At 42.1% G+C, this 134,402-nt stretch overlaps 1 protein-coding gene across 1 annotated transcript; it reads right to left on the reverse strand.

Annotated features, from left to right (window-relative positions):
* Positions 1-6,413: 6,413 nt before the first annotated feature.
* Positions 6,414-109,446, reverse strand: MAP1B (microtubule associated protein 1B). The gene is made up of 7 exons (XM_090038133.1): positions 109,123-109,446; positions 101,807-101,908; positions 32,144-32,226; positions 29,754-29,894; positions 17,511-24,120; positions 12,270-12,508; positions 6,414-10,767 (listed from the first exon to the last, which is right to left on the reverse strand). Exons 1-7 carry the CDS (start codon positions 109,301-109,303, stop codon positions 10,612-10,614), a joined length of 7,512 nt encoding a protein of 2,503 aa, XP_089894259.1. The 5' UTR covers positions 109,304-109,446; the 3' UTR covers positions 6,414-10,611.
* Positions 109,447-134,402: the final 24,956 nt, after the last annotated feature.

The raw sequence follows: 134,402 nt of genomic DNA on the forward strand, positions 1-134,402 counted from the left end.
CCCCACTTTCCCACCCACCGCTGCCGCCACTTCTCCTCACCCCCCTGCCTGCCTGCTGGTCACTCCAGCACCACATGGTCCCCAGCTGTATTGCTAGGACCCCAGGATGCAGTAGGAGCTGGCCCAGCCCTGAGGACTGGGGCAATCACTGGTGGTCCTCCCCTTCTCTCCCCACCCTTCTAGAGGGAAGAAGGCAGGGAACAGCCCTAGGTTCTCAGGCAGAGGCTTCCAGTTTGGGGGTGGGGGCAGGACCTTGCTGCTGCAACTGCTGGGTCCTGCCTCCCTTAGGTTCTGTTCCCACCTCCCCCTGGGTCCTGCTGCTGCTGGCACCTTGTCATCTTTGACAGGCAGTCAAGGACAGATAATAATTAATTTTCTGAATTTTTTAGGGGCCCCACAAGCCAGATAGAATGGCCGGGTGGGCCAAACTGCCCCTGCTTTAAGGGCACTGGGTGTCTTTTCTTTCTGAAGAGAGATACTCACAATTAGCTCAAATAATTGCTAGCATGCCTTCACTGGTATTCACCAGGCAGGATAGGCAGGCTATAACTCACCCATGCACATATAAACAGCACTACATCTAACAGCCCTGGCCAAGCTGCAGAGAAGATTTTCTACCTGGTCTCACCAAGTGCAGTTTGGCTAATCCAGATGCTCAGTCCATATTCCAAAATAAATTGTTCCAGTGAGAAACATTCAATTAATTCTGTAACCAGTTGTGAACTTGGATATTGGTGACTGTCTGGGAACTAACTAGGCTTAGCTATAGTGGGTGGTGAAAAAATGCTAGGTTATACATCAGCCTTCCAAAAGAAATAGTGGCATGGAAACCCCATTACTTGGGTGATTTAAAATATCACATTAGAACACATTGGAGAGAATAATGCCATGTAGGAGGAGATTATAGATGATTTAACAGAGAGTCTTTTCCATATCACAGATCCACCTCTATATTTTATTCTACGTCTCTAGAACTTTAACTTTGTCAAAATTACTATTTAAGCAAGCAGTATGTAAACATGCTGGATAGGCCTCTCCCAGTGTAGAGGCAAAGACCTAGTGCTGCTCAGCTACCTGTCACACAGGCTGTGTACATGCTCTGTGGGGTCCCAGGGAACTCTCTCTTTTTAGCAAGTCAGTCTGAGAAGTAATTTTATGCAGGCTGGGGAAAAAATTAAAAGGGACCACAACCTGGTGCATCTCTGAATGGGAGCTCTCTGCTTTGTAAAGGTATGAAAAAGTCGCTCTCTACATTAGTTATGTCTAGACCACATTCACAGTATGTCTCAGATGGGCGGCCCCTAAATATACCCTGCCCAATAGTGTAGCTAAAAGGTGCCAGTCCTAGTAACTGAGGTTGAGGCAGGGACTCCAATAATATCAGTTGCTACATTGTTGGCTTGCCAGCAGTGCAGCTACCACCCAGCATGCAGAAGTGCCCAGGTCCGCCTCTGGCCTTACTTACCCACTCCCTGGAAACCTGGAAGTGTAGCAGTGAAGACACTCCAGGGGCATCCCCATCAGCTGCTTCAAAAAAAACAACCTCCCTCCCCAAAATCTGACTTTTAACAAAGGGGATTGTATTTTGAAGATCACTAGAGCTAAATATTTCAGTGACATTTTTACATGTAAAGTACCCATTGGAGATGGACAAATCAAATGTCCATTTCCATCTGTATTAGTCTGAATACTTTCAGGAATTTGTTTTGTCAGTGTTTTCTTTACTTGTATGGGAATATTTTAATAAAGACATATTCATAAGAATGGGACATATCAAGGGCCAGATTCTGATATCTATAGAAAAGTAGGGCTGGAAGGGGCCTCCAGGGGTCATCTAGTGCTCAAGTCCCCTGCTCAAGACAGGATCATCCCTACCCAAACCTTCCCATCCAAGTGCTTGGCTAACCTATTCCTAAAACTACACAAAACTCTATGGCACAACTACAAGGTTCATTTCCCAAATAAGCACTAAGAGCTCCCATACCTGCCACAAGAAAGAAGGGGAAGGAAGAGGTTATTGTCAGTGTCACTGCTGCAAGTGTTGTTAAAATACACTTGTGAAATTCAAGGAAGAGGACTATGCTCAAACATGTACACCCAAATACAAAGGAAGATAAAAATCCCCACAATCCATGCTGACCCTGACCAACAGGTAAACTAGCTCTGATCCTGCCTTGGTGAAATCAAAGGTAGTTGGTCCATTGACTTCAGCAGGTGCCAGATCAAGCCCATATACTGCCTTATGCTTTAAGTTATCACATTCATTTCAGTGGGACCATTTGAGTAGGAAAATCCTATTGACCATGATAAGGCAGGCAAAATTTGGTTGGAAGGGAATATGCAAATACATTTTTGGACAGTGAATTTTAAATGTTTTTGCCATGAGAATTAACACATGAAATTTTATTTAATTGAGAAAAAGCATCTGCCATAGACTTAGTTGATCCATACCTTGAATAGGGAAGAGTGAGCACTTGAACTAACCTACTTGTAAATTAACTGTAAACCAAGAATTAATTACAGACCATCATCCAAGAGTAATGTCAAAACAATGTTTTAAAAAATCACGTAATCTACTCATGGGCAGTGCACGCACAGAAAGACATACTCCATTCAAGTAATTACTAATTAGTCACCACCTGGACTACACATATTTATAAAATGAATGGGTTTGAATTGCCTTTAAACTCTCGTTAGAAACACTACTCCATCCAGTCCGTTTAAAATTACAGGTGCATCCCTGCAAAAAATAAAATAAAATCACACCATAGACTTGCAGAAGTACATTTTCAAAAACAAGTACATTATGTGCCAAAAACAAATGATAATTTTCAGACTGTTTTCTTTATTGAGGTTCTTGGAAGTATCTGCCACATGTGCATTTAGATTGGAAGCCCCAAGATCTGTTGCTTTCCAGAACAAGTAGTAGCTGTTAGTATAATCATGTCTTTGAAAACTAGAGTCTTGTTGGATATCCTGAGTGGTAGCATCATGAAGTTAGTGTTAAGTAGTTAGAGTGGTTTCTTCAACTGTTGATGTTACCGAAGTAGCACAGCTGAGTTTCAACACCATCAAAACCTGTATTGTGAGCATTATATGAACCTAAGCTAGTATAAGACACAAATGCAGGGTACATACACATTGCTGTTTATATTAGGGTTATTTATAGAGAGCAATTCAGATTATTTGTCCCATCTGTTACATATATCCTCTGCATAATTTATGACTGCAGGTGATGGATTGGGCATTCTAATAGTATAATCAGATACTGCTCCTGAGTTACAGCCATGTGTTAATCATATTTATGCAACTCTCATGCTAGTAAAGCTCCCAGCAGATATGCAGTCACATTCTGACCCCTTGCATGACATTTGTTGCAAAGTCTCTGCTTTTGTCATTCTTAAGGCTTCAGAGAAACAGCTGCACAGCATTGCATTAACTCATGAAAACCATTAGTGAACCAATAAGCCACAGTTCTGGATTGTTACTTTAGTTCTTTGTTATTTAACAGCAAAGGAGCAGCAGTCTTCAATTTAAAAAAAAAACAAACAAAAACCCAACATCAATTCATGGTTTATAAACAGTTAAAATGCAGTTGCAGTTTCTGATGGAAAGAAACACTTGCCTACCTTTAATTCCCACATAAATCAAAAGTCTCCAGTAAAGCCATTGTGAGTTGAGGACATTCACCTTTTCTGAGCAGCCACTCAGCACCTTGTGGTGTTGGGATAGGCTTAAGACCTGTACACTAAACTGAGGGAGGTGTTTACGTGAGCTACTTGAACCTGCTTCCCTCTAGAGATTGTATATTGTCTTTGGAGTTGGGGTTAGAGACTGAAGGTATAAAACAACCAGAGAGAGTCATCATGAAGGAAGCCTATGAATGACAGCAGATAGTTAGGAATATCCTGTGTACCTGTTCACTATAGCTACTGAGAAGCACAGTAGGTTTACTGTGATGCATTAGAAAGGTTCTCACCAATAACTCAAATATCTCCATCCTTGAGGCAGTATTTATTAAATGGTGACACTGATGCCACTGACAGGAGGGTTCAGTGCCTTTTAAGGTGCAGCTCTGTGAAAAGGTACAAAGAACAGTTTCTCAGGGCTAGAAAATACTAGAATTCGGTATTAAATATTCACTAACCTTTAACTACTAACAGATATTCACTGATTTAAAGCAGAAAGAAAAACAAATGACTGGGCTTTCATCTGAATCTTTAAAAATGTCTGTCCCAAAAGCATCAACCAAAAAAAAAAAAGAAAGAAATCCTTTAAGAAGGATTCTTTAATAAGGAATCTTTTAATAAGGATTCTTTTAGCAGCCCTTATCTACACCCATTTTAATAATCTTTTGTCTTAAGGAGGTCTAAGCCTTTTTATACGGTTTAAGGGGAGGGCTGGTATGTCACAATTTGGCAAGCCTTGCTGTTTGGCTTTGCCTTTTTTCTTTCTATGTTTGTGCACCAGCAGCAATGCTGTTATCAGGACACTTTTCCTGGAAACAATACTTGTTATTTAACTGTCATTGCTGGATGAGTAGTGGGTTGGAGTGGATTGGATTTAAATAAAAGTCTCCTTATTCTTGTAACTACTCTACTGAAAGAAAGTTAATCATTTAAAGACTCAAGATACCTCTGGCTTGGCCAATTGCAACATGCCCAGGTCTCATAATCCTCCAGACAGGGATATGCTGGTGTGCTTTTTGGGAGATAACATATAGTAACTGTCTTACAATCTCCAAATGGCTCCTTAATGGCGTAGACAACCAGGCATAATTTAATAGCCCCAAGCTGGCTCTAGGATTGGGAAGCTTATGTAGCTCTCCCATCCGAGTTGCAGATCCTGGGGATTAATATCACATTCTAAATTATTTTGCAACCAAGTTAAATTTGTTAGCAACAACAGTAAAGATGTGATAGCCACACTATCAACTGTAAAACCCAGGGTGAGGTCTGCAATGGTATGGAAAAAATGTTAGTTTGCAGACTGAGATTTCTTTTATCATTCTTCTATCTTAACCTATAATATCATACTATAGCAGTGGTTCCAACCTCATTCAGATTCAGGACTCAAGACACCTCATGGAAAATGCCAACTCTAAGTTTTCATTTGTTTTTTGACTACAGAACCTGGAAAGACCGCAACAGGTTAAGAATGCTTATTTGAGATCTCTGGTTTTATCTTTTGAATCTTGTTTGCATACCTAACAGTGCTAACATTGTGTGGCCCCCTCAGCACTCATGAAAGGGTCTCAAGGCATCCCAGGGTGTCACAGCCCCCTGCTTGAGAATCACTGTACACATTCAAATTCAAGATAATATTTGGCATTTTTTTGTAGTCTTCACATTCTACCTGCTAAGCCCAGCTCATAGCTCACATCCTGTATTTGTATATTTTATTAATGTATTAGGAGTTTACTGACGAAATCAAAGACAAGAGACTGAAATGATCTATTACAGCACCCAGTGCTTCCCTGTGATGTGCAAGTTTGTTCTGCATGGTGTATTTTTGTGGCTATTTAAATGTCTCAAACACCAAGTTTCCATAACTCCCAGTACTTATAGGAGACTATGCCACAATCAGATAGCTCTCTCCATCAGGAAAGGTCTCATGGTTACCTAAGTTTTCATGCATTTCGTCCCATTGCTACGTTCATCTTCATGAACCCTTCCAACTGTGAGAAAAGAACTTTTCCTTTACTTACAGAGAGTTAACACGCCTTACTTGCTAGCTATTATTCATAAAAGTGAAAAACACAAGTGTTCACTGTTGCTCTTCACAAGAGCAAGAATCACAAAGGAAGGCAAAAATATTATATAGGCTGCAGGTATGATCCCACAAGGTGCTCAAATTTACAAAACCGAGCCCCAAAAAACGAAAACCAAAGGGGATACTTTTAAATCCTCTCATATTAACTTCTAGTTTCTCCCAAGTATGTCATTTTAACTGACCTGATTCCTTCTTACTGGGCTATATGAACAATCAGTCTAGAGGTTTTTTTGAAACGATCATTTCTTTTCAAACCAGCAAGAAATATATTTAATGTAGTTTCTTTTGTTACCCTCCTCTACAACAACCGCAACATGTATTTTTCAAATGTATTCTGTTTTCTGATATGCTACACTAAATAATAGAAAATTCTCAGACAGAAATGGAAGATGAAAGGTTACATTATAGTTCAGTATGATATTGTTTTATAGTACAATATAAAAATAATTTCTTCCATTTATTTCTCTTTTTCTCTCTAAATGGAGACAGATTTCCTCACTTCTAATTTGCTTTTATTTCCAATTTAAACTTTGTCACCCACATATAGAGAACAAACCCACGTACTGGATAACTGATTAAAAAAAAAAAGGAAACTTATAAATACATACACATAGACACAAAAAAATGACAACACTACTTAACCACTTTTATCTTTTATTGTGGAACTGAATTTGTTTCCTTTACATCAAATATCCTGAATGGAAGAGGGGATATTGCACACAAATATCATAAAAGCACTACATATTACTTTCACTGGAAACTAATTTTCTACATTAGATATGACTGGATAGAATAGAAGTGATGCAGGAGTATAAGACATAATACCATACACAGCTGCAGACTGACACAAACACCATTCAGAACAAGAGAGAGGAGTGTGTGAGGTGCTTCTCAGCCAGCAACAAGACTGTTAACTTTCCAGAGTTTGGAAGATATATGGCTGCATGCAAATGTGTAAAAGCGTACTGTACTTCATAATTGTTTTTTCCCTGTTGCAATTACAGCCCAGTCTTGAATGGCTAGCTCCGGTCAGCAGGAGCTCCTAGCTAGTTTAGTGCAGAGAAGCATTTTTTTTTTCTTTTAAATATTTTTATGCTGCCTTTTTATTTTGTTATTTAATTTTTTGTAAAGTCACAAGAAACAGATTTCTTTTTAAAATAGCAAACATTTTTAACCAGGTGACTAATATAATTGCATCCATCCAAAGAAATGCTTATCCCTAGATTGCTTTTAGTGTTTTGTTCAATTATTAAGTGAAAAGATGAAAGCTTACAGTTTCTTTCAAGTGTAAACATTGTATTTCTCCTTTTCTAATAAATCCAGACCAAAAAAAATTACCATTTCTCTCAAAATGTCATCACTGAGCAAGACCCTCTGGTGACAGATGTATTAGAGAGGCATATGACAGAAAGGCCAAAAATGTACAGTAGTAGCTTTTTGCGACTGAATTTCTTGTGGTGGGAAGGGTTGAAAATTCCATTAACAAACTGATTTGCTCTTAGCAAATGAGTATTGGATGGTTCCTGATATATGTTATTTTAGATAGTTAAAAAAAACATTCATATACACAGCCTGCTCCATTCAACACAGTAGGTAAAGTAGAAAAAAAATTAGGAGTGGAAGATGGAGTGAAAAGTAGGAATCAATACAGTCAGTCCCACCACAAGACTTTATTTAAGAAAGCATGCAAGAGAGGATCGATCTGCTTGAGTCTGGGAATGGGATGTGATCTCAAAATGTCAATTCTTTGTTGAATTTCTTCAGCAGTATAGTACTACTGTAAAGATCATGATTCGGGGATGCTATCATGGTTAATACCATCATTAAGCAGAGTGTTCTTTACACTCAAATATTGAATCTTTATCATTAGAATAACCAATATCAAACCATGCTCCTAGAAATCTGTGCTGATCAACAGCACTCACCATTAATGTACATGGTACATTTTGATGACTGTTACTAAACTAATTGTGTACAACTATGACTAGCACAATTAGATTAGTTTCACAGGCAGAAAAGGCATTAAGGGCAAGAGGAGCTAATTGAGAAGTTAATATTTGTGTGACACCCAAGCTTGGTAGCCTGGAAGAGTGGATGAAGTAACTATTACCATGGCTCCTAGGAAATAATGTCTGCCAATACACAACAACTGGACTGGGTTTCTTAATATTCCTGTAGCAACAAAAAACCACATACAGTTTAAGACTGACTGTAATCTGGTGGGTTTTGTTGTTGTTTTTATTTAATAAAACCAGTATTTGAGCCATCATGAACTTGCTTGGGGAGTTGGAGATTTAAGGCTTGCTTCTGATTTCATTTGCACTACAGTTATAGTCCTGTAACTCCCTTGATTTCAGTGAAGTTATTCTAATGCATACTGGTGTTAGTTTTAGGAGTATTGCTCATTGTTAAATAGATTTCCTACCAAAGGGGAGGCACAAACCATTCACAATCTTGACAGGAAGTCTGGGGGAAATTACTCCCACCCACCCAACAATTTTGAAATCTTACCCTACATAAGAGAGTAGACAAAGCAGAAAGAATTGCTGTAGAGACAATACAACTAATTCTGCCAAATATTTTGCCTTGAGACTACATATTACAAAATAAATGTTTAGTAAATGAGTATGAGCTCAGCAAACACCACGTGTTTTCACAATCCATTTCCCTCTGTCTTTTGTACCACAATCAGTTATTTTTTAGGATTTAAAAGGTAGAACAATAAATAAAATAGCATTGCTAGAGACATCTAACAAAAATAAAATATTAAAACAAAAAGCCTCAACATTTGACAAACAATAATTCACAGTTTTAAAAGGGCTCCAGGGGCCCAAATTTAAAGGGCTCTGAAGTAGTAATGAAAACATCATAAAATTAGCAGTGCAAACATACACCTAATGAAACAAAAATAAACTAACCATGTTAACTTTTAAAATAAATTATAAGTAAAGAAAGTAAAGTGAGGTCACAGTTCACTACTTAGTGGAACTCAAAGCCTGCTCTAAAGGTGAGTTGTACAGACCAGTACAAATCTCCATTTATGAGGCCTTTATCTTATTGAAATTCTGATTCCCAAACCTGTTAAAATGTAACAATAATTTCTTTAGGGGTAAAGCTTCTGAGACAGAATAATTCAAACATTCCTAAATAGTGGACTGATATGTATGGTGTTCCTTTGGAAGTGATCTGCAGATACTGGGAACATTAAAAAAATGCTTGACTTGTTTCAGCCTATCATTGCTTATTCCATCTTTTTTACTTGTCTTGAAATTGAAAATCTAGGCTTCTAAAGAATAGTCAATTAGCATTTCAAATCCCGTTTTTGTGATCACTGAAAGATTAATTTTATGGATTCCCCCCAAAAAAATTCTTGGCAGTTAAGTATTTTCAATAAATGTTACTACAATATCATACTTCATTCTCACCAGAACCTTAAACAACATTATGCATTTATCTTACAAAACTACTAAAAAAAATTCCCATCAGCTGAAATTTTTTTCTTCGCATTTTCCTGTAAATGAACACTTTTTGTTAAAAAGGCATCTATTAAAAGTTCACGCAGAGTTAAAAAAAATTCTTCTGTACATTTGTTCCCATACGCACTCTTAAATTAACAAATAAAATCATATCAGACAAAGGAAGGTAAAATACTGTACAGACTTGCAGAGAACCTTTTTCAACATCCTGTGTGTTTCACTAAGTTTTGCATTTCTGATACTGGACACCACTTCAATCTTGCTTCTACAGTACAAAAGAAGCTTTCAAAAAATGTCTGTCTCGTTTTGTTGAGCTGTCCAGGTGCACCAATGAAGTGTTCAGCTAACATACGTAATTCATAGCACCAAGCCATTTGACCAATCAGATAGGCTCCTAGTACCACACAAGCACACTCACACTTCTTTACTGGTGTAACTATAATCCTACACAGATGTTTTATAAACTTGCTGTCTCACATTAAAAAATAAGTGCATTGAGTTTCTTTGTACATTCAAGTCACTTTCTAAGGCAAATTGTCTACCATGTATATGTACTCCCAACTGCTTTGGTATTTTGCATCAGTTAATTAACTGTTGATGTGGGTGTTTATTCATGCAGATTTGTCAATTCTGAGTGGACTAAGTGGAATTTCACTGGGAGCATGCCTTAGACCAGTATGTTTGCATGTTAAAAGAAAAGTTTTAGAGTTCTGAATGGGGTTCAAGCTACTTGCATATTTATTGTGAGAAATATGTCAGTATGCAGAGTTCAAATTAACCTAGGTAACAGCTTAATGAGTGCTTAGGTCTTATATCCCTCCAAAGCCACATTCCATTTCTTTTTTCTTCCTACTAACTTAATTTTGTAAATCACACCCCCTTTGCGATAGCTCAGACTGATACAAATGTAAAACTTTCCTTTCACGTGAGAGCATAAGCAGACTGCAGTAAGCGATACATCTATTGCCATAAGACTAATGCAGACCTAATTATTTATTACCTTCTCCTCCTACCCCTCTCTCTCTTTCTCTCTTTCTCTCTGTGTTGCTATTGAGGGCAAATGCCTCTACCTGGCAGAAGTCAGTTGGGTTTGCTAGTGCATGGTTTCCAAACGTTCAGCGGAGATGAAGCTGGATCTGTAACTGCAGTAATTTGAACCTTATTGTGGGAATAGTGTTATTTCCCTTAGCAATCAGCAAAGACTGAAAAATGTTAGTGACTTGCATCACCATGACACAGTATAGCATTTGGCAGGTATATAGTTCAGCAGTTGAATTAGATGGGTTGAATTTTTAGAAAAGGCATTTTCAAATTGAAGAATTTCTGGATACAAAGTTTAATATTGTGATGCATGGCCTTGTTTTTACAGTTCAATCTTGCATGCGGGGAAAGATTCATCTTGCATAACAACAGTGCTGCTGCTTGCCAAAACCATGATGTTAAGATCCTGCTGTTTTTCATGGGTCTCTTGATACCATTCCCGCATCACTTCTGAATCATGGGTTGGGATTAAAGTCACCTAAGATACAGAACAGGAAAACAGTTAGCTGTCTTAGTCTGAAGTCAGGCAAAAGGTAGGGCGGGGTGGCATCCCAGGGGACCTGCAGCGAACCGAGGGGACTGGAGCATGCTACTTAGCACACTCCAGCCAGCCTTCACATCTCCTGTTTCAGCATCCCCACACTCCAAAACGGCTGTGGGTGTGGGTGTTCAATGAGCTTCAGTTAAAGCACCCCCGTCAACATTTTGAAGTGTGGGGACTTTGATATATGAGATACTGTAGATGCTTTAATTAGAGCAGCTCTTGGAGCCACTTTAATTGAAGTGCCACTCCCCTCACACTTCCAGAGCATGTGTAAAAAAGCCCTCAGAGACTAAGTAACTCAAAAAGGCATAAGATTTTGTAAGCAATAGCCTACTTCATCAGATGCTTTGACAAGTTATGACGATGCTAAAATGAGCATCTGACCAAACAGGTTACCTACAAAAGCTTATGCCTCTGTAAACCAGTTAGTCCACCCTGCCCTACCTTCTACAATACAAAATAGGGATTGAATGTTTATTATATGAACCATTAAGGCAAATTTGAAAAAAGGACAACTTTCTTGGTTGTTAGCCTAGGAAATCTTGCAGCACTGAAGTGATAGTAGCTCCTCAAATACACCTTTTATATGCACGTAACACCAGAAATTGTTCCTAATAAATGAAAAATATCAAGCGTTAAGATGAACAAATTATATTTTGAGCAAGAGATATGACAACCCACAGAGTATAGCATAATACTAGACAGCAAATAGATTTTAATTAACTCAGTTTTCACATTGTCTGTTTCATGATTCACCTGCTAATACAAACTCCAGATAATTATGTATCTCCTGTGTTTGTGCATCAGATTTCTGAATGGATAAAATATTAGTGGTAGTGTTGGAGTGATTCTATAGCCACAATGGTCCAGGAATTATGAAAAAAGCAAAGATTGTTGTGAGTGATATCTTTTATTAGACCAACTGCAGATTTAGAAAATTATTTGAATGCAAAATGTTGCATTGAATCCTCTTCTAGTTAAAAGTATTATGAATGTAGTGCATTTGAAAGCTTGTCTAAGTCTATCCAAATAAGGGAGTTGGGCCAATAGAAAATATTATTGTGATCTTAATCTTTAAACCTAGTTGTTTATGTACTTGGTTCTTTTTTAGTCACTCAGATTAGCTAAACTGGCCAGGACTCCTTTTGTATCATAAATATTCAAGCCTCAGACAACTACCATTGCTTGAATGACTTGGCAAACCATCTAAGCAAGTACTTCCTATCTGGCCTACAGGTTGTGAAGTTTCCAAAAGCTAAGCCTGTATGTCACTCTCCTTAAAAGTTTTATGAGACAGTGTTCAAATATCATTACAAGAAGAGACACCCTAAACAGCACTCTTCACAAATTTTCAGGTAAGTGGCTTCTCGTGGTCCCTATGGCTGCTTTTCAAAAGGTTTTGAATTTGCAAGGAGAAATACTATAAAACAGCTTACCTGCATGTTACCTTCCCACTGAGCCTTGCCCTCCAGCAGGGAGTCCAGAACTGCCCTGCTGGGTTCTTCAGCAGTAGGATCATTCCCACTCACCACGTAGTAGGATGACCTCACCCTCTTGAAAAACTCGACATCAACATTCTTGCTATTGCTGTGGTTGGGGATATACACCAGGTCCAAATACACTGGAGGTCCCGGAGGCACGGCTATAGATTTTGCTGGTTTAGTATTGCCAGGGCCTTTAAAAAATAAGCATAAAAGCTTTTTGTCACTTCTTAGTGAAACCACACTTATTAGCTACCATTATAATTGTAGAGGTGACATTTCTCTTTGCGATGCATTGATAACCATCATATAGCTGCTGCTGTCTTTCAATGACTCTGAAGCACTCATACCATTATCCTATTTCAGCTAACATCATGGTCCAGCATGTTTATATCCCAAATATATGTTTAGGGGAAGAAAAAGAAGAGAATAAGCTTAACTGGTTGCATAGTACAATAGGAATTCACTAGTAAGTCTAGTCAGTAATTTGCCAAATTTAAGCAAAATATGAATGTCCATGTAAGGATCTGATTATTGCATTACCATTCAATGAAGATGGATAATTTTCCCTAGTCCAAGGTACTGTATTTCCTGTGGGCATGACAATAACACAAATTTGCCTATTAAAAGTATTTTAAAATATTTAAAATTAGTGCGGTAATTCAAATCCAGCTCCATGCAAGCTGTCACAGTTACTACAATGTAACCATATGCATGGGCAATTTCAGTGGCATTTGTCTCTCTCTCATAATAATATACAGGAAGCCATGGAGGTCTGGAAACAGCATTAGAACTCTTAAGGGCATTAGGGGTAAAAAGCATCATTCTAGTAAGGATAGCTAGTAAGGCCTAAATAGCTGAGGATATGCTGGGTGTATTTCAGGGTTGCTGCAGGAGCTATATCAGTGGATCTATGAAGACCAAAGGCAGAGAGGACCTGGGAGCACAGTGAAACCTTGTACAGTGTCACCCAAGGGAATCAGCAAAATTGACTGCAAAGTAGAGGTAGCTTTTAAAAACAGCTACGCTAAATTGCAGTAGTAAACTCATTGGGTTATTTTCAAGGAATGACTTAAGAATAGGGACTGATTTTTAGTGTAGATGATCAAAAAGATTACAGTATTTCAGTGGCAGTTTAGCTTTTTGGAAAGTGTTCCACAGATTAGCCCCACATACTCCCCATGTAAAGCTCCCATCCCCTTCCACTACCCAATTGGTTGCTCTGCTTTCTGTTCCCTGCCCTACCCAATCTGTTTTCTCCTCCCTTCCCATTACTCCCTGCCTGATTTGCTGCTCTGTATTCTGCTGCTGTGCTGCCTGGCCCCTCCCTGGTCTGCCATGGGCCACACATAAAGGCTACCCATGCCACTTGTGGCACACGTGCTGCAGGCTGGCCACCCCTGCTGAACGTGGAGAATGGAGGGATGATACCATAAAGAATGAAAACATGAAAACTAAAGGAAATTTTAATCAGGCCCAACTTTATATCTCTCTGAACTGTAAAAGAAAGAGGGCTAAACTGACATGTACACTTGCGATTCTGCCTTGGCATACAACATAAAAGTATAGTATCCTACTTCAAAGTTCACATGCACAAATGTGCTGAAACAACTAAGCATCTAATTACTTGTATGCACAAAGTCTTGAAATTAGAAATCAGCTGCGGTATACAAGAGACCCTTTACGCACCTGTCTAAACAAAGGCATATGCAAACATCCAGTCTGTGGTTCACCAAACACAGCTGCATATGGATTAAGCACAGGTAGTTAAAGCCATATATTGAGAGAAACTCCTTTTTGCTATTGAATTTTAATGTGTTGTTCACCTTAAAAAAAGGCTTAACCTCTTGATATTCAGATACAAATACTATAAAAAGAAACTGCATTTGCTGTGCATTAGCTCATGGCATGAACAAACAATCAGAATTTTATCAGTGACTGAATTCAGATGTTCATCAAATGCATGCTCTCCTCAGCAAGATACAAAGAAGATAGTTAATATTTGGTAAAATGGTCTGGGCACAACATTCTCAGAGAGAGATGCACTGAAGTTTAAGGTCAGAACGACCTCTGCATTAATTCAGGAGACTGGATGGGCACCTTGCTGGGGTCACCTGACCCCAGTTGTCATCCCTGCTTGGTGCAGGGGGATGGACCCAATGATCTTCAGAGGTCCCTTCCAGCCTTACAATCTATGAATCTATTCTGAATAATGCAAGGTACAGAACTTCATTGAATAGTTCCTGCTTCAGGTCCAATACCTGTGGTTGAAATAAGGCATGTATTTTAGAAAAACTTCCAGTCTTGATTTAGTGATGGAAAATCTACCACAGCCTTTGTTAAAATTATTCCAATGGTTAATTAACTTCATTGTTAAAAATGTGTGGCTTTTTCCTAATCTGAATTTGTCTAGCTTCAACTTCCAGCCATTCAGTCTTATACTTTTGCTGCCAGACCAGTGGCTGATAACCCTGTCAAGCTATGGGCTGTAACAACCCAGCTCTGGGTCAATACGGGCTGAGGGGCTTTGGCAGTACCATAGCAGGGAGGGAGAATCTGGCCCAGGCCTGTGCCAAGGCTGGGCAGTAGGGAGCTGTGTTGGGGCCAGGTGGCTAGAACGTGAGCCTCTGCCACAGCCAGGGTGGGGAGAAGTGGAAGCTGCGTGAGTGTAGCTCTCAGCAATCTGGCCCTGGTGAAGCTACTCAGGACTTGGCCTCAGTGCAGCGTCTTTGTGCTTCCCCCGCTGTGGGCAAAGCTGCCTATCGCCAGAACGCTGCCAAACCCTCCAGCTCTGCAGGTCAAGTCCAGTGGTTCCATTTGCTGGAACCAGCCCACAGGCTGTATGTTGCTGACCCCTGCACTTATACCCTTATCTTTGTTAAACTGTTTCAAATTTCAGCTCCCTATGCTAGTACTTTGATTGAGTCACTCATTAACCTTCCCTTTGATAAGAGTCCTCAAGTATCTCATTGTAAGGCACGTTACAATTTTTTAATTTGTATGGTTCTTATTTGAACTCTCTCAAAGTTAACAGCATCTTCTTGAAGTGTGGACACTAGAACTGTACCAAATATTACAGTGATGGCTGTTCATTTCATCCTCTTGTGTCAAAATCAAGTACAGCTTCAGTGCTACTGCAGTCATGGCAGAAAGTTTTGTCCCTAAATATATTGAACACAAGGCAAAAGAATTGGGGAAATTAAATATACCATGGACTACATCTTACAACTGGATGTGTAAACAAGAACATGAGTACTAGGAGGCAAGGGGCAGCAGACAGCATACATAGGAGGAAGCTATAGATAGAAGAGAGTTGGCTTGCTAGGAATATAACCTAGCCATGCTGCTTCTAGATAGTTAGAGCAAGAATGATGAAAGGGCTCTACAGCCTATTTCTCCTGGCTTCCATGATCAGGAGGCAGCAGGGCAGACCCTACGAGGAGAGGCTACGGGACCTGAACCTGTTCAGCTTCCACAAGAGAAGGCTGACGGGGGATCTAGTGGCCTGTAACAAACTAGTCAGAGGGGACCAGCAGGCACTGGGGAAATCCCTGTTCCCCCGTGCATTGCCAGGAGTGACCAGGAATAATGGTCACAAGCTGGCAGAGGGTAGATTTAGGCTAGATATCAGGAGGCGCTACTTCATGGTCAGGGCAGCTAGGGTCTGGAACCAACTTCCAAGAGAAGTGGTGCTGGCTCCTACCCTGGGGGTCTTTAAGAGGAGGCTAGATGAACACCTTGCTGGAGTTGTTTGACCCCAGTACTCTTTCCTGCCATGGCAGGGGGTCGGACTGGATGATCTGCTCAGGTCTCTTCCGACCCTAGAAACTATGAACTATGACACAGGGCAGTATTAGCCTAAAAAAGCAGAATCTCCTTATTTAGGGTGGGGGAGAAGAAGAATAGTATTTTTATTAGAAATAAACCCAGTCTTACTGCCACTTCTCTTTTGCTGCCAAATTTTCAGACCTATGGGGAGCCCAGGGGCTGGATAACATGGCCCCTGATGGTAGGTCACCTACAGGGTCAGGTTGGTGTGCAGTGTTAATCCAGCATGCAGAATCACACCTGCAGTTGACCAACCCTACTTATCAATCCCATGCTGGATATGGCCTGCGGACAAACCTCTGGCCACTCATGTGGGCCAAAGGATTGGGTGCCTGCCACTGTGATAAACCATTTGAAATTTATTTTGTAATTTAAACAAGCAATAACAAATAGAGGTTTATTGTGTTTGCCTACCCGGCCAGAGTAAATTATTTACTCCTTGAAACAAAACTAATGAAATGCAACATATAATAGGTTGATTGATATCTGAATTAAGAAAATAATAATGTGTCTATATAAAGCTATTCACATTTTAAACTGCAATATTTTTTTTGTATTGACAACTGAAAACCACAGTATTTTATTTCAGTATCTGCAGGAAATAGTGCATTACAGAGATCCTTGATTCTACCAGACCCTCCCTGTAAGCCCTGCAGGCAACTGTGACTTTTCAGACATTTACCCTGTACATATATTTTAGTATTTCTTTAAATACACAGGAACTTATCAAATGATTTTATCTTTCTACATACTGAGACAATCACTGACCTATGATTGCAGCCATATCACACAGGAGTTTCCTTAGATAATTACCAGTACTCTGAATACCATTTTGATTTAGCAATTTTGATTTGTATAGATCTAAATCCATAAGACAGTAAAAAAAGCTAAGAAACATCTTATTTCCTACTGTACTCGTATAGCTCAAACCAATTAAGAGCACTTTTTGGTCACTGTTTAGAGTAGATTACCATGTTTAGCTTTTATTTATAATGAATAAAATAATTAATCTTATTGCAAAAAATGTAATTGTTCATGAGGTAATATTTATAACTGGGCAGTCAACTAACAAATTGGATGATTAATTATTGTACTCTTTTTATTTAATATATTTCTTCTAATTATTTGATTTCTGAGCAATTAACACCCCTAAATTATTATTATTATTTTCCCAAATATTAAAAGAGTCAATTCAGATAATGTTATTAACTTATATGTGGTTTTTCTACTAACGGCATTTATTGAAGATACTGATTTGTCCCAAGCACGTCATGAGCCAGACTGTCTGCTGAATGATGCCAAGTCAAATTTGACTCTGTTGCACCCGCTGAGAATCTGGCTCCACTCCTTCTGATTCACATAGCTTACCTGCAGTTACAGACTTTGCTGACTTGGATGTTGTAGAATTTGTTGCATTCTTGGCCTCCTTATCTTTCTCCTCAACACGAGATTTCACTTCTGGAGTAGAGACATTTTTTGCTGATTTCTCCACAGATTCCTTCTTTTTTGGAGAAGCTGTTTTGGAAACTTTGTCCAAAGACTCCTTTATGGCTGGCTTTGGTGAAGCCACCTGCTTCGATTTGCCATCACTTTTTTTGGAAGGAGAGGAAGACTTGGTCTTAGTACCCTGCTTTTTAGTTTTTGTTTTTTCTTTCATATCCTTCTTCAAAGGTTTGCCCAAGTTTTGATCAACAGGCAAAGCTTCTGGGTCTACCATTGAGACATCTGGGTGTCTGGGGGAGGGACTACGGTCTTGCATTGGGACTGGCAGAGGGTCAATATGTTTGTATGTAATGGTTTTATCCGTTGGAATAGTTTCTGATTCATCTTCTGAGTCAATGTTAGCATCTGCAGTGATGGAAGGGCATTCTTCAGTCTCTGGGGGAACATCTGAATCGGTCTGAGATGGAGCAGACTCACTTACAGAGGTGGGAGGTGTTTCATCACACTGGCGTGCTTGCTGCTTTCCTCCTGAAGGTGGCTGGGCTCCCCCTGACTGAGTTAATGGCTTTTCTTGTTCTTGAGACTGCTCTTCACTTGCAAACCACTCCAAGGGATTTGGGTTGATAAATGAGGGTGAAAGTTCAGTTTTAGGATGCTTGTATTCGCAGGAGGACACTAGGCATAAATCAACATCTTGACGGATTTCTGCAACAGATGACTTCTCTACAGCAAAGTGTGGGTCTGTCTCATAGGAATAAGTAGTAGCTTCAGGTGACCTGGTTGTTTTCCCACTTGTCTCATAAGTGTAGCTAATGACCTCAGGTGACCTAGGAGCTTTCCCACTTGTCTCATATGAGTAATCCATGACTTCAGGTGATCTAGTGGTTTGCCCAGTTATTTCATAGGAATAATCTGTGGCTTCTGGTGACCTGGTAGTTTTCCCCGTTGACATATAGGAGTAGCTAACAGCCTCAGGGGACCTAGTAGTTTCCCCAGTGGTCTTGTAGGAATAACTCATTTCCTCTGATGATCTAGTAGCTTTCTCCGTTGTTCCATAAGAATAACCCAGGTCTTCAGGTGACTTGGTGATTTGCTCAGTTATCTCAAAGGAGTAATCCATAGCTTTAGGTGACTTGGGTTTCCCAGCTGTCTCATAGGAGTAATCCTTGGCTTCAGGTGACCTGGTGTCTCTCTCTGTTGTCTCATAGGAGTAATCTACAGTTTCAGGTGACCTGCTGGTTTTCCCTGTTGTCTCATAAGAGTAGCCAATAGCCTCAGGTGACCTGGTGGTTTCCCTACTAATCTCATAAGATGAATAACTAACATCTTCTGGTGATCTACTAATTTTCTCTGTTGTCTCATAAGAATAACTAAGAGATTCAGGTGACCTGGTGGTTTTCTCAGTTGTCCCATAGGAGTAACTAATAACCTCAGGTGACCTGGTGATTTTCTCTGTATCTTCTTTTTCTGGGGTGGCTAAAGGCTCTGGACTATGCGTTGCTAGAGAGTCTTGTATTGTGTCATCCTGGTAGCCAAACACTTTATCTGCAGACACATGCAGTGAAAGGGATGGTGAGTGGCTAGCAGCAGCTGTTTCTTTGATTGCAGGAGGTGAATCTGAAAAACTGGGAGAGTATAAAGGAGAAGATTCTCTTGGAGTCAATGGAGATATGTCAGACTTTGGTGACAGCTTTTCTCCAAGGCTCTGCATTTTTTCTGAGGTAAATGAATGCAGTGGCATATCTTTAGGTAGCATGACACCAGACAGAGAGTCCTCTTGCAGTGGAGAAGTTACTTGTGAAGGGGTATGTGCTGATGAAGTTGAGGGTGAAGCCTCTATTTGAGAAACTGAAATAATCTCTGAAAGATCCTTTTCTTGAGAATATGATGTTTGCTCCACAGGTGATATCTTGTGTCCAAAAGCAGGCTCCTGTATATCTGAAGGGCTATAATCTACTTCAGTGGGTCCATTTTCAGATATGTGGTGTATACTAGTACCTACTGTGGGATAGTCAGGAGACTGTCTGCTAAAGTCCATTGCTAGTGACTGCTCTGGAGACTCCTGACCATATTCTACAGACATGGTAGACTGTTCAGGAGATCTGTGTTCTTGCACTGGTGTTCTGGATTTTGCCGTTTTAGGTGAAAAATCTGGTGGAGAAATGGACATAGGTCTTGGACACTCTTCCTTAGATGGAGACATTTCTGTTTCCTGAAAAGTTGTTGGTGTTTGCACAACTGATACAGAAAGAGAGTCATCAACTTCAGTAGAATGTGGTGATCCAACCTCTGCATGTAAAGAAGGAGACACATCATCAGTAGTTGGTTCTGGGAATGAACTAGTAGCAACAGATGCCGTGGAAACTGAAGCAACACCCTCCATGTGAGAATATGTATCTTCTGCTACAACTTCATCAACAGGAGTTGCAGATTTGTCAGAGACTGTACCTTCAGAAATTGACATTTTGGTGTCTTCTTTTAAAGATCCAAACTGACTAATATCTATTTGTGTAGGAGACACATCTCCTGTTAACTTCTTTTCATCCAAAACCAGTGAAGACTGAGAACTGGTAACTTCAATGTCCTCTGTTTTTGTTTCTAAACCAGCTTCCTCAGTTGGCATGAACTCCATACTTTTTTCATCTTGTTTTTGTTGGAAAAGCTCCAGAGAGGTTTCTTCAGAAACTGGGCTTATCTGAGCAGAAGATGATTCTTTTTCACTTTTCTCCTCAGAAGGACTCTCAAGCTCTCTGGCACCAGACTTCACATCAGCACTCAAAAATGTATCGTATGAGGACTCTGAACCTATCAATGGTGGACTTCTTAGAGGAGAGAGAACTTTTTCAATAGGCGATTCTGAGTCAGGCACAGGCTCATCCATAGGACTTATTCTGGGTTTTGAGGACTCATCTTTGGCTTCACTAAACTCAAATCTAACTGGAGCTTCTGCTGCCTTTTCAAGAAGGTCAGAAGGAAGCTGGCTGGTTTTTTCATCAGTGGGAGATTGATAATAAGGCGTGTGGCCAGCACTACCAGCAGCAGACTGTGAAGGAGACACTACTTCCAGTGTTTTATCCTCAGGGCTTGCACAATGCTCTTCCATGATTTCTTGAGGTTTGTCAGGCAATGCAGTGAGAGTAGCAGGTTCAGTTGATGCTTTAATCTCATTGGGAGTTAGAGAAAAATTCACGCTCCGTTCACTTAGTGGTGTTTTAGCAACTGGTGATGGAGGGGACAGGCTCTCAACTGGACTCTTAGCTGGGGTATGCTTTTCATCATGATCTTCTGGAAAGGTATCTCTGACTTCTAATTTAGCAGTGCTTTGGATTTCACTTTCCCTTTGACGGTAAATTTCTTGGAAGGAAGATTTGCAGAATCTATCTTCCTCTAAGGAAGAAGGTGGTGAGATGGTAGAAGCTGAAGCATTATAATCTTTACCGTCTGTGGCTTCTGTTTTTGATCCTTCAGACAATCCATTGAAAGCATCAGGAAGTGGAGAGAGTTTAGGTCTGGAATATTCTTGAGAGTAGAGCGTTGTCTCATACTTAGTTATGTTTACATATTCTTGAGAAGGCGATTCACTTTCCTCATTGTTTGTTTCATCACTCATGACATCCCTAGGTGTTGACATTTCATCCATTGGAGTTGGCTCACTAGATATTTCAATGGTAGACTGAGTATAACCTGAAGTAGCAGTGAATTCCTCAGGCTGGTCTTCTCTATTTTCTTCATCAGAAACAGTTGTTTCACTTTCTGAACCACCAGGTAAAGTCTCATCATGGATAGAAGTTGCCGGTTCAACAGCTGGTGACTGAGGCTCAGAGCGTTTAGTTGGTGTTATTATGAGTAGGCCATATTTATCTTCTACTTCACCAGCCTCTGCAGCTTTGTCTACTACAGCCATAACATAATCTTCTTCAGCTTCTATCTTTTCAGTTTCCTCTTCATCTCTAATATTTTTAATTTTTATTTCCCCTTCAACTTCCTCTTCAGTTTCTTCAGTTTCTGCCTTTTCAATGGCTGTTTTTTCACGTTGCTCCTCCCCTGCCTCATATCCAATCTTTTCTACAAGCTTCTCTTCTTTAGCATGGTCATCTGCTTTAGTCATTATTTCTTCTTCAGCCTCTCCTATTTCTCGTGCTTCCTCTATATCCTTTTTTGTGATGCCCAGGGGTGCTTTTTCTTCCTCTTGTTCCTCAGCCTCCTCAGTTTCTGCCTTTTCTTCAAAGTCACCTGCTTCAGACGATTCTTCAAAACCTGTTCCTTCATCTTCAAACTTTTCATTGTCCTCAACCCTGTGCTTTTCTGTGGCATCCAGCTCTTCCGGTGTCTGTTCGCATTCACCCTCAGCTTCAGTGGTGGTTATGCCTTCATCAGGAGATTCAACAGGTCCTTCAATATCTATTTTTTCTTTCTGGACTTCATATGCCTCCTTCTGTTCTGTTTCAGCTAGTTTTTCTTTATCATCTATTAGTTCTACTTGAGGCTTTGCTTCTTTTACTGTTCCTATCTCTTCAGCCTTCAATTCTTCAAAATCCTTTGTTAAATCCTCTGGTGAAGACATAAGGGATCTTTCTGCTTCAAGTTCTTTCCCACTAACTGCTATTCCAGCAGCTGTTACTGCTGCTACTGTTGTGGCAGCTGCTCCCACTGCAGCTATGGCAGCTGAAGCTTCACTGACTTTGATCTCTTTCTTTGTCGTCTTAACTTTTCCTTTTTCCTTTGGTTTTCCAGCAGGTAAAGATTCTTTTTTAGCAGGCTCCTCCTTCTTTTGTGGTTTAGGTTTTGCTGCTGGCTTTTTGGCTTCAGTTGAAGGAGCAGGTGTTTTCTTCATTTCTTTTGGAACCTTTTTGGTGTCTTTTTTGGTTTCTTTTTCTTCTTTCTTAATTTCCTTCTTATCCTCTTTTTTAACCTCTTTCTTAGCTTCTTTTGCAGGAGTTTCTTTCTTTAATTCTTTCTTAGCCTCTTTTTTCTCTTCCTTTTTCACTTCTTTTTTAACTTCTTTCTTGATTTCTTCTTTTTTAGGCTTTTCCTCTTTTATTGGAAGTGTTTTTTCCTCTTTTTTAGAAACTTCTTTCTTTGGTTTTTCTTTTTCCTCCTTCTTTTCTTCAGCTTTTGCTTTCACTTCCTTTTTCACTGGCTTCTCCTTTGCAACTTTTGGTTTAACATCTGCTGCTTGCTTTTCAGCAACTTCAGATTTCACTAACTGCTCCTCCTTATTTGCCAGCTCTTTGTCTGTCACTGCAGGTTTCGTCTCTGCTTTTACTGGTTTCTCTTTTTTCACTATGGCCTTTTCTTTGCTTTCAACTTTCTGAGGCTTTTCTGCAGGAGTAGGCTTTGTTGGTTCAGGAGATTCTTCTTTAGACTCTTTTCTGATAGCCTTGGCTGGTGGTGTCTTTGTGGCGGGTTTGAGACTTTCCTTGCTGTCTGTTCGCTGTTTCAACTTGGCTTGTTTCACTGCTGGACTAGCTATGTTACCAGCTAGGTCTTTTTGGGTGACCATCGGTTGTTTAAGGAAATCTAAATGTTTAAGTTTTTCTAGTCCTTCTAAAATGTTGTATTGGCTGCTGTTTCCTGGAAACAGAACTCTGATAATTTTTTCTGCAGGATTTGCTGGATGCCATACAATCAATGATGAGACAGAAGTCAAATAGGAGACTGGAATGTCTAGCTCCTGACCAGTTGGAAGCACTAATTCGGCTTTGTCTTTGCTTGTACCAGTCCACTGCTGCATAAAATACTGCATCTCTTTGCTGTTTTTGACTGGATTGAGTACATACATCTCAAGTTTGCCTACTCCCATTTTCTGAAATAAAATAATAGGGTCAATTGCATTTCCTACATTTCTAAAGAGAGGTTCTGGTTTCATGGACAATTTATTTAAATACTGGAGAGTGAAACAAGCTTCTTCTACACTTCTTTTTACCCTAAAATTTGGATCAAGGTTTTTCAAATTTTCAGGTACATTGAGGAATACAACTCCTAAATCGGGTGAGATCAGATTTTTCATCCAGTCACTGTTGGTGGTAGAACCTTGAGACTGTTCCTCTTCTAACTCCGCTATTTTTCGTTGCAGCATGCTATTGATTCCTGGCAGGTTATCGTCTCCAATGTGTGTGAGCAGAATTGAATCGACTCTGTCCAAATGTCGGATAAGTTTCCAGAAGCAGGATTTTCTTTCAGATCCTCCATTAATAAGCATATTGAATCCATTCACTGCAAACAATGCAGAGTCTCCTCTTCCACCTGGGAAAATATAGCAACAGGGTTTTGACAGCTTCAGGAAACCTCCTGAGGTTGGCGGCTCCAGAATGTCAAAGGGTGATGGCACTTCTACTGATTCTGACAGATACTCTGTGAATTCAGAAAGTCCTTCCATTTCAGGCAATATGGAGGCAGAATTGAGTTTAATATTGATGAAGTCTTGAAGGTTGTGTCTGTCAAGGTTTGAATTTTTCCAATCCCCTTCCTCAGGACAAAACAGAGTTAAGCTGGCTTTGTTGGCAGGGTGGGTAGTGCTCAATAATTCACCAATCTAGCATTATAAAACAAGAAGAAACAAAAGCAAGTGTAAATTTATATTTAATAATATAAATGTCAAAGAGCAAGGCTGTCTTCAGCAAAGTACTAGCTATAAGCTTGAAACTAAAAACAAAGTATTCCCTTATGTTCTCTTTTGCACTTGACTGTAGCCCATTCTAGGAGCCAAAGAAATCTGTCACTAACATTCCTGTACTTTTTTAAACTGAAAGGGCCAGATTGTGCCTGGACCCTTCTGAGTGCTTTAAAGAAGAGAAGGGCACTAAGAGATCTGTCCCCTTCTTTCTGCAGAGGGACTGGATGCCACAGGAATCTTTACATTCAGGGACTATAAGGATTGTCTGGGCCTAGTGCTGCCAGAAGTATTCTTTTTTGCAAATGGGCTGTGATGTGCTCCTCTTCTCCTAACTGGTCAACAAAGCTTCTCACCTAGGGAGCACACACTGTGCCCTTTTTACAAGGCACTAAGAATCTGACCCCACAGAAGCTCCAAGCGGCACCTAACGCAGCTTGTCTTCTAAACCCGAGTTCTAGCAGCATCTTGCTCCACCACGCCCATGCAGAACTCATTCTGCAATTTAATATTTATTATAATGCGTTTTGAATGGTCTGGTTCCAGAACAGCTGGCAGCATCCCACAATTAGCCTAGTTGCTGGCTAGCTCTTGACAGCACTATGAGCCGATTTACAGCTTCAAAATTTTGAATCAAAATTGAATCAAAATTCGAAATTTTGTCCTCAACTATTTTTAATATTGCTCAGTTTTTGAAATATGGGACATAGGGGCAGCTTTTCATAGTCTTAGTGAAATAAGAATAATTTTTTCAAATAAACTCTCTTTGAAGGAAAGAGTTGGTATCAAAATATTTCCATACGTAAATAATGCAACAGCTACTAATTTACAGCCTTTGTATACTAATATTAATGTTATCAATTAATCTTTGTGTAACAAAACAGATATCAACTAATACATATGTAAATTCATAGCTACAGAAAGAACTAAAACTGAGTGTTCGTGGTTAAAAATACTTTAGGCAATATTTTTATTAAAAAATTATGGACCTTGTTTCAAGCTCTTTTACATGAAGGATAAATCTAGAATAACTCCATTGATTAAACCAGTATTTAACAGCATTCAGCAAGCTGATGCTGAAATAAAGGCTTGCTTGAATAAGAAGCCTTGTGGTCTAGTACAAAAAACCATTGTTATGTTCCAGTTTGAATTACAGACATATATTTGATGATTCCAGATTAGTAAATAGAAAATAAAAGCACATAATATTTCAACCCTTCTCTGACAAATTTCATGTTTACTTTGCCCTCAGACTTAAGAAAACAGTGCAGCTATGAAATAGCTCAAGCATCTCGGGTATGGCATGCATGAGCCCACGGTGGCCTCCCACTGAAGCCAATGGTAGTTCTATGCGTGCATCCACAGACAAAATTTGGCACTAGCACTTACTTGGCTTTTAAATTCTCATATCCCATAAAGCCAGAAATCTTATTTCTGGACCTGATAGCAACCAGTCACTTATTAGAAGACATCCCAAGATACATGATTTGTGAGTGAAAACATGTGTCTGGACAGAATAACTAGATGATGAAGTGGTTCTGGGGACCACAGTACTGCTACCTTTTGGTGTCTGATATGAGAACTGAAATAAATGGCACTAAAACCAGTACCAAACAAGGAAGGGGATCCTGAGTCCCTGAGAGTATCCAGCAGTTCTGATTGTTGTATTTATGTACATTGTCTATATTGGTAGGTCACAAAATCCTGCATACTAGAAACAGTTATGTGGGCCTCACTGAAATTCATCAGCTTCCTATCATTAAAAAGAAGTATCAACACCCAATAATTGCATCCAGATTTAGTCTCTAATCATTTACAACTCAATCATAGCTAATAATCATCCCATTTCACATGCTTTTTTCACGTTACTGTAAATTAGACGTATGCAGTGGAATTCAGTTTACTCTGGACAAGCATAGCTGGCATTCAAAATTATTCCGATTGTTCAAAAATATTAAACATATTTTTTTACACTAATTCAATCAAATACTGAATATGGAGACCAAATGTCAATGCAGTGTAGATACACAACATCTTGCAAAGTATTGCAAAGCTCTTTGCAGAGAGTCAATGATCATTTGCATCCAGAAAACAAGTTTTTTCTAAAAATGATTTAGATTAGGCTATACTTGAATAAGCTGAAAATCCTGGTACAAACTGATTTACCAAGAGGGAGGGGGAAGCTTATACAAAATTAATGTTAAGGGCCTAGATGTTTAATTACAGTGGAGCTCTATAGACTTGGTGTGTTTCTTGGTCTCCTTTTGGTTGTGCCATATAGTTTTCAGCACTTAGGGAAGCTAAAATTCAACAAAGACTTTGTGTAACGTGCATTAAATTTAGCGCCTCCAATTTGAGGTACTAAATAAATGTGCATTAGGCTTCCCTAATGCACAGTAGCGAAAGCACATGCTTTTTAAGCCTATTTTTACTGTGCATTAGTGTATTAGCACTTTTTTTACACAACCTTTCAATGAGCAGTAAAATAGGCTACTGCGTATTAAAGTGCATGTGTTGATATGCCCACTAAGTATGCAAAACATCGTTCAGGAGAATAAATAATCTTAACTAAACATCAGGACACAGCATTTCTTGGAATAGATCAGAGACAAGGCCAAAAAATGAGGGGAATGAAGACAAAAAAGGATAAAAGAAAACATGAGAACTATTTTAATGATTTAATAGAAAAAAGGAAGGAAAAAGGAAGGCTAAAGGCAGCCAACACAGGACAGACCTCTCTTGGTTAAGCTAAATACATGCATAGTAGTTTTGGTACTGGCTGCTTGCATATTTGAACCCCACAATTATTTTTGTTTGTTCCTGGGTGTTGGAAGAATAAATATATGAGATAGCATTATGCTACTAGTGGTACAGATTTTTTAAAAGTTGGTGACAGTTTTAGAGACAAGTCTCTTCAATGGGGAGGGACAACATCAAGAATTCTTGAAAACCATCTTTGATGTAAGAGTTGGTTTTAAAGCAAGATTGACAAATTGCATCTAGAAGGCTGTATCTGAGTTTGGAATGGTATAATGGAGCTGTTCGTGGGAAGAGATTCAGGAATAGTCTAATAATTTTTGCTCCCAAAATTTGTTTATGTAATTTCTTTTTCTATTAATCAAATTGAGGTTGCTTCAAAGCAAAAAGCCAGGTGAAGCTAATACGCCATTAAACTTTTAAGATCAGTCCACAATGACTCACAATAGGGTTCCTTTTGGGAAGGACTGGTGAGTTTGAAATAAGAAAAGTTTGGATATAATAGAAAAGCAAAGCAGGATGGATACTCCTATTTGAGAGTACTAACAGATTGTACCAGTCTGTGCTTTACATTTTGTGAATCCACCAGACTACAGTCTCTCAAAATGTAGGCTCCATGGTAAAACTTAAGATTAGATAGACTCTGTCTGCCAACTTAGTTCTTGAGTTCTGAACTAAGCAAGCTGTAAAAAGAGGAGCGAGAATCTTGAAGAGAGCATTTTTAGGTAGTCAAGAGTCTGGAGGCTATACTCACATCAGATTTTCAGTTTTGCCAGTAAAGAACATCACAGTGGTTCCCAGTCTTTAAATTCCTTGACAATATTTTTGGAGGCCTCCTTTCAATTACATTGGTGAGACTGTATCAGCCTCAGAGGTGAAAGGGAAAGAACTCGATCCATCACCTCTGTTTAGAGATGTTGGACCAGACCCTGTTCTCAGCTACTCCTATGCAACTCCGACTATCAAAAATGAGGTTGCAGAGATATAACTGCCATTCCTCTTCAGATCTGAGGCAAAAGTAATGCCAAAGACAGGTATCTGTGAACTCTGCCAATCTTTTCAAGCTTTCAGATTCCTTACAGTTTAGGGTGTCATTGATGGGGAAGCAAACCAGTGACTGCAGCTAAAAGGCACAATGGAATAGTTTCAGACATAGGGCAATCTCAACAAAAAATAATTTCCTATCATGAGGAGCTGTGACACTGGATATCTACTGTGATCTGAGGAGAGAGAAGGTAAAAGTGACATGACAGGCATTCTCTGTGGAGAGTCCTGAGACCAAAGTGGAATTCTAAACAGGACAGAAGAAAGCGTTTTCCCAGCTGAAAGGAAATGTTTACTTATCCAATGGGAAGAAGATTACATGACTTTTCATCAGATTTAGGCCAAATAACAGAAGCAAAAATGTTTAACTTGCCATCAAGCCTTATCCTGTGCTGTGTTAATAGGGCAAAGAGATACAGAGATCCTCTTTTCTTCCTCTATATCAAATATGCTAGCAGCTACATCACAACACCTGAAAGGAGCCATTTGCCACTTAAGGAGCACGACCTGGCTCCTCTCAGATAGCAGACATGGGGCTATGAGCAGAATCTAGCCAAGAGCCCTTTTCAAAGGGCAGCAGAGCATATCCCTCTAGCTAGTTTGGCTGCCACCCTAACCATTCTTACAACCTCTGCCATAACCAGGCAATTGGCACCCCTCCACTCCTTAGCCCACAGCTGGGTTTTTTACCAGTAAAGGTAAGCTTTGGCTTTAGCTTTCCATACAATTTTAAAATGACAATGTTTTATTAATCAGCTGAAAAAGCTTTGCAGCTTACAATGGTTTCTTCACTTTTATGTGATGCCAGTTCTTTAACCCAATGGCCACTTCTAGCTCTCAAATTGGTCTAAGATATTCTGAGCCCAGCTTTCTCTCCACTTAAGTCAATGGGAGTTGAACGCAGGAAACTAAGAGCCAAACTAGACTGAGCAAACTCTGACCACAAGATCCATATGCATTGCTCATTTTGAGGGCTGGACTTTCAAATCACACTTTACTGAAAAGATACTATTTAACTTTGGAAAATACATTTCCAGTGATGAAATCTTATCATTTATTTAAATATATGTTTTTATGCAACAGCCAAATTAAGTTTGACAGCTTGTTTACCATGGGTTCCTGCCCTATGGGAGCTTCCAGACACAGTACATTAAGAAAGACAACAGAACAATGAGTTCAGAAACAAAGAGAATTAAATCTCACAATACCTTTTCTTTACTGCTTATAATTTTTGGCCAATATTTATAAGCTTTCTAGGATTTACCTGTCAAATATTAAATGTGGCACACCAAAACAACAGATGGATAATAAGCATACTAATAGCTAACCCAACAGACTGCTGTCGGTCTTCTGTAATGTCACATATCAGTTATATACCATCAGGCATGATATTAATATAAACAAAGCTTCAAAATTCATTGAACTGCTTTGTAAAATTGTGTTAAATAGGTAAGCAAGGAAATTTAGACATTGCAGTTTCCTCATGTATTTGTTAAGAGGCTTCCCATTTTTTATGTTTTAAAGTTAAATGCAGTATGCTAAATTAAAATTTAATTGTGTTATTAATCAACTTACATCAGAACCAAAGTTTGATTAATTATTTAAATAGCTTGATGGAAACTGTCTGAAAAGAACTAATGAGCATCCATGTTAAGTTACAAATGCTAGTTTCAAGATAAGGTGGCCATTTTAATGATCCTAAAAATAAATGTCCTTATGTGGAAATGTAGTGAAATATACTTCTCAATACCCACCTCTTGATCAGTGAAGATCTCAATAAAGTTTTGGAAAGAGAAAGATCCTGACTGGAGGATAAGTTCTCCTGTGTTTTCAAAGCACTGTCCTGTTAGTACTAGAAGCTTGTGTCTTGCAGCATCTGTGATCATTAAGCGAACCTAAGGTAAAGACCAAAGAAAGGCAAAACAATGGATATAATTGCTGTGTTTCCAACATTGCTTTAAGGAGAGGAGCTCCTCTTCATTTAATTTCAGACTTATTTCAACTTCTAAGGTGAAATCAACGTTTACCAGGTTACCATTCTACTTCCAAAAGACAGTGAAAAAAGGAGCAGAGAGCAAAACACTAATGAAAGCAAAACCAACCCTGCCTCACTCAGGGTTGAAATTATAGCAATTTAGCTGACTTGTATCTCTACAGGAGCATAAAGATGCAACAGTTACATCATAAAGCTGATGCCCACTCCCCAGGGGCAGTTCCTTCTCCCCTTTTAAAGCAGTTAAAAGGTATGTTTGTCTATTGCCTAAAAATGAGAGTGTACATATAGATTTCAGGCAAATCATTTTGTCTACCCTATCAAAACTGCCAAAATATGTGGCATTTTCTTTTCTGGAAGGTCTCGCAAGTTTACTGAATGTGGTAGGAGTTTTAGGAAGCATTTTACTCAGTCTACCACCAATATGCTCATCATCAGCCCGTGACAGGATTCAGGGACTCATAATCACGCTAAGGGTCTTCTGATTTTCTCCTGATTCTGACCTGGTTATGTCAGGAGATGGAACTGGAAGACCTCACCTTGCTCAGAGTAACTTTAGGATGCAAACCTAAGGTTGCTGATTGCTATACTGAGAGGGAGTGTGCAGAATGGCTAGACCTATCCCTGCCTTAATCCTCCTCTCTCTTATCATTCTTTCTGTCTTTTGTCTAATGACAGTCTGGTTTAGCCAGCCAAGACAAATCTAAACATAAAACTTTTGGCAGTGATTAGCTTGGGGAACCTAATGCAACAAGGAGTAGCCCAATCGTTGGAGTGGAGGAAGGGAACTTTTGTCTCCTACAAACCAGTCAGAGAAAATTAAGAACAACCTGGCCAAACATTTTCCAGAGCTTAAAGGAATAAAGCCAGAGTTCAGAAGTCATTAGTCAGCTTGCTTGCCAGCTGCTCCCTCTGTAATCATCCATCAGTTGAACTAAAACCATCAGGGACCATATTTTCCTACCTTTTTCTTCTTTCCCCCTCTGTACTAGTTCGACTTGCTTTGTTATATGGAGCTAGAACTCTAATAGCAGAATCTAAGTACCACCACATAAACTGATACTCTCTTTTCCCTTCAAGTTCATTTGATGCAGTTTAAGACATTTTCAATTAGACTCCATATACACAATGAAAGGGAAAATAAGGGACCTTGTATCAAAGATTTCCTGGGTTTTACAGGTTTAAAGATTTTGTTTGTTTTATTCTACTTCTTGGATGCATGTACATGTGCATTAATGCACCTTTTCTAATGCATATTAAGTTTAGCACCTCCAATGTACCTCCATTTGCACACTTTTTAAGGATGCTTAATGCCCCAGTAGATTAATTCACTGTGCATTCGCGTAATGACATGGTTTTTTACACGATGCTTTAATGTGCAGTAAAATAGTTTACTGTGTATTAAAGTGCATGTGTTGATGTGCCCCTTGTTATTTAACATTGCTTAACATGGGTAAAAAAATCAAGTTTGGCATTCTATGGCAATCAAAATCACATCCCTGGCAACAACAGGATATATCTGTGGATTTTACCTTTTTTAACCATTCATTCACTGCATACATTTCCTTTTTATTATGTTCAGTCAAAGACTGGTTTGATCCCACAAAGTGTTAAATTGCCCTGCAATCTCTAATTGCATGGCCAGTTTTTTGTCTCTCTTATAATTGGTATATGGGAGTTTTATATCTCTTGTTCTGTGACAGCTTCCAGATTCTGTTACCTGTAGCATGAGATTTTCTAAGGGAAAGATTATATATAGATGACAATCATTCTCAGAAGCCTAAAACAGTCTCAGATGACCTGGTTTCTTTTCACTCATTCTTTAAAGTTTAAAACAGACATATGAAAGCAGCTGAGGAAGGATACTAAGAAACAGAAAAGTGCTCATTCCAGCTGTCTCCCCTTGATCTAAAAGGAGTTTAGCAGGTTACTGGAAATTTAGCATTGAGAACTGGAGTCTTGAATATTTCTGTTCTATGTCCTTTAAATTACCATTATGAGAAAGGGAGACAAGAGGGAGAGAGAAGCAAAGACTGCTGTGTTTCACTGATAAAAAAAAAATGTTCATTTATCTACGATCAGGAAACTCTCATCTAATCCACTTACAGTGCTTTTAGGAAAGATCCAATAATACATTTCCAAATGACTTACCTCAGTGCTAACTGCTTCATCTGAAGGGTTGATCAGGACTACAGTTTCTAAGACATCACTTCTGTGATGAAGGATTTTCTGACCTGTAAGGAATTAGAGAGCAGAAAAATTAATATTCCATTTTACCTTACCAAGTTAAAGCCAACATCTTCTCTAACCTAAGCACTGATTGATCTGTGGGCTAGTTCTAAGGGCACCCAGAATAATGTGCAGTGGCAGTGACACTTGCTGCCTGCCTATGTGTTCATAGATACTGACAATGGTCTTGATCAGTCAGGCCCACCTCTCTACCTCTTCAAAGCAATGGATGCAAATAGCCAATAGCACCGAGATGCATTCCTTCCAACTCTCCTTTGTCTTCGAATAATTCCATGTTGTAAATATAGGTCTGTCTGCTTTAAATTATAAGTGTTGTCTGGGTGGGAGTCATGGGCTCGATTTGATACTAGTGTCTTAGGAACTGGCCCAGAGTTTTTAAAGTCACTTCACATCTAGCACTCTGTAAATATTGTCAGTATTCTAAAAAACTCTTTGTTGGACTTGTAAGACTGTTTTACTTGGTAATTCTGTTATATGAAGAAACAGGCAATGTTATTAAACAAGAATAAACAGACATACAATATATTGGTTCCTAAACAAATAAAGTTAGTGTGGTGTGGGTGCTGTGTCGTAGCTCATTGGCTTTCATACTTAATAGTTAGTCTGTCTCTGTATTTAATAGTGATATTCATCTGATTGAGAGGATGCCAGAAAAACACAACAGGGCTCTCAACATTTTCTTTCTTATGGTAATTGGCATGGTTTTTTCAGTATTACTTTCTGTGAGAACTGCAGCAAGATTAATTAGCAGCTGTATTGTCTTTTAGAACTCGCGGCCAGCAATTAGTCCAACAACCAGAATAACTGTCTCCTGCAAGCAGCAGCATTAATTAATTTATTAATTGCACTTAAAAGTAAGTGCAAGGAGCCCATATTTAAACACCCATTGACCAAGTTAGAAAAATTCCTACTTTAAAAACCTTAAAAAGAAAAAATACTGAATATCTGGAATCACTTCCCAGCGTTCATTAAGCATGGGCTGCAGGTAGCAATAGCTTCCTATACCTCCTCTCTCTTCTCTCTCACTACAAAATTTCACCCACAACAGGTTCTCTGCAATATTACTGCTGCATGTAGCATTTCCCCAGAGCTCTTCTTTCAGCCATAGCAGAGGAATTTCATATTTATGGTCTCCTTCATATCCTTCTTATGCCTAGGACCCAGCAGGAAGGGAAGAGCTAAACTAACTAAGCTAAAGTCAGTTTAAACATACTGCTCGTCTTGCGGGTGCCTCTAGGGAGCTCTTGTTGGCAAGAAAACAACCTAGAGGGACCATACAAGAAATGAGGAAGGGGTGGAAAGAAGTGGAAAAAATTATGGCTTGTGCACAAAAGGGAATGAAATGAGGAAAAGTGAGAGAGAAATGCAAACAGCTGTTGGGATTGTGATGAAATGTACAGAGAAAGGGCAGCCACACTCTAGCAGCAGCCAAGTGGCAGAACAGCAAAATCAGGGACTTAACCTGGTTTTGCTTTGTCTGAGCCAGCAGAGCCTGAGAGTACTGCTGAGGCAACACATCTGACCCAGAAATGTTCTTCTCAAGGACCCTCTTTTTAAGTTGATCATCGAGTAGCATCAACGATCTTTGGAGAAAGCCACACACATCTTTCTCTGCCAAAGGGAAACAGACTAGAAATCTGATATTTACAGCATGGGTAGTAACATCAGAAATCCAGACAACTCTTAAAACTGGAAGATTATAGCAATGAGCAGAACAGAAAAAAGCCAAAAACTAAAAAGAGATAAAAGAAAGCCCCTATGTCAGAAAAAAATGGTAAAGGGAAGAAATAAAATACAAGGAGAGATTATGCAAAGAACAGAGAGAGGACAGACATGATAAAAAGTGAAAAAAGACAAGAATGAAATATTTTAAAATAAAAGGAATGCTTGTATGAAAAGTTGGCTAACAATTCAGCATGTGTAAAGCAATCCAGATTTCCCTACCAACTATTTTTTCTATTGATCTATTTTAAAAAGAGCATGCGTATGTGTGCATGTGCAAGCAAAAAAGAAAGAAAAGCCTCTCTTCCCGACATCAAGGACCAGCGGGGCCCAGAGTGGGGCAGCAGAAGTACGGGGCCTGGGCCAGCAGGAGCTCTGGAGTTGATCCAGCTCCCCTTCTCTCTGCTGGCGCAGCCCAGTCCAGCTCCACAGAGCCCCTGCCAGCCGCCACCCCACGCTCCTGCCGCCCAACTCCAGACAGTGCTGGCTACAGGACACTGGTGCAGCCCCATGCTCCTGCCCAGCTGTTGCTGCTCTCTGAGCACATGCTCATTCCCTCTCACCCTCATCTGCCTCAGCAATTTGCCCACCACTGCCACTGCTCCTCTCCACCCCACACTGGTTGCTCCGGCAACACATGGTTCCCAGCTGTAGCACTGGGCTGCAGGATGCAGCAAGAGCCGGCCTGACCCCTGCAATTCTCGGCTGGCTCTGTGCAGTGCCAGCCAGGCTGGTCCAGCTCCTGCTGTCCTGCAGTCTCACCAGAGTGGCAAGCTAGAGGGAGGGCAGGAAAGCAGCAGAAGGTCAGCGGTGGCAGATGGAGGGGGAAGTGGCTGCGAGCAGGAACATGGGGCTGCGCTGGTGGCCCGGGGCAGCAGCAGAGCCCAGGCTTGGAGGAGTGCTGGCAGGGGCTCTTCCTATCACGGGGGGATATAAGCAAACCCTCCCCCTCCACACATACCACAACCCTCCCCAACCACCTTCCCCCCACACACTCACAGCCCCCCATGTACCCCATACCTAACCACACCTCACACATATCCACATGCTCCCCCACCCCACATACACCCCCACGCCTATCCACCCTCTCCCCACAACCCCCCCATACATCCACACCCAACATACCCCCCCCACACAATTTACAAAAGTAAGATTTCATTTTAAACTATTGTGCAATCACCTCTATGTATACTACACAAACACACGTTAATCAGGACAAAAATATTTTTTGAAATCAAATTAATGAATGTTGTAGTAAATGTTCTATTTTTAGGGTATAATTTGGTATTTTTCTGGTTCGGAGATGGCAAACCCTTGCTTAAAGGAGTACTTCTGGAGAGGGGGGCAAGGGTGAGGGACTTCTGGTGACAAAGGTCTGGGGCTAGGGGGTGGGAATTCTGGTCCCAAGATGGTGACCAGGGGATGGGGCACCTATCAAAGAGCAGGGATACCCTTGCAGCCCTTGACAGCTTGCCAAAATTCGTTAAGTGGCCCTCCACCTGAAATAATTGCCCGCCCCTGATTTACAGCTACATTCAGTAAAACTTTCACCTGGCTCCTTCACTACAGAAACTCATAGAAGGTCTTCTACAATCTTATGTGTCAGTGATTTTGCTGGCTTCCTCAGTGAAGAGATGAAGCAGAGTTGACTGAATTGCCTTTAGTCTTGGGAGAACAAAACAAATTGCTGTCCTCCATTTCTCCTATGATAATTTGAGACACAACAACTAACTCTAATAGTCACAAAGTAAACTGCACTGATTATGATTAGATGTTAACATATATAATTAAGGTTCAAAAGATATACAGTTATCCACACCATAAATTATTCATAAGCAAATATAAGGATAACCAACTTCTCATTTTATTACAGTTCCTGCAATTCACACTGGTGATCTGGTTTGGCCTTAGAGAAAATTAACTGAATGCTGATCATCATTGATAATGATTTTTAACAAACCACAAATGCTAAATGTCTGGGCTATAAAACACACTGTGAGTTATACAATGCTCATTTCCCATTAGCTAAATTTAATAAACAACTCTGAACATTTAGGGGCAAGGGCACAGGTATACCTAAAATGTATGCGTTTTGGGTATAAAGTACAGAAAATTTGTGACCAAGTGCCTTCATGCCTCCAATCAAACAAGATCCGTGCATATCAGCTACTCTCTTTGACACTACTGTTTTCAGAAGAAATGTGTTAACAAATCATGTTGAGTCCCAAACTATCTGGCTGTATTACGTTCCATTACAACCAGAAACCATCAGCTTTCTCCTATCATAATTCCCTCACAAGCTGATATAAAACAGCAGGGATAACTACCCAGCAGCTAAAGCTATGAGCAAAAAAAAAATTCCAAGTAAAAATGCTCAAGATTTCATAATCATGGAAGCATTCTTGAAAAGTCTTTCGATTTTCAGTCAGTTAACTTAAAACTCCAAAAAGGTCTCTTCACACTGTTGTTACTCCTTTCAGTGAAATTAATACTGTCACACGTGTAACTGTGGAGATGCTCATGAACTAACTCATAAAAATCTTTTTTCCCTTAATTGAAAAAGTCAAAATTTTTGTTACAGAGGATTGCTACAGTTAAAACAAGAATTTTCAGGATGTTTGGTTGGGATGAGAATCAGGAAAAACAAATATTAAGATCTTATACAAGCAACCCAATCTAACAGAATAAAATTATCCCAGCAGAGGAACTGAGGTTGTTATTAGCTGAAAACAGACTGGGTGGCCTGAGGTATATGCCATTAAGTTAACAAGAATATGTAAAGACCCTCTCTGAAAAGTTTAGTTTTTAAAAAATTAGCTCTCCTACATTTTGACAGCAACTGCAACCATTCATTTGATAAAGCAGCCATCCCATTTTTGTAAAGTTTCTGGAAAAGAAAGGGAGAACCTTCAAGTCTAATTGTTAAACAAACAAAAAAGCAACTGGCTGAAGAAACAGATCAGTTTAGAAAGCAGTTAAATTGCACTCGGTTGTATATAGATTCCAAAGAAAAAAATTGAGATAGTCCATTTAGCAATTGGGATGAAGGATCTGATTTGCAGACTTTTTAAAAAAGTTCTGTATAATAATTAGCCAGTTCATAATGATAGCAAGACTATTTCCATTTGTTACAGAATGCTCCTACAAAGCAGTCAGCAAGTACTTCTTCCAACAATGCTAGCATTTTATTTTTGGAAAATAAAAATCTGGGAAGTAGTCTTCACAAATTCCAGGAGACAGGAGACAGAATTACAGAGACTAAAATAGAATATGCCATATTCAGCTCTAATGTTACTATGCTTATCTCTGTTTCAGTCGATCAAGAATTATCTGGTACCTCCAGGACTGAATTTGACCCTATGATTTCCCCAAATCTTAGGCAAATGGTACAAAGATGAAGAAATCCTTTTCTCCATTGAGAACTCCCACATAAAGTGGAATGTGAGAGTGACAGTACTTTACACAGTTTTGCATGAAAACAAGATCTATATTTACTAGGATGCTGAGCTGGCAGGACAGCTCTGAACAGTCAGCTCTGCAATCATTCCAGAGCATTCCAACAGTGACAAAGATTTGAAAGATTGAAATTGACTGCAAGGTGTTATTATTTTCTTTCCCATTGTTTAAACCATTTTGATATGTACACAGTTGACACTTCAGATTTATGTCTAACATAACTCTTAAGAGAATTCTGTGTCTGATCTTTTTTTTTAATCTCTTGGGCTATTCTCCATGCAGTTTAATGGGTTTCTCTGTATGGAACACTGGACTGTATTGCTACTAGGAGTAGTAGTTTGTCTGATGGGCTTATGTTCTTCTAATGCCCCCCAGAAGAACCCCACAAAATAGTCCCACCACTAGGGGTGCACCAATAGAGATTTTTGGGGCATATCGACCGATACCGATCTGATTTCCGATACAGTATGGACGACTGCATGCAGCTGGTCAGTCTGTTGCAGTGGAAGGGGAGCAAGGAGGGAAGGGATGTGGCCCCAGCAGATCAAGGGCCCTGTAGTGAGGGAAGGAGTGGGGCTTGGGCAAGGGCTGGGGGAGGCACTGCTCAGCTGGGGCAGGGCGGGCATGGGACAGAGCCACAGCACGTCTGGAGGGTGCGGGGAGGGTGGGGTGGTTCCCGCCGCTGTGCACAACCTGGAAGCCATGGGGGGATGTATGCCCCCGAGATCTGCACAAGGTAGGGCAGATGCTGCAGCAGGCTGGGGCCAGGGTTGCACTGGGGTCTTTCTGGTGGGGACTAGGTTGGGCTGTGCTTGGGGCAGGCAGTGACAGTGCTGGGAGTGGGGCTACGGCAGGGGGCCCCAAAATTTATCGTAGCCCCCCCAACCCTCCCTTCCAGCACCTCTGAGCACAGCCCAGCCTAGCCCCTCACCCCAACCAGGAAGAGCCTGGTGCAGCCCCGGGCCTGGCCGCAGCCCACCCCACCACACCCCGCGCAGATGGGGCCCCAGCCCACCCCACCATCTCAGGGTGCACACAGAGGCTGGAGCCACCCACCGCCGCAGGCCCTGGATGAGCTGTGGCTCTGTCCCATGCCCCGCCCCACCCCAGCTGGGCAGAACCTGCCCCAGCTCCACTCCTGCCTCACCATGGGGACCTCAATCTGCACCCCCATGCCCCTTCCCTCCCCATGCACCACAACAGACTTTCACAGTTGTAGCTTTCGGTTTGAAACAATACACCACTTGCTGCCTTACAGAATGGGCTGTGCAGGGAAAGCTATAATAGCCACTTCACTACCTGAATACTTTTGGGGGTCTTTACAGCAGTTTGACAAATTCCCAGCGAAATCTTTTGAAGTAAACTAAACACAGTAAATCAAATTAATTTTATGTACACTGTTGATTAGCAGATTGATTGTATCAAGTTTTCTCACTAAATATTGATTTGCTGCACCATTTGCCAACTTTGTGACAGCTAATTTGCTGTCAGACAACTGTCATTTGTCTAGTAGAAGCAAACTGTTGACCTTTCACCCCCATTAGTTACTGTCTTGGAGCAAATTATCACCCATAATAATCATTTCTCATCTTCAAGAACAGCTTTCTCTTGCTCATAGTTCTTCAGAAATTTCAGTTCTAAGACGTTCTACCGTAATCTGGCTCACCTCACTGAAACCTTCCTGTGTCTAAATAGTTAAAATATTCAAAGGAATTTTTTTATATTTATTTCTGTTTTATTGTAATTTCTACAATATAAAATGAAAATTGACATGTAAAATGTAAAACAAGCCTGACAAACAAACCCAGAACCCTAGGACCAGAACAACAATCCACAAATCCACACCAAGACAATGATCCCTGCACAGTGTTTTGCTATCACTCTTTATTGCATTACCTAATAATTCTGGTAAAGAATAGTAAAGAGTTGTAAAAAAAATAATTCCAAGACAAAGGTGGACCCAATACTGGCTATGTTTAGTTTCAGATCCTAGTGCGAGTAGGGGAATCAAAAATTCATGCTAGTCCACGCTATGGTAACCAGCTGCCTCTGTTCACTAAGATTTTCCCAATTATGAGGCACAATCCCAGTAACCCAGCTGATGCAGTGAAATAAGGAGGTTGCTAGCCATCTGGCAACCTTGCCTCCCTCCTCTGTTATACCTAGTCCCTGCTCATTCCCTGTTTTTGTCAGGCACAACTGTCTTTCTGCTGCCACCTCTTCTGCCAGCTGTTGCTTTCCTGAACTGGGCTATTCCTAGTCCATGCAGTGCCACGGGCCCCATAATTTATTGCCTGTAAAAAATACAATTGTAAGATGATGAACAAAAGGAGAACCAGCAGTGGTGCATTAGGCCCATTAGCTGCAAAGTTGCAACAGGGGCAAGGTAGAAGGGCACTATGACTGCTTTCAAATAAGCAGCTGGATCTTGAGATCCTGTAATATTAGGGGATATGCAGGCGATTGGGGGAGCAGCAGACTGGCTGGGGAAAAGATAGGGAAGCTTGCATAACAAGACCCTTATATGGAAGAGTGAGCAATAAGAATGCGCATGCCTATGGAGGGAGTACAGAAGTATTGTGGGAAGAAGGCTAAAAAGCTGTGTGGAGAAAAGAAGTAGACACCTTCCCAGGCACTGCTCAGACTCAGCTGTCAGTCTCCCTGTCCCCCACCTTGTGTCCTCACTGTGACAGATATCCCAGCACTGCCTTTTGGACAAATTCAGTCACTATGGTCACCAGTGAAGAGAACAGAGATGTTTCTCCATGGTTCGATAGCACTGGTCACTGTGTGGGTTATTTTAAAAACAGCAAACATTTTATCCTAATGCTACTCGTTATCTGACATGACTGTTCACTAGCACACATTTACCTCCAAAAGGAACATACAGAACAATGTCACTGTTTTAATCAGAACAATCTTAAAATGGCAGGTTTTAGAGTGAAAAAGACTCTAGTTTCCATAGCCAATATGACAGTCTCCTACTCTCTTAAAGTCTAATCTTCCCCACCCTCGAAAAAAAATCAGTTTAAACGTTGACTTGCTCTCTCTGTATATTGGAAGGTCTTTTTTCTCAGGTTCATGGTAACAAGTAACATATTTAAACCCCACATAAAAGTATCCATCTAGATCTTCCTTTCGTAATGTGGTTCACAACTTTTGAAATCAATATTTTAATCATGTTTAGGGTACTCTAAATATCCTGTTATTGTGAATGGTATTTTTCTGGAACTTGTTGTAATTTTTTAGTAACTCACTATACGGTGCATTTATCTTTAGAATACCCCTGTAAGGTATGGTAGTATTATAAACCCCACAGTAAAGATGGGGAATTGAGGCACAGAGACAGGAAATTACTTGTGCAAGATCACAGAGGACATGCAAGGCAGAGACCCAAGTTTCCTGTGTGCCAATGCAGTGCCTTAGCCACACGGTGTGGACTTAGGATGGAAGCATCACAATGCAGTATACCAGAACATGTTTAATATTTTAAAAATCTATTAATAATGGATGACTCATTTTTTAGATGTACTTACTACATCACATTATTCGCTTACTGTCAGCATGGAGTCAGGGGCAAGATAGTATAGAATAACCAATTTTTCCATAAATCAACCGCTTTTCTACAAACACATGTATATCACTTTAAAATAATATCTTTACCATTCAAGCTATTTTATCTCTAAAAAATATGACAATGTAAAATAGGAACTGAAGCCCTAGCCCTGCTCTCACGTTTTAAAGGAAAATTCCTCAAGGAGAAACAACAAATCTAATTCATCCCATCCTCTTACTCTAATGTTCATTAAATGTCATAAAATAAATATAGGCAGAGAAACAGGTGGTTTTAACTAGTTAAGATTCAAATCAATAATTTTATAAACATATGAGGTTACTGCAGTATATGATCAATCTTTCATTATTAGGAATAATCCCTCTTCCAGGGTGACAGTCCCCCCACCATCAAACTTAAATATCTAGAAAATGACAATGGCAGGGAAACTCTTTCAGCATTTCCACTTAATACTGCAGCTCTAACATTCCAGTCCTCAGACTTTCTGTGACTTTGGAGTGTTGTCTTTCAGTCAGGCAGCATATTGCCCTAGTAACTGAGAGTAAATTGGAAGCTATCATGTGGGCTGACAGAAGACTGCAGTGATGCAGAGCCGACTCATCAGTTCTGAAGTCCTAGGCCCCGATCTGCATCAGGAACAATACCAACCAGAGAAAGGAAAGGTAACAAGGCAATGTCAGGTATGCTCTAGAAATTATCTTCCCCACCTAGAATATATACATAAATTCCTTCCTCACTTGAACTCATCTATGGCCCCAAAAAACTAAAAGTCATAGGAACTGCAGTTCAATGCCCTGTGAAATTTCCTCTATAATAGTTTAAATAATCTGATATTTTAACCTTATCCATTATTCAAGAATTGCAAGATCTCTTTCACAGTTCAGTTTGGTGCAATTATCAAAAAATACAAACAAGATTTTATTCTACAGAAAAGATAACACTCAGTATTCCTACAGGCCACATTTTAGGGTCATTACTTAAAAATGCAATATATGAGGTTCAGCAGTTGTCAGACAGAATATATCATAGCTTGCAGGAGTGGTTTGTATCTTACGCATTTTTCATTATATTAGTTAACAAACACATGATCAATGATAAAAGGAAAACTATGAATGGGTCATACTAAGATGCTAAGCAATTCCAATCCTTAGAGAAAAGAGTCTGGCATATTTTCTAGGAGCTGTTTTACATGGACAAAAAACCTTGAGGTTCTCTCTTTATCACACTGTGAGGTATCTGGAATCATAATTAAATAATTCTGGGCCTAATCTAAAATCAACTGAAGTACACAGAAATATATCCACTGATTTATCAGTTGGATTGGGATCAGGCCCTCTGACTATAAAATGTCTTAATTTTTTTTAAATGAGAGCTAAATGAAATGTGATACTGACATGTTCCTGCTCAATGGAACACAAACTACATTTTAAGATCCTTCATTCACTTATAAACATCTCAGCTAATTGTTCTTTCCCCCCTTTCTTTAACACTTTTCTCATATGTTTCAGTGATGGTTATGCGCTCCAAATGCACAGATTGATGCACAGTTTCCATTAACGTATGTTCTAGGGTCTTCTAATGCTTGAGGTCTGCTCAGGGCACATCAGTTTTGGAGGTTTTGATCTCTTGGGATGCTTTGCTTTCCAATTTACTTTCTTGGATTGTTCTCCCCACCTGCGCCACTCTGCTCTCACTGTGTGGGCTACCACTGAAGTGACATTCAGTATATCTGCAGCTCAGAGTGCCAATACTTCCAAATGGGGCTTGACTGAACCTCTCTGTAACTGCCAGCACATCAGAGTGCAGCAATACCTGGGGAAAACAAGCAGCACAAGAATGCCCATTTCACAAGTACTTCAGTCTACTGTTTGAAAATATGGGCTCTCATCACGATGGAAACTGGAGCCAAACCCAGAGTGTCAATTAGAAACCACTGGGGGCATTTTTACCCTCCCAGAGAATGCTTGCAAATGGAACTACAGTTTTGAGATCATCTGCCACCTTCATAGAAAACCTGACACGGCACATGTGTATAATTTGCCATGGCTTCATATAGTTACAGTCTGGTGTAAAGAAAAGTCCTTTTATGTTGATTCCACTATCAGAATCCCTCAGTTTATATGTACTTTCTCTCTTGCGTCTTATTTACTAGATAAAACATTCTGGGCCTGACAATTGATGAATAACGAATGACAACAGATTTGTGAGCATGCCCCGCAAGTTATTAGAGCTGCACTTGGGTTCTACCTTAAATGTTAACTTTATAGCATGCAAAGCCATTTATAGGCAAGTCTTTCCTTAAATTGCCAATCCATGAAGCTGTTAGGAAAGAACCTCTGAACTTAACTACTTAACCTCTACGGAAAATTTCATTATGAGCAATTTTTCAAAAATTCTTTAAAATCACATTCCAATTATTTGTTTGCCATAATGTCATTTTTAAACTCACTGCAGAGAGGTCCTCCTTAGCAAAATTTTCTTTAATTGCCTTGCTTTGTAAGTACCGTCAGTTTTTTGCTGTGTTTTTGAACCATGTATAGTGATATTATTTGCATGATAAATGAAAGAATACAATTTTGAACAGATCTTTGTATGTGTTTTAGAAACTCCTCAATTTGTCAACTGTGCATGATCGCTACGTACGAATTTACCCATTGTGGAATTCCCTTGGGCTTTCACAACCACTGCAAAAACCTAACAAGATGCTCTATTTGTAAGCCTTTAATGAGAACTGGGCCTAAGCTTCTTCCCTGGCAACCATCCAGTTTCCCAGTTCTACAGGAAGTATTGCCCAAGGCCCACATTTTGCTTTATATGTATTCAGTGCAAACCATGAAGATAAACAGCATTACTAATCAATTTCTTAACTCGTAGAATTCACAAGTTGTACCCTAGTAGGAAAAGCTTTGCTGCCTGCAACAGTAAGTGACCGTTGTACACAAAAGCAGAGATCTTGCTATAAAAGGCAAAAAACCCAGCTGAAAGCCCAGAAGCTTCTGCATCCTATAATTGCTTACTGGATATGCACAGTATTCTATTGAGATGTTTTACACAAATGGCAAATGTAATGTGAAATAACCTGCTTCTGCCCACACTAATGGCAGATACTTATACATTAGCTCCCAAGGGCACCGCACATATTTTAAATGACAGATTTGTACATCAAGTAACTGTCATTTACAGTACAATGTCTCCAAGAGATATTCTGTATGATACCATTCACAAATTCCAGTCACATTTTTTATATAGCTTTATGCAAAGTAACGTCACTAGAAAATGGAATTGTGCACTGCAGTGAGACCACTGGGTTAAAGACAATCATCAAGTTTCAGTACACTGATGATGTTCAGTACACTGATGATGAAGTCTCACTTGGAAGCCGACCTTTAGGCAATTGTCAACATCTTCACTGAGTCATACAAGAAAATGGGACTAAAGCTTAACATTCAGAAGACTAAGGTCCTTCATCAACAAGCACTTAATGAGCAGTCCCCATCTCCGATAATTCAGATTCATGGTGAGACTCTGGAGAACACTGAATATTTCCTGTACCTCAGAAGCTATTTCTCACAGAAAGCTGACATCAGTGAAGAAATCCAACATTACCTCAAATATGCAAGTCCAGTCTTCAGACAACTGAGGGAACAGGTGTTCAAAGATCATAGCATCAGATCTGAGACCAAGCTCATGGTTTAATAAGCAGTCATGATCTCCACCTTACTGTACAGAGCCAAGACATGGACAACATACAGAAAACAGCTAAAGTTGCTGGAGAAGTACCATCAATGTTACCTGCAGTAGATCTGCGAATCCAGTGGAAAGACAAGCACACCAACATTAGTGTCCTCTCACAAGCAAATACAATGAGCACTGAGGTGATGATCCTCTGAAATCAACTTCACTGGGCTGGCCACATTATCTGAATGTCTGACTCTAGACTCCCAAAGCATTTTATAGACTCCCAGCTCGTTCAAGGCACACACTCAAGAGGAGGGCAGAGAAAGTGCTTCAAGGACGTCCTCAAGGCCAACTTGAAAAAATGCAACACTGACACCAACATGTGGGAGACTATCACCCAAGACTGCCCCAAATGGAGGAAGGGTCTGCTGCAAGGACCTCAGTACTTTGAAACCTTACAATGACAACAGGAGATGGAAAAGTGGCAGAAAAACCTTGTTCCGGACTGAATCAAGACTCCAGAGCCACCCACCCCACATGGAAACATGTGCCCAAGTTGCAACAAAGTCTGTCAGCCCCAGATTTGCCTCGTCAGCCACCTTTGGACCAACGGATATGACATTCATGGAAGACAATCATCCTCGACTATGAGGAATTGCCAAAGATGACAGACAATTCTGGAAATTATGCTACCATGCACAGACTTTCACCAAATTCTCCGACCCAGGTTGTGATGTCAGAAAGTAAATGCAGCATTTTAGCTTTGAAGACACTGGGGTTTAGCAGTACTAAGCCTATGGGGCAGGAAGTTAGGAGCAGAAACAACACTAGTCAGACTTGAGCATAGATTATATTTTCCCCTATATATAAAAAAAGTGAGGATAGGTTGTAACTCCCAAATACCTGCTTTAATGTTTACATGCTTTGGAAATCATTATCTAATTTCTAATATCAGAAAAGACAGCTAAGAATTTCAGGCTATTACAGAAAAGTGCATGTAATAACAGCAAACTATCAGCTAAGGTGAAGATATAAATCTACAAGATTTGTGTGCTGCCTTTATGGTTCAGAAAGGTAGACTATATATGCTAGGCATATCAAGAGACTGAACAGTTTCCACATGAGATGTCTGAGTAAGATTCTGAAAATAAAGTGGGAAGACAGAATACCAAACACAAAGGTACTGGAGCACACAGGACTGACACACTTAGAAACCACTATCAGGAAAAAAAGGTTGTAATGGATGTGCTGTGACAGGAGAATGGGAGAAGACCATATCTCCAAGAAGTCACTCACTGTCAACATAGAAAGCTGGGAGGAGTACTCAGAATCCCATCCAGTCTGGAGGGAACATCTAGCACTGGATGCAGCTCAACATGAAGTGGCTTTGATTCACAGGATGGAAGCAAGGCAAGAAAGAAGAAAGCAGTATGCTGTAAATTTGGACTCTAACTCAGACAACATATGGATCTGTAAAACTTGTAGTAAGCTGTGTCACACTCAAACTGGGCTGGTCAGCCATGAACAGATTCATCAGGCATCTGACTAGACCTCTTACCAGTGGCGGTGCATAGGGAGTGCATGTGGGTGCATGTGCATCCCCTGAGATTGGCGGTGCACCCCCTGAGAAAAAGCGGGAGATCGCCACTTACCACCCCCCACCACTCCTGATACCACCATGACAGCCTGCAGGAGCTCCCCACTCAGTCCGCCACCACCACTGCTGCAGCTGCCTACAGGAGCTCTCCGCATGCCCCCGCTGCTGCCACCTGCAGGCAGTCGCCCTGCCGCCCCATTCTCCAGGAACACACATGGTTTATGCCTCTTACGTATATACCATGACCCAGAGGATTGACAGTTGCCCACTATTATAATTTCTGGTTTTATTCACCCTGTGCCCTATCCTGATAGCACTTTAGCAACCTCAGTTGTGGAAAGAAAGAATCAAGAGGCACTAGTAGCTGCACCCAAAACTTGAGGCTACTGCTGCTATTACTCTCCAGTTAATTGCTTTTACATTCAGCATGATAGGCTACCCTATATATAAATAAAATCTAAAAAGAACCACCACTGTAGAGAGTTGCTGAATCTTTAAATGGATGAATCTCATAGGGAGTTAAAAGTGAACTGAAATATTGAATACTTATTAAACTAATACTCAAAAAATGCTAACGTCTATCCTAATAGCTTATCATAAGGAGACACAGTCACATTGGTAAGTATGAACTCTATTTTCAGTTCTGTCTGTGGCACTCAATAGTCTGGTTACCTTTTCCTAAACCTTAAATGTAACATATAATCTACTAAACGATCTTTAGGACTCAAAAATACACTTACTGTTACCCAAGGGGGCAGTAATACAATTCTGGACTAGTTCTTTGTGAATCTGTTTGAAAATCTTTAATAGACCATGATTACTTAAACTTGAGTGTATTATTCTCTTTACATGCATGCCTAACTCCCATTAATACCTATGCCAATTCTGTGCATACAACAATGAAAGATTAGACTCTTATTATTTAAGATGGGATCATCAGCCTTGTGCTACTTTTGGAAAAAGCTCAAGGATATTTTAAGAACTATAGGGAGTTAATCTCATTACACACAATTAATATAATGTGGCAGCTGAAATACTATTTTTTCCCTTAAATCAATAACAGGTCACCACCTGATTCCCTATAACCGGAAATATACACACTCCTGACTTTTCCCCACTAAACAATATGCTTTTCTATTTTTCTGAATACTAATAATTCAATGATGCGTTATATTTGAAAGCATTTAACCATTCAAATCCTTTAACAAGTTAAAATGGTGGACTTGGAAATGGACACATTTAGAAAATGTTACAATACTGGTCAGTGGACCCATCATGCAAAACTGACTTTTTTATGTGCTTATATCACCAGTGCCTATATGCCCCATTATAAATCCTCCAAACATAGATTCGTTACCAGAGCTCATTTTAAAGATGTTATTGTCATTATAGTCATTTCAAAAAATGCAGAATCTTGGAAAGGATAGGATATACTATTAAACTAGCTAAAAAAAAACCACTGTTATTTATCACCCTTGTTTTCAGAGGCTGCCAAATGGCAGCGCTGCAGAGACAATAAGCAGAAATAGGGTTTCTTTCAAAAAGTGGGAGTCAAATCCTAATGAGGAAAATAAAAAAGAGCATAAAATCTGGCCAATCAAATGTAAAACTGTAATAAGACAAGCTAAGAAAGAATTTGAGGAGAAACTTGCCAATGACATGACAGGTAACAATAAAAATTTATGTAGGTATATTAGAAGCCAAAGATGTGCTAGGGAGTCAGTTGGGCCTCTGGATGATCAGCATGTAAATGGGGTGCTAAAGGATGACAGGGCCATTGCTTGAAAACTAAATACATTTTTTGTATCTGTCTTCACTGTGGAAGATGTTAGAGAAATTCAATCACCAGATCCATTCCTCCCTAGGGACAAATCAGTAAAGATGACCCAAAACAAGGTTTCAATAGGTGAGGTTGCAGAGGAAATTGATAAACTAAACAGTAGCAAGCTACCAGGACCTGATGGAATTCACACTAGGATCCTGAAAGAGTTCAGATTGGAAACTGCCAAGCTGCAGTATACAACCTATCACTAAAAACAGCCTCAGTATTAGAGGACTCGAGGGTTGCCAATGTGACTCTTATATTTAAAAAAGGCTCTAGATGGGATGTGGGGAACTACAGGCCAGTAAGCCTAACTTCTATTCCTGGAAAACTGGTAGAGACAATAAGAAAGAAAGAAAGAAAGATCTGGTCAGCACATGGATGAACATGGGTTTCTGGGGAGGAATCAACATGGTGTCATCAAAGGGAAATCCAACATATTAGATTTCTTTGAGGGTGTCATTAAGCAGGTGGATCAGGTGACCCAATTGACATAATATATTTGGACTTCCAAAAAGCCTTTGACAAGATCCCTCGTCAGAGGCTCTTAAATAAATTAGCTAGTCATGGGATTACAGGGAATCCATTCATGAATTAGCTCAAAGATAGAAAGCAAAAAGTACAAATGGTCAGTTTTCTAGATGGAAAGAAGCAAATAGCAGGGTCCCCCAGGGATCTGTGTTGGGACCAGTGCTGTTTAACACAGTTATAAAGGGGGTGAGTAGGAAGGTGACCAAATTTGCACATGACAAAATTACTGAAAGTGGTAAGGACCAAGGCAGACTGTGAGGAACTACAGAAGGGCAAATGGGCAACTAAATGGCAGATGAAATTCCAGGGTTGTTGGTTGTAGCCATGCTGTTCTAAAGACATAAGCAGACAAGGTTCTTTAGGCAAATGTGATACATTTTATTAGACCAACTAAATAGTCGGAAAAATTTTCTTTGCAAGCTTTCAGGCACAAACACCTTTCTTCAGGCATAGGGAGAGTCTGCTGGTGTTGTGTGTGCTCTCCTGGTGGAATGGAAGCCAATATGCCAAATGCAGGTCTGTGAAAATGCAAATGTGTGGCAGGGAGGATCAGAAGGAATGGGAGACAATAGGTGTGAGACAGGTAAGTGGGGGTGGGGAGAAAGGGAATCTTGAGCTGGTGTTACAATGTAGCTGGTAAAGTACAGACAGGTAACTGGGGGTTACCAGATGTTAGGCAGGTTATACTGTACCATAAATCCAATGTGTATATTTAGTCCATGATTTTTTTAATCTAGTAGACTTATGAAGTAAAGTTCGTAGGCTCGTCTATGAAAGGTGTTTTGTAAATTCTCTTTCAGAATTAGAACCAAGAGATTGGAGAGAATGGTTGTCTTGTGAGAAGTGTGCATTCACACGTAATTGGGTGTTTTTGTCTTTGATAGATTTTCAGTGTGCATTCATTCTGGTACGTAGTTGTTTTGTTTCTCCTACATGTTTTCCATTGGGGCATGTACTGCACTGGATGAGATATATTGCATTTATGGAGGTGCAGGTATAAGATCGCGACCATTCCTGAATGGTGACAGTTCTGTTGGGGAGTGAAGTTATTGTGGGAATGGTGGAGATACATTGGTAGCTTTTACATAAGTGCAAAGTGATGCACATGGGCAAAAATAACCCAAACTATACCTATGCTATGATGGGCTCTACATTAGCTGTTACCACACAGGAAAGTTATCTGCAAGTCATTGTGGACAGTTCACTGGAAACATCCGCTCAGTGCTCAGCAACTGTCAAAAAGGCAAACAAAATGTTAGGGATTATTAAGAATGGAACTGTAACCAAAACGGAAAGTATCATTATGCCCCTTTGTAAATCTGTGGTGCATCCAGACCTTGAATACTGTGCCCAGTTCTGGTCCGCACACCTCAAACAGGATATAGAAGAAGGTCCAGAGAAGGGCAACATGGATGTTTAGCTGTATGGAGGGGCTTCTAGATGAGGAGACTAAAGAGGCTACCTGTTTAGTTTAGAAAAGAGAAGCTTGAGGGGAACCATAATAAGCGTTTACAAAATACTAAATGGAAAAGAAGGAAAGTAAAGAGGGAAAAGAGGGATTTATTATTTACTCTTTCACACAATACAAGAACTAGGGATCATAAAATGAAATTGGCTGGTAGTAAGTTTAAAACTAGAACATAAGGAAGTTCTTTTTCACCCAAGGTGTAATTAAAGTGTAGAACTCATTGCTACCAGATGTTTTGGAAACTGACAGTTTAGCTAGATTCAAAAACTGATCAGACAAATTCTTAGAGAAAAGGGGCAACAATACCTATTGAGCTTGAGAGTTAAGGATACAACCTCTGAATGAGACAATGGAAACAAACCAAAAAACCCCAAACCAAACCCTGGTCATACCTAGTTCACTTTCCCTTTCAGCATCCACTCAGCCACTGTGTGACAAAGGATACTAGGCAAGATGGACCTATGGTCTGACCCAGCAAATAGTCATTCTTATGGTCACAGAGTATTCTCACGTATACAGGGAGAGATACTCAGCTAGAAATGAGCTCCACTGACAGACCAGGTTACTAAGCCAATTGAGTGCCTTCTTACAGCAGCCTGGCCTCAGTCTGGATGTGAAGACGGGCAGGTGTCTGCGACAGTGGTAGCTGGAAGGAGCCACCACCACTGCCTGGGCTGCTTAGGCACAGGATGAGCCAGGTGAGCTTTCATTAACCCCTAGTGCCAAATTTTCCAACCCATGGGGATTCCTGTGGGCCAGATGCCATGGCTCTGAGGGCTGGATTTGGCCCATGGGCCAGATGTTGAACAATCCCACTCTAAATTATTTTTATCTCTATCCTAAACCAAGAAATGTATGGGTTTCTCATTCTAGATATCATGATTCACATAGCCCTGTTCTACCCTTTTTATACAAGTGTAAACCCAGAGTAATCAGTGAGTTACTATGGATTTAAATTAATATAACTGAACAGATTTTGGCCAATATGACATGGCTACATGTCTAATAATGTTAGTACAGATGTTTCCACTAACATATTAAGTAAATAACATGTAGAAAATCATAGAAATGGGGATTCTGGTATTTATGTGCAAACTCTAAGGCTAAAGAATATACTTCATCTTCTGTATTGCTGCAGCTGGGATATTAGCAGAATCATGGGAAAGTACAGCTAGAAGGTACCTCATGAGGTCATCTAATTCAGCACCCTGATCAAAGTAGGATCATACCTGACTACACTCTTGAAAACTTCCAAGGATTGATGAGGAAAAGTACTGAAGTGCAAAAAATAAAGTCAGGCCATAATAAGGAGCATAAGTAAAGGCCAAAAAACAAAGAGATCTTGAGATAAACTTATTAGGAGACAGCTGGAGAAAACAGAGAAAACACGTTTAGTCTAGTAAGACTTCAGGGTGATTTATAGTCAGACTGCCAAGAATGTATTCAGAGGGAGGCTTCTGTGTGTCTTTTTCTCACAAGTATAGAACAGAGTCTGTACCTGCAGCTGCAGAGAATTAGCCGCCCTTGCTTCTTCACCCGTGGCCATGAAAAATAAAGTGCTCTGCTAGCCAAGCAGTGATCCTGTCGTGATTTCCACATCATGGTGGAAATTCCACAAGCGTGCTAAGTAACCTGTTCACATTCTTAACCACCCTTGTAGTCAACAAGTTCCTCCTAATCTCCAACCTAAATTTTACCAGGTGCAGCCTGAAGCCATTGCTCCCAGTCCTGTCCCCTATAGCCACAGGTAAAAAGACCATATCCATCCCCTCTGTAATTGCTCTTCAGGTATTTGAAGACTGTTATCAAATGCCCCCTCAGTCTTGACAACCCTAATTCTTTCAGCTTTTCCTCATACATCTTGCCTCCCAGGTCCCTAATCATTTTTGTTGCTCTGGACTGGACTCTTTCCAATCTGCCCACACCCTTCTTGAAGTGTGGGGCCCAAAACTGAACACAGTACTCCAGGTGAGGCTTCACCAATGCTGAATAGAGTGGAAGAACCACTTCACTTGATTTGCAAGCGATACTCCTGTTAATACAACCCAGGATGCTCTTGGCCATTATTGCAAAAGAGCTGTAACCTCAGGTCCTCCTCTGCAATACTGAAGCTTAGCCACACATCCCCCCCATCTGTATTTGTGCCTGCAATTATTCCATCACAATTGCAGGACTTTAGAGTTTGTCCATACTGAATTTTATCTGTTTATCCATCCACTTTACAGTACCTTCATCCTGTCTGTATTTCCTTAGCTTGCTAATGAGAATGTGGTGGGAGATTGTATCAAGAGCCTTGCTAAGGTCAAGGTGCATCACATCCGCTGCTGTCCCCCATCTATATAGCGTGTCACATTATCGAAGGAAATCAGGTTGATCAGTCATGACTTGCTCTTGGTGAATCCATGATGGCTGCCCTGATCACTCTGTTCTCCTCTAGGTGCTTCACAATAGATTCCTGGAGGTACTGCTTCATGACCTTTGCAGGTACTGAGGTCAGGCTGACATGTCTGTAATTCCCTGGATCCTCCTTCTTCCCTTTCTTAAAGATGGGCACTATATTTGCCCTTTCCAGTCATCTGGGACCTCACCTGACTTCCATGAATTCTCAAAGAAGATAGCTAATACCTCTGAAATTCCTCAGCCAATTCCTTCAGTACCCTAGGGTGCATCCCATCCAGCCCTGCTGACTTGAAAGCATCTGGCTTCTTTAAGTAATCCCTAATCTCATTGCCTGCCCTTATTTGTGAATGTAAACTACAGGGTACATAATATAAGTATACAACCAGAGATTTTTTCCATTTTTAAAATGTATTATGTTATGGATTTTTTCCAGTTTATTTAGTGATGAAGAAAGAAAGAACAAGAGAACAGACTCATTATGTATTTTAGCTTTCCCAAATATATATCCAGCTTGTAGTCTGGAGCTATGGGTTAGAAACACAAGATTGTGGAGCATTATTGGAAAAAATTAACTTGTTAATGTGCTAAACTTTAGATGCCATGTTGTGTTGGCAAAATATTCTTAAACTAGCTAACATGTTGAGACTTACATAATGAAATGTGGATATTGTGCCAAACTAGAATGCAATTAGAGCAAAAAGGAATATAAAATATTGTTATACCGTCTGTTTAAAAGGACATTCTATATATTACTTCTAGCTGTAGATGTTCTGATTAATTAAATTGATAAATTTCTCTAAGCTGATTTCTGAGCTACTATTATAGATGAGTGACTCTCAAGAGACAAAGACATTTAATTGAAATCAGATGATTTTGGACCATTTGGATTTTAAAAAACAAAACCTCTTTGCATGTATTTACTGACTATTGAAACCTACCTTTCATGTCTCTAACTTTTCCCCAGACTACATGATGCCCCCTTTACCTCTGTGTACTATCTCTCATGATAAATCTTGTCATGGACCCTTCAGCTCTGGAAAGCTCTTGGCTGGGGCCTAAGGGATCACTCCATTGAAATTATCTACAGACAAAAAACAGTGAAAGATTAGGAAGTAGAAGATGTAGGAGGATTTTAGTGTCTCTGGAGTAAGGGTGGTAGGAAGATCTAAAGGCAAAATATAATGGAAAAACATCTCCAGAGAGGTACACTCCAAATAAATGACAATAATGAAAGAGAGATAGAGTAAAGCTACTTGGTAAAGATATAAATAATGTACTCAAGAATTCTCCAGTGCTTGCTTTGAGCAAACTTGCTTAAAAAAATTCTGTAGTTTTTCCCCAAAGAATTTGGAGCAACAGGATGGGAATTCTGCAGCATTTGGCAAAATTACCTCCAGATTCTAGAAACCCCACTCTTGTCTTCTTTCTCCTTCTCAAAATTCTGAGCTTAGCTTGCTCTCAGGTTTTATATGTGCCCTGATATGAAGTAAAAGGGCCATCTTTTTAAAGTCAAGAATGAAGGCAGGGAATGATTCTGAAAGGGATGTTTGCCACAGGTTTGAACAGCACAGCACACTACAAACAAATGAAGTGTGATTAACACACCAAACAATCTCAGAATGTGAAAATGCAAGCAAATGAAACAACCAAGAGGGCCATTCTGCAGCAATACAGAAGACGTTAAAAAAAGAGAGCTTGGAAGGGTAAATAAAGTAATAAATACAGGACAGAGTCATCAATGCAAAAACCTCAGGGGAAAAACCTTCAGGGGTTGGATGGCACAGGGTAATGGACAAAATGAGACAGATTTAAAGCTGTTGCAAGGTCTAGATAGCTCTCCAAGGCAAAGCATCTTTCTGCTTTAGATACAATGGTAGGATGGCAACATAGCAAATATTGTTAAAGCAGATGCCCATAAAAACAAGAAATAGGAGAAGACCTGAAAATGGTATCAAGGTCAAGTCAGTCAAAGGCTTTAAAAACCAGTAGTAGCAATTTCAATTACTGTCCTTTTTTAGGCATCCAATGTAAGGATGGGCATGAACTAAAATTAGAGAATTAACATACCACTCGCAGCATTCTGAACAGGCTACAAGCAATAAAGCCAGCACTACTGCAGCATAAATAGGAAGATTCCATTCTCCTAAAGACAGGGATATTCCTTGATAAATAATAACGCTTTTTCCTTTTAAGATAATTCCTAAAAATGTCTTCATGGTATCAGGAGCATTGCTAATTTTCTATTTTCAGCCAACATTTAAAATAACCATTTTCTTCAATTTATAGCCCACACAGTGACGCAGAATCCTTCTCATTCCCAAACTTCTCATTACCACACAAAATTCGATTTAGAGTGATTTCAATTCTTTTTATGAATACATAAAAAGAAATGTATTCAATCCCGAGAGATGCTTTTCTCTTCCATCTGAAACACAGCTATCAGGTCTGCCACAGAAATAGCCTTTTGGACTGCTTTATGAGCATTGGTAAAACACAGATATCAAGCTATTGCACAGATTTTGTTAGTTATCACCAGGGACCGTTTTCCCCAGTATAAAATTGCATATTCTCTAATAAAGCCCCCAAAATCCATGACTAAAATTAAAGGCTCCCCACAGCCCCCTGTCTCACCACCCAGTCCTGCTCCCTCCCAGCTCTCTGCAAGCTGAAACTCTGCGAGTCTGCAGGGAGCTCACTGTAAAACCGCAAAATCCATGGGTTTGTGGGTTTGCCTCCAGCAAAAAGTAAAATCTGCTATTTCCTCCATTTTTCCATGGGAAACAAAATCAGGATCCTGGTTATCATGTGCATCCTAATTTTGAGGCAAATCCTAAGGAACTTACTCAATTTTAATTGGCTCTTACTCAGCCAAATTTCCCTCTTTTTTAGCAGGGTAAGTAAAAAATGAATAATTGCCCAAATATCTAGACCCACGTTGGTACTATTGCTTGCTGATATAAGATAAATTATAATGAAATCTGTGAATAAGCAGGTATTTTGCTCTCTATGTATAGCTCAAAGAACAAAAATCTTTTAAAATATTTATTTTCCTGGGACTGCACCTTTATGTGGTAGAAAATGTTTGTTCTAATGGCTCCAAGACCTATGCCAACAGGAGTTTTAACTCCTCCTATGGCCATCCAAGCTGAATGAATCGGGGCAGGGAGCAGATGAAAAGCAGTTCACTGGTCCTTCAGGTCTGGGCTTCAGCAACAGACCTAAGACCTATCCTTGTAAAAGTGTTAGGCTTTAGAAACATTGGACAGCCACTCCAGAAAAGAATACAATCAACAGGGGTATTAGAACCTTGTTCATGCCCTAAATGATTTTTGAAAGTGTGAGAACAATTCAGATTTTAAAATTACATGGTCTCAGTTCCTTCTTTCCATAATTTCCTGCATCCTAAATGGAGGTGCCTTAACACCTTCAATGAGTCTTCTATGCCACGCCCCCCCCCAATGTCCTGGCCCTCAAACCCTTATATAGTTTGGCAGAAAGACTACAATCTTCAAACAGCCAAACAACTCACTATAAAACCTAAATACAGGTTCTTTGTCCTGTTTCTAACAACATGTAACATTTCATTCTCATCTGGTCTGCTTTTAGTCGATAATTTATTTCAGGATACAACTGCATACAACTCCTTGCTAATCCCTCATGTAAATCCCGCATTTACTTTTACACTGTATAAACAAAATACTATGAAACCCCAGTGTGCTTGCTGTCACTTTAATATATTTATAAAACATCCCCCTACTAGTCTTCTTTGAATACTATAAATTGCTTCTGTGAGCTGCTTGGGGACACTAAGAATTATTAATGCACTGTTTGCAATGCTCTGTATCATTCCATTGGTCCAGAGGAACATTTTACAATACTCAACAAAGAGAGGCAAGGGAGTCCTAGCAAATATTAAGGGCTCAATCATACTCTCACTTATAAAAGGAGACACACAACTCCAATTCAAGTCCATGTGCATAGTGCATGCAGCTTATGTTTGAGTCACAAATGCATTTTAGGCTAGAAAATCAGTTATCAATTCTTCATTTTGTTTTAATTACATTAATACAGTTCTGTACAAACTTTTGGAAGTTTTTTCTCTGCATTAATGAGCATATCTGAGAGGCGGTTGTTTATTCTCCGTTCTCTTGCATTTGTTTTCATTATATTAACTTCATTCAGTCAGCATCTACCTTCCAGCTCTCAGGTATCTAAGCACTGCTAACCCCACTGTCGTCAGACACATTCATGTACATAACCAAGGTCCAAATAATGCTCTCCTGTCTGCCACTTTCATTGTTCAGAAAAATATTTTTTGTCTGTCTTACTGTCAAATAATATACAAAATCCAATGCATCTTTCAGTTACATACACCTAATTAATTACAGTCCATTTTCAGAGCTTTATTGTTTTTGGTACAATATATTCTGTATAAAAAGTTCTAATTCTGGCACGCTGCAGATACAGATTGTTTGCTGCTTCTGTTCTTTCCTGTTCATGTTCCTTGCTGTACCTATGACTGTAATCAGAGTGCTAAATCAGAAGCATATTAGTCATGCTGGCAGGCTAGGTCCAACATTATCTAAAATATAATCTTGTCAATGACTGCATTTATGAAGTTAATTCAGGAGGCTGCTGGCTCCTGGAACTCCACTGATTTATACAGAAGCTGAACGCTTACAGGAAGCCAAGTCTCCTAAGGCTCAGCATTACTCTAGGCCACAGTGAATCCCTGTTGCTTCGTTCCAGTGATTCTACAAAACATGTACGATTCGTGCCCCCAGCGGCTGGGGAGGCATGGCAACAGCGGGATCACAGCGGTGGCGGGAGTGTGGTGGCAGTAAGCAGGGAGCTCCTACAGACGCTGTAGGTGGCAGGGGGTTGGTGAGCGACGACCAAGGGTTGGCAACCACCCGCTGCCACCACTAGCAGTGTTGGCAGTGGCCGCTGGGGACTGCAGACCACCTGCAGACACCACCGGCAGTAGACCCACTTTTTTGTAGAAGGTGCACCGCCACACTCAGGGAGTGCACGTGCACCTACATGCACCCCCTATGTGCTGCCCCTGCTATAAAACATTATCGAAGGAAGTGGAAGCTACCAGGCTGACGGAGCTTGCGTCCTTCCACAACTCAAAACTTATTTATATTTTATCTGTCTAATTCTGTTGTAATTTCCTTGGGGCAGGGTCTTCTCAGATGGCTGTAAACCAATGCACACGTCAACAGCACTATATAAGCAAGGAATTGAGAAGACTTGCAGGGATATGCTGTACCTCTCCACAGAGATAGAGTTTGTTATTAGCAGACTCTTGAGAGACAGGGGAGGTCTGAGCACTCAGTGACAGATGTTCCCAAATCCCACGTGGGGTTACATGCATATTAGCCACAGCTGATACTACTACTTATACACACCAGTGGCCATGGCTCAGCCATACAGGTCCAGGCACCTTTCATCTGAGATTGGGGGAGGGGAGGATCTTGTCCCTCTTGGACAATGCATTTTAGTCAGGATTTGTGCAGGTCAAATCATTTTATACTAGGGTGGGAAATTATTTTGACTGGAGGGCTGCTTAATGAGTTTTGGGGAGCTGTCAAGGGCCATAAGTGTAGCCCTGCCCCTTAGCAAATGCCCTGCCACCTGGTCATCCTGGGACCAGAAGTCCCGCCCCAACCCCTGACCTTGCCACCAGAAGTCCCTCCCGCTGCCCCCAGAAGTACTCCTTTTGGGACCTCTTGGAACCAAAAAATAACCAAATCATATACTAGAAGTCAAACACCTATTATAACATATTCTAATTTTATTTCAAAATATATTTTTGTCATGATTTGTTTGTAGTTTACAGTTTGTGTTTGCAGTTTATATAGAGATGACTGCATAATGGCTCAAAAATAAAGTCTTACTCTTGTATATTTTGTGCAGGGGAGTGTGTGGGGTGTGCCTGTGGGTTTGTGAGGGGATGTACGGTACATTGCAGGGTGCGCATATCTGTGGGGGTATTGTGGGGGCAGGACATGGGTGTGTGGGGGGACCCCCCCCACAAACACTATCCCCCTCATGGCACAGTCCCTGCTCTTGTGGTGCTCATGGCCCGTGCAGGCGCTGCTGCCTGGTGGTGCATAGCTGCAGGCCGGCCCACATCTATTGCACACAGATCCTCACAGTACACGTGCAGCTCCTGGCACTTGCATGCCACTGGGGGAAGCCCTGCTCACTGGAGCTGGCTGCCTTCCCTACTCCCTGCTGCCACGTGCAGCTGCCAGGACTCTGCCAGGAAGCAGGGGGTGGGGCCCTCTCCATTTCTGTCAGAGTCAAAAAGAGTCACATGAGTTGCACGTGGCAGCAGGGAGCAGGGCCAAGCCACCGGCTCCACTGCATGGGGCTCCACGCTCCCAGCAGCCCCAGCCCCGTACCCACACCCAGCTGCAGCTTCTTTCTATCCCCTGCCACGGCCACTTCCCTAACCACCAGCCAGAGCAAGTGCTACAGCAAGGATAAGAGGAGCCGCCGCTGGAGAACATGGAAGCCAAGCAGGTCCCCCAGCAGCTGCAGCAGTGGCAGCAGAAGCCCCACTGAAGCTGTGCATGATGGCTGGGCCATGCTCTTCCACACATAAGGGTGGGAGCAAGGTGCACAGGCTGGGTGGGGCACAATTAGTTGGTGCACATCCGTGGGCCAAATGAAGTTGCCTGGTGGGCCAAATCCAGCCCATGAGCTGTATTTTTCCTGCCCCGTTTTTTTTTTATATGATACCTCTCTTACCCTCTGTTGAAATGTTTAGGGTGTTCAATAATTTTTAAATCACTTGAGAACCATAACTGTGGTACTTCTCAGAATCTACCACATCACTCTTGTCCCTAGGTAATCTCTTCAGTAATTTACACAGAATTTCTGTCAATTAGGACATTTATATTGGAGCACTGTAAAATATATTTCTAGAATGCTCCAATAAAAAGTATTATGGGATCACTACCTCCTAACGTTATCAATCATCACTTCATCTTGACAGCACAATTTGTATACGTTAGAGGTGTGCTTCAAAGTCACTCAGTAGCAGTTCTTTTTTGTGCTTAGCAAGATTGAAAAGCCCTATACTATTCCTACTATGACCAGCTACTCATGTCAAACCTGCAGGAAAAGGAGTATTTGGTCATGCAGCTTACGAAAGCCTCTTCGGTGCAACTTAATCCCATTTGTTCTAGTACGCTGCCCAATGACACTGTCCTCCATGACTCACTGGACCTCCCAGGGATTATATGTTACTGTCTTTGAATACCAAAGGAATATAAAAATATAAATTCCAATAAGTTCTGTGGCAGAAATCTATTAATTCAATAATTACAGGATTTGAATGGCCTTATTAAACCTCTAGCCATAATCATGTCAGACCTCATAAGCTAAGAAGAGATAGACCAGCAATAGCAACCTTTTCCATTTATATGGAACTTTATGTTCTTAATTACTACTTTCTTATTTCACTCCTTTAATATGAGCCTCTAAGTATTTTCATTTTTGAATTTCTTTCCTCCCCTTAAGTTACTTTTTACAGATAGTAAAACTGACTTAGGGATGCATAAACACAGAAACAGGAATGTGATAGAAATGCTATAATAAACCCCATAGTCTATGCAAAGTGCATTCATGTTGTCATAAAGCTGTATGCCTCAGGTCATCCATAAATAGTTTGGCTGGGACAGGCTGTCCTGGCCAGTTGATAAAAATTGAAACAAAAGTCCTAGAACCAGCCACCCAACATGGTCCCTTCTTTCTCTACTGACTCTACTGCGCATGAGTGTGTGGCAGCAGAGCCAGCCTTTGGGAAAATGGTGCTCTGAGCAAACTTGTATTTTGGCACCCCTCCCTCCCCATAGACAATAGTGCTGCTGCAGGCAGAGGCAGGTGGGCAGGGGTGCAGAGTGCAGTCTGGCGGGGAGGTGGCATGGTACAGGGCACCAGGCCGGTGAGAGGGCAGGCCCTGCTGCTGCTGTGCAAGTTCACCTAACTTGCTCCCACACAGTAGCAGCAGTGCCTGCCTGCCCACTTGCCCAGTGCACCATGCTGCTCCCACTTTCACTTGAAACGCAGTGTACCAGATTCCCTTAAAAATGACATGGTCCCCACTCTCATAGTTGCGCGTGGTCCCAGAAACCCCCAGGACTGCATGTGGCCCAGCCACTGGCTCCATCGCACAGGGCTCACACACCCAAGCCCCACACTGCTGGAGGCAGTCCCGCATTACAGAGCAGATCATGGGGCTTAGCCAAGGTGGCAGGAAGAGGGGCAGAGCTGGCCTGGCTCTATAGTGTGGAGTTCCTTACTATTCCACATGACCTGCATGTAGCAGCGAGTGGGGCTGGGCCACCTGCTCCATAGCATCGGGCTACACCCAGAGGCTTGCGGTTCAGACGGAGAACCTAGGAACTGCACGCAAGCCCTGTGCAATGGAGACAGGTGGACCCCACAACTCTGCCAGCCTCGACGCCACACCCCTGCCACTCCAGTCTGCACCCCTGTTGGCCCTGGCCCTGGGACACCAGCATGGGCCCAGCTGTCACTTCATTACTGCCCACCACCACCACAACCACTTTCCACTCCCCTGCCCACAGCCATCATTCCCTGGCTACTTGCCTACCTTCCCACCTACCCACCACCAACACTACCACTTCCCCTGCCCACCACCACTGCCCCTCCCCCACCTGCAGCCACTTCCCTACCTGCAAGGGCAGGGCCATCCTGCAGGTGAGGGTAGAAGTGCAGTATATGCTGCCCCCCCACAGGAGTGAGCAGGGCTAGGTCCCATGCGAGTGGGGCTCAACCCCATGAGAGTACTGAGGCAGCCTGGACTCAGGCCAGATGCAGTGAATTGGTAGACATCTGCCTGCAGGCCAGATGAAAATAGTCTCGGAGGCCATATCCAGCCCACAGGCCGTATTTTGCCTGTCCCTGCTGTAAGTGGATCACTTACCCACCTTCTTTGTATAGGCCAGTTTGATCTGCATTCAGGGTTTAACACAACTTCCCCTTGCTGCAGTGGGTAAGAGATGAGGCAATGGATTTAAATTATGTCAAGCAAAATTTAAAATCAAACCTTAGGGAAAGAAATATTCTTATTAAGAGAATGGAGCAGGTTTCCCAAATAACTCCTTTACCAAGCTTTTCAAAAAGAGGCTGAATTGGCCTCTGGCTGGGATGGTTTAGGAATTATAAATCCTGTACCTGCACAGGGAGCAGAACTGGATGACTATGTACCCCACCATCTCTGACAGAAAACACAGCAACTGAGCAGCAGAAGCTAAATTTAAAAAGTAGATCCTCCAGCAACCAGTGGTGGGCTCACTTTTATGGACAAAACTGCCCCCAAACTGCTCAAGGAAGTGTATCAAGTAAGACTTCCCTCCCTTGTGAGGTATTAGATATCAAAAAGAGATACACTTTTCACAGACACAAAACCAAAGCGCTCTAATGATCAGAGTTTTTCATAAGAGCTGGGTTGTTAACTTCTATGGTGTAAACTATATTCCAACCTGCCTACACACATTTTCCTTGTAGTTTCAGTTAGATAAAATATTCTCCACTTGCACACTCTGAGTTTGTTGTGCACTGTTAATAAAGATACCACATTCACTCCAACACTGCACTGCAAGTCTTAACCTCTTTCTACTTCAGTTTATAAGACTCTATGGAGCACATAAACTGAAAGAGCTTTTGGACATTTTGGCTCAGTACAGACATTCCAAAAGCACCTAGTGGAAGTGCTCCAACTATCTCATTTTACTTAAAGTCTGAGTGGAAATGAACCAAGCAGACATTCGCTGTTTGGGTTGGGGGGGGGGCTGGGAAATCAGTACCTGCTTGCACTGGCCAAAACCAACAGACAGGGGGTGCTCCCACATGCCTCCCAGGAGGCTGTTGGAGCAGCCTCTTTCTAGCCCTGTCCACCCCAGCAGTTGGCAACTTTCAGCAGTGGCTGGTGGAGGTGGGAAGAGAGAGGGAGAACAGAGCCCCACCACCACAAGGCCTCCCCCACAGTTTGCTAGAAGGGGAGTGGGGGGGGCAGAGAAGCCCATGTTTGTGCAACAGGGGGGCTCACCTCTCCCCAGACTCCAGCATTTTGACATCTGCAGCCAGGAGCAGCAGTGCAGGGTGGCCTGGACCAGCTTTTTGCCACACCAGGAACTGGGGCCAGAGAAGCGGAAGGGAGCATTCCTGCCATGCAAATCTGTTGCCTCCCCCCACCCACCCCAGACCCCAACCAGCAAGCTGTGTGGGGCCCCGTGCAGTAGAGGGGGCTCCTACCCCCCTGGCTCCAGTGCCCAGCATGGGTGAAAAACTGGATGGGGAGCTCTGTCCTGCAGCTTCTGGCTGCTGTTGTCAATAGGCCTGGGTGCAGGGGTGGGGGAAGGGAGCCCCCCTCCACAGCTTGCAGGCTGGGTCTGCATGGCAGGGGTGCTCCCTTCCCCCTGCCCCTACCCCAGTCTCTTGACATGCGCAGCCAGGAACTACAGCACAGGACTATGCAGTCTGGCTTTTCACCGCACTGGGAAGTGGGGCTGGAGGAAGGGAGCCAGCCAGGACTTCCCCCCCCCCAGCCAGCAAACTGTGGGAATGGCCCCTTACAGCAGGAGGGGCTCACTTCCTGGCATGGTGTAAAGCTGGGCTAGGCAGCCCTGCATTGCAGCTTCTGGCTATAGCTGTCAAGAGGTGGGGGGGGGGGAAGGAGCCCCCCTGATGCACAGACCCAGTCTACTCCCAGCCAGCAAGCTGTGGGGGGCCCTTTGGGCAGGAGGGTCTCCCTTTCCCTATCCCAGCACCCAAGCCTACTAACAACAGCAGCTAGAAGTTGGAACGCGAGGCACTCGGCCTGGTGAAACTGGCATTGGGGGGGAAAACAGAGCCTCTCTGCCATAAGGGCCCAGCCCAGCCCCCACCAAGATGTAAGCCCATAGCAGACAAGCACCAGCCAAGGCTAGCAAGCCACCCAGCAAGGGACCCCAGGGACAGCAGCAGAATACGACCTAAATTGAAGTGTGATGGATGTGGTACAAAACTTTAGAAAAGTACTCTAAAGTGCTTCAGTCTAATACCACATCCATCGAGGGTTAACTTAGAGCAGGATCCACCATTTTTAAAGTGTTTTAAAGTGCCGTGAATGTGTGTTCTGTTACAGCTTTAAAGTGCTTTCTGCATGCTTAACGTGGATGTCTGTACCTAGCCTTTACATGACTGTATCCAGTGGAGTAGATTCTTCACTCTGATTAGAGCAGCTGGAAATTACTGTAATATTCCTACAGTAATAGCTGTATTAACCGGCATTTTACTAACTGGAATACTCGATTAACTGGAATTTCCAATATCCCCCAGTACAAATCCTCACTTTAGCAACTGGAATCTTTGCTGAGTATATCTGGCATGCACATCAGGTATTTCTGTTGTTTACATTAGTTAGTGATGCTGCTGATAGAGGAGCTGCTGGGAGTCTGCGGGGGGAAGGGATCTATGTGGGACAGGACAGGCTGCCACTGCAGGCTGGGGCCGGTACAACTCTTAGATAATTGGAATTTTTAGATAACCAGTACCCCCTTACCCCACCCATGCCAGATAACAAAGCTTTTACTGTGCTAACAAAAATATATGCACCATGAAGTACAGGATACTATTATTATATGTACAGAGGACCACAATGCTGCCTATTTCTCATGCATCATTTATCATCAGTGCTGGAGATAGAAAAAAAAATTAAGCTATGCAGACAAAGGGTCTGCTCCAACTCCCTTTTTAGACAAAGACATTTTTTCCCACTGACTTCAATACAGAGGTTGGATTGGATCCCTGAAAGGAGCAGCTATTAAGCATAGTATGCTAGAAAATAGGGGTTTTAGAAAAATAAAGTCAAAGTATTTTCATACTTCTAATATATTTTGAATTGCTCTTTAATGAACTCCTTTAAAACACTTACCACGAGCATTTTTTCAATACGTAAGTTGTACAGTAAGCAATCCAGCCTGACTTCCTTCAGGCTGTTCAGGAATGAACTAAAACTAGAATTTTTTTTTTCCTGTTTTTCATCAAATTTCATAACATTAGAACATTTGTCTCACTTGTGTAGCTTCAGTTGCAAGTTACATGGAAAGAAAGTATCATCTGGTCCAGGTTTTCAACTGTTTTAAACTGGCATGGTTAGAGTGAATTCACTTTGTAGGCCCTCTGCCTTTAACATGCATATCACTAACAGGCCTACAAAGTTATAATGGAACCTTTCTTTAACAACTCTCATCAATGGATCTGGATGGAGTCTACATCAGCAATGCTGCTATTAACTATCTTGCTCATCTACTGAAATGAGGGCTACAGCCAAGTGTTGTAAAAGAAAAATCAATATTGTAGTGGGGTGGTCAAAGCTAAACTTGCTAAGTCTAATCATTTTTTTATGTTTGGATCACATTTAGTTTTACAAACTTAGGCCCTCATGTTGATATCTTATTTCAGTGAGACTACTTATAACGTAAGTCTACACATGCCACAGGACCAGTGGGAGTGGTATTTTAGAGAGGTTCTCTTTTCTTTAAATCTCCTTTTCAAAGTGTTTACCATAATCTCTACAAGACTAATAATCTTAGACTAATAATGTGCAGAACTGGGACCAGAGAGTCAAATCCAAGAGTCCATTGCTTTCAATAAAATTTTACACTACATGTACACACAGAACCAAAAGTTCAATCCAGTATATAGCTTTGTAAGTTTACCAGAATATTTCCATTACATAGTTATTATATGGCAAATACCATTTTAACAGACTTCAGAAAAGGATAATTTCTTGCTTTCTTATTTCTTCAATGGACATGCTAGCTTCAGCATTGCAGAGTAATTTATTACTTTTGAAGAGAGAATCTAGAAAACTATTTACCATGTCACCTCCTAGTTCTCTCATGTGTTTGGTTCTTTGGTCATACGCATGCTCAAGTCTTCCCTCAAGCCACTTTATACCCAAGAACTTCCTAGGAACCCAAACTCCAGTTCACCTCCTCAGCTGCTCCAGCAGTCTCATTTCTTTGTTAGGCCTATAAACACTGACTCCCATCAGTTACATGCTTCCTTCAAATAATCATCATTTAGGAAAGTGTGAAAGAGAAAAATAAATGACCCCCCCACCACACTCCCTCAAGTCTGGTTTCACCTGTGTATACAAAGGAAATTTACAAAGGAACTGTTTTTATTTGTTCTGAGAAGGTACATGGCTAGGGGGACCAGCTCCAGGCATGGGAAGAGAGGAAGAAGCACCCCCTTTTCCCTGTAGAGGGGACACCCTGGCTGGGGGTCTGGTGCAAGCTAGTTTGGACTGAGTTGGTGGCATAGCTAGTGGAGCCAGTTCGGGGCACAGGGGGAGAGGGAGAAACACCCCCAGTGGGGGCATCCCTCCTCCCTGCCTTCCCCATCAATGGGGAGGCCCCAGCTGGGGCTCCAGTGGGGTGCAGCAGTTCCCCCATGACCTCAGAGGGGGCATGGCTGGGGAAGTCACCCATCTCCCAGCTCTCTGTATTGGCTGCTAGGCATGTTCTAGTGCCCCCTGGTGCCTGGTATGGGCTACTGCAGGGGTCTGCCTGCCTTTCACTTCTGAAAAGCAAACATGAGTTTACTTTTCTTATTGGTTCAATCTAAGCAGTTTACAAAAAAACATGCAAAGATTGAATCAATTCAGCCTCCAGCTTTTTTACTTTCTGTACTTAGCCAAGAAGTGAGAGCAGCATAGAGGATGACGTTCTTGGTTGTCCTGAAGATAGTGCTCCAAAGAAAGAAGCAAACATATTGCTTGGAATAGCTATTCTTGTCTCCTCGTATTATTATTATTAAATAAAAGACTACCGAATGCTATGCTAGAATTCCAGATCCATAGTTTCATAGTTTCTAGGGTCAGAAGGGACCTGAACAGATCATCAAGTCCAACCTCCTGCCCTGGGCAGGAATGAGTGCTGGATAAGTAAATCCAATACTTCAGTGAGTCATCCTTCCTCTGACAACCCAGCAAGTGTACTTGTACTGATGTTTGGGTTCTTAAGTGAAAACCTTAATTGAAAATTTTCATGTACAAAGATCCAGATCAAATTTCCATTTGCTTCTTAATTTCCTGGTGTTTTCACTATTTCGCTTCTCTAATTTTCTTTAAAAGGGCATCTTTTATCTAGTTGATGGTAATCATTTAAATCTTTTAGGTAAATGCACTCACTTTCCAAAATTAACTTTCCAATACTGGGGAAGAAGGGAAAAAAAAAATAGATCTAGTTCCACATTCAGTTCTCTGTCTTTTGGTTTTTATGTATGGAGACTTGTAATGGAGCACAAGTTGAACCAATTTCAGTAAGTAAAATATATTAGTATTTTAATAAGTTAACAAGTTTATTGTAACATAACTGTTTCAGCTTTGCTGTAATGTTGCAACATTTTCCCTGTACTTCTTTGTTACTGCTTATGGAAAAAAAGTAACTTGTGCTGTTGGTACTTTTATTTGATGATTAATTTTAAAAACAATGTACCTAGGAAAGTACTTCCTTACTTTGGTTACTAATACAATGTTTGACTATTAAGGTTGATTTCAAAATTTGGAAGTCTACTTTCTATCATCCATATATATGTAGATACTGTATTGTACCAGACTAGCTTTGTACTTAAAAGTCTAAGTACAATCCCTGCAAAGGAATGCAGAACTAAAAATGAACCATTTTAGCTGAAGTTTGAATAAAACATCATGTGTAAAAAAAATACATTTATTTAAAAAAAAACAACCCTTGGTCTGATTGTCCCTCCCTCCCCGAAGAACACTGAGGAGACCTCCTTCATACATTAATTCCCCCCCGCTTCAGCCCCTCCCTGAAAGTCGTGGAAAAGGAGGTTAGCAATCTCCTTAGTACCATCTGCCCAACCCTGTAGAGAGCCAAATGGATTCAGAAATCTGAGAGAGTATATATTGTTCCCCTCCCCATGCAGACCCCACAGGGAATCCATAAAGGAGTCAAAGCAGCCTGCAGGCTGCATTTAATTTTCCACACTCTATCATGCCTTGTTCAGCCAGCTGTCAGCTGGAGACACCCTAGTAACACAATTCTGCTGCAACCACTGCTGCTTAGAAGACAAAATAGGTCACTGGTTCTCTATCTTTTTAGACTCTAGGTACCCCTCCATAACTTTTCTAAATTTAGAGGCACCATAGTTGAGAACCACTGCTTTAGGCATTAGCAAAATTCAGAGAAGACTGAAAGGGGATTTAATAGCAGCCTTCATCTACCTGATGGGTGGTTCCAAAGAGGATGGAGCTAGACTGATCTCAGCGGTGGCAAGTGACAGAACAAGGAGCAATAGTCTCAAGTTGCAGCAAGTGAAGTTTAGGTTAGCTATTAGGAAAAGCTCTCACAAGGAGGGTAGAAAAAGCATTGGAACGGGTTACCCAGAGAGGCTGTGGAATCTCCATCCTTGCAGGTTTAAGACCAAGGTAGACAAAGCCTTTGCTGGGATGATCTAGTTGGGGATGGTCCTGCTTTGAGCGGGGCATTGGACTAGATGATCTCCTGAGGTCCCTTCCAACCCTATTTTTTTTAGGATTTTAATTCTACTAAGGAAAGCTCACCAACAGCAGGCAGCATTTTAAGTGCCACATCAATTCGATCTCCTTAAAGGAAGTTTTAATCCAGATTACTAAAATTGTTCTAAACATAGTTTGTCATAGCCTAAACTAATGCTCAGCCATACCCATCTGACAATGATGGTCTGAAATGAGGGTCCTCTACCAGGAACTAGAATTCAAAACATAGCTTCTGCAGAACCCTGCTGAGTCACATGTCTTATCTCATAAACCACTGGGAACAATTTTTACAACAAGGATTTCCAAAGGCAGTTTTATTACTAGAGAAGCATACCTTAAGTGAGAATGACAATAAAAAAAGTAGCTCTCAACTGTTTTAGCCTCACAGCACGCCTTTGGAAAGTGCTGGCTCTTAGTCTTCCCTCATTTTTTGACTTCAGAAAAATAATATAGCATTATTCTGTTGCAAAGAACTCAATGATCACAAGTCAGAATATTTTAACAAGATAAACTCCTATTTGAAATCTCTCAGTTTCTTTTGCAAGTTATGTTTGTGTACCTAATTGTTAACATCGCGGTTGTTAACATCCTGGTCACAACACCCTGGTTGAGACTCATGGCCATATCAACACATGCCCCTTTCTCCATAGAGTGTTTAGAATAACTCAGAGGTGACCACAGACTTAGGCTTCACATGAGACCTAAATGGCTCCTGGCTATTTCATTTGCTCCCAACCATCTGTCTCACTGAGCCGTTTGTCACTGCCACCACTACCATGTGGAACAGTCTTGCACACCTTTGTTTCCAGGAAACAGAGGCATTTGGAGCGTTTTCACCTGGCCTCAGCAGTAGCCCAGCACCCTTGAATGGGCCCCCTAGCACCCAAAGTGTCATAACACCCAGCTGGAGAAGCACTAGAATAGGTGAAAAAGGGTCCTTAAAGTTAGTGACACTGTTCAGAGCCCCAAGCTCCTGTTCTCATTATCTGTGCAGCTCTTGAAGGATCTGTAGGTTACCAGGGATGAACGGCCTGGTCATTCTAAGATGATATGGGGCAAATCTGAAACAGGATTATTGTACACAGTGTATTTTCTGCTCAGTGCTACCAGTGATTTATGTTCACTCTACAGTACTTTTCGTTCCTATTATTTCATGCTTCATAATGAAGTGAGGTCTCTAGACAAAGAAAAAGCCAATCTCAGTCTTGTTTGAAGGTATGTAAAAACAAAACAAAAACAAAAACCACAGAATGGGTACAGGACAAACGTGCTGACTTCGAAGCTTTCGAGTTCAATAGATTCAAAACATTCTCTCCGTAATCATATGCAACACACTTGTTAGGTTAGTTAAAACTGCTGAACTGTTCAATTCAGATGGTTTCTTATGGATTGTCAGCTTGTGCCCTTGGTTTTTTGAAAATCAGATGTGCATTGATTTCTTCAGATGAAGATAAATGAGCCCACAGTAATGCGTGCCAGGTGGCCATTTTCAACAGCTCAGGACACCACAAATGCCCAGTATCAAAGTAATGTGGCACTTTACTACAGTTCTACTATTTAGACCCTCACTTCAATTCTACCCTCAATGAGTCCTCCTATTGTTATGAGCCAGCATGTCTACATGTGCAATAAGGATATAGCCATCTCTCAATTCCATATTAAATAGCCCATACTAGATAGCTTGGCATCTAAAAATCTATCACTTCTGTTTATATGCTGCAGGCACAAAAACTAGACACTAAACTATGAGTCCATTCTATAAAACCTTTGGACCCGATTCAGAAAAACTGGAGTTAGCTATCAAGGGACATTTATACATGTGCTCTGGGGTGGGGTGGGGGGTGGATGGAATACTTTAAGTAGAGCAGTTCTGAGAGCCGCTCTACTTGAAGTGTCTGGAGCGTCTCATGTATCCGCATCTCCGTGCTGAAAAAAGTGGCAGCAAGGGCACTTTAGTTAGCGTTCCCCAACTGCCATTTTTCAGAACGGGGATGTGGATACACAAGACACTGGAGTGTGATAATTACATGCTTCAGCAGACAATTAATAGAGTCTGCTCTGAAACACTGTAATTACAACGTATCAGAGCAGCCTCGCTGCCCGTGAATAGGTGCCCTAAGTGTCTGTGGATCTGAGTCTCAAGAGGTTTAAAAACTTAAGATCAAGGTGTATGCTGAAGTATTTAAACTGCTCTTTAATTAAGGCCTTAATTTCTTGTACTATTAACATGCGTTTATCACACTAGCTGTTATATAAAAGAAGTATATCAAATGGTTTTTGTTTTTTTAAATCCTGGTAATCTTTAATATTAAACTAATAACTGTACTTTAAAAAATTCCATACAAGTCTACTACAAAGACCAGTTCAGGCTTTCAATTTTAGAACAGAGAATGAACCTGAGAAGGTAGCTGGGCTTTTTACTACAGTATCTATTTTTCTCAATAGAATAAGCTTTATGCCTAGCTCAGCAAAAACTTATCAAGTCTCGCCAAAATTCACAGTACGAGGCTTAACCATTGTGCAGTTTCCTCACAAGATTTTTTTCATTTCCCTTTGGAATTGTGGAGTTAACTTCTATGTACATGACTTCAGACAGCATCAATTTCTTTGTAGTACCTCTGCCAAAATTACTTACAACCTCTGCATAGCTTCCCTTCCTCAAGCAGTGTCTACTACCATAGCTACAATTAGTGAAGTCAGCACTTTCAATACAAAACAATGTTTTCAGTGATTTATACCCAAGCTAAAATAAAATTTCCCCAACCTGAAAATATACAAAGCTGTGAAATCGTCTTTTTGATCTAATATTTCATACACATCTTATACAGGCAGTGAACATACACAATGTATACATTATTTGTGTTAAATATTAAATGTATGTGTCAAAACTATGTTGTTGTGGGGTGTATGGGGGATTGTTTTGGTTTGGTTTTTTGTTTCATCTTTTACACAATCAAGGAAACAAGGTCTGGTTTAAAATAGGAAAGCTTCAATGGCTACTTTGCTGGGTTTTCCCAAATCTTGTTTTGAAACAACCATGGCCAACTCAGAGAGAGGACACCAGATAAGATGCACTGAGTCTGGTCTAGTATAGCAATTCCGTATCACCTGCACTGATGAACAAAGGCAACAGAACAAAGCTGCCCACTAAACATCTTACCTTATTCAATGTTTCATTTATTTTTATTTCACTTACATATTTTGTGGGGGAAGAGATTAATAGGGGTTAATAGGTCCTTGCTTGGAGGCTTTTTAAACTTCTCCAGTGATAAGACAATGGTGGGGGGGAGGAAAAAAAAAACAAAACTTCATGCAGATTTCATTCCTCTCTGTGAAGTGGGTCAGCCCACTCCAATAGCATAGACACACACAATGCAAGCTGAATACAAGTAAAGACCACATGTATCCATCAACCATACTGCAAAGAGTATTTCAGGTGAAAAATGCTGCTAGCGCCAGACCAATGAACATTCAGGAAGTGTTCTACCATAAGGAGTCATGGGGCAGCTGCCAGCTGAGCCATTCTTGGGAACTGAGCTAGCCTGGAGGCCTGGAAGCTGTGTGGACCTGTACTAGTTTTATTTGGAAGGCCACATGCCTCCAGCAGATCCTCAGTAGTCTGCAGAGATTTCAGGGATCCTAAAACCCTGGGTGCCCATAAAGGGCAAACCTAGAACCTCTGGGAAGATGACTTCTGAATGGCCCCATAACTGTTTCAGTTACATCATCATAGTACTGAGCTGCGTCCTCCATTCCAGCATGACTACCGTAGTATCAGTACAGATTAAACAGGAAGCCTTAGGGCCCAGGACATCAACAATATTCAGTTTAAGTGACATATCCTTAACTATATATGAACTAAAAACTGATCACTGTGAAATTAATACCTTTGCTAGCTTTTCTTCTTCTGAAGTTTACAATTAAAAGACAATACTGTTGATGATAAATATTTTTGTTTGAGTGGTAAACAGCAGGAAAGGTACCAAGAGACCAAGATAATTTATGAAAGCCAATTTAAATTATGCACGCTGGGAGATAAAAATCTTGCTCTGTTAGGTTTCTATTAAAGGATGCAATTAATAAACATATTTGCAAAACACTAATTGAGAAAATTTGGTTCAAGGTGCATATGAAAAATATGCATGTATATGCAAACAGGTAATTGTGCAAATAAGATGGCCAACCATACTCACAGTTGATAAATGCAACTCGATCTTCCTATTTTGGTGTGTTCACTTTCAATTTAGAGAGTTTAATTTTATTTTGTTGTTGTTAACAAATCCAGATCTCTATTATAAAGCCAGCTATTAAGAGTCTGAAAGTATCTGGGGCTGTTGGGTGTAGCCATGATGTTCTAAAGATATAGGCAGACAAGGTTCTTTGGGTACATGGGATATCTTATTAGATCAACTAAATAGTTGGGAAAATTGGTCTTTGCAAGCTTTTGCGTACCAACACCCTTCTTCAGGCATAAGGAGAATCTGTATCTGAGCATTTCAAGATTTGTCCAATTTGTTCCCTTGTTAGTGGTTTCGACACTACAACAATGTAACAAAAATCACTAAGAAAGGAAGTAAAGAATTAAAAAAAACCCAATGTTACATACAACTGATCTTGGATCTGGCATATTACTAAACTTGGAACAGCTCTAATCAAGGCATCTGCCTACTGAAGAGCAATTTTACCAATAACCTTTTAAAGAAATGCTGCTCTAACAGAATTCTCCTTGAAATACTATGTCAATCTGTGAAGATGTGTCAGAATAGCAACTGCAAAATGCAGCTAATTATTTCATGAAAATTTAGGAAGCAATTTTCAGGGCTGGGTCTTAACATAGGATATTAATAACTATTGCCTCCAGGGAGGGAAGAAATGCATACATTACACTGGAAGTGTCAGGTTTCCCTGGGATTGGCAGAAAGACTATTATGACCTTATTTCTCCCACAAGGTCCAGATCCAGGAAACTACCTATCACTTTCCCAGCAAGCGTAAATGTACAGCTACAGGTTATATGGCAGCTTGGTATAGCCAACAAATCATTGCCCCACAGTGGAAGGGGGAAAAAAGAAAAGCTTCATAATGAGATATTGGAGAGATGGATAGAAATGGAGATCTGGCTTCAAAGCTGTATTTCCTTCTTCTTTCACCCAGGAATGGCCTGGTTCTTCTCTACAGCTGCCTCAGGATGGAGGAACATCTCCAGCCTAGTTATATGGAATGAGTTATTTTTTTAAATAATTTCAAAGTAGAGCTGGGATCAGTAAGCAGTTCCTGATTTTCTGTAACAGATAAGGCTTCAAGGACCTCCGTTCCCCCAGTCAAAACATTCAGAAAAAGGAAAAAAGAGAAGCTGATTGTGACCTTTGCTTCTCTATGAGTAAGATAGGAAAACAGACCTGTGAAAATTCAGGCATCTGTGGGAACGTCTACATGTCACCACACTTTAGTACTGCTCCGTGTGCACGGCACACCAGTAGATTTTGCCGCTACATCGACATCACCCCTATGAGCTCAATTACCAGATACTTCAAGTAAATCTGAGTGGTATCACAAGCTCTGCATACAAATAAGTGGAGGGAGTCTAGGCATTCAACTAGGGGGAAGACAATAAATACTAGGGCTGTGCGAAGCTTTGATCCCTGATTTGATTTGATTCAGCAGAGATTCAGCCCAATTTGGTGGCCGAATCTCTGAATCCAAATTGAACCAGGAGGCCTCTAATCTCTCTGAACTGAACTGGAATCCTCTGAATTGATTAAGAGAGATTCAGAGATAGATGGAGCTTTAAATGTTTTTACTATACACCTCAAGGTACCAGGCAGCTCATCAATGCTGTAATGCTAATGCTGTAATGCTGGGGCAGATGGACTCCCCCGTACTGCTGAGGCATGCTCCCAGTGCACTCGCCAGTAGACCCGAAAGTGGACCAGAAGCGCTTCCGGTCCACTTCTGGGTCCGCCTGGGAGCATGCAGGTCCTCCCACCCCTCCAGCTTGGTGACTGGTACCTCCTGGGTCTGGGTCTGGGGAGGGCACCCGGGGTCCCCCTGCAGCTGATTGGCAAGCCGGGGGGGGGGGGACAGCACACTCCCCAGTGGACCCCAAAGTGGATCAGAAGTAGTTCCGGTCCACTTCTGGGCTCATCGCCAAGCACTGCCCCCCCCCAGCTCCTGTGGGATGCTCCGTCCATCCCAGCATTACAGTGCTCATGAGCCACGCTGGTATCTTGGGATATGTAGAAAAAAACATTTAAAGCAGTATTTATGGCTGAATCGAATCACTGTCCCCAGTTTTGGGCCGAATCTGAATCAAATATAGCCCACTTTGCACATGCCTAATAAATACCAGAAAGTGAAACAGCCTCTGTGGCTTTGAACATCTGTGAGCCAGCAACCACATAAAATAATATTTCCCTGTTCAAACATTATGAAGCTTGTAAAAACGGACATGGAAAATCTAGGCAAACTAGACAAATCTAGGTAGAAGAAAACACTGTTCCTGAAATACTTTTTAAATGAACGCTAATGCATGGTTTTATTTCATTCAGGTAAGAGCATGTTCTTCCAGATTGAGGACTGGTAAATGACACACAGCCATTCTGTTCTATTAGTGTCATCAGGAACACAGAGATTTCACAGTGTGATCAAAATCCATCCAACCTATTCACCACCTTGATATATCCTCATTTTTCCTCATTCCCTGAGAAAGCGGCTGTCACTGACATCACTCCTCCTCTGCCTTACAGAATTGAATTTGCAGCCTTTAAGGGGACCGCATTAACACTGGTCTATTAATCTTCCAGCCAGAATGCTCACACAAGCAGTTCCATCTGAACTCTCCCTCTCAAAGACAAAGCAAGTCTCTTATGAGCCAGGTTACTAGCTGCATGAGGGTGGCGGGGAGAAAAGAGAGGCCCAGCACAGTATTTCACCAACATATATACAACCAATCCTGTTATTGAAAAGAAAATAGGTAAATACATTTACACACACCCCCACCTATTTTCTTTTCAGTAACAGGATTGGTAAAGGATTTGCTTAAAAGTGACCTTGGCTTTTCTGGCAAAAACTGTCGGGCATTTTTATACACGTAAGCACTGCAGCACCAGGCGCTTTGAAAAGTGTCTGGCGCTGCAATGACGGCAGTTGTATAAGTGGTGAAATGCACATCAGTGTTGAGAAAATGATGGCAGTGCATTTTTTAACTAAAACACCTCAGGAGGTGCTTCAGTTCAAAAGCACACCATTTTATGTGCTTACAACTGCACATGGTGTAGCGCAGCGCACATCAGCTCACATGCAGAACAGACTCGATTAATTGAGTCTGCTCCGAAGTGGTGGATTTCCAGCGTGCTGCCAAATGAAAACGTGTGTATAAATGCCTGTTATTTCTGTTAACTGGCAGAAACTGAAATGAGCAACTGTTTCATTTAATAGAAAGGCACTTTTAAAGTAGTGCGTGTAACATTTGATGTTAAAATCTGAAACCATGTAAAGACAGACAATAGTCCTTCAGCAGTAGGTTCAGAAATTGTGTACAGAGTACATATGCTCTTTTGGGAGCATTTGATGTGGTACCTTGTATAGTACTGGAGTTGTATGCAAAACGTTACTTCATTAAAATAATGTGATCTAGTAAAAAATTAAATGAGTAGCATTACTGAATTTCAGCCCTTGGGCATTATTAAGATTCATAGTGCTAGGTGACATGCTGGCTTATAAAGAAATTGATTTAAGTGATTTAGTGAAAGTTTGCAACCTTTATAATGGAAAAATATTGTGTTACTTCTAAAACAGGTTGGCTGAATTAATTTTTCTCCATGATACTCAGCCACAAGTTTAATGCTCTGCTACTTCCCATTGGTTGGTTGCCTCCATGTCCTAGTAGCAAGGAGCAGAGCATTGTATAATTTCAAAGCAGCATCTTCAACTCTCACATGTATTCACTGTCCTCCCTCTAACACTGTGTTCTAACAACTTATCCCTACATTAAGTGTAATAAACTGTAGCCCTTGCTTCATTACCAGAAACATCTATAAATGAGGTATTAAAAAGTAATTTTCCATGCGTAACAACTACAGCAGATTACTACAATAATACAAAAAAAAAAAAAGAGAGTATCTAAGATCTACAGAAGGTTGATGCACGTGACGAAATATTTCATTAGCGTAATTAGAAGCAGTTTTATAACAACTCAATTTTCTACCATCTCTTTTGCCTAAGGGAAGCCAACAAAACTCAGTTCTTTCTTGGAGAAAGTTTGTAAGCTGATTGGAACTGTCAGGTGAAGTAAGACTACAGATTGCAAAAACGTTGTTTTACATCTAAAACATTTCCCTTAGAAATCTTGCTGATTACACTTACGCTATGTATACAAAGATTCAAGAATGATACTTCATTATAATGAGGGAGTGTCAGCATGGGCAAGACTTTCAATTTAGCTAATAAAAAACAAATAAACACCCCCAAAAACAGCAAGCTTAAGATCAGCGGCAGTCCAAAAGCACTACAATTAAAAGAATGGTAAATGCAAATTTATTTCAACCAGAAAATCTTATACTTTTTCCAAAGATTAAAATCATTCTTCATTTAATGTATTTTCTTATCTTTTTGATGCTGAGGAGTTTAGTGTTTTATTTCAGTAAAGAAATGAAAAGATTGAGGTGAGACTACTAAGATTTCCACTGGGAGCTTTCAGTATATTATAGTCAGAGTTGGGGGTTTTTGTGTTTTCTTCTTCCTTTCCTCCTCCAATACCAGGAATGTTTGAAAAACTGGTGCATTAAAATACTCAAATGGAACAGGCAGTCGTTTCTAAACGTTAGAAAACTGGTTCATGGTAGATGATGGTTCTACATAGCACGTAATGCAAAGTTGGGCAAAACAGAGTCTACAATACAGATCCAGCCCACCAACTGACTGGATCCAGCCTGTGGAGGGGCGCTTGCTAGTTGACTGGATCCGGCCTGTGATTACCCCCGAGGTGCTCTATGTGGGGCTGAGCCCCACCCAGGGCAGTCCACACTGCACTCCAGCACACCCCCACCAGCCCTGGTCCAGGCCAGTGTGCACAGCTTCCAGCGGGGTTGCTCCCACCTGGGTGCTGGTCAGGTCCCCTCACCTCCAGTGGCAGTTCTTCCTCCTGCTCCTGCTGCACTGCTCCAGGCAGGAAGCAAGCTTCAGTTGGGTGGCTTTTGCCCCAGTGTGTGGGGCTCTGACTCCAGCTCCCGACCACCATCCATCCATTCTGCCCACAAAGTATTTATTTTTATATAAAATATAAATGAAAACTCAGTCTAAGAAAAAAAAAATCAATAATACTAATAATACTTATCCGAACTTGGTAAAACTTAGAAAAGGAGGGGGGGAAAAAAGCTTGTTTTCTATACAGTGTACAATTTCTTATTATTCACTGACATGAATAAGTCTCTCTTTTTCCCTTCCTTTGTTGAAAGGCTTTCAATTTATGGCTTCTATTTCAGGATCTTTGTGAATCTTCAGCTGTGAATATATCTTGCACATTGTATCAGTATGTTCCTCAGTAGTTATCTGTGTCCTTCAGTGACCACTATATTTTCTAAGTGTTTTAAATAATGGTGCTACCTTCTAAATAAAACACAAAACAAAAATCACTACTGATCTGATCCTGCAAGCCCTTATACACAGAAGTAGTTCATTCAGTAACTACTTGTGAATGACACCTTAAGTATAGAGTTCAGGGGTCAGCAATGGTCTTGGGCAGGGTACCCAAAACCCCCACAACCTCGACTTGTTGGCATGCCAGGAGCAGACAGCAGGGGAGCTGTGAGGAGCCCCATCCTTATTCTGGCAGCACAGCCCCTGCCCCTTTGCCATCTGCGCATCCCAAGCAAAATGCCTTTGTGCGCCATGTTTTGGCACCCATGCCAGGGGTTGCCTACACCTGGTATAGTTCCTTACAAGCCTTTATAGCCAATATACCACATTTTAGCTGTTCAACTGGATTTTCACCTGAGACTGGGTCCCTCTATCTAAACAACGGGACTAACTTACCCTCAACACACTAGTTGTGTGTTCATCTGTAGCAAGAGATTTGTTTAAGCTTATTCACTCTCTTTATTAACTGAGTGCCTTTGCATTTTTAGTTTCTTACACTAGATTATGCTAATATGAGTGGTAAGTAGTCTCAGAGACTGACAACTGCTTCTATCCATACCTAAATATCCATTAACATAGCACAACATAAGAATATGAAAGAAATGGAAGAAATTATTTGGTCTGTAAAAGTTTAATTCCTTTTAATAGTCTGTTTCCTGTCAGAGAGGAATTAATTGTTTCTTCAACGGCCTTAGAATCCTTGAACCTGTTCAGCAAACCATTGAACGGAACAGACATTTCACTTAAAGAATCTTTATAATTATTGCTCCATCATATCACTAGATTTCCAAGAAGCTCACCAATTTCGCCTTGGCTAATTAAAAACTGTGCTAATACAAATAAGTGGACCAAGTGTATAAGGCACAACAGATCTGCCAGAGTGTGAAAATTGCTTGAAGTCACATGCCACTTGAAAGATATGCATTGGAACTCCACCTGCATACTAATAAACTCCACTGATATAATCCATACAGATGGAATTTAAATTACCTTCCACAACTTCATCTTAAAAGCCCTCAGACACAAGATAAGCCGCTGTGCTGAGTGGGGGATGGCCCACCAGAAGTGACAAGAGGCAAGAGCTACTCAGGCCCATCACTTCCCCTCCCCAGGAGCTGAAGGTTATACGAGTCACTAAGCCAAAGCCTTGAGGGGTAATCACGGTTACTTATTTTATCTCCACATGGCTTTAACTTTTGCCCTATAAGCATTTCTAGATTTAGGACTGTCAGACGTGTTTTAGTAATAATAGAAAACACATTCACTTCTGGGGGCATGTGGCAGTGCTTAAAAGCGTTTTATTCCAAACTGAAGTGAAGCTTTGTTAAATAGTAGACCAGGGGTGTAGGAAAAATACAGTCTGTGAGCCAGATCTAGCCTAGAGGGACTATGTCCAGCCTGCAGTGGATCCTTTGGTATCACCTGGCCCAGGAGCTGTCTGCCCCATAGCACATCCCACCAGCCTCAGGAGCGAAGAGGGCCTGCAGTGGCTCCATGACCAGACTCCTTTTCCTGGCAGTCCTGGTGGCAGCAGCTCCTTTCAGCAGCTGCCACCACTGGCCCCAGCCCCATGGAAACCAGCAAGGATCTGCATGAGCAGGGCCCAAGCCCCAGGCTGAACATAGCCCAACCCTCCTTGGGATACAAGGGAGGCCCAGAGGTGGCACTAGTGGTGGCCCTGCTGAAACTGCCACTTACCCACACCTGGTCCCTGCCCATCTACAGCCCCATCCCGCATAAGAGAGCGAGATTTGCCAAGCTGTTGTTGCAGGGATAGGGAAGGCAGGTGCTGACCCGACCTGTGACAGCTCCCCAAAACTCCCTGTGTGACCCGCAGGCCCAAATACTTGCCCTCCCCTGTAGAAGACAATATTTTAAGCAGCTTGGATTACTATTTATGGTTATGACTCAAGGAAGTCAAGTGATTTATAGACATCTCTACTGCAGCCCAAAATGAGAGGAAGAAACCATATGAACAAATATTTGGTTTTCTCCACATAGCACCTCAGGACCTCATATCATTGCATCATAAATTTTACTGCAAGCAAAATACAGAACAGATTTCCAGAACCAACCCCTAAGCTACCTATTCGTAAGATTTATAAACTGGAATCCTGCAAGTGGATCAAGTTCTGCTCTAGTGTAAACCCAGTGAGTTCCTGGCAGTCTGTAAAATTATTCAGAACTTAGCTGGTTCAAAGGGAAACAGAATTTGGCTCAACAAATCCAGCAGACAAAATCATCTGCCTGATACTGCTTGATATACCTTTCAAGCAGTAACAGACAATTCTGCCTAATATGGTCACAAGTCTGTACCTCTCCATACAAATCAGATGAATGTATATTTACCAAATATGCATCTTTGAGAGATCTGCAAATGCAAATCTGTACAGATGCACAGGACCTCAGTTTGTACTTTTTTAAAGATCTTAAGGACTGAGAAACTCAAGGGATGGTGCTAAGGTACATACAGCCTTGCATCTTTGTGTTACTTTTCAAACCAAGCTGACAGAGAGAAAAGGCTATTGCTTTCTGACATGTGGTTGGCAGCTTATTTGAAGAAACTTGATGGCTTCAACTTAATGTTAATGAAATGTGGGCAGCACAAATCACATGTATTAGCTTCTTTCTTGGCACACAGCAGAAAGATCCATTATAGGAGGCTGAAGCAAGATACAAAGCTTTCTTATCCCTACAAATGGACTTTCCAGTCAGTGGTCATGCATACTTGCATGATAATGTAGCATAATAGCTGTACCTATGGATTTAGTAGATAATTAGGAACTGAATAAAAGTCACAAGTACATTCCAGGGATATTAATACAGTTCATCTGATAGTCATCTTAAAAATAATGTAACTCCATTTTGTTAAAAAGAGACAAATATTTACATTGTAGATTAATTTATATACATATTATCTTTATATAAACACTAAAAACTACTTTTAAAACCAGTGTTCTCCTCCATTGTTAACAGGGTGCTGTACCTTGTCACCTCAACCATTTTCCCTTTCTCTTGCCCAGAAGCATTTCACACATTGAAACAAGTAAAGAAAACTGAGCTTACTAAGCCTAACAAGCGAGTCAGAGTCTATTTGCTTAGGTCTCATCTTTAAATTTCATACTGTGCTCAGATTTAAAGAAGGCTGCAACAGTTCATGACTTTATGTCTTTATATTACAGCTTCAGAGAAGAGAAATTAATTTTTATCAAGATACATTGATAGATCAGGGTTTAAAGGCAGGGGTAGGCAAAATATGGCCCACGGGCCAGATTCACTCACCAGGTGACTTTATCTGGCCCGGAGGCCCCACCAGTTAGTTGTACCCCGCCCAGCCCATGTACTTTCACTCCCACCCTCATGCGCAAGACAGCCCTGGCCCTGGCCAGCATGCACAGTTTCTGGGCAGGGCTCCTGCTGCCACTGCTACAGCTGCCAGAGGACCTGCCTGGCTTTGTGTCCCTGCTGCAGTGGTAGCAGGCAGGGGGAAGCTGCAGCCGAGCAGGAGCACTGAGCATGGGGCTGGAGCTGGTGGGAGTGTGGAGTCTGAGGCCCGTGCCCAGTGGGGCAGCAAGAACATGAGCTCATGTGGGCAGCGTGTTGGTGTGAAGGAGGGAGGTGGGCAAGGTGGTTGGTGTGTGAGGGGTATAAGGATCTCCCCCGCAACACATGCCTCCACCAAGGTGCACAACCCCCACCACTGGCAGCAACAGAAGCAGGTGGCAGGCCCTTTGGGTGCTCATGGCCCACACAGATGCCATCACTTGGCAGCCAGTTCCGGGAGCTGCACATGGTAGCATTGAGTGGAGCCAGGCTGGCCTGCCTCTATTGTGTGGGGATCCCCGCCACGCACATGCAGCTCCCGGGACTCTCGTGCCACTGGAGGGAAGTCCCACACAATGGAGCCAGCTGCCTGCCTGGTTCCCTGGCGCCACGTGCAGCTAGCTCCCAGGACTCCAACCCGGGAGCTGCATGTGGTGGCAGGAGCGGGGAAGGCAGCCAGCTTCTTCACGCGGGGCTTCCCCCCAGTGGCACATATGAATCCTGGGGGTTGCATGTGAGCCCCACGTGATAGAAGTAGGCCAGCCTGGCTCCACTCCTTGCCACCGTGTGTAGCTCTCAGAACTGGCTGGGGTCATGTGCCACTGAGCAGGTGCATCTGTGTGAGCCATGAGTACCTGCCACCTGCTGCTGCTGCCACTGGCGGCAAGGGCTGTGCACCATAGGAGGGGCATGTGAGGGGGTCCATGCCCACAACACCTCTCCATTACACCCCCCCTCCCTCCTAACCTACCCCTACCCCCAATATACAAAAGTAAGACTTCATTGCTGAGTTATTATGCAATCACCTCTATCCACACTACGCAAACACAGATCAGGACAAAAATATTTAGGATCAAATTAAAATACATTATAGTAGATGTTTGACTTTTAATATAGGATTTGTTTTTTTTCCCAGTTCTGAGACGGAAGTCCCCCCCCTCCCCCAAGTACTTCCTGGGGCAAGGGGAAGGACTTCTGGTGGCAAAGGTCGGGGGCTAGACTTCCAATCCCAAGATGGTACCTGTCTGGGGGAGGAGAGGCGACCACTGCAGCCCTCATCTGCTCACCAAGACGCATTAAGTGCCCCTCAAGGTGAAATTATTGCCAACCCCAATAAGGTCTGTAAGACTTAACCAACTACCTGACATCTGTGGCCAAGTTAAAGTTTCTATACAATGTCTTTCTTTAAAAACTCTCATCTTTACTTTTCTCCGACTGATTTGTCAACAGAAACATAGAAAGGTTAATGTTACGTGCTTTTTAAAAATCACACTCTATTTATATCCATTACACTGTGCAAATTCTGGTTTTAATTCAAGTAAAAGGACAGCGAGAAGGGGAACTGTATAAGAAGTTAAAGGGGACGAGAAATCTATCCCAAAATGAAGGAACAAGCATACAGCACCAATGCTTATCCTCTGCAACTCCAGCAGCAGCCCTACAAGTAGTTTGAGAAGTGTATTTACAGAATCATAGTGGAAGTGGCCATATGCTACTGCATTCAAGGCCTGTAATGATGCTGTGCTCAGTGGAGCGTGTGGGGAGATGCAGTGCGTTCTTCCTATGTTGGTTGCAGTACATTTGGGGACCACTGCAGTCCCTGCCCCTGGGGGACTCATCCTTCACATTCTAAATACATTCCAAAATAAAATTTAAAAAAAAAAAAAAATGCATGCAACTTAAAGATCAGGAAAATTTTCAGGGCAATATTTTACAGAAGCATGTGGTGCTTAAGCAGATGTAAAGTACAGTTGCTTTATTACTGTGTTTATTTATTGAATTACAATAAATACAGAAATTGCCAATGCCATCTACTGGTGAAAAGCAAAAACTGAACCTAATTATCCTAATCAACCTATTTTCAAATAAGGATCAATTGGAAGAAATACATCATTCTTGTTCAATTGTTCCTTTTAGCATGTTTAAGTCAAAACAAATTGGTTGGAATAAATGTATGACCCTTAAAATTACTAATATGAACACTACTGGAAAAGGAAAAGCATTTGAAACCAATGTATTTACAAGATGTTAGCACTACTGAGGGCAAATCTGTAGAGGCTTGTAATGCTGTTAGTCTTACTAGCATTTTCTTGGGGTGTCCCTTGATTAATCAAGAATCAGAAAGACAACCAAATAATTTTTAGGATGTTGTGAGACAATATTTGAAGTGTAAACATTTGATTTAATCATCTGTGGCAGTTTCAAAGTGTAATGGTCTGACAGTGAATACGATTGTTATTATGTTGTTCAATATGACAACCATGACCCAAACTCATGATCTGTAGGTAATAATATCAGTCCCACTAAAACTGCTTAAAACAGTTCCTTTTGCCACTGTGTTACAGCAAGGCATTTAAGCTATTTTAGTAATTTGACCATGATTATCATATGGTAAAATAGCTGAACCAGTATTCATCTAATTTTTAATTATGGCTATAGATGGTGAATTTGGTATCTGGTCTGCAAAGCATGGTCTACAACTAAGGTCAGCTATCAAAGTCATCTACTAGAATAATAGCTGGGAAAAATGAAAAGAAAAAACTATAATCTTAGCTATGTGATTGGAAGCAGTCTGTTCTGTGAAATGCTCCCATTTCTACAGGAGATCAAGAGGTAGCAAGCCATGTGCTAGACTAAATGAGAAATACAGCAAGTGACAAAATTTGGGGAGGGGTACAAAGACTGTATCAATAAAGGGTAAAGGTAAAGAGTTACGGGAATGCTAAACAAAGACTGAAAAGTAGATAAGGGTCAAATGGACATCACAGACTCTATTTATTACAGTAGCAAAGGGGAAGCCAAAATTTGTTGTAGTTCTGGGCGTGGGGGGCAATAAAACAGAAAACAAAGACACACTATTAGGCCACAGACAGCCAAGCTGAACAAAGATGGATCCATGTACAATACATCCAAGAACAATGCATTTCTTTCTGTCACTTCTCCCACACACAAGAAATGGTAGCCTGGTAAGAACATCTTTGAGAAGAACACCATCTTTGAGAACTGGTCAGAGCTCAAGTGAAGCAAGCCTCCTTTCCTAACAAGGAAGTAGTCATGTAAGAGCATTAGGGTGGATTTGATTTAAAACAAATCAATTTAAATAATGATTTAAAGCACTGGTCAGGAAGCCTCAATTTAAATCACTGGTTTTTTTACATTTTACTGTTTTGTCATTTGATATCCTTTATTCATTTACCTTCTTGAAACTTTGCACTTTTAGAAAAAAGGGCTTGACTGTGTATACACAAATCTGCAGAGAGCCAAGAGGGCTGATGGGTAGGTAATCAGATCTGTTATCTCATCTCTGGACCTCTGGGAAGTGCTGATGGCTCCTACCCTGGGGGTCTTTAAGAGGAGGCTCGATGTTTGCCTGGTTGAAGTCATTTAAGCCCAGTTCTTGCCTGCCCAGGGCAGGGGGTCAGACTAGAAAATCTATAAGGTCCATTCCGACCCTACATATATGAATTTATGACTTGGCAGCAGCAGAGCATGAGTTAATGCTGCCTTTGCTCACACCCTGCCTCCCTGGCTCTCCCCTGCCATCAACATATGATATGAGCTCATCAGGCCATGCCCTGCTCACCTTGCCCCCAATTATCCCAGCCTCTCCAGGTGAAACAGCTCTGCAAGCCATGTTCAACACTCCTGCCTCACACTACAGAGAAAGATCTCCTCCTCACTACTAGATAGGGTCTAACAGTTTCAGAGGAGCTGATAAATTCAGGAGTCACGTGATCACTCCCAGTACAGAACAGTTGCACCTGTTTAAGTTCTTGCAATCCTCCAAAAATACCAGTTTCCTCAGTCTTCAGCATTGCTATAGAAAGTCTTCAGCATAGCTCTTCAACACAACTATGGAAAGACTGGGAACCTGGGATTCTTCATTCTTCCTACCAGAACTTATGTAGCTGAGCTACCGCAGACAGGAGTTTATACTAGGTAGAGGTGCACCAATAATCAGATCAGTATTGGTATGAAGATCAGTTCAATATCGGATCAGTATCGGTATGTCTATATTGGATATTGGCCCTATGGAGCCGATAATTTGGCCAATAAATGAGTGTGCTGTGCGCAGCCAGAGTGCAGCATGAAGCAGAGCCAGCAGCGTGGAGAGCTGCCTCCAGCTGGTAAGTTGGCAAGGAAGGGGGGAGGGAAGGGGGCATGAGGGACATGAGATACAGGTGTGGTTTGTGGGGTGGGAGCAGCTCCATTCCCAGCCCTGCATTACCACCCGGCACAGACCCAGCTCAACATCCTGCCTCCACCCATGTGCCAGGAAAAGCCACGGCTGAAGTGGGTGGTGGGCGGTGGCTGGGAGCAGAGCTCTGGTGAAATTTGGGATGGACTGCAGCCTCCCCCCAGCACTGCCAGAGCCTGTTCTGAGCCCAGCCCCCAGCAAGAAAAGCCCCGCGCAACGCCAGCTCTGGCTCCACCCTGCAGCTGCATCCCACGCTGTGCAGATCCAAGCACGCATTCCCCCCCCACCGCAGGCACACGACAAGCCGCCCCCAACCCCTGAGCCACACCTCCATCCTGCACGGCCCCAACCCCCCACCCTCACGACAGGGGGCATTGATCTACCCCCCATACCCCTTCCACCACACTGGACTTACTACCTGGAGGCAGCTGTATTGGATCAGTGTCGGCCAATATGCCTTCTTAAATATCGGCTATTGGTATCAGCCCCCAAAATCTATTGATGCACCCCTAATACTAGGTTTTGGTATACCATTGCATAAATCCTGTATAGCATTACAACACCACCATTATTTTAAAAGCTTCATCATCCAACCAGATCAGATATCTAAAAATAACACCACCCCTAATTTGATGGCATTAGTCAGTGACCTCTCTCTACCGATCCTCTAAAACTGCTAACACTCATGAAACTGAACCAGTGGTAGCACTAGAACAACTTTTTAAAAAGTAGGAAAAGCTTACTCTACTCCTCACCGCTCCTGAGCAGAAGAGGATGGGAGGACAAACGGTTGCCTTCCAAGAGGACTAGAATCTAACTGGCATGCAATAACTGCTTCATTAGAAGGGCATTAACATAGAAACCATCAACTGTGATAAACAGGTGGTAGCACGGGTGAACATACTGACAAGGTGCCAGTGGCCACAGACACTTTTTCTTCTAGGACACATATCCGCTACAAAACATAAAAATACTAAAGGAGCTATAGAAAAAGGAATCAAAGAAAACTGGATGCCATATGGAATGAGTGCCAGGCATACCACACTCTTGAAAAATATAGTAATAGGCAAACAAAGCATTTGGCTGACTTTATATTGACTACATGTGCTTTCTAAAGTACAGCCTCCTACTCTGAAATGAAAATGAGGAACGAGATGACAACAACCGGAGGGGAGGGGAGAGTATTTCTGGGCATGGTCTCATATCAGAGCATTCAGATTTTTCACTTTGGATCACTGTTACAGTTTACACTAGTAGACCAGTAGTGACTAAGGGGAGGGGGAGATCGAATGGTGCCAGAAGGGCATGTAGTGTTTTGAGCCCTGCCAGGGGCTGGGCTTACAATGCTGGCAGGCAGCGATTGAGGGGACCAAAACCTGGTGATTGAGGTGGCCTGAAAGCTGGGAGGGCTGAGGGCCAGAGGCCCAAGGCCCAAGAGGGGGCGAAGCCCAACAGAGGCAAAACTAAGGCTGGCGCCCAGAAGCCAGGTCTGGTGTAATGGGCCTAAACATAAAAAGGTCCTGCTAGAGAAGAGGGGCAGAAGACAGGAAGGCCAAGGCCCCAGTAAGAATGTAGAGGCCTACGGCAGCCTGGCATTCACTTGTGGGCAAAGTGCTCTACCTAAATGATGACCATTAACACCCATGAAGCATGGGCATGGCTATAGGGGAAGTCAGAGCTATGAATTAGCCCTTAAGACTATTAGTGCACTCATGCAGATGGACCTGAAGGGCTCCACCTAGCGCCTGAGGACAGGTCAGGGATCAGTGGGTTCAAAAGGACATGGTATGGCTGCCAGGGGGTACAATGTCCCACCCCTGGGGCCTGGCACCTGTTGCAGTGCCATACAAGTAGTATGCAGCCATGTTTCCTCTAACCTCAGCAGAAATAGAAATGAAAGACAGAGAATGAACTAAAATATGAAAGCAACAAAGCTAAATGTTGACCATGCACTGCACAAGTTGGCAAACAGGAAAATTGCTTAGACCTGTTCAAAATGGCCAGTGACAGCAGAAAGTGTCCTACATGTTTTCTGCAAGAGACTGCAATGCCAACTGTCATTTAGATCAGTACAAATGATGGATCTAAACAGATAGAAAACTATTAGAGGGTCAAAAAAAATCACATCCTAAAAGTAACCATTGCAGCAAATGAGAGCTTCAGAGTACTAGAACACAAGTTTATATTACTATTTATGGAAACCAAGACTACAAACTGTTGTGTCCCACTTCCTTTGTAACTGACACTAATAGGTCAGAGAGTACACATGCTTCTATTAGCATAGTGAGTAAATGGGTTTTCCCCACTCTGCTGCAAGGCAATGGTTCCCTCTAACAGATTAATGTAAGCAGAATCTATTTAACATAAAACGAAAATGTCGGCAGGGTCTCCTTCCACATGATAATCTCCTACTTGACATGCAATGACATTATCCCACCAAAGCTGGAGACAAATTGTAATTCCTGTTGTAATTATAGGGTTTAATGGAAAAGGGGGATGGCTAGGTATAGAGCAACTATTCCCACCAGGACTCTTGAGGGTACAAATGGTACAGCCACATACCATTTATGTAATTGAGATACCATGCTGCGATTCAACCCAAAGAGAGACAAGAATCAAAAGATCACGACTGTGCAATTTAAAAGGGTCACGTGACTAATACACAGATTCCATTTTGATTTTTTTTAAATGGCTTCAATTTGTTCCAGGTGTTCCATTAAACAAGACATTTGCTTTTCTTTCTTTTTTAAGTTGATCCAGCAGGTTAGCTTTCAGCATAAGACAAAATATCATTTAAGTAGTTTTAAAAACAGCAGGTAATGGAAAGTTTATTTTTTTTAATCTTTAATAAATGTAATTAGTGATGAGAAACTAGATTAAAACTTGTGAATATTTTTTTAGGAAATGTTAAATGTAGAAAATCCTGATTAGGCATCACATAAATCTTTTAAGTCTAATGAACTCTGCAGCTAGTAATTGGTAACAATGACTTTAAAAATGTAAGTCCTAGACAAGCGATTATGTACAATACCATTAGTGTAGTAGATTGATACATGTATTAAATCTTGCCTGCAGACACATTTGAAGAGAGTCTTTTTATAATTCTTGAATGCATCTTCCAGACTGAGAAATTTAATACAGTATTCTATAACAGCCCATGAAAACTGAGTTTTGGACACTAGAAATATGTAAAGAATTTTTAGGAATTTTTTCGCTTGACCAGTCAAATCTACCATTAAAATTATGCTGCATAAGACCAAACTACTGGTTCCTAACATGCAAATCCTGCAAATTACTGATGGCAAGAACCACAGGACTTCCACTGAATTTTTGCTGTGTCAGTCTGGGGCAACTGCCAGAATAAGACAGACCATGTAGGACTGATTCTCTGCAAAAAAGCAGAGGAAGACTTTGAGTGTACCAATGAATTCCTGAGGGTGTGGCAATGGGCAGAAAAAGGGAGGTATAAGAGCAACAACCAATGCTGCAGAGGCAGTTGTACCCCCATTCCCAGCCCCTCTGCTCTCTCCCCCAGAGGGCAGGTAGACCATGCCATGGGAGAAGCAGCTCGGGACTTAAAGTCCCTGAATCAGGTAGGAATCTCCCCTCCCTCAATACCCCTGCCTTTCTCTTCTATGCTCAGCAGTACCACCCCTCCATTCCCTTTACCCCTTCTACTTACACCTCTGGGCACAAAAAAGGGGTCAGGGAGATCTGCTTGCAGTCCTGGCCATACCTGCCCAGCTGTAGCCAGAGCTCTAAGAAGCAGCTGCATGGGGAGCCGGGCTCAGCTAGGAACAGCAGTAGGACTGGCTGGGGAGGCATCCCCATCCTGTACCTGTTCCTGGGCTGGTGGGCAGCTCCTAGTGGTAGACTCAGGCCTGCTGCCACCATCCTCAGCTAAGTGCCTCTTCCCCCCTCCCCCAAGAAGTCAGCTGGGAACAGTGGCAGTGGTGGATACGGGAAGAGAGGTGCCACTGGGCCTGGAGGGGAAAAAAAGGGGGGGGTGAAGCAAGAAGAGAAAAGGGGGGGGGTTCTTACCCAATTCAGGGATTTAAAGTACCCTAGCTGCTGCTCCCAAGGCATGATTTGTAAAAGGGGGATGCAACCACACCACTGCATCCCCTCTGGGTCCGTCCCTCTGCATAACAGATCTAATCAGTATGCACAAAAGAGGGTTTACAGTATACACATCATGACTAAGGCACAACTGGAAGTTATGAGAGGAGTGATAGTGACAGTGAAGCTGTGCATGGAAGATTGCTTCCAGATACCCTGCACTGATTCTCCAATGCAAATCTTGTGGGCCCTTCATAAAAATAGACATTTTCAACTCACTATATATTATTACCGTCCCTAGATGTTTAATTATCAGAAGTCTGAGCCTAATAAAAGTAATTAAATCAAAAGTTTAATTTCTTTAATAATCTTTCGTCCGTCTTCCAATTTTTTAATCCACCTGGCCAATTCCAGCATGGGCAATAGTGTCACCACTCATACTTATTTATGGGGAGTAAGGCAACATAGACCTCTGCTCCAGGAATGTTTGCTGGAGGATCCAATCAAGATAGAAGCCCCTTCATGCTAAAACAGCAGTTACCAATCTTTTGGGGTTCATAACCCTGCTTTCAGAGTGAGCCACACTCATCCATGATACCCCCTACTTTGGGAAGCTCTAGTTTGCAACCCCTAGTCTGGAAACTTCTGGGTTGATCCTTAAATAGTAAACATGATCCCTATCCCAAAGGGTTTACAATCCAGTGCAAAGAACAGATGCAACTTTGACATGCTAGGTGAAACCAGGACTCAGAAATTTATCCATCTAGGAGATACAAGATTTCCATTGCACTGAAACAATTTTTGAATCCTGCCCACCTTGAGAGAGAAAGCTATTGCCTTACAGGTAAAAGCCGCTATTAGCAGCCTTCTGAGGAATCCAGTCCCCACAAATATTAATATGTTTCTGCTGAAACTGTCTGAGGCAGGTTTTCCTGAAAGATAACTTAAGTAAAAAAAAAAAAAATCTTGATCTCTTCAGATTTCACATTAAACCAAAATAGAAGGAAGGAAATAGCAGAGTTAAGGAGGCCGCTCAAGGCAAAACGAAAAAAAAAAAAGGCATCTTTCGCAAAAGGTGTGCCCCAGTAAGGAAGAAGATAGGGAAACTCAAAGTCTGGCAGGTCAAGTGTAAAAGCAAAGTGAGTCAGGCTAAGAATTTAAGGACTGTCTAGCAACAGTGCTAAAGTTAATAACAAAAAACTTGTTTAAATACATCAGAAGTAGGAAGCCCATGAGAGAATTGGTGGGACCTTAGATAATCAAGGTATAGAAGGTGTACTCGGGGATGACAGGGCCATAGCAGAGAAGCTAAATAAATTCTTTGCATCTCTTCTTATAGCAGAAGACACTGGGGAATCCCAGATCAAATCCTTTGTAGTAGATAGTTCTGAAGAGCTGGACCACACTGAAGCAATAAGAGAAGTTTTAGAATAGATTGATAAACCAAAAAATGAGTAAATCACCAGGACCAGGTGTCAATCACCTGAAGGTTCTTAAGGAACTCAAAAGTGAAACTGCAGAACTGTTGGCACTAGTATGCGACCTAGTGTTAAACAGCCTCTGTACCAGAGGACTGGCAAGTTGCTTACATAACGCCCTTCTTCAAAAAGGGATCCAGAGGAGATCCCAGGAACTACAGATCAGTGGGCATGTCTGCACATGCTAATAATGCTAAAGGCTTACTGTGCAGTAAAATACGGTGTAGTAAGCCTTAGGGCTGTGCAAAGCTTTGGATTGCGATTCGAATGCTGAATCTACGAATCAGAATCAAATCACTACCAGCTTTAGGCTTTCCGAATCAATTTGGAAAAGATTCAGCAATAGGGTATAATGGGGAAATCAATTAAATATATAAAAAACTTTGTTGTTTTTTGGTTGATTTGGAAGAGAGATGCAGCGGTGGTAGCTGCTGCTGAGGGCATGAAGCCTGCCAAGTTTCGAGGTGATAGGTGAAGCGGTTTCTGGGAAACTGCACCTCAAATCCTGAAAGTAAAACTCATGTCGTGTGTGTGTTAAGCCACAGTGGGGTGAAAACTGCAGGGGTGGTAGCTCTTGCTGAGGCCACAAAGCTTAACAATTTTCAAGGAGATAGGTGCAGCGGTTTCTGGGAAACTGCACCTCAAACTGCTGACAAGCAAAATTCATGGACATAGGTGACTGCGTCTGTGTGTGTCTGTGTGCGTGTGTCTTAAGGCACACTCCTCCCCTACAGTCTTAGTCCAGTCCACCACTGTAAATGACAGTAGGTTAAAATAACTTAGCTGGCTCAACACCAGGAGCACCAGCAGCAGCAAATGTAGCCAGACGGAACTGTCACAAAGCCTTTGTCTTTACTTCTTGCTATCAATTCCTTTATAAAGATGTTGTGTTGGATATGTTACTTCTGGTATGTGATGGCTTATCTTGTGTTTTTATGTGTATACATTTATTATGAAAAAAACAAAATAGTTAGAAAAATATATCTTAGAAAGCTTTTGGGTTGAAAAACCCTTTGTCAGGCTGAGGAAGTACCTGCAGCTGGTCCATCTCCTGGTCCTGGATGGAAAGAATAGTAAATAAGCCAGAGGCTGGCCTGGCACACAATGCAGGCAAGAAAGCCATTCAGTGAAAATGGAAAATGGAGGCATCAGGGGGTAAGGGACAGGCTGGAGTTGGGGGGGAAAGGGGGATGTAGCAGCACAGTAAAAGTGCAGAGGAGAGTCAGATGTCTGAGTTTTGCCTGTGGCCAGAGGTGCAGGGCCTCAGAACCCAAACTCCCCCTGCAGTTTTCACCCCCCTGTGCCTTAAGCACACACATAGTGTCACCTATGTCATGTCATGAATTTTGCCTGTCAGCAGTTTGAGGTGCAGTTTCCCAGAAACCCCTGCACCTATCTTCTTGAAACTTTGCAGGCTTTGTGGCCTCAGCAAGAGCACCATCCCTGCAAGGTTCATCTGAATCAGCCAAAAAAAACCCCAAAGTTATAGATATTTCATTCAGTCCCCATTATACCCTATGGCCAAATCACGAAATCTTTTCCGAATTGATTCAGGCAAACTGAATCAGAAAAGTGATTAGGATCCCCAAATAGAATCAGACAAATCCTAATCGAGTAGTTGCCTAGTTGCACAGGCCTAGTAAGCCTTCCTTGAGAGCACATCTACACATGCTCCCTCCTGCGAGCAAATCTGCTCCCAATGGTAGCAGCCCAGTCCAGGGCTATACCTACCCTGCTCTGGTCCCTTACAGCAGCCAGGGGAAACTCCAGGTTCACTCGGGCTGGCAGGGAGCACAGGGGCTGATCCTGATATACACAGGGCCAGGAGAGCTCTGATGGCTGCAGTGGCAGCTGTCTACTGACCCTGTGTACAATCAGGAGGGGGTCCTGATGTGCACAGGACTGAAAGACTGCTGCCACTGCAGAGCTCACCCAGCCCCATGCACATGGGGACATGACTCATGCCCAGAGAGGCTTCCCCAAACAGCCAGGGGCTGGCTGGGAGCTGTCCCGCCTCTGAGGCAGCTCTTCACAAGCCCCCAGCTGGGCAGGGAAATCCCCAAGTAAAGCATCACTGTCTATAGATGCATACTATTTACTGAGGAGCAAATAATTTTACGGCGCACTTAGCTCCCAAGGGATTTCCCCATCCAGGCAGGGGCTGGCTGGGAGCTGCTCCAGAAGCAGGACAGCTTCTGGTCAGGCCCTGGAAAATCAGAGAGCTCCCCAGTCCTTGTGCTGCACTGCTTTGGGATTAAAGGGAACATTTTTCCTGAACTGAAACTGGTTAAAAAAGGTAGCAAGCAAAGAGTAGGGCTAACTAATCACTTTTCAGGAAGGAGATATCAAAAGTGGGGCACAGCAGCATTCTGTGCAGGGCCCAGTTTTGTTTTTTCCAACTTTTTCATCAATGATTTGGAAATGGGGCTGCACAGCAAAATGTCTAAGTTTGCAGATAATACCAAATTATTCTGGGTAATCTTTTTGTAGCTCCTTTCGTCGGCTTACAATTTGATCTCACCAAAATAACTAAGTGGGTTAAAAACAAATGGCAGATGAACTTCAATATCAAATGCAAGGTAATGCATATGGGGAAAATAAACAGCTATACATGCACAATGATGGGTTCTGAACTAGCTGTTATAGTCCAGGACAGAGACCCTGGAGTCACTGCAGTTAGTTCTGTAAAAATACTAGCTTAATGGACAGCAGGGACCAAAAAAATGTCAATAAAAAGTGTTGAGCACTGTTAAGAAGAGAACTGAAAACAAAACAGAACATCGTCATGATGTCATACTCATCCATGTTGCACCTATATCTTGATACTAATAGTGTGCAGTTCTGTTCTCCACATCTCAGAAAAGCAGAATTAGTAAAGTGACAGAGAAGGGCAACTGGAGTGGTCAGGGGTATGGAGCAGTTGCCCCTTCTGTTTAGAAAGAAGGCTGGGGGAGTGAGGGGGAGGGGGAAACTATAGTAGAGGTCATGTAAAATCATGAAGGGTGTGGACAAAGTGAATGGGAAACTGTTATTCACCAAGCCCCAGAATACTTTAATTAGAGACCACCTACTGAAATTACAAGGAGAGGGGCTTAAAAACTAACAATTTTTTAAAATTAAAACACAGAACATAAAAATGTACCTGTGGAATTAATTGCCACAGGAGATGGTAGAGGAAAATAGCATAAGCAGGCTCTTTAAGGATTCATGGATGATAGATCTATTAACTGTTGACCAGAACAGTTGGAGATGTTTCCTCTGGAACTTATAAACCAAGAATAGTGGATGCCAGGGACAGCAATAAATAAAGGGATAGGTCACTCTAGATACATCTAGTTCAATGCTCTCCCTCTAAAGCATCCACCTCCGTCATGGTCTGAGAAGTTATCGGGCTGGATGGACCATTGGTCTCAATTGGTATGGTCCTTCTTATGGTCTTATGAAATAATGCCCTTTATGGTATCTAGACTGTTCAGTACACAAACTACACACTTTATTCATGTATTACACAATGCTTTGTAAGGCACTGCTGGAACTCTGGTCATAAGGATTTTTTTCCCCTTCTAATAAACACAATCTGCTTCCAGTGGAAAGAAGTTACCTTTTCTCAATGCTGCTTGTATCTCCCTCGTGTTAAGGCTTTGTGCAAAGACAAAAATCTGGGCCTCTGTATATAAAACCATTAGCCTCTATTGGTGGAGGTATTTGCATTTCTCACAATAAATCTGGGAACAGTGCACAGAACTAACTATACCAGTTCTGCCTCTATAGTTGACAGACACATAGGGCCTACTACATGAAGCAATGTCAAAACTCCTGACTGCAACGTTATTTGTAAACCTGCAAGATTAAACAGGCTGTATCTGTTCTTACTTCTGAACCATCTGTCACTCAAGTTATTTGTCACCAAGTACTGTTTTACATGAAAAAACAGGAAAACAAGTTCCCATCTCTTGATGTATATAGTTATCAAATCTAGCACTAGTTTGAACATAAAAAGATATGTAATACTATTAGGGCCTCATCAAATGTCCAGTGGTGTTTATAGGAATTTCCTTATATTTCAGTGGAGATCAAGCCTCTTATCATCATAGATACTGAATAAAAATCATTTGAAGATTTAGCTCAACCATATCAGCTTTTCAATGAGCTGATTGATGATAATGGATAACTTGTAGGTAAAAGTATGTAGAGAAAGTTAGTCATGAAATAAAATACATAAAAAAGGAATAATAAAAACCTGACAGCTGAGGAAAAAAGACTAGCCATGACAACCAGAAAAAAAAAGAAAAAGAAAAAAAAGAAAAAAAAATCAAATGAAAAGTGGCAATGATGTCCTAGTAAAATTCTTAGAACAAACTTATGAAGGAAGGGATGAAAATAAGTGAAAAAAAAAAATCAACTGCCAGTTATGCTGAACAGGACACTGGACTTTGCAACTGAATAGAGACAATATCCAATACAAAATACAATGGCAGCAAAGAAAGAAATAAAAAAGTGAGAAGAATCTAATAAGATTCAGTTGAATACAAAAAAGAAATAAGAATAATATTGTAAGTATTTGCTTACAGAAACCTTATGAATGTACAGGTAAATATGCTCAATTGTCCTCCTTTTAAAAAGGAGAAGGAAAAAAAGAAGTCTCCACAGTATTAGTAACAGGAATTTAAGATTCCCTAAAGCCCAGAAGTCATCAGTTAATATTCTATCGATATTTATTCCTATTCTAGTTCCAAATGTTTTCTTACCTTCTACACAAAGGCCAACATTTTATTGCTCCAAAACCTGAGGAGTTCTGCAATACTGAATTGGTTTCACCTACTTGCAGTGAGAGGCGTTTAAAAATAAAACTCTCCCCCTATAATTTTGCTGATTCACATTCACAGCTTAGCATCTGTGTACTGGTGTTTTAGCATTAAATGTGAAACCATGCTAATTCTCCTTCATACCATTCCTAAAAATACCCAGAAGTTGCAAAAAACTCTAGAACATCACCTCAGTGCAATAAGTGACTCACAGAGCAAATAAGATTGCTTATTTGCATAGTTTTGGAATTCTGATTACCACTAAAGAAGAAGACTTAGCAGTTCATGGATCCAAATATATAATTCTACTGTTATCCTTTACTGGCCCCCTAGAAAGCCATGCACTCTCTCTCTCTCTTCCTGGGCTCCCCTCCTCCCTCAAAAGTACTATTTGCACCTTGTGAAATATGGTATTTTTAATTCTGAGTGAGGTGAGCACACTCTTAGGTATCCCTTCTTCACCAGGCTTTAGGATAATTGCATTCCACTACCTTGGTGGTGCTCTGCAGCGAGACACTGACTGCTGCGAAGTTGCTAGCAGCAACGCCCTACGGGGAACACCAATCACAGACACGGCAGTATGAGTCAGCTCAATTCTCTGTTCCAGCTCTCTCTGCCTCCATTTTCCTTCTTCCAAGTAGCACCCACTTTAACGCACAAAAACAAGTCTTGTAGCCAACTGGAAACAAACCCTCTATACATAAACAGGCTAATAGGACTCCACTGATAGTTGTTCCAGTTGCAGCAGTCCCCACCAGGTTGTAGAACCTCATTTATAGACTATCCCAGACTTTGTGCAACAAACTACTAGAGTTTCAAAGCAGAACACTGTCAAGTGCTTTAAGAGATCAAATCACTCTGATATTAAGTCTGCTTCCAAGTTTTCTGGGAAGATTTCTCATTCACTATACTGGACATACAGATAGTGCAGTACAGGGGAAACTCATCTCAATTTATGTTGGTGACATCCAAATTTGGTCCACAACATCTTAAACATACTTTTAAGTAAGTTCTGATGCAAGTAGAATGATATCTTTATCTACAGTTCTGGAGAGCTGATTATATGGTGCACTGAGCCAGGCTCTCTGTGCTGATGTAAACTACCATGGCTATGATAGTCTTCAGATTCCTCTATTTACATCAGCTAAGGCTCTGGCTGATAGTATTTCTATTTAAGGGTATTTATACCCAAAAGATTACAATAAATTTTTTTCCAACCATTTGAATTGTTCTAATAAAAGATAATCAAATGTATCCAAAGAACCTTATTTGCCAGATATTACAAATGATTCAACAAGTCGCAAACTGTCCATGACAACCCAAGTAAAATGATAGAGGGCCCTTTATTAGAAAGTTTCTGTGAAACATTTCTAGTGCCTTCTCACTGAAAACTGTGGTGTACAACATACAGATAGCTTCTCTCAGTGGCAGGTAATGTTGGGTAAAATTCACACTCTACAGAGAGCCCAAGGCAAGGCTTTCCTCTTTACATCCCAATACGTGAACAGAAGCACGAGTTGAGCAGCCCCCGAGGGGAGCCTCAGTATTCTCTGCATATCACTAAGCCCTTTGCTGATCCTGAATAGGCTGGCAAATGTGTGGTCATTAGGGGAAGAAAACGAAAGGAGGCACTAGGGACTGTTTTATGCACAAATCTTGCATTAATTTAAATAAAGAGATTTGTATAGATAAGATTTGGAATCTACACTGTTACAGTGGATACGAATCCCGTGTAAAAAGACAAAGGGGCAGACTAGCAGCTGTGGAAAGCTTAATGAAATAATATTTGGTTGCATTCTGTTTTCCCCTCAAACAAAGCCCATTTCTGCTTTGTAAGAGGCAGAAACTAATTTCACCTTTAAAATATTTCTTAATTTAAAGAGTACTGATAGGCTGTTAGCAAAACAGCTTCAGTTTAAAATACAGCAATATTCAGAGCTTTTCAGTCTCCTTACTTCATCATGAGATAAAAATCAGTTGCTTCTCACTGGGCAGGTCTACATGTGAGCATTTACTGCGCAGTAACTGAAATTACTGTGCAGTATGGGCCCGCGTTTACACATGCACGTCCATACTTCACACTAAATACGGCAACTTCACTGACTTGAGCATAAATTAGATACCTGCATTATGCAGGTATCAGATTTACACTCAATGAGTTACTGCACAGTAACACACATGTAGATGCCTTCCTGTACAGTAACTCTGTGTGTGTGTGTGTGTGTGTGTGTGTGTGTGTGTGTGTGTGTGTGTGTGTGTACTGATTGGGACTAACACCTGCACCTGTAGATGCTGACCTATTCCCACTTACTTACAGTAAGATACTGTGCAGTAAATTTAAGCCAGCATAAATGCACATGTAGATACAGCCACTGTGTCTGTGTGCACTACTGTTCATTACTTGAAATTTTGTTTGAAATAAGCTTCGCACAAGAACAAGTGATGATAATTCTCATTTCTCCATGACGGAGGAAACAAAGAGGCAAGGACTGGAATGTTCATTTAAAAAAGTGGTGCTCCTTGTTGTCTTGGCAACCATTTAATAAGCTTTGCATTTATTTTTCACCAGAACCAGTGCAAGGTTTGTTATTGTTATAAGGATCCTACTGTATAAGCCACAGGAAAGGCTCCATTAATATTTCTATTCCAAATCCCATTTTTCATGCAATGGTAAATTATCTGTACAAGTACTATTCTGGACTATAGCTACACATGCAGAACAGCGAAAAGAAGTTTATACTGTTGATACTGGAAATAAAATGTATATATACATTTGAGAGCCAGTCCTACTCCGAGTCAGTGAGTATACTGCCATTTACTACAGTGGGACAGAATTAGGTCTCCGATTCCTCACAAAAACATGGATGCTCAGAGAGATGCATTGACTCCAGTGCCTCTCTTATACACAGTAGGTGTATGTTGGAGAGGACAGGGAATTGGCTTCCCCTCCCCTCTCTCTTTGGAGTAACATACCACCTTCAGGACTGATATAGCTTGTAAGCCACAAGCTTCTGTGGAAGATGTGAAGAAGTGTATTAACACATTTCCATCCTTGGGCAACCATTAGAAGGGCACACATTAAAAATATTTACATCATGGCTGCACCTAGAGACCTCAGCTAGGTGGTGGATCCCAGCATACTAGGACAGTGCACATAAGTGACAAGCCCCTCCTCAAAAGGTTTCTGCATTTTATTTACTTGGAAGGCTTGGTTTTAATTCTAAAAATTCCTGCCTTTTGAATATTTCAGGCTAAAAGCTCATCATTTAATCACATTTTACCTTATGTACCCTGAGGCCCACTGTAATCTCACCAGGATAATTTTCATGATGACCACTGTATTAGTTACCCAAATCCTGACAGATTCCAAGTTTCAGTCCTAAGTGTGCAGGGACAGCAGTTTCTCTCAAAATTTTAACTGCTTGCTGTGAAATCACTCCTTGTGTCACTACAGACTCAAGTGGCACAGCAGAAATAAGGTACTCAGACATTTTATTAACATAGTTTTCTTTTCATGGCACATTATGGAGGGCACACTGGAGTCTTGCTTGAACTGCCCCAGAGGCCAGTGCAAGACTTACACAAGTACTGAAGGTAGAGCTTGGCCTGGAGTGCCAGCTCTACTACTGGATTTTCTATATTTTTCATGTTTAAGAGACTCCTTAATGCTCTTTGAACATAGATTTTAAGGTTTATTGTTTAGAGACTTAGCAGTGCTGGAAAATACATTCATTACTGCTTGTCAGAGTTGGTGATGAATTCCAGTCACATACAATTAAGCTGTAATTCTGCACAATGACAGACTAAACAGGACTGTCTAGACACAAGAAAACCCCACACAGCTAAAGATACAATTCCTAGAGAATATTTTCCTACTGGATTTTATAATCTTTCCACTAGAAAAACCTGGAGTGAGCTGAATAATCAGACTCCAAGAATTTAAATGAAAGTAGAGGATTTGCTTAATTATTCATGCAATGCTATCAAACAGCTATGTCCAAGATGACATTTAGGAGGTGAAAATCCAAAACGTTTCTGCTAAATTAAAAGTAAAAATTGTTGGGTTTTTTTTTTTAAGTTGGTGAACTAAATTAGACATTTGCAAATTAACAATTATGTTTACTATATATTTAATTCTGCAAAAGGTAAGGCATGCAAATATTGCATATCCAAGTGCTCCTACTGCAACAATAGGAAATCTGGTTTATGATAATGGATATTTAAACCAAATAGTAAGGCATGTTTTTTGGGCCTCATTCTGCTTCAAGGAAATTCAGTGATTGCAGAACCAGGACCTGGATATTCACACCAAGTTTTCTTGTACTTGTTCTACTGTTTACCAAACTAGAGGGATAAATCCAAACAGCTACCAAGTTTTTCTAAATGTATAAAATTTATGGGTACTTGGTTGTTGACCTGCTTAGAGATAAATGTTGCAAGAGAAAGAAGTTACAGAAGACATTCCATTACATTATCCAAGTCTAACGGTCAATAATGTAATGCCAGAAAGACATAAGGATCTCTTTGTTAGTTTGTAATATCTGGCTCAAAAAGTCTGCCTTAGTAGCAAAATACAGCATTTCATAATCACCACAAGAACACTCAGAAGTTCTTAAGAGAAGTAATGTTAGTGTCATTTAGCCAATATTATGCTGCATGTACAGCTATATGGATGCCTACAATTATTTCTCCAGTGAAAGCAACCTGTATTCTTTTGAGAACATCATACCATGTTAACTTAAAATTAAGATTCATTTCATACATGCCCAAACATAACATTGATGTTCAAATGATCTGTTTAGAAATCTGCCAAACATTAGTTGTTCTTGAAGTAACAGTGGAGTCAATTCAGTTTCACAAAATACCAAATTTTATTTGTATACATCCTCGTGAAGAAGACACAAAAGGTCTTCAAAACAGCGTGAGGTACCTAGGTGAGGAGGAGAAATGGGGCTCGAGTCACAGGAAGCAGGATCCTCATCTCCCAACCACCTCTGGCAAAAATCAGCTGGAAGCTGTACTAAACTTTACACGAGGTACCTCTACAATCTGGGGATCCTGCCTTGATGGATGGCAAAGGACCTTGGAACTGGTCCAGAGGTACAGAATTTCTACCGAATTCTCCTGAAGGTCATGGATTTCTTAATGAAAGTGGAAGGGCTGGACATTCTTTTCACTCAAGAGGAAAGAGATGCAAGCATGCTTGAAGTGTCCCAAAAAACAGTAATTTGCTAAACAAAGCCTGTAAAGCAATAGCTAAATTTCAAGGATAGAGACAAAAACTTGCTAGGCATTTCCACCCCCACCTTTCTAAAAATGTTCTTAAGGTGAAAATAAACAGATGGGTATTATTAAAAAGGATTGATGTTTTTCATTCCTGGCTATCAATTTAATTTAAGCTCAAGTAAGGAGTGCCAAAAGTCACCATTCAGTGATGCACTTGACATGAGCTGGTAAACGACAGCCTTTTACTTAGGGTCCCACCATTTCCATCTCACAAAGCCACCATCTTTGCTACAGAAGCAATCACAAATAGCCATCAGTGGATGAGTATGGAGATATTTCCACCTTCCTGCTTCCACACAGAGGTTCACCTAAGACAGGACAATGGCACACTTAAGATTGAACTGTACCTGTTCTAATAAGAGACCTCCAGTCCCCAGGGCCACTAACCTGTCCCCTATCCTTAAAGGTCAGTTCAGTCAGAGAAATGAGTTGTGTCTAAATCTCAATAGCATCCAAGTATCCTTGTGCTACAGGTGTTTCAAATATAGTGTTGTGCATTCACAAAACACGGGGTTTAGTCATCTTACCTTAAAAAACTCACTATCAAAATATATTGCATCAGAATATTTTATTATTTGACGCAAGAATGTCTAACACTTATTTTTAAGACAGAATATAATCATTTTATACAAGAGGTTAAAAACTAAAACTAGGTCATGCAATATTTATTTTTTATGTAAAATTAAAAAATTAACACATACAATAGGGCAAACATCAATAAACAGTGAAGAGAAACCTCACCTCGAACTTCAGGAGAGAATCTAGCCGAATGGCGTGAAACAAAAAGTTTCAGTTCCTGATCCAAGTTGCATTCAATCAGATTTGTGTCCCATGAGCGAATTCCTAAAATTCAAAATACAAAAAAATTTATATAAATTTGACATTTATTTTAAAAGTTTTCAGTTGAGTATTTCTGGATTCTCATTCATAGTATCTGCTCAGTCACCCCATTGGAACATCATTCTAAGAATAAGTTATTTGACCTTATTACTGAATTACTGAGCATGCAGAAGTATTGTGGGGTACATGGTGATGATACGTGCTCCTGATTCAACTTGCTTATTAATAAAACTGCTTTTATTTATCATTAGCTGAAAAGCTACATTTTTCAGGGGTTATTTTATCTACAGTATAAGACCATTGTATTTCTTCCCTAGAAATGAAAAGTATCATCAGTTCGCACACAATCCATTGAGGTGAACTGATACAGCAGTCAAATATTGGACTGGCACCGATATAAAGAATATTGACTATATCAGTAATTGGCCTGAAGTGGCCGATAAATGCCCATGTGTGTGCACAGCCACAATGCAGCACACAGGCAGCAAAAAGCACAGCCCCAGGGTGTGGAGAGCTGTCTACAGCTGGTAAATCTGTTCTGGAAGGGGAGGGGCAGATTAATGTCCCCCATGCAATGAGGGACGGAGTGGGGCTGGGGCTGGGTTAGGCGCTGCCCAGCTGGAGCAAGCAAGGGAGAGAGCCATGGCTCATCCACGGAGGGGGAAGCAGCTCCCACTGCTACACCCTGCTAATCTGGGAGGGCATGAAGAGGGAAGGCGAATTCCCCCAGTTCTGTGCAGGGCAGGCTACAGCTGCAGGCTGGAAAAAAGGTTGGTGCTGCCTTGTGCTTGGGGTGGGCGACACTGGGAGGGAGCTATGGAGGGGGCAGGGGGACTGCAGCCATCCCAAATCTGGAAAAACATGCCACTTCCTCCCCAACCCCCGAACGAGCCACAGCTCTGTCCTGCACCCGCAGCACCCCAGCTGGGCAGCGCCTACTTTAGCCCCACTCCCTCTCTCACCATGGAAGGGTGTGGTGTTAATCTGCCCCCCCCCATGCCCCTTTCCACCACAGACTTACCAGCTGCACACAGCTGTATCAGAAATTGGATTGGTATTGGCCAATATGCCTCCTTAAAAACTGGCTATCAGTACCAGCCCCCAGAATGTCTACTGGTGCACCCCTAGTAATCCAGTATTAGCATATTTCTTGATGAGTAAGTTTTATTAGCCATGACCTCTCTCTTATTTTAAACTTTAAAATATGTTATTTTATTCATTTTGTCCCTAAAGTTCCGAAATTCTTGGTTTCCAAATAGAAAAAGATTACGGTCAATCTTTTATTAAAAAAGGAAAAACAAAACTTTGAACCTGTCTATCTAGTGTTTTCCCCCCTCTAGCTATTTATAGAATGAGATTCATGATACATGGATAGTACTGAAATGTATGTTTCCAAAACGTGTATAAAAAAATTGAAGTGTGATTGGGAAAAGTTTACTGGTTTAAATGTCATAGGAATGCAGCAACCAAATAATGAATATAGTAGTCCGGAATATTATGTTAAAACTCATGTTGTGCCTTAAAGAGTTGTAAACATCTGTACAGACAATTAGTTTACAGTACGATATAGCCACTGCCATCTTGAAAAAGCATTTAGAACTCCCCCCCCCCCCAAAAAGGGGGTGTTTACAAACTGGCCAAGCTGAACAGCAAAATCAGGGAAAGGCATGAGGGATGAGAAGAGTGTCTCTCCTTTTCAGAAGCCAATCCATGCAACTGTCAAGTGAAGTCTTTGTAGTCTTTAGCAATGGAGGGATTGGTTGTAGGATGAGGAGCTAGTGTGGATGTGGTCAAGTCATCAACATGACACTCCTCCCCCTCAGCATCTCTTCTGAAAATTCCACTCTAGTTTCATACAGCTATTTTAGTCTGAGCATCAATTTGTTCCTCACTTTCTACCAAAGCAGGGGAAGAAAAGGAGTTTGACTTTGGAGGGAGCCATGATGGGGTATGGAAATAAAGCAGGGAAACAGGAGCTGCAGGAAATTATTCAGTTGTCAGCACTTTCCATAGCTGGCCTGAAACATACAGATTTGAGGCTGGAATTCTCCAGACACCTCTGAGGATTTTCATTTCAAGACCCTTCCCATGGCCAATTCCACAGGCCCTAGAGAGAAAACAAAAAACCAAAACAAAAAACCCCCCATCTCTCTAGTACAGGGATAAGCAACCATGTGTGCCAGAGTAAGGCCATTTTCCTCAGCACAGCACAGCACAGTGGACCTGGACACCGGACAGCTTCCCAGAGCCCAGGCACAGCTTCATGGGGCTCTAAAGTTCTGGCACCAGTTCCATGGCAGCAGCAGCTGTGCATGCACCTCTGGGTGCATGGCTAGGAAGGGGTCTGGGGCAGCACAATGCTGTCTGCCCAGAGACATGCGTGCAGCTACCGCTGGCATGGACCTAGTGCCAGGGCCATGGAGGCCAGCACAGCTGTTTGCAGCCTTCCAGCCACCTGCTACAGCTGCCCAGAGCCTGGGCCAGCTGTGGAAGGCAGCTGGGAAACTGCAGACAGCTGCACTGGGCTCCAGAGCCCCGGCACTGGCTCTGTGGCAGCAGCAGGTGCATACATGGCTCACAGCGCATAGTACGGAAGGGGCTGGGGCAGCACAACACCAACCCCTCCCCTGCCGTCCACCCGGAGGCATGCGTGCAGCTACTGCCAACAATGAGGATTGGGCCTCTTGCGGCTCCCCCCATTTCTGGCATGTCAGATGGAGGCATAGGTGGAGGTTCGGGTGATTTTTGCACTCCAGCCAAAAAACACTGCCAACCCCTGGTCTAGTACTTCTTATAACTGCAAACCAGCTGAAATACATGTCCTCCTGCCCCACCACCATTTACCTGCGATTTTTGCAAGGGAAATTCATCTTTTGTTAGCTACTCAGATACATTACCTACTTTGTATGGTATCATAAGAACAGAGGACAGGAAGAGCTCTCAAGTCCAGTCATCTTCAGTCACATGCAACAAGAATATCCACTACAGCCCCCCTCACAAGCCTTAGCCACAGTACACAGTATTTCTCAATACTGTGTGAGAAATAACTCTAATGTACCACTTGTAGAGAAAGTTAGAAACACAATGGCGCTATCAATGTCTTGCCGCTATAATGGCAAGGAATGCTAGGTAAATATTTGCCTATGGAGTTGTACCTAAAATATTATCTTTCACACTACAAAGTACGGTAACCTCCACTCCCTAAAACCACTCCACTCCTTGCCAACCTGACCTAGTAGAAAAGTTCTCTTCCCAACTCCAGATCTGGTCATCAGAATTAAACTCATCATAAGCAAGAAACCAACTAGATCATTGTAGTAATAGTCATCCTACAATAAAACAATAGGGATCATAGAAAACAGCTTTGTATGAATTTTTCTTCATGTCAGATGACATGAATGTTCTTGCACTTGGACTTTGCTACTTTATAGTTAGGTAACTATACCTCTTAAAGGGAGTTCAGAAAAACAACTTCCCATACACTTTCATAACAGCTTAAGAAAGTCCCAAGCTAAACTATGGTGGGTCCTCTCTAGTACTTGAATTGTAATACTCTGTGTAAACTCTGGAAGTGAACGTTAATTGTGAACCATGTTATTTGGGTCACAAGTGTATGGCTATACCTCTCTGTGGTGCTAGAGACAGAAAACTTGAGGGGCAGTGGTGGAGAAGGTCACTCCCAGGGCATCTTCACCACCTCACTTCTGGTTTTGGTATATGCACTTCCTTCTGTTCTGGATGAAGTCATGTGTCTTGGCTGCATACTCAAATCCATGCACTAACACATCTGAAGAATGCACTTGGTTTTTTAAGCGTCAGAATATTTGTAAGTAAGAACAATAATAAATAAAAAAACCAAAAACAAGACAGAATGCCCAAGTTCAAGCATATCTGAGAAATGCTTTTAGTAAGAGTATATTGATCACGAATCACTTAGCTTAGCAATGGCAACTAAGCAAATCTTAAAATTTAGGAAGTGGACAGATGAAAACTGCTTTAAAAAAAAAAAAAGAGAGAGAGAGATGGGGTTGCATTCCACTTTGCAAATGAATCCAATTCAACCATCTTCCATGACCTCCTAACTTTCAGTGAATAAAAGTAACCTATTGGTTAAAAGATTACAAAATAGCTGCATAAGATCAGTTGATAAGCAGTACATTCTCACACTGCTTTAAAATTGTGTGATTTTTGTGTCAGTCATAAGGTGGCCTGAGGGTAGAGACAAGATAACAACTGCTTAGACAAGAGCTGAAGGATGTTGACTGCAGTAGTGTTGGGTAGGCAGACAACAGAGCATTTGATAGGCCAGTTAAACAACCCTAAATTGTAATTTAACAGTGTTTCAAGGACACAGTCTATCCTGCCATGGAATTTATTTTGATGCAAATGGGAAGTAAGTGTGGATTTATGCCAGGGGTGAGATTGCAGTAAAATAAGTGTACGAGACCACTCAACCTGCCAGTGTCTAAAAAGGGGACTGAAATTTAGAAAACTACCAACAATGCAAAAAGCTTAAAATAAAATTAAGCTGCAGCTAGAAAATGCTACTTCACAATTGAGCTTTTCTGATTAAATAGTATTCAAGTGATAAAACCAGGATTCTAAGGAACTAAAACTAAGGCTACATTAAAAGATGAGATACTTTGGTAAAGGAACAGTAGAATGGGGGTCAACCCTTTCTTTTGATGACACTGGGAAGGGAAGTGCCACATGACCATGGACTAACTAAACAGCAGATTGGACACGCCCACAAGTCTTAGACTGTATGCTAAAAATCAGCAGGCAAGTACTGAAGCTATTTTCTTCATATACATCCAAAAATCCAGCTTTGACCACTAGAAGCCAACTTTTTCAAACAATGGAGTTACAGAGAAAGATTCTATATAGAAGTAATATGGTCTTAAAAATGCAGCTGGTAAACCCACAAGAATCCCCCTGTTCTGAGATGTAGAGAGAATGACTCTGCATTCTTCCAAGCTGTATAGGATCAACCCACTGCTGTAAATTAATCAGATGTCATCTTCTCCAACGGTTCTCTTCAGTTCTATGTATGAATCCATACATTTCAGTGATGATGCTCAACAGACATAGCAAGATGCCAAAGAAAAAAAAAGTTACCAGGGACTCTAAACCCTGGAAAGCCCTGGTAAGAATGGAGGGTTGAAAAAAAAAAAAAAAAAACACTATTTTTTCTAGGACTGTCAGACATCATAGATAAGAGGAGATTTATCAAGCCCATATTTGCTCCACGCAAATACAGCTACAAACTCCCCGATGTGTTAATCCAGAGCACCACAGCTCAATCATCAGACCAAGGATATCTCCAGTAGTTGAATTCCTAGTCCAGTCATCTGACACCTGCAATAGTGAGATGACTTCTAATCCAATAATTTATGACCAAGGGTGTTCCTGAATATCTAAAATTGAGAGAGTTATGCTTAGTCATTTTAGGTAGCAGCAATGGAGGCTATGCAGCAGAAACTGCACTGTAGAAGCTTCAAGAGCTTGAAGAGGATTTCTTCAGAGGAAGGATGACATCAGATGTCTTGAGGGCAGAAGATATATCCATTTGCTGTATAAATATTTAATCATTTAAGATGCATCCAACATAGTTTTAATTCAGTCAAGACTTAAAAATTAGGGAAGTGCAATGATCGAGAGGCCGTAAAATTACAGAGCAACAGCATCAGCAGGTTTCAGAAGACAATGGGAGCTATAAGGATAAACAGGTAATTATGAAGGTGGTTAGCTGTGACTAGATACTCCTTCACCAAAAAGAAAAAGAATAAACCCACAATGAAATAATGGACTAAAGCAAATGGATGGTGAAGCAACAATAGGAAGAGACGATCCGAGTCCTTTTTGGACTGCTGAACCACACCTACAAAGCAGAAACATAACCAATTCCCTGCTTAAAGGTCTCTCCCTAACAATGGCAATTTTCTGGAAAAAAAATGTTGCCTTCATCAGGGCAAAATATGCTGGTGACAAAACGCTGGTAGCAAAATTCCACCCCCAAACTACATCTAGGAATGATTGTGTTTGTTATTGCATAGCACTATTGTGCAATCAGAGCATTTTTGTTCTCATACACAGGAGCCCATCCTTATAAGAAACAGTATCATACATTTGCTGAATAAAAAAAAAAAGTCAGTGATTTTCCCTGATCTTTGGATAGATCAAGTACTTTACAGAAGAAAACAAAAAGAGCAGAGCAAATAAAACAATGAGTCATAGCAGCCTGTAGCTGGGTAATGGGAAGACAGAGTGAAAGTCCTGCTATTTAATTTTAATTGCTTAAATCTTTATTGCTTATTTTAATGGGGGGGGGGGGCAACCCACTATTAAGCCTATTTTCTATAAAATTCTCCAGCCAACGAAAAGGGGGGGGGGAGGGGGGGACAACAAAAAATGCAGTGCTGAAAGTTAGGGACAATGGAAGCAGCTGCATTCCTGCCTGGGGGCCCTTGCCCATGAAGGGCAAGCCCCCCTCCCGGTCCTCTCGATGTTGTTCTGCGGTGAACAGGCGCAGCTCGTTTGTAAGAGCCAATTCTTTTGTAAATGTCTCCCCCCGCCCCCGCCTGTGTGAACGCCCTTTGTCCGTTGTCCGCTATGGGCTGCCATAGGGACCGCAGTGCGGACTGCACCACGCCCACAGCCGGCATCTCCGGGCAGAGGCTCCAGCGGCGCCCGGAGGACAGCGAGGAGGCGGCTGCGGGACACCCCGGCGACCTCCGCAGCAGCCCCACGGGCGCGGCGCAGCAACAAAGGCGGAGGCCCCCCATGCAACAAGACCCGGGGAGCAAACCCCGCTCCGCCACGACCTTCCCCGTGTGCCCGCGTGGGCGCGGCAGGGGCCCGAGCCAACTGCGCATCTTTGTGCGGGAGCCGCCGCCCCCTCCGCGCTGCTCGGTGCCCGCAGCGCCCTGCCCGCTCCTTTATGTCTGGAGCGGCAGCGTCTGCACGGCGGGCAGACAGCGGCGGCCGGGGGGGGCCGGTTTCCTTCTGCAGCGGGAGACATGCAATAAAAAGCATCCGATGAGCACGGGCGAGGGCTCCCGGGCACAGCGGGGGGACCCCCACCCCCCTGCAGGGGTGACACCTGCTGACAGTGGGGCCGGGCGCTGCTGCCGCGGGCGGCGGGCGCGGCCCGTCCCCGCGCAGCGGGCCCTGCTGCAACCTGTGGCAGCGCCGGCCGGGCGGGCAGGGCTCCTCACCCCGCTCGATGTTGGCGATGGCGCGGCGCAGGTGCTCCTCGGTGACCAGCTCGCCCAGCACCACCAGCAGGTAGAACTTGCTGTCCAGGAAGCGGTGCGAGAGGCTGGGCGCGGGGGAGGGCTGCGGCGCCGGCAGACTGCAGCACGGCTCGGGCTCCGCTTCCACCAGCACCGTGGCCATCCTGCCCGGCCTCGCCGCCTCCTCGGCGGGCTGCAGAGCGGGGTGGGCGGCGCGGCTCGAGCTCCGCAGCGGGCAGCAAGGGAGTGCGGCGGGCGCGGAGGCGCCGCGCTTTTATACGGAGACGCTGCGGGCGCGGGCGGGGCGGGGGGAGGAGGAGGAGGGGACCCGGCACATCCCGGCGCGGCTGCTCTTCCAGCATCCACAGCTGATGTCATCTGCAGCAAATCATCCCCGGCGCCGCCGCCGGAAGCGCAGGGCCGAGGTGGGCAGACAATGCCCGGGGAGGCCGGGCAAGGTGCGGGAGGGAGGGAGGGAGGCTGCGGGCCGGCCCTCCGCGCGGGGCCTGGCAGGGGGACAGGCCCGTGCCCCCCGCGGGCGGGGCACTGGCTTGGCTGTGACAGGGGACATCGGCCTCTCCTCCGCCCTTCCCGGAATGCCCCCAACAGCCGCGGGTTTCATTTGGCCCCTCACAGAAAAATGCCAGTCATGGAGCCAGGCTTTGCTGCTGGGGCAGAGCTTGGTGGAAGTTTGGATGAACCCAGATCTCTACTCAGACACTTCATGTCCCTCATAAAGGAAAGCCTGATGCGCACAGCAGCAGCCCCAGTTCCTACCCCTCAGGTTTTTGTACAACCGACAGTTCCCTTGAACAGCCTCATGCATTACCCCATCCTGCAGAGGTGATTATCTTTTATTAGACCAACCAGATAGTTGCAATATATTTATTTATTTATTTGCAAGCTTTCGGCCCCCAACGCCTTTCATCAGGCAAAGAGAATTCAGTCTTTGAATTCTTTGCCTGACAAAGGGCGTTTGGGCACAAGTATGTGCAAAAATTTTTTTTTATTTACAAGCATCTAGTTAGTCTAAGAAAAGATATCATCTGTACTCCAAGAGTCTTGCCTGCCCATGCCTCTAAACCAACACAGCTACAACAAATACCCCTCATCCCGTCCTGGATATTTCCCTCCTATCTTGCCAAGATGTGGAGTCCATATTCCCTGAATCAGCTATTCAAATGAATGCCATACAATGACTCCCAATGACTACAATTCTGGCGTTAGGAACTTAGATACTGCCTTGGAGATTTGATCTAAGTGAATTCCAGGGATGAGCAGCAAAAGAAACTAACCAGAATTCCAAACTGACTGTTGGAGAAGACAAACAGTATCCATGCTTCAATGGACAAGGTACCATTAGTCCTCTAAAACTGGTTAGGAAGAGATATTCTCTGTGGCCCAGGTATGGCCTAACTTTGCAATGCAGGGCTCATGCATATTCCTCTGAACTAGCTGGGACCAGCCACCATCAAAACACAGAAAACTTTGCTAAAACAGGGCTTTATTTTTGCAGGACACAACTCATCATAATTAATGTGTTTCAGATTTTGTTATTAACATGAGTATGTATGTATTACAATGGTGCCTAGCGGTGCAAACTAAGATTGAGAACCTATTACTGAAGGTACTATAGAAGCTGGTTAGTTGGAAGTAGTACCCGCCAAAGAAATGTGGAGTCTAACTGAACAAGACACACCATAGATGGGGAAATACTGATGTAGAAAAGTGAAGTGCCCAAAGGTCACAAATCTGGAATATATCCCAGACTCCTAACTTTGTCTGCACTGGACCATGCCACCTTTCTTTTTTAAAGGACATATGACATATATGGAAATATTCTTAATAGAGATACACTTTCTCCAAGTAAATACATGTCTTGAGAGCCAAATTCTGGCTAATGTGACATAACTGCCTTTTAATGATGACTCTGCATTACAACATATCCCCTTTTTCCTCAGTACAGTTGCACAGGTGCTACTGGCCAGGTAAGGTCTATTGCAAACTAGACACAGCTGTAAAATGCCTATGTTAAGTAGCCCAGGCCATGTTCATCCACTACTTGGAGCTTCTACCATTAGTAGAACTAAGTTGCTCCTGCACAAAAAATTTGGTAGTAATTGCACATAAAGATGTTGCAAGTATTATAATTATGTACCCACCTACATTCTGCTTGAGATCTGCAATGGCTGCAGTATTTTCCTGCTGAGCATAGTGCTTTGCATGAGGCGCTTTTCCTGGTCAACCCAGACTGATGCATATGCATGCCCCAAATATACACCCATAAATATTCCCATGCTTTACCTTGTTCTGTCTGTATACCCTCCATTTCACCTACAGACTTGTGGAAAATTCTCTATAATTTTCTAGAGGAAGCTGTACAGAGGTAGCCAACTTTGCCACTGCTACGTACAGGTTTTGTGGTAGACACAGCAAGAAGCTGGTCCACAAACTGAGAAGGGCATCTACAAATTGTTCTATGCATTGTTAAAAAACAGGCTGACAGCAATTCCCAAATCAGGGTAAACATTTTTTTTTATTCATCACAATGAGAACAGGTTAGGTTCATTATACAAAATGCATTACATGACTGTTTTAATGCATGCTGTTTAAAAACCACCACCACCACTAAACAATGATAAAAACAACTATGGGGAAAGGAGTTGAATTATGTTTTACTTTAAAGTCTAAATATGTGTGCATACTATGGGTAAACCAGAGATTCAGACTTCTAGTCTTCTCTTTCATAGTTTGTTGTCAAAGGCTATTGCAGATGCAACAGCATGTTATAACAGAAGGTAAACTGTGACAGATACACTGTCACGTTAAGAACTCTAAGGGCCAGAGGCTGCCATTTTGAAGACAATGGTCTCCAAAACTCTTTGAGGAATGCAGATTTTGGCTTCAGATATTCACAAACAAACCCTACTGGAGAATCAGAGACAGAGCTGGGACCAATAACACGATTTTTACAAAGGCAGATCTAGCTTTATGGATCTGGATCTGGGAGCAATTGCAGAAACAGAGTTCCATAGTTAATATTCCTACAGGAACTTCCCCTGAAGCTAGATAGAAGTGATTCTGTTTGTTAGTTTTGTTTGGTTTGTATTTCAAAATGCCTTGTTCTGTCTCTCGGTATAAAACGCATCCTGTACTTTTCTTACTTGAAGATAAGTTGTTTTCTTCAGAAGAAACAATAATATCTGAAAGAACAATTATATTTTTCAGGATGCTAGAATAATCAACAGACCCTCAGCCAGGTGAAATGTGAACAGCTGACTCAGTGGCATATGACTCTCAAGTGTTTCCAAAGACCTTTATCTTCCCAGCAACAGCAAAACTATATAGATAAATTATTATACTAGAAGAAATTGCAGATTATATTAATTATATATAATTATAAACAATAATACATTTAAGGTTGAATTTTAATCTTGGGGAACTGATGATGATATTAAATATGTTTAATAAAAACAAAGGCAACATTATTCCTGTCTAAAGAATGAAGCCTGTTATCCATCTGTGAAGTCCCATTTATACCCTATTTTAAAGTCTTACCTGATCTAGCTTACTTGCTGAATAAAGCCTTCCACTAACTCTTTGCCTGGAAACTGAATGCCACCCTCAGTATAGAAAAATAAGAGGTCTTGAACCCCACTTTAGTGGAAGCAAAGTGGTTCATGCCTCCTGTGATCCCTTCCCACTGAGGTTAATTTAATTTTAACCGTAAGTACAATATAACTTGGCATGATATAATATGACATCAAAATAGGTGTTATTTGTATCTTGAATAACTCATGAAAGAGGTGGGTTTTCATAAGCAAAGAAAACAAAACCCCACCTGCCTATTATAATAAAGCTTTCCACGTATATAGTTTGGATGGATGATGAAGTACATCATGTGCCATCAATATTTTAAGAAGGAGCACCTTCAACATTGTCTGTCTTATTTGGACATACTGTCTGTGCTCTGTCTCCTGACAGTTCATCAGTCCAATCCAATCCTTCTCCTTTCCAAATCCATCAGTTAATCCATCCCCATACAAAAACTTGCACTCCGTGCTTCATGCTACATCACCTGCTTAACAACTCCCCCCACAGCAATCACAGCGGAGCTAGGTGAGCATCTTGGTGACTCTGCTATCAATAATTGTAGCAGACATACCATCCAATGGTCTCTGGCTATGGAGTATGTCCCAGGGAAAGAAGTAACAAGGGATACTTACCAGCGGCAGGAGACACAGCACAGCAGGGGCGGAGGGAAGAGCCCGCTTGGCTTGTTAGCTGCCTCTTTATTCAATTAAGGTGGCCAGTGACATCAGCCTCAAATGCTGGACAGCAGAAATAAAAATGGCAGCCAAGGCCACAGAGAAGGGAAAGGAGAGCAGCGAGAGAGGGGAGCTGCAGCCGCCTTAGGGAGAGGGGATGATCTTCCTCACGGGACCCGCAGAGCCTGATGAGTAGGGGGCAGATATCGGCAGTGCAGGCCAGCGTGCCCCATCAGGAGCACACACAGGACGGCGAGGGAGCAACAGGCACTCCAGACTCAGGGATGGAGCCAGAGCTGCACCTGGAGCCCGAGCAGACCCCAGGTGGGAGTACTGGGATGACCAGGGCGAGGAAGAAGCCACACCAGAGGGAGAAGACCCCAAGAGAGCCCTGAGGGAGTTACAATCGGGGAAGGTATTGCCGCCGGTCCCAGCTGGGCCGACAGGAGAACGGGGTGAATCCTGAAGGTGACGGGCGAGGAGTAAAGAATTCCCCAAGCTAGAGCAAGGGGAATGATAGTAAGGGGGCAGGGCGTAGCCATGTCAGGAAGTGGCTCATCATTTTTGTGTTTTGTTAACCTGTTTTGTTTGGTTGCCCCTTGCGAAAGGGGAGAGTGGAAAGTGCAGGGGTATCCCCGAGGGACGGGGCCGAGGAGGAGCCTCAGAAGGTTTTTTTTGTGTTTCCCCAAAAGAAGGGGTGGAGGCAAGGAAGGCTGAGGGGGCGGGCCCACACAGGCAAACTTAGCCATGGGTGACAAGCATCCAGACGTCAAGCCGTGAGGCATGACCCCACCAGCAGGGACAAGGCCGACAGAGGGGCAACTCACCTGAGGGGGTGTGAGGCCAGGGTGTAGGGGTGGTGAAGCCCCATGAATGACTGCCAAGTGAACCATGGGTCACCGAGCACACCTGACAACCAATCCCATGTACTGAGGAACAACAAGTTGTGGCAGACAAGAACAGGGGAGGCGACTCGAGGGGGATACACCTCCTCAGTCTACAACACGAGTCTGTAAGACGCCTTATGTTTACTACCAGAGCGAAGGTTGCACAAGAACGACTATTCAAAGCCCAGCGGTCACAGGGTAATTGATCAGGAGGGCGGGCAGATCTCTTCTGTATCTGTGCTGTGTGGTCTGCTGGAAAAACAGTCTTGGTTTCTAAGGTAGTTCTCCCCTGCTGCAAACAGTGTCCTTTAGCTGGCAGTGCTGGTAGAGTTCCTCTTACACAGCAGCTGTGGCTATGACAAGGGCTTTCAGCAACAGCAGCAACTTGAGTGTAGTAGTTTCATTCTTGGGCTCAAAAAATGTATGTGTATGTGTCTGTGTATAAGTATTTATAAAAAATGTTTCTTAAAAAGTTGATCAGCTCTATGTTTAATTATAAAATAAAGTTTAAAGAGTTTGTAATTAAATTATTTCAAGGTTGACTAAAATTAAATTTAAAAAATTAAATATTTTCAAATGTATTCATTTTGCAGTTGTGGGAAAATAACCTTTTTGGCCCTTCCTCTCCACTATTCCACTCACTTTTCCTCTCTCACATTTCTACTACCGAAGTGGAGGAAAGGTAAAAATAATTAGGTGAGAAAAAGTAACACTTTCACTTTAAAGGTAACACTTTGTTTCAGTTTTAACTTTTTCTCTGAAAATGAGAGAAAACAACATAAAGTAACGCTTACTTTTTTTTTCCATGCTCTTACTTACTTTTCTTGTACTTTGGCTGTCTATACACGTGGTGGGGGTAGGGGGAGGGAGCATTTTAATTAGAGCAGCTCCTAGAAAACCACTCTAATTAAAATGCTTCACCATCACATGTATTAAACCCCCACGCATTTAAAAATGACCATGGGATGCTTTAGCTAAACCTCATTCAATAAGGTTTAGCTAAAGCACCCCCAAGGCCATTTTGAAACACATAGTGCTTAATACACATGACAGTGAGGCAACACTGGAGCATTTTAATTAGAATGTGAAGCATACTTAATTAATCAAGTCTGCTCCAATGCGTTCTAATTAGAATGTGAACCAGCATGTATATAGGCAACCGCTTTAGTAAGTGGAACAAAGAGAAGGACTCGAAAGCTTGCTTAAAAATTGTTCTCCAACTATTTAGTTGGTCTAATAAAAGATATCAGATTCACCCAAAGAACCTTGTCTGCCTATGTCCTTAGGCCAACACAGCTACAAGCTATACCCCTGTAACATGGAAGAGATTGAATTCAGCCGTTTGAAATGGAAACTGTACAACATGAAAAAGAAAGAAGCCAAACTCCATAGTGACATGTATTTTCTAAGCCTATGCAAGAAACACAACTTCGTTCCCCGAGGACTAAACATCTACAACCCTCTGACTACTACACACAACTCCAAATATGCTTCACAGATATGCAGAAGAACTTGAGAGAAAATTAGAAATCATCTACTTCACCTAATCTACTCCAAGAGAGACCAACTCAGGAAGGAAATCATCACATACTACAACAACTTAAAAGACAGAAATCCAATCATCTTCCCTGACAATATACAATGGATTCAAAGAGACTTCAAAAAACTTTCTACAAACATTCATCCTACATAAAAAAAAGAAATGGAACAAATTACTCCAAGAACAAGCTCCCCAGCCACAAAACCATCAGCGGAACAACACCAGCACCTTACAGCATTCCAACCTCAGACTTGATGAAACCGAAAACAGCAACCAACCCTCAAATATCATCAATCTCTTCACATACACACTTACCAAAACTGAAAAATCTGTCCTTTCTAAAGGCCTAAATTTCTGCCCAGAAAAATACCCTAATAAAATACTTCAATGTGGAGAACTAGAAGAATTCTTCCGACACCTCCGCCTCAAGGGAATATTTCCACAACCAAACTGAATCCACTCCTAACAACAACTCATCCTCTGACAACACTCAGGAAAAGATCAACCCCCAAAACGTCCCCAAAAAATCAGATTGGACACCTCACAGTGCACAAAACCCTAACCTTGACTGCTACATTGACTGCTTCAGGGAAAGAATGAACAATGAAATAATCAACAACACACGCCACCATAACAACCTCTCTCTACCAGAGAAAAAGGCCATAGAATCTCTAAGATCTAACCACCAAATAGTAATAAAACCAGCAGATAAAGGAGGAGCCATAGTCATCCTAAACCATGAAGATTACATAAAGGAAGCCAACAGACAACTCTCTGACACTACCTACTACAAAGAACTACAAGAAGATCCTACTCCCCTTTTCACCAAGAAACTCAACAATACAGTAAAATCATTTCTAACAGGACTACAAGAAAAATGGCAGACCTTGATCCCCCCCACTACCTAACCCGGGGATTTTTTACATGCTCCCTAAAATCGACAAACAAGGGAATCCTGGCAGACCTATCATATCCAACCATGGGACCCTAACTGAAGAAATATCAGGTTTTGTTGAATCAATCCTAAAACTGCTTGTCACCCACAGAGCAAGTTTTGTCCAAGACACTACAGACTTTCTACAGAAACTTAAAAACATAGACGACCTTCCCAGCAACACCCTCCTAGCCATCATGGACGTTACCAGCCTATATACCAACATCCCGCACCAGGATGGCATCCAAGCCTGCCTTACATATTTACAGGAACAAGATTACAACTCAGAATACAGATCCAAAGATATTACTGACCTTCTACACTTCATCCTCACACACTACAATTTTACTTTTAATAATCAACACTTCCTCCAGACGATGGGAACAGCTATGGGCACCAAAATGGCCCCACAGTATGCCAACCTTTTTATAAGCCACCTGGAAAAAGACTTCCTCAAGAACTGCACCCTCAAAACCTTGTTATACTTAAGATATATTGATGACATCTTCATCATCTGGACTGAAAACCTGCAATCATTGATTGAGTTCCATCAGAAATTCAACAATCACCATCCCTCCATCCAACTATTTCTTGAATACTTCAGCACCACCATCTCCTTTTCAGACACAATGATCAGTATCCAGAATGATAAATTACAAACCATGTTATACAAGAAACCCAATAGACCAACCTACATATCTGCACAGAACCAGCAATCACCCTAAACGCACCAAAAAAGCTGTGATATGCAGCCAAGCCCTCAGATACCACCGAATTTGCACTGAAGAGAACACCCGGGATTGTCACCTCACCAATCTTAAAAAGGCCTTCACCCAACAAGGACATTCCTCCAGAGAGATAGATCGCACGTTTGAAAGAACCACCCAGATACCACGTGAAGAACTGCTGCAGTACAGAAGAAACCCCCCCCCCACACAAATCATACACTGCTGGTTATGACATATCACTCCTCCCTCAAACCTGTATGGAAAATCCTCAAACAATTGCAACCCATAGTAGAAAGAGACCCTATTCTTAAAAAGGTCTTCCCAGAGCCACCCATCCTAGCCTTCAAACAAGCACCGAATCTCACTAACCTCATCACCAGAAGCAAACTTCCTCAGACCCAGAACACACCAAATGGATCCAGACCATGCCATGACAAGAAATGCAAAACCTGCCAACACATCTTCACCAACCCCGCAATTACTATACCCCACAACAAAGCCATCACCATTCCTGGATCCTACAGCTGCAGCTCCAGAAATGTAATACATCTCATCCAATGCACCAAATGCCCAGATGGAAAATATGTAGGAGAGACCAGACAACAACTGTGCACCAGAAGTAACGCACACCAGAAATCTATCAAAAACAGGAATACCCAATTCCCTGTGGGGGGCACATTTCTCACAAGAAAACCACTCTCTCTTCAATCTCTCAGTCCTGATCCTCAAAGGAAACTTGCAAAACACTTCCCACTCCACTTCATCAACCTCCTGGATACTAAAAATCATGGACTAAATATAGACATTGGATTTATGACACATTATAACCTGCCTGACAGCTGACTTCCCAGGTACTTCTCCACTATTCATCCACCTTCTCTCTCCCATCCCCGCACCCAGCCTGTCTCTCACCCATTGACTCCTCAATCTACATTTTCACTGACTGCCTGTCTTGTATGCATACCAGCCCAGCCTCTGGCTTCTTTGCTTTTAATTCCATCCAGGAAGAGCTCACACCAACTGCAGAAACTTCCTTAGCCTGACAAAGGGTTTTTGAACCCGAAAGCTTGCTTAAAAATTGTTCTCCAACTATTTAGTTGGTCTAATAAAAGATATCAGATTCACCCAAAGAACCTTGTCTGCCTATGTCCTTAGACCAACATGGCTACAACCTACACCTATGAAGAGAAACAGGGATTTTTCCCCACCAATCAAAAATTTAGAAATTAAAAAAAAATGTGAAAAAAATAATTCTGACAAAAATGACATCTATCAAAAGGCACTGTTCAAAATATTTTTGAATGAAAATTAAATGTTTTTACTCAATTTGGGGTGGGGGGAAGACTGACCAGTTTTTAGAAAATAGATCTCTTCACCAAACAAAATAAAATGAAATGTGAGTATAACCAGTATCAAGACCAATGAAAGCATGAAAAATGTGAATTGTAACAGAGCCTGAATCAATACAATTGTTCCTTCATTTTTGAGTTCAATGGATGTTACTGTAGAGAAGCAGAATGCATCTTATGTTGATATGGGTTATGGTTTGGTTTATGTGGATTTTTCCTCTCTTTTTAACAGCTGTTAGTGAACTGCAAGCTTTGTCTTTGATTGCTAGGAAAGGGCATATAATTTATCTCCCAATTTATGCCAGTCAGAGGGGAATTATCTAGAGACCTCACATTTCTCCCATTCAAAGCAATTGTTAAAGATTCCCCCATCGTTAGTAATCTATTGGTTTGTTTTTTTTTAAAAAAATCCACTTGACAGGTAAAGCCCTTTTCCTGCAGTCTCCTGGGCAGGCTGAAAGAGGCCAAAGTGTAATGAATGCCACATTTCTGCTGCATAAGAAAAGACAGCAAGAGAAGCTACTGACGTATTACCTGATACAGCATAAAGAAGGACTCAGGGGCTTGGAATAAGATTTTCGAGTACTAAGCAGTGGATCTATGAACTGCATGGATTCATTAGAGCACAACCCTTCACTGGGAAAGGGCACGATCATCATGTCCAGTAGTGCTTGCCATAAACTGTAGCAGCAGCTAGACTACAGTGACGTGCTATGCTCTGCTACTGAGCTGCTCTTTATGTGAATTTTACCTTAATAATCAATAAGATACAATAAAATGTGGTATGATAGGCAAGATTTGAATTACATTCCGACTCTTGGGGGGGGTCTGCAGCAGCGGCAGCCAGAAACTGGAAGGAGCCACCACAACTGCTTGAGCTGCTTAGAAAGGCACAGGGCAGGCTCTTATGGGGAGGCTCTCATCTCTTATGAGGAGGCTTATGGGGGCGCTCAGGCCCCCGAGTCCTCCCCTCCCATATTTCGAACCCTGATGATAGGTTACTCACAGAAGAATGCATCTTCTGATTTCCATATCATCATTGTCTAAAGCATGTTTTAATGGATTTGTAAATATATCTTGTATCTTGTTGCAATTATAAATCTGGTTCTTTCATCTTTTAAACAAAAACTTTTCACAAAATTCTTCTTTATCAGTATTGCAGTATGATTCTTATTTACAAATTACTGTAAATATGGAGTCCACCACTCTCCATTTCCTGTGCTTCTACAAAGAAGCATAGTCAGTTCTGATGGCCCCAGAGATTAATTATCCATCTGGGTTTTGTTTTGTAGCCACCTGCATAATATAGATACACTCTGTTGCCTCTAATCTACATGGTTTATATAGATGACCCCCTTTGTTGCTACTAACTCACATTCATATCATAACAATTCACAGTATCATCTTGGATTGCATTTGATTCTCTCTGGTTTCTGTATGATATTTATAAATTTGAAAGGAATATGATAAGATTTTTCTACCCTGTTTATGTTTTATTTTAGTAAGTCATGCCTTAATAATATTATAAATAAAAATAAATAATAATATTTTGCAGGAGATGGGTTAATTCAGCATTTACTTAGTAAAGTTCAGATTGTAGCATTTAGTCAATGGCCTACATAGAAACAATTTAGCCCTGCAATATGGCACATGGAGAATGGTGCATCAACACCACTGTGAGTGACTACATGACAGCATGTAGTGCACTGAGGGAGTACACGGCTACAGTTATGGTGGACTCTTGCAAGAGCAACACATTCCCCAGCTGTGCTCTAAGGGCCAGCTTGTTGAACAAGCTTTAGTTAAAGGACCCCTGGGCTCCCATTTTTCAGCACAGGGACACTGATACACGTAATTCTATTTACATGTAATTATAATGTGACAGAATAGCCTTTCTGCACGTGTATAGGCACCCTTAGTGATTTCTGTAGGATTATGTAGTGATGAATTGTTGAATGATATTGCTTCAGGGAATGCTATGCTGCTCAAACTATATTTTTGATAGATGGAATAAGTTCTTTGTGTTCTTACTGCAAATGCAAAATAAAAATATTAAGAAAAATTGAAACAACAAAAGTATTATTTACGTTATAAAATATAGCTGACTATTAGAGACATTTTAAAATATATGAAGAAGGTAATATATTTTATATTCTCCTAATAATATCTAATTCTATTTTACCAGAGCTAAATTGATTTTTTTTTCAGTATCTCTTTCCATACCTGCTCCTATGGTTAGTTGGAAGGCTTTTTCTATCAGCTGTTCTGTAGCCATTAAAATGCAGTTTCTTTTGTTTTAAACACTCAATATTTTGCTTTGCAAAGGTTGTGGAACCCAAGATTTTCATAACCAAATCTGAAGCATTTAATTGCATTAAACATGCATTTTTAAAAATATCAACAGTGATGATTATACAGTCTAATAATGTCATTAGATTCCATCTCACATTTATATAGCATCTTTCCTCCTGGAGAATCCCAAATCACTTTACCACAGAACATTTTCTATACACAGGAATAACTTAATCCACCATTGAACTGTCCCTACTTCTGTGACAAGACACTACACATTTCTATTGCACGCAATAATTTAGGAAAGGAAGGAATGAGTTCAACACATACAAAAAGAATTACAGGGACTTTAACTGTCCAAGCTGAAACTTGGCCAAGATACCCTTAGAATCCCTCTACATATGCAGGTAAAGGCGCAATGGAATCTAATGTGTGGACCACACAATCATGCGTACTGCCATGCTGCATGTGCATAGCAGGAGGCATACTTGTGGGATTGTGCATTAGATCCCATCATGCCTTATTACTGGTGCAGGAGGAGCCTGGGCTCCCTCTTCACTGGCTACTACAGCTGTGAGCCCTGTAGCTGATGTGAGCTGTGGGGCTCACTGTGGGGACAGCTCTGGGAATGCTGACCCCATTGTAAGCCTCATTGGCTACAGGATTTGCAGCAGAGAGAACATTACCACCGCTATCTTTCTTATGAGGCCACTGCAAGCCCCAGAGCTGATGACGCTGCCCCTGCAGGAGAATGCTCCCTGCTACAAGCCCCACAGCTGACAAGGCTCATAGCAAGGGCAGTGCCGGGAATGCTGCTGACACTGCAGACCTTGTCAGCAGCAGGTGGTGCACCCCTGTGGCTGGGAGCCACTTAGCTGGTGGGGCTCCCAACCAACAAGGGAGCACTCGGCCACACATTGAATTGATGGCATGATTAGAAAAAGCTACAAACTTATTCCACATTTTTTGTGGAATAACTTTGTAGCTTATTGCTTGTTTCATGCCTGTGTCAGGGTATCCCAAAAAGTTTTTGAGATATCCTTCTCTATGGGCTGTCTGTCCAGCTCTCTCCTACTACGCCTCAATGTTAGTTGTTATACAGAGTGCAGGAGGCTGCCCTGGTCTTATTACAATGATCACCTGGATTGTGGTCCTGGCCTTATGGGCCAATTGTGTGGCTCCATACCTCCTCTACACCATGCCTCATGTCTCGCAGATGGCATTATTACAGGTGTTCTACCAATTGCTGATGCAGCTCCTCTCTGGGCCTTTTGACCCCTCCGCCTCTCTCAGCCTCACTCCGGGCCTGCAGACCTCTCGATCTTTCTGTATAGCTCTTTCCTGGGCTGTCAGACCCCTTGGTTTCCCTTGTGGCTCCACTCAGGTTGCTAGACCCCTCAGTTTCTCCTCTGGCCCCTCTCTGGGCCCTCAGGCCTCTTGATCTTGCACAACCACACCCTGGGCTATCAGGACCCTTGGTCTTCCTCCTGTTAACAATGCTGGAATACTAATACATAGATCTGTGGGAGGGAATGGCTTAATGATCTGCCTGCCCTTTACTTATGGTCCATGTTCAGGCAAAATTGAAAGGGTGTAAATATCACAAAGGGTAAAGAATAATTGAGATGGAAAATGGGGGCAAGCCAGGAATAACAATGAAATGAAAAGGGGACTAAATTTAGACTGAATATGAAGAAACATTTCTGATAGTGATATGTTTTAGTTCTGGAATACTTTACCAGACTGGGTGTTGTTTACACTGTAACCTCCCAGGCTTGATAAATGGCCTACAATACTGTGAAAACAGCTACAATACTGTCTGTCCTAGCACTTCTTCCAAACCATCCAAAACCAGGATTTGCTTTTTTCAGCAGTGAAATACCCATGCCAACAAACACCTAAAGAATGGGTGGGTAAGAACTTACATATCTCCCATCTGACAAACAGGAGAGCAAAGCTTGTAGTGGAATGTGTTGACTATGTTGTCCACTCCTCTAAGGATAACATAAGAGTCATGGCACATGTGGTTTCCTTTCTATGGTAGTGGTTGTTATTACAAAATCATGCAAAGATTTTACATTGTGGGTATTGTGGAAAAAATGGAGGTTTCAGATTGGACATGAATATTGAAAATGTGACTGAACCAGTTTTGGAAGATAATTCTATGCATAATGGACATGCAATCATGGAAGAAGTCTTGGGGATGGAAGTGAGAGCTGGAACATAAAGAAGGGCATGAAGCCTGCCATTACTGATTAAGAGAAGAGGTTGGGATAAGAGCAATAAGGAGTCAAAGTCCCAGACGAAGGCTGGACAAAGACTTACAGTTATCTGAAAAAAATGGGCCACATTCCAACACAATGTACAGACCATTCAACCACATTAAAACCAACAAGATTGCACAAGAACTCAGTCAAGACAGGAGTTGGCCCACTGTGACATCACTTCCTCTCAAGTAAACAGAGTTGCTTCTTAAAATGAAAGTCATCTGCAAGAGTGCAGTTCAACCCCAAGCATCAAGGCAGTCACAGCCTAGCCCAGCATTTCCCTTCAGTAGTCAGAGCTCTGGAACCACTGAGGTGCCATTATGATCATGACATAGCTCTCCTGAATCTTAGAAAAGATGGGCATTTTATTCCATTTATTAGACACTCTCTCAGCAGTAAAGGTTCACCAATCACCTTCATCACTGTAATCAATAAGACTATTTGTAGGAGCAAGGACTGCACCAGCATCCCTTAAAATTGCTGTACAGCCTGCTGCACTTAAGCTGCCTCCCTTATGTCCAAATATGTCACTCTGGCTCTGAAGCTGAAAGCTAATGGGACTATGATCATGAATAAGCATTTTCAGGATAGACTACACTGTGAGCTAATGGACCTCCACTTCTTTGGAGAACAGCTTCTCAAAGTTACTCTTGAGCCCGTTTCCCTAGCATACAAAGTCCAGCATGCTACAGGTGCTGCTTTGGTCTGTCCATTTAGTTGAGTGAAGTAATAAGTGTAGGATTTGGGTTATAACACTGGCTTGTATTGACTTGCTTTGTGACCTGGCATAAGTTACTTACAGTTTCACTTTGTAAGAATTGTCTCAATGGTTTTCAGGCCAACCCCTTTAGTATGCCTGTATATGCATATATATTTATATTTATCCCCACCCCCCATATTTTCTAATCAGTAGCCCTACAAACCAATCCTGGAATCTAATAACACTTGAAAGTCAAACTGAGTTTTTCTGGTTGATATTCTGCAATGTGAATCAATTAACAGTTCTTGTGATATATACCGAAGCTCACTGTCCAAGAGCTCTATTTATTCTACTCTGCTAATGGGAGAATAGAGTCTAGTAAAACATTATTTTATATGGAAAGAAACACATGATTTTGAATGCAGATAGGGAGTAGATTTGTTGAGTAAAATGGTGCTATTTTACATAGTTCACATAAAAAGTCTACATAAAACCACATTCTGTTAAGTCCAGTTTGTCTCTGTAAAATGGGGGTGATAATTCTTGTTCAGTTTTATAAAGCTCTTTGAAATCAGTGGATGAAAAATATTTTACTTGTCAAGGATTATTAATTTTGATGGTTATTGATTCTGCCCTGATTCTGCAACCTTTGCTTAGAAAAGAAATGTATAAGGTATATGTGAACTACATGTATCTGTTAATTTATTTTTTTCTTCACCTCAGATTTCTGAGGTGAAGAAAAAAAAACACATTTTCTTCTTAGGTAATTCTCTTTTAATCTTTTTAGTTCAGTTTCTTAGCTTAGCCTTCATATAATTCTCCTAATGTGGCTGATTTTAGAAAGCAGGGAAAAATGGTGTCAGCAAATACAGGAAGGTGAGATCTCAACACAAAAGGAAAAGCAACATTTCCTTTTGGATGCCTACTTGCTCAGATTGTAGAACTGGCTTTTCTCTAGCCTCCTAGAAGAGCATCTGGTTTATACTCTAAACCAGGGGTGTCAAACTCACTTGGCTCTCCAAGCCTGACCAGGACTGTGGGGCTTTCCACGGGCTGGATCTGGACCACAAGGAGCCTTGCAGTCCACATCCAGATCCACCTCTGGTGGTGGGGTGAGCAGTGGCAGCACTGTGCAAATGGCTGTGGCAGAAGAGCAAGTTACACTCAACTCAGGGAGATGCAGGGATTAACTCAGTCATTGCTTGCCTTGCTGCTGCCAAAACACATCATTAATGGGGCTCTGTACCCCGGAATTTGGCACCAGGCCAACTCCTGCTTGCACTGTTTCTGAATTCCTGGCCCCTCCAGGAGCCTGGATGACCGTATCTTTGACACCCACCCCTGCTCTAGGCAAATCTTGAGCATACTAATCTATAATATTAATATACAGAGTTTCCAATTTCTTAAGGAATTAAAATCAAAGCAGAATTAATTAAATCCCATCATAGACAGATTTTTTCTAGGTAAAATGTAAGAGACATGGTAAAATGCTGTGTTTGAGGTAAGAGCATGTTTGATTCTTTTGTAGGATTATAGTACCCTTTATATGTGTGATATAATGCCCCCAGGTTAGTATAACCTCATTATTCAGTCTGTCAAATTTACTCAAATTTTGAAAGCTGATAACAATAATTAAACAATAAGACATGACAAGTAGTGTTTTACTATGCAATACCAGAATGCCTGGATGACTTGTCAGGCACAAGGCCAATTGCTTTTAACCATCTAGATGAATTATTTTTCCACATAAGTGAATTGCAGAAAGGAGCAATCTGATTTGCTCACAGCTATCACTTTCTAACCACCTTTGTTAGCGTTCACCTGCCTAATAACCACCTTGGTATTGATTTAAGTAATAATGATCAAGGGCAGGTCATTTCTTATGAATTAATGACTGATTGGCAAGAGTAGCTATCCCAAAAGACAGTTCCAGATAATACCTGCAGTTGTTGTTGTTATAAAAATTACAATTATAGGGAGATAACATTCATTGCATTAGCCAGATTCTTTGAAGCCAGTCTCAATATTCTATGTAGGTTATAATTGCCCATAAAAAACTTTGAAGATTTTCCAAGTGTATGTACAAGAAATACTTAAGACTTCTGTATTCACTTTATTCAGCTGTGTTTAATATTAAAGTCAACATTTCCAAAAAAGAGTCTAATGTTCAAAATATGGAAATACAGGTATAATGAGGTTTACAGGTTTAACTGCATACACAGTTGCCTGTTTTGCTTACACAATTAAGAAGAAACTGTTCAAAATATAGCTTTGACTGGGCCCAATCCAATGGCTTTAATGGGAAAGAATTGAATCCAACATCCTGTATAGACAGTATCAGACAATAAATTATATAATTTCATTGGCCTGAGTCACAGTTGCTGCACTTCTTGTCTTCCAGAAAGGTAAAAGCATCTTAGTATTTCAAAGGTATGTCCCTGTATGTTTTTATTTAAAATGCATACATCTTGCGTTTTATGAACACGATTAAGCACATAATTTAAGAGAACAAAATGATAAATAATAAAATAGCCTAATAATAGCAATATAATAATAAATATATGAATACATGAATATATATGAATAATAAATAAATAAAACAATGGCATTTCATAATAAAATAGCAAATGAGAAATAATAAAATAATGATACAGATATTTCTAAAGGTAACTATGTAAAGATGTTTGTAGAATATACTGTAAATTATATAAACCATATGTAAATTTATCAATGTTGCTAAGATTTATGTTTAAAGCCTGTCTGAGGTGGCAAATTATTCTTAGTTGCCAATATTTAATACCAAAGGCCTAGATATTCAGAAGCAACCAGGAGATATGGATGATTCCATTTCTGGGTACACAACCTGAGAACTCAAAAAAGAACCTAATTCTTAAGCCACTGGCACACTTTAAAATTATTGCACCATGGGTTCTGATTTCCAGTCTCAACAATCGAATGTTCTGCCATGCTACATGTCTATGGCAGGATGTGCAACTGTTGTGCTTGGCGACAGATCTGAATTGCACAACTACTGGCAACACCATCAGGACTGCCAGAAGTGGGGTATCAGAGACTCCTTGGCAAAGGAAATGTAAGGGTTTCCCCCACCAGGGAGTTTAAACCACACATGCAGCACACTGCCAGGGCTGCTAGGTGCAAGAGACCAATGGCTCTCTGTGCAGGAAGCTGAAGTACAGTACCAAGCATGGGTTTTAAACTCTGTAGGGGAACCTGGAGGGCTTCTTCCATTGGGAGCCTTCAATATCTTGAGCCCAGCAGCTGCAGCAAGAGTGCTGGGCATGAGGTTTAAACTCCCTTCTGGGGAAATAGCTTTTGCTGCTTGCACAAGGAACCTCTGATCCCCAGAGCCCAGCAGCCTTGCTGGGGCTATCAAATACAGGAGCCTGCAGAGAACTGCCTCAGACCAAGTTGGATTTCTGGGGTTGGTTAGGGGCTAGTGCCAACAGTTAGCTAATTGTCAGCACTGGTCCTGGGGCAGCCCCTCGCTGGATGGAGACCCAGGGCTATACTGGACTGATTCCAACAATCAGCTGACTGTCAGTCATCAGCACCAGACAGCCAGAGTGTGTAGATATGCCACAAGTTCAATTTAAGGTGCCACCAGCTCAAAAACATTTCTACATTACATGTGGAATATTTTAATGGCTGGATTGCCATTTTACGGTGCCTTAAATTAGGTGCACATGTAGTAACATTGTCACTTATGGTGTGATTAACACATTAATTGCACCCTGGCAGGGTACATAAAAGGGCTGCACACCCAAGTTCTGAACATGTGCACACTTTTTACAATATAATGTTGAGACAGCAGTTCTGAGGCACTAGGAGAAGTATGCTGGTGGCAGAAACTCAGCAATTTTTATTATGAAAGCAGCATGCTTCTCCAGATTTTCTTGGAGTCTTAGTCTGTAATGCTGGCTCCTTTGAAGTAAATGGAAATTTTGTCATTCACTTCACTGGAGTTAAGTTTTCATCCCTGAGCTTCATCTTCACTCATGTGGTCTAAATATAAGACTACGTGAACACACGAGACACCCACCTTCTTATTTAAGTTCCTGAAACTTAATCAGTGATGTCCAAGAGGAGAAGACAGGATATTTAATGAGAAAAAAATTATTTTTGTTGATTTTTTCTCTGCTTCCACATTATGTTGACAGATAGCAACCCCAGACCTCTACCAGTTATTACCAATACAGGTTTACTTCCATCATCAATCATATGGTTCTTTTTCCATGCACAATAAAAGCCATTTACTATTGCTAGTCATTCTATGGCAAGTCAAGTCTTTTCTTCATTACATAAACTCCACTGTTACTGATACTGGTATGTTGCATTCATTTTGAAGGTGAAAACAAAGGCTAAATAAGTTAATGAAAACTATTGGAATTTATAACTTCCATATGTCTCACAGAAATAATTTTTATCAATGCCTGATGTCTACATCCTGATTATTTTTTGCCATGGCAGAAGGCCAAAATGGTGTCGAATGTTCCAGAAGCACCACCTGTGGCCAGGGGATGATACCTCTACCACAGGTAGAGGATAGCCATTAGGCAGGTTTCCAAGGACCCTATCACAAGACCCGGTATAGAGGTCCAATGCGACATGGAGGAAGCAGGGCCATTGTAGGTAGCTCTGCAAATAGTATAGATTTCACAGATTTCATAGACATTACGGCTCGAAGGGACCTCGGAAGATCATCGAGTCCAGCCCCCGCCCAAAGGGCAGGAAGTCAGCTGGGGTCATAGGATCCCAGCAAGATAAGCATCCAATTTACTCTTGAAGGTGTTCAATGTAGGTGCTTGAACCACCTCCAATGGCAGGCTGTTCCAGACCCTGGGGGCTTGGACAGTAAAGAAATTCTTCCTTATGTCCAGCCTGAAACAGTCTCGCAGTAGTTTATGACTGTTTGACCCCGTCATCCCTTGGGGCGCTCTGGTGAACAAACGTTCCCCCAGATCCTGGTGGTCACCCCTGATAAACTTATAGGTGGCCATCAGATCACCCCTGAGCCTGCACTTTTCCAGGCTAAAGAGCCCCATGGCTCTCAGCCTGTCGTCGTAAGACCTGTTTTCCTGACCCCTGATCATGCGCAGGGCTCTTCTCTGGACTCTCTCAAGCTTCTCCACATCCTTTTTGTATTGTGGAGCCCAAAACTGGATGCAATACTCCAGCTGTGGCCTCACCAAGGCCAAGTACAAGGGGAGAATGACATCCCAGGATTTACTTGAGAAGCATCTATGGATGCAAGCCAGCATTTTGGTTGCTTTACTAGCCGCAGCATCACATTGCAGGCTCATGTTCATCTTGTGGTCAATGATGACCCCCAAGTCTCTTTCTTCCGTAGTGCTAGCCAGCATAGCACTGCTGAGCCTATAAGAATGCTGCAGGTTTTTCTTCCCCAGGTGCAGAACCTTGCATTTTTCGGTGTTAAAAACTATCAGGTTCTTGTCCACCCATTTGCTGAGCCTGTCCAGGTCAGCCTGGATCACTCACCTGTCTTCAGGTGTGGATGCTTTGCTCCAAAGTTTGGTGTCATCGGCAAACTTGGCCAGTCTGCTCCTGACTCTGATGTCCACATCATTAATGAAGTTGTTGAACAACATGGGTCCAAGGACAGAGCCTTGGGGGACCCCACTGGTCACAGGACACCATGATGAGTGACTGCCATCAATTACTACCCTCTTGGTCCGACCACGGAGCCAATTACCCAGCCAGCAGATTATGGTGAACCCAAGGCCACAATTGGCCAGTTTTACCAAGAGGTGATCATGGGATACCAGCTCGAAGGATTTTTTGAAGTCAAGATGTATGACATCAATCTCTTCTCCCTTGTCCAGGTGACAGGTCACCTGGTCATAGAAGGAAATGAGATTGGTCAAGCAAGACCTACCCGCAACAAACCCGTGCTGGCTATCCCTTAGGATGTTGGCGTCAGCCAGTCCATTAAGGATGGCCTCTTTAATAAACTTTTCTAAAATCTTCCCCAGGATAGAAGTCAGGCTGATAGGCCTGTAGTTAGCTGGATCAACTTTCCTCCCTTTTTTGAAAATAGGCACCACATTGGCCTTCTTCCAGTCTTCAGGCACTTCACCAGGGCACCAGGAGTTTTCAAAGATCCATGCCAGGGGCTGGGCTATGATGCTAACCAGCTCTTTGAGTACCCTGGGGTGTAGATTGTCAGGGCCAGCTGACTTGAAGTTATCCAGCTTCTCAAGATGTTCCTTCACAAGGTCAGCATTTATGGAGGGCAGGGGAACTCCCTCATCCGACCTCCCTGTCCCATAGCAGGCATGGGCGTCCCATGGAACTCATGAAAGACCGATTCAAAGTACCCATCTAATAGGTTGGCTTTTTCCTGGGCGTCAGTTGTCAGTTGTCCCATCTGGTCCAATGTTGCCCTTGCTTTCTCTTTGGCTCCCCACATATCTGAAAAAGGACTTTTTATTGTCCTTGATGCTCAAAGATAGTTGGAGTTCAGTTGCAGCCTTGGCTTTCCTGGTTTGCTCCCTGCAGGACCTCACCAGCGCAGAATAACCCTCCTTGGAAGTGAATTCCATCCTCCATCCTTTGTAGGCATTTCTTTTTAGCCTTAGGAGGTCTGCTAGGTCCCTGGAGAGCCATGGGGGCTGCTGTACCCTCTTGCTGCCTTTCCTACGAGATGGAATAGACTTAGCTTGTGGATTGAGGATTGCTCCCTTGAGAAGCAACCACTCTTCTTGAACTCTCCTCTCCCTGGGGTCATGGTCCCTTAGGACCTGACTAACAAGCCTCCTGAGCTTGTCAAAGTCAGCTTTCCTGAAGTCAAGGACTTTTGTGTTGCTGACTGACTTGCCAGCTTTACAGCAGAAGGTGAAGGTGATCAGCTCATGGTCGCTGTCACCCAGCTTCCCATCGATCACTAGGTCACCAATTACATCATCCCCTGTAGCCAGTACCAGGTTGAGCAGTGCTTTGCCTCTTTTTGGCCCATAGACTTCTTGAGTCAGGTTGAGGTTGTCCACACACAAGAGGAAGCTTTGTGACCGCTCGGATTTTGCTGAGTGATCCTCCCACAAGATGTCTGGGTAATTGAAGTCACCCATGACAACCATGATCCTGGAGCTTGCAGCCTCAGCCAGTTCCTGGGCGAACTCCTGGTCAAGCTCAGGACTTAGGGTGGGAGGTCTATAGTAGACTCCCACCGTTGTGTCCCCTGTGCCATCTTCCCCACGGATTTTAACCCAGAGGGTCTCCAGTCATCCACCCTAGTCGCCAATATCAGCTTGCAGGGACATATACCTTTCCTTAACATGGAGAACTACACCCCCGCCCCTTTTATCTACATGATCCCTCCTGTACAGGGTACAGCCACCTATACCCGAGGTCCAGTCATGGATGGAGTCCCACCAGGTCTCCATTATCCCTATGACATCATAATTATTTGCATTGAGCAGGAGTATGAGCAGCTGTGCAGCCCACTGAGCAGCTTGGGGAGGTTGTCATGATTCAGACAGGTCCTCTGAACTGTTTAAGCAGGGGCCTTTCCAGCCTCCACAGCAGTTTAGGATTAGGAAAGTGCAAAAGTGGCTTAAAGCTGCCATAATCCCCTTTGGTCCTGGATTGCAAGTTTTTTGCTGCATCTTTCAAGTTTTATAACGTGGAATTAAATTTGTAGCAGTCCCAGAAAAAGCACAGGTTGTACCATCCATGCACTTCAAAAAAATCTATGTGACCGCTGGGCCTCGAACACTCAGTCCTGTGCCACCTTGGCTCAAGCACTGGGTGGTGCAGGCCTTGCGAATTTCCACAAATTGCCAAGTAGGTGTTCCCTGTGCAGGTAGTCTTCCCCTATCTTTCCTGCCACGACTTTGAATGTTCCTCAGTGGGGGTTTGACTACCCAGGGATCCTCTGCGGCACACGGTCTGCCTGATGGTCACTTACAGGGCTCCGCCACCCCTACACCCTGTCCTCACACCATCTCGATGGATTGCTCAGTCTTTGTGACCATGTGCCTCTTCTTACACCCCTGAGGAGCCTCTTGAGTTCCTTCCTGTCCCGGGTGTTAGCACCTGAGGCTGATTTTCTTATTCCGCCACGGGCCATCCACATTTGGGGTCCTTCTCATGGAACCTGTACTTGCCTAGAGTGCACTCTTGCCCACAGGCCTTAATCAGAGACGAAGTCCTATGGGCCTTACCCCATCTATTCTACCTCTGTGGGCCCCTCCTGATTCTCAACCCCTTCACACTGGGGAAACACAAAAGAAAAACATGGAAAAAAAACCTCACAACAACTTGTCTGACATACCACTAGGACTCAGGGCAACTCCTTTCCTTGGTCCCTTACACTAGGACACTGCACGCTGTTTGCTATAATCTAGCTAAGTGTTGACCTCTGTCCAGGGTTGCATCCTCAGGGCCTACTGCTCAAGTCGTCTCTTCCTCCTTCTTTTGACTTCCTCGGCAAGCCTGGTGTTGCCCCACTCTCCCTTCCGGAGCGTCCCACCCGGGTATCTTGTCGTTCCCAGGTATGTGGCTGGCTATTTTTTCCATTTGGGATCAGTGTCCCTCCTCTCTGTGGTCCTTCTTGCTGCTCCTGCCGGGACTCTTCCGGCGGGGAGAATTCCTCCTCCTTCCCACTGTTCCCAATACACCCACCTGTTGTGGTGAATGTCTTTGCATGCCCGTCGCTGCCTCCTCTAGTGCTGCCACTCTCACAGGTTGCAGGGGCTGCTTCTAGTTCGCCTCTGGCATTGGCAGTTTGCTCCTTGCTGCTGTTGCCATTGCTGGTGCCTGGAGCCTCTTCTGGCCCTTCCTCCGCTGCTTCTTCCTCCCTGGGAGAATCCCGGTGTGGATCCAGTGTCCCCACACTCTCTGGGTCCACTCTCTCCCTGCTCTTTTCTCTTCCGCCGGCCATTTTTATCACTGCCGGCTGGTGATTTCCGGTGATGTCATCAGCCGGCTGCAGCTGAATAAAGATGCGGCTAATAAGCCGCACGGGTTTCTCTCCCTGCTCCTGCGGCGTTGCAGCTCCAGATGACAGTAAGTAGTTTTTCATTGTTTTAGCTTCTATGTTTGTTTGTTTCTCTTTTCCTTGTCCCTTCTGCCTCTCGTAACTTCCTTTTCTTGTCTGGGGTCCTTCCCCACATTCTCTCCCAGGACAATCTACACTGGACTTTCCAGAGTTTTTAGATCTCTCCAGATCATTGCCACAAACTAATGAGTCATAAGAATCATGTCTATATTCTGCTAGTAAGACATTTATAAATTCTACCAAAGGTTGGATTTTTGTAAAACAGTGTGAGGGAGTGGGGCCTAGGAGCGGCCGTGAACTCCCTAGAGCCCCCTGCCGTCACTCAAGGCTGTACTCAGCACCCTCGGTTTCTCGCCCGCCACGACTTTGATCTTAAATGGTTAAATGGGAGGCTGCCTTTATTCCCCTAGTGAACAGTATGTGTGTTCTTGCCCCTACTCCAAATGGGGTGCCTCTGTGCGCCCCTCCCTTAAGGGGTATGCATGCCTCCAAACCTCCCCTTTAGCACGCCCCAAGCCTCGCAGCTGTTCCGTGGGACGTTGTGCGGTCCCTCGCCCTTCTGGTGCTCTCTCTCTCTCTCGGGCACCCTGGGCTCATTGCCCGCCTGGCGCTCCTGGACCAGGCTCCTACCCACCGGCCCGCTACCGGCGCCCCCGGACCTGTATCGCCGTTGTCCAGCTACTACCGGCACCCCTGGGCCTGGCTCATCACCGCCGCCCTGTTACCGGCGCCCCTGGGCCTGGCTCAACACCGCCGCCCTGTTACCGGCGCCCCTTGGGCCTGGCTCAACACCGCCGCCCTGTTACCGGCGCCCCTTGGGCCTGGCTCGAAGCCGCTGCCCTGTTCTGGGCCTTGCCCCCTCTGGGGCCGATACTGCACTCCTCGCGTTCTCTCTCCACCCCGCTCTGGGGCCTTGCCCTCTCCGGGGCTGATATCGCGCTCCTCGCTCTTTCTCTCCACCCCGCTCTGGGGCCTTGCCCCCTCTGGAGCTGATACTGCACTCCTCGCGTTCTCTCTCCACCCCGCTCTGGGGCCTTGCCCTCTCCGGGGCCGATATCGCGCTCCTCGCGCTCTCTCTCTGCCCCGCTCTGGGGCCTTGCCCTCTCCGGGGCCGATATCGCGCTCCTCGCTCTTTCTCTCCGCCCCACTCTGGGGCCTTGCCCTCTCTGGGGCTGATACCGCGCTCCCCGCATGCTCTCTCCGCCCCGCTCTGGGGCCTTGCCCTCTCTGGGGCTGCTACCGCGCTCTGCACACTAGGGG

The sequence above is a fragment of the Crocodylus siamensis genome, chromosome 3, assembly GCF_052110815.1.
Source record: "Crocodylus siamensis isolate JL-2025a chromosome 3, ASM5211081v1, whole genome shotgun sequence".
NCBI classification, from domain to species: domain Eukaryota; kingdom Metazoa; phylum Chordata; order Crocodylia; family Crocodylidae; genus Crocodylus; species Crocodylus siamensis.

Coding starts and splice junctions, on each gene's coding strand:
- MAP1B (XM_090038133.1), bottom strand. CDS start 109,303: ATGGCCACGGTGCTGGTGGAAGCGGAGCCCGAGCCGTGCTGCAGTCTG. Junction 12,509..17,510: donor AGCAAAGTCTGTAACTGCAG/GTAAGCTATGTG, acceptor TATTTTTTAAAG/GCCCTGGCAATACTAAACCA. Junction 10,768..12,269: donor AGTGGGAAGGTAACATGCAG/GTAAGCTGTTTT, acceptor TCTGTATCTTAG/GTGACTTTAATCCCAACCCA.